Source organism: Oncorhynchus masou, chromosome 32 (assembly GCF_036934945.1).
Source record: "Oncorhynchus masou masou isolate Uvic2021 chromosome 32, UVic_Omas_1.1, whole genome shotgun sequence".
Classification (NCBI taxonomy): domain Eukaryota; kingdom Metazoa; phylum Chordata; class Actinopteri; order Salmoniformes; family Salmonidae; genus Oncorhynchus; species Oncorhynchus masou.
The window spans coordinates 85,082,936-85,221,918 of record NC_088243.1 but is presented as its reverse complement, the minus strand read 5'-3'; the positions used below and the strand labels follow the sequence as shown (position 1 = coordinate 85,221,918).

Sequence of the window (138,983 nt, the reverse complement as noted above, 5' to 3'; positions counted from 1 at the left end):
CCTGTTGTCTCTCTCCCACGTCATGTTGTCTCTCTCCCACGTCCTGTTGTCTCTCTCCCACATCCTGTTGTCTCTCTACCTGTCCTGTTGTCTCTCCCTGTCCTGTTGTCTCTCCCTGTCCTGTTGTCTCTCTCCCTGTCCTGTTGTCTCTCTCTCCCTGTCCTGTTGTCTCTCTCCCACGTCCTGTTGTCTCTCTCCCTGTCCTGTTGTCTCTCTCTCCCTGTCCTGTTGTCTCTCTCTCCCTGTCCTGTTGTCTCTCTCTCCCTGTCCTGTTGTCTCTCTCCGACGTCCTGTTGTCTCTCTCCCACGTCCTGTTGTCTCTCTCCCACATCCTGTTGTCTCTCTACCTGTCCTGTTGTCTCTCTCCCATGTCCTGTTGTCTCTCTCCCTGCCCTGTTGTCTCTCCCTGTCCTGTTGTCTCTCTCTCCCTGCCCTGTTGTCTCTCCCTGTCCTGTTGTCTCTCTCTCCCTGTCCTGTTGTCTCTCTCTCCCTGTCCTGTTGTCTCTCTCCCTGTCCTGTTGTCTCTCTCTCCCTGTCCTGTTGTCTCTCTCCCTGTCCTGTTGTCTCTCTCCCTGTCCTGTTGTCTCTCTCCCTGTCCTGTTGTCTCTCTCTCCCTGTCCTGTTGTCTCTCTCCCACGTCCTGTTGTCTCTCTCCCTGTCCTGTTGTCTCTCTCTCCCTGTCCTGTTGTCTCTCTCCCTGTCCTGTTGTCTCTCTCCCTGTCCTGTTGTCTCTCTCCCTGTCCTGTTGTCTCTCTCCCACGTCATGTTGTCTCTCTCTCCCTGTCCTGTTGTCTCTCTCTCCCACGTCCTGTTGTCTCTCTCCCTGTCATGTTGTCTCTCTCCCACGTCCTGTTGTCTCTCTCCCACATCCTGTTGTCTCTCTCCCTGTCCTGTTGTCTCTCTCTCCCTGTCCTGTTGTCTCTCTCCCTGTCCTGTTGTCTCTCTCCCTGTCCTGTTGTCTCTCTCTCCCTGTCCTGTTGTCTCTCTCCCTGTCCTGTTGTCTCTCCCACATCCTGTTGTCTCTCTCCCTGTCCTGTTGTCTCTCTCTCCCACGTCCTGTTGTCTCTCTCCCTGTCATGTTGTCTCTCTCCCACGTCCTGTTGTCTCTCTCCCACATCCTGTTGTCTCTCTCCCTGTCCTGTTGTCTCTCTCTCCCTGTCCTGTTGTCTCTCTCCCTGTCCTGTTGTCTCTCTCCCTGTCCTGTTGTCTCTCTCTCCCTGTCCTGTTGTCTCTCTCCCTGTCCTGTTGTCTCTCTCCCTGTCCTGTTGTCTCTCTCCCTGTCCTGTTGTCTCTCTCTCCCTGTCCTGTTGTCTCTCTCCCTGTCCTGTTGTCTCTCCCACATCCTGTTGTCTCTCTCCCTGTCCTGTTGTCTCTCTCCCACGTCCTGTTGTCTCTCTCCCTGTCCTGTTGTCTCTCTCCCTGTCCTGTTGTCTCTCTCCCTGTCCTGTTGTCTCTCTCTCCCTGTCCTGGTGTCTCTCCCCCGTCCTGTTGTTTCTCCCTGTCCTGTTGTCTCTCTCCCTGTCCTGTTGTCTCTCTCCCACATCCTGTTGTCTCTCTCCCTGTCCTGTTGTCTCTCTCTCCCTGTCCTGTTGTCTCTCTCCCTGTCCTGTTGTCTCTCCCCCTTTCCTGTTGTCTCTCTCCCACGTCCTGTTGTCTCTCTCCCTGTCCTGTTGTCTCTCTCCCTGTCCTGTTGTCTCTCTCCCTGTCCTGTTGTCTCTCTCTCCCTGTCCTGGTGTCTCTCCCCCGTCCTGTTGTTTCTCCCTGTCCTGTTGTCTCTCTCCCTGTCCTGTTGTCTCTCTCCCTGTCCTGTTGTCTCTATCCCTGTCCTGTTGTCTCTATCCCTGTCCTGTTGTCTCTCCCCCTGTCCTGTTGTCTCTCCCCCTGTCCCGTTGTCTCTCTCCCACGTCCTGTTTCAGGTTCCACTGATGAGACAAGCACAACCCCATACCAGACATGGACCAAGCTAAGTATTTTTCCAGCAACTATTTGTCTGCAGTGCATTTATTCCCCCAATTGTCACTAACAGTGAATGTACACTAGATAGCAGTAAATCGCAGCGTGCCGCTCAGGCCGCCCATTGTGTCTCGCTGGTGGGCGTGCTGGCAGCATATCGCAGCATGTTCGATTGTGTCAACAATTCAGCATAGCAAGTTTGTATGAAGGTCTGGTTATTAAATGGGTACATATTTCGATAGTAATATCCTCCAAAACGCTCTGGTTACAAACAAACCTTGCTGCCCTGTTTCCAATTGTCCACATGGCTGGGAGAACCTATTCAAGTAAGTTAATAGATTTAGAAAATGTTTTAAAAAACAATGTATTATTATCTAACTACCTACAGTGCAGGCTAACTCAAATGAGCTGCTAAATGTGCTAGCTAGTTGGCTAGCTAGCAATCTAGCAAACTCTACATACTGTATAGATAGCTAGCTAAGTGAATGAAAAAACAGTCTGCTGCTCTGCAGGATGTTTCGAGGATGGGTCCAACAACGCAGAAAGAAAGGCAATCCGTGTGCAGGAGATCTTCACCTCCTACTTCTTCCAAGAGGGTGCTGTTCCCTGGCAACACCATAGACTACGCTATGCACAACCAAAGGCTCTTTTTAAGAGTCATTCACATTGCAATAAGAGCATTCTTCCATTTATGTAGCTGTCAACTGCAGTTATTCAATTCCCTGTTTCTCTCCCTTTGATTTCTACTTCTCAGGTGAGGGTGCTGTTTAAGTAAGGGTGTGATGTCTGTACAAAACCAAAACAGGCTATTTTAAATCACCCATGTTGATTTTTTTTTTAGAACAATTAGAAACCCTATAACACCCACCTACACCCTCATGTATCAATCTGAGTGATGCATTGTGTTGTGCAGTAAGCAGGCTCAGGTGTATAACTGTGGCTCCTTCCACCTTCAAATAATAGGCAAGAGGGCCAACCATGGAGAATAGTAAGACACTTCATTATTTTTTATAACTACACTATATTGTTTGTCCTCATGTTTTTTCAGTATAAAGTACTCTGCAGCCACTTAGTGTGGACACCAGGTGAGGCCACACAGTTTCCTGTTGAACACCGTCACTTTAACTACCTTATTTTCTCAATAACAGTCTCTCTCCTTCACTTCATCCATCTCTCCTCTTCTCCATAAATCCACGAGGGTTATATCAGCTGTGCCAGAGAATCCCTCTCTCATCTGAACTGGCTACATCAAGGGCACAACATGATCAGAGGTGAGAGGTCACTTGGTCAGGTCAACAGGAAGTATTATTAAAGAGATGCTTTACATTGAAATACAGATAGAGATGCAGTCGTCCCAGAGTTAATGATCCAGGGTCAGTTTATATTATACAGGAAGTATTATTAAAGAGATGCAGTAGTCCCAGAGTTAATGATCCAGGGTCAGTTTATATTATACAGGAAGTATTATTAAAGAGATGCAGTAGTCCCAGAGTTAATGATCCAAGGTCAGTTTTGCATTTCACCTCCTGATGATTATGATGACTAACAATGTTAGAATAAAAAATAAAAACAGGGCTTAAACATGCTCTCTCTCTCCATCTGTCTCTCATCTGCTGGTATGTTTTGATGTGAGAGAGGATGCCAACCCCCAGTCCCATCATCGCCACCTCACCCGCTCGTAAGATAACCTTCAGGCTGACCAGAGACACAATTATGTAATTGTGATGAACCAAGAAAATAATTGAGTTGCACTGGTTCATTAGTCATATGCTGCCTTCCCTGCTCCCAAGTTCATACCTCTCTAGCCACATTTCTTCCTGTTTTTATAATGCACAACAGATGTGCATTGAAGTACAGATTATATTTGTAATGCGTGTATTTATAACCCTTGGATAATGTATTTTCAATAAAGCGTTTTACATTCTCTACTGGTTGAAATGAAGTCTCATTTGATTTAATACTACACCTATGCTGTTGATCAGATCAATGCAGATGAAGGGCATTAGATAGAGATGAACCAGTTTTAGAGTATTTACATGATGAATAGGAAGTGTAGTGTACTGTGTTCAAATTATATTTCCACATATGAGATTTTCAAATCAGCCTTTAAGTAGTTAAATCGTGTTTCTAGTCTAATGCATTGTTAAAATGTGGAACCATTGATGTCCCAGGACCAAGATTGGTAAACACTGTTGAAGTGTATAATTGTAATACATACATGCAGACACAGCATCATACAAAGACTGGAATGTGATACTCCTGGTATTGGATATGACTGAAAAATAATCAATTTCATACCTTAACTTCACTTTTATTTGCCAAGGTAGAGTACATGATCAGTGAATATATTAAATGTACAGGCTACAATGTGAGGATCTCATGCATGGTAATAACTAGATGTATATACAATTTGCATCCTTGGCAGTTATATTATATTCTACTCAATCCTTAGGCTTCATTAATGTCAGTCAGACTGTTTTGAAGTTGATACAACTGGCTATGATAGCTGAGGTTCATTGCTAGGTTCTGAACTAATATGTATACCAAACGCTTTAGGGTCCATACACAGATTGGCTAGATAGCTAGCTACACATCCATAGGCATACAGGTATTTTTGTCCTCCACTGCACAATAAGCAAGAACATACAGTCGTGGCCAAAGGTTTTGAGAATGACACATTAATTTTCACGAAGTCTGCTTCCTCAGTTTGTATGATGGCAATTTGCATATACTCCAGAATATTATGAAGAGTGATCAGATGAAATGCAATTAATTGCAAAGTCCCTCTTTGCCATGCAAATGAACTGAACCCCCCCCAAATATTTCCATTGCATTTCAGCCCTGCCACAAAAGGACCAGCTGACATCATGTCAGTGATTCTCTCGTTAACACAGGTGTGAGTGTTGACGAGGACAAGGCTGGAGATCACTTTGTCATGGTGATTGAGTTCAAATAACAGACTGGAAGCTTCAAAAGGAGGGTGGTGCTTGGAATCATTGTTCTTCCTCTGTCAACCATGATTACCTGCAAGGAAATGCGTGCCGTTGTCATTGCTTTGCACAAAAAGGGCTTCACAGGCAAGGATATTGATACCAGTAAGATTGCACCTAAATCAACCATTTATCGGATCATCAAGAACTTCAAGGAGAGCGGTTCAATTGTTGTGAAGAAGGCTTCAGGGCGCCCAAGAAAGTCCAGCAAGCGCCAGGACCATCTCCTAAAGTCGATTCAGCTGCGGGATCGGGGCACCACCAGTACAGAGCTTGCTCAGGAATGGCAGCAGGCAGGTGTGAGTGCATCTGCATGCACAGTGAGGCAAAGCCTTTTGGAGGATGGCCTTGGTGTCAAGGAGGGCAGCAAAGAAGCCACTTCTCTCCAGGAAAAACACCAGGGACAGACTGATATTGTGCAAAAGGTACAGGGATTGGACAGCTGAGGACTGGGGTAAAGTAATTTTCTCTGATGAATCCCCTTTCCGATTGTTTGGGGCATTCGGAAAAACGCTTGTCCGGAGAAGACAAGTTGAGCGCTACCATCAGTCCTGTGTCATGCCAACAGTAAAGCATCCTGAGACCATTCATGTGTGGGGTTGCTTCTCAGCCAAGGGAGTGGGCTCACTCACCATTTTGCCCAAGAACACAGCCACGAATAAAGAATGGTACCAACACATCCTCCGAGAGCAACTTCTCCCATCCAGGAACAGTTTGGTGAAGAACAATGCCTTTTCCATCATGATGGAGCACCTTGCCATAAGGCAAAAGTGATAACTAAGTGGCTTAGGGAACAAAACATCGATATTTTGGGTCCATGGCCAGGAAACTCCCCAGACCTTAATCCCATTGAGAACTTGTGGTCAATCCTCAAGAGGCGGGTGGACAAACAAAAACCCACAAATTCTGACCAACTCCAAGCATTGATTATGCAAGAATGGCTGCCATCAGTCAGGATGTGGCCCAGAAGTTAATTGACAGCATGCCAGGGCGATTGCAGAGGTCTTGAAAAAGAAGGGTCAACACCGCAAATATTGACTCTTTGCATAAACTTCATGTAATTGTCAATAAAAGCCTTTAAAAGCCATAGTAACATCTGACAAATATATAAAAACACTGAAGCAGCAAACTTTGTGGTAATTAATATGTCATTCTCAAAACTTTTGGCCACGACTGTAGCTAGCTACATTATTTCATCTATCTGCATGGCAAATATCAGCAAAGCAAGCTTACAAAATTGTACATTCAATTTGCAGTAAATAGTTTAGCAGGCTAGATTATTTACATCCACTGTTTTACAAGACGACAGACTGGTTTTCTGGTTGTTTCAAGAGTCCCTAAAACATTAAAACCAGAATTACAATGTCATACTCATGTCACAACACCCATATAGCTAGCCGACTAATGTTAGCTAGTCAGCTAGCTTGCTAAATCGCGATTTTCGTAAATTAACTACGTGATTAAAAAATATGCATAATCGTGTCTCTACATTAACATATTCTTATCAACTGTACATTTTTTGCATGATTTGTTATAACCTTATAATCACTTACATTTGCTTCCATCCTAGTATTTGTCAGCCATCTTCCCTGAAGAAAGTCTCCAGCCTTGGGTCGCACAGCTTCAAATTCATCATGAGAACCACTCGCTATGATTGGTCATCGCCCAGCGGTCGCCGCTGGTGATTTTCACAAAGTTGGTAAAAGTTTTATCTTTTTTGCCACCTTCGCACCGCCCTCTCCGCGTTCCTTCCATTGAAATGAATGGGAAACTGTGTTTCACCGCGCGGCATCCTGTGCTAGTGTTTCATGCCCGTAAAAGAGAACCAAGGGAAGTCATGCTTTTTATTGGATAAACGGTCGTCTGAAAGTTCAAAATGCATTCTAAAGGTACAAATATGAAAGAAAACAACATTCTACCACATTGATAGACGTAATAATAAAAAGACGACCATGATCTTGAAGAGTAAGAACATTAAGCAAAGAACAGAGTTCCAGAGTGTGATTGGAGGAGAGGGGGAGAGGGTAGGGGTATAGGCGAGGGTAGAGGTAGGAGGAGAGGGTAGGGGTACAGGCAAGGGTAGAGGTAGGAGGAGAGGGTAGGGGTACAGGCAAGGGTAGAGGTAGAAGGAGAGGGGTATAGGAGAGGGTATGGGTAGAGGTAGGAGGAGAGGATAGAGAGGTGTAGGAGAGGGTACAGGGGTGGGAGGAGAAGGGGAACAGGGGTGGGAGGAGATGGTATACTGTAGGTAGGGGCGAGCGTAGAGTATGGGGTTGTCACTATCCCTCTCATCACTGCCCCAGCTCCAGGAAGTTGGCCATGGGGTCGTCTTCCCTGGAGCGTTTCATCCTGAAGGCCTCCATCTCCTCCTCCGTGGGCTCCTTGATTTCCTGCAGGCTGTTGTACTTCCTCTTCCTCTCATCCACTTTCATCATCTCCTCTACCTGCTTCAGACGCATGTCCTCTGCAGCCAGGGCCTGGGGAGAGAGGGGGGTAGGGGGGTGAGAGAGGGGGGTAGGGGGAGGTAGGAGGATGAGAGAGGGAGGTAGGGTAGTCAGGTAGGTGTACACATAGGCAAAGGGAACTGACATGTACATAAACACACAGGCATGCACATGAACATCAAAGCAAAGAAGTCAAAGTTCACCTTGTTTAGTTTCTGTTTCTTCTTCTCATCATCTTCCTCAGAGTCGCTGCTGTCTGAGCCGTGCTTTTTCTTCTTCTGCTTCTGCTTCTTCTTCTTCTTCTTCTCTTTAAGTTTCTCCCTGTGCATCTCCAGTAGAGTCTTAGGCTCCTCCTCTTCCTCCTGCTCAAGTCCCTCCTCAAACGGAACACAGGCCGAGGAGCCCTATAGGGGGAGACATACCTGTCAATCATCTCATCTGGGGGAAAAAAACTTCAGTGTTTATAATTGACTACGGAAATCACATTACCCATCAGTCATTACATGACTGGTGATTAGTAGAATACTGACCGTAGTTTTGATGCCAGCCTCTCCGGTGCAGTAGCTCTGTTTGACCATGGAGTGGCAGCACTTGAAGCCCCAGCAGCCTTCTCTCCAGTACGACCCCCAGATACACTGCAAAGCAAAAACCCCTGTTAAGTATGTGTAACCGACGTGAAATGGCTAGCGAGTTAGCGGTAGTGCACACTAGTAGCGTTTCAAAAATCGGTGACGTCACTCGCTCTGAGACCTTGAAGTAGTTGTTCCCCCTTGCTCTGTAAGGGCCGTGGGCTTTTGTGGAGCAATGGGTAACGATGCTTCGTGGGTGTCAGTTGTTGATGTGTGCAGAGGGTCCCTGGTTCGAGCCCAGGTAGGGGCGAGGAGAGGGAAGGAAGCTATACTGTTACATATGTACGTCTGAATAGATGCCACCTTAATACTGTCCTTTACTGTTTTTTTTAGTTGGCACAGTTCTCAAACACTCCAATTGTTATTGTCTGACAAAGTAATTCTAAAAACACCAGCACTCCTCCACGAGGGGGCTGTTCAAGAACACTTCAAAGGTTCCTGTCTAACCCGAGACCGTTCTGACTGTGCTCCTCTACAGGGTTCCTGTCTAACCGAGACCGTTCTGACTGTGCTCCTCTACAGGGTTCCTGTCTAACCGAGACCGTTCTGACTGGGCTCCTCTACAGGGTTCCTGTCTAACCGAGACCGTTCTGACTGTGCTCCTCCACGAGGGGGCTGCTCTCCAAAAGGTTCCTGTCTAACCGAGACCGTTCTGACTGGGCTCCTCTCTACGGGGTTCCTGTCTAACCGAGACCGTTCTGACTGTGCTCCTCTCTACGGGGTTCCTGTCTAACCGAGACCGTTCTGACTGGGCTCCTCTCTACGGGGTTCCTGTCTAACCGAGACCGTTCTGACTGGGCTCCTCTACGGGGTTCCTGTCTAACCGAGACCGTTCTGACTGGGCTCCTCTACGGGGTTCCTGTCTAACCGAGACCGTTCTGACTGGGCTCCTCTACAGGGTTCCTGTCTAACCGAGACCGTTCTGACTGTGCTCCTCCACGAGGGAGCTGCTCTCCAAAGGTTCCTGTCTAACCGAGACCGTTCTGACTGGGCTCCTCTACGGGGTTCCTGTCTAACCGAGACCGTTCTGACTGGGCTCCTCTCTACGGGGTTAGTCGGTTCTGGACGCCTCACCGCGTGGTTCTGGATGAGTACGTCCTCTTCGTATTTGGAGCGTGCCACGGCCTTCTCCTGTCCCTTCAGCACGGCACCGTGACGACTGTACTCCACATAGTCCTCAGTCTGGGCCAGCAACAGCTCTCTGGGGGGGGCGTCCAGGTGCTCCTCACCCCCGTACTGAGACACACACACAGAACACACAGGAGTAACAGTCAAAACACACAGGAGTAACAGTGAGAACACACAGGAGTAACAGTGAGAACACACAGGAGTAACAGTCAAAACACACAGGAGTAACAGTCAAAACACACAGGAGTAACAGTCAAAACACACAGGAGTAACAGTCAAAACACACAGGAGTAACAGTCAAAACACACAGGAGTAACAGTGAGAACACACAGGAGTAACAGTCAAAACACACAGGAGTAACAGTCAAAACACACAGGAGTAACAGTGAGAACACACAGGAGTAACAGTGAGAACACACAGGAGTAACAGTCAAAACACACAGGAGTAACAGTCAAAACACACAGGAGTAACAGTCAAAACACACAGGAGTAACAGTTATTCAATGGGACCATCAACAAACAAACAAGAATGAAACAGTTATATCATTAACTAATGTATGACAGGGTTGGGGTCAATTCCAATTTAAATTCACTCAAAGTGAATAATTTACATTGGATTTGAATTTCAACTATCTTTAAGTTATAGAATTGAATTAGACATGTTTGGACTGTTTGAGTTGGAATTGTAAAAACATTTAATCTTTGGAATTGAAATTCAATATTTGTACATTTCCCAGTTAAAGGAGTACTTAGTTTCAAAAATGCACAGTTGGATTTGAAATCTTGAAATCATGTTTATTACATTGATGACACTTTTATGGGCTTTACAACGTTCTGCATGCAGTTTATCTTCACTGAAAATGAGGCTGGTGAGGATGGAGTGCAGTGTATTTATTCTGTACCTTATCCAGGATCGTCTCCTTCTGTTTGTCCTTGAAATCCTCCTTCTTGACCTTGAAGGACTGGTGCAGCAGCTCCAGCTTGGTGGGGTCGGCCTGGAGGTGCACCTCAGAGCCCTTATCATAGGCCTCCCACGCAAAGACTGGAGAGGTGGAGGAGATGAGTGGGGAGGAGATGAGAGGAAGTATGTTTAGTTCAATACAATCCCTTTGCTAGACTAACTATGAAGAATATTGGCATTAGGACGCTCTCTCTAAGGATACCGTTTTATGAGCCTAATAAATGAGAAGTGGGGAAATCTCCTGGGAGAATATGAACAAATAGGGTTTAATATGAATATACACTGGATGATCAAAAGTATGTGGACACCTGCTCGTGGAAACATCTCATTCCAAAATCACTGGCATTCATATGGAGTTGGTCCCCCCCCTTTGCTGCTATAATACCCTCCACTCTTCTGTGAATTCTTTCCACTAGATGTTGGAACGCATTTCCACTGCTCCAGAGTCCAACATCGGTGAGCTTTACACCACTCGATGCTTGGCTTGCGCATGGTGATCTTAGGCTTGTGTGCTGTTACTCGGCCATGGAAACCCATTTCATGAAGCTCCCAAAAACAGTTCTCGTGCTGACGTTGCTTCCAGAGGCAGTTTGGAACTCGGTAGTGAGTGTTGCAACCGAGGACAGACTATTTTTTACGTGTTACATGCTTCAGCACTCTGCGGTTCCGTTCTGTGAGCTCGTGTGGCCTACCACTTCAAGGCTGAGCCGTTGATGCTCCTAGACATTTCCACTTCATAATAACAGCACTTCCAGTTGACCGGGGCAGCTCGAGTAGGGCAGAAATTTGACGAACTGACTTGTTGGAAAGGTGGCATCCTATGACGGCTCTTCAGTAAGACCATTCTATTGCCAATGTTTGTCTATGGAGATTGCTTGGCTGTGTGCTGAATGTTATACACCTGTCAGCAACAGGTGTGGCTGAAATAGCCGAATTCACACGTTTTAAGGGGTGTCCGCATACTTTTGCATATATAGTGTATGTAGAAACTGGTTGTCCAATAGAAATACCTCTATATAACTTCATTTTTGACAAAAAATGTAAATGTGTCAGTTTGTCACTTTGACGAGGTGGGACTAAAAACACGTTCAGTTACTTAAAGGGATAATTCTGGATTTGTGCAATGAAGCCCTTTATCTACTTCCCTAGAGTCAGACGAACGTGTGGATACTATTTTTGTCTATACGTGCAGTTTGAAGTTGCTAACTAGCGTTAGCTCAATGACTGGATGTCTACGGGAACAGCTAGCATGACGCTAGTTAACATTGGCTCTCGAAACCACCTCTAGACTTCCTTCATACTGGACACAGATAATAAAAAAATGGTACCAACAAGTTCATCTGACTCTGGGGAAGTAGATAATGGGCTTAGTTGCCAAAATTCGGGAAGTATCCCTTTAAGACATTGGCTCAAGCCGATGTTGTGCCTTTAGAAATCGAGAAAAGTAACTATTTAGGAAGAATTTTTCACTTGGTCTGCCGAGTACGCTTCGCAAGCGTTCCCGTACGTCTTGCGATGTTGGGTCTCTGCGTTTAGAAACTCAAGAGAGAACCCCGTTGGGTTGTTGGTAGGAAAGAGAGACTGTGTGACTCACGCTGTGTCTGTGCCATGGTGACGGTGTCTCCAGAGTAACGAACAAAGTTGTCTCCTGCGAACCCCACACTGCCAAATAAACACGACACAGACATTTAGGGAAGACAAGTTATCTCTCAGTGATGACAAAGCATTCTTTCCAGACACATCCCAAAGACACAGTGACAGAAAATATAAGCATTTTCACTTCAGCATTCATGACACGTCTTTAGTGATTTTGAACATGGAAATTACAAAATCATAACACGTGGTTTAGGACTCATGATATGGAATTAGAGATTCATGACAGTTAGACTGTTAGTTAAAGGAATAGTGACCTTTTATTCAGACACCATACTAGTGTTCTAATAGGGGTTCTTCTCATGGGAGGTCATTAGCTAAATAGTGCTGAGAGATTAGTGCTCGTTAAGGTCGGTTCGGTTTTGATTATTAAACAATAATCCCGGCTTTTCATTTCTCACATGAAATGCACTATGCATTATGTGGGTTTAATGCTGTAACAACACATAATAAAGTCCCCTGATGGTAGTGACGGCTCATTACTGCTTATCACTTATTTAACAATCATTTACCCACAAAAAAAAACATTAATATTTTTAGTAAACCTTAATTAACTCGGCAAGTCAGTTAAGAACAAATTCTTATTTACAACGACGGCCGACTCCGGCCAAACCTCAAATGACGCTGGGCCAATTGTGCGCCGCCCTATGGGACTTCCAAACACGGCCGGTTGTGATACAGCCTGGAATCAAACCAGGGCTGTAGTGACGCCTCTAGACCGCTGCGCCACTCGGCAGCCCCCAGAGTTGTTGTTGTATATTACATTTTATTTGAAGACTTCATTATTTCATTCCAAGTCATCATCACATTGACCTCAACACACACACACAAAAATAACTACATAGTTTAACCAACTTTTGTCGATTTCTTTTAAACTGATAAAATAACATACATGTTGGTTAGTCGCTCAGCACTATAGTTAAGGGAACTGTAACCTACTCTTCAGGAACCATGCCAGTGTTCTGGTAGGGGTTCTCTCTCATGGCTCGAGTCTTGGGGTCGTAGTAAGCCGAGTCTGGATCCAGATTTCTCAAGTACTACGTGGCGCAAAGTACACAAACGCATGAGTTAACAAATACTTCTTCATCAAAACTTGTCATAATTACAAAGGTGTAACTTCTACGGGTGATGAGGGGAAGAACAGATTGAGATGCCCAATGTAGCAAGGCTCACAAAACACCTTCAACCGTTATGACTGGACTCACCTTAGCGATATCTTCTCTGATACGCAGGTTTCTGACTGTGATTCGTCTCTTGGAGTCAAAGTTCTGTCCCGGCATGTCAATGTCATCAGCGTACTTATCTTCATCTTCATCCTCACTGTTTTGCTCCTGTGTGCGTTCGCCATCATCCCACTTTCTTGAGGAGCTCTACAGGAAAACAGAAAAGAGTAGATCAACACACACCACCAGAAAACTGCCAAGCATATAGAATGCATTTACCTACTAGATTGATATGAACCAATCAACCAAATGCATTTTTATTTCATTTTGGATAATGTGCCAATGACCAATATTTAATGCAGTATTTGCAGTCTTCAGCAACATATTTAGTGTGTAGAATAATCAGTGATATTCAACAACAACAAAAAAAATCTGATGGCTTACTGCTTGGTCCGTGAGTTTCCCTGAAGCCAACTCCTCGTGGAGTTTCTGAGATTTCAGTGTTTGTTTGGCCTGGTCTACTTTGGCGTACTCCTCCACAATACGCATGTGATCCTCAGGGTCGTAGCCATTCCAGCGGTCCCTCTTCCCATCGTAGTCCAGATCCAGAGAGATCTGGCTGTGTTCGTCGGGGGCCATGCCGTTACCTGTAAATTTTGCTCCAACCTTTCTGGGCCGCTGAAAAGGGGTAAGGGTAGGGATGGATGAATGGATAGATATAGGGATAGGTAGATAGTCAGATGTGGAGCATCATCATTGATTCCAAACCAAGCACATAATACTCCGGCTACATCCAAACAGCACCCTATTCCCTATTTTGTACACTACTTTTATAAAGGCAATAGGATGCCACTTGGGTTGCAGACAATAAAACTAAATGTGGTAAGCACCTCCAAGCAGTCCTTCTTCTTGTGTGTCATGGCACCACAGTTATCACAAGCTCCCTTCCTGAACTTGGTGCTGATGGCTTTCTGCAGACAGATACAGGGTCAGGGGTCAGGCATACATTTAAATATTTAGAAAGGAAGACAGCTGAATTATGCCGTAACTCAGCTCGTGGCTTTAATTGTTACATGCACAACAGTATTTATTGTAGTTCAGGTTTTACAATGGAAGACAGCTGAATTACAACACTGAATCTGCTCACCTCTTGCACCCCTCTCTTGTACCACTCCTCGATGGAGGAGAACTGTTGTTGTCTCTCCTCCTGAGGCCTCTGGTGCTTTAAGGTGGGTCTCTTAGAGGGGTCGATGTACCAGGGCACTGAGGAGATGTACTGGGGAATGTGAGGGTTGATGTCCCTGGAAACAAGAGGAAGAACAATTAGTCAGCACACTATACTTCCACAAAAGGAGAACCCACGGGCCCACTGGTATCTTCTGTGCGGAATGGTGTGACTAGCTAGCCCAAAGGACTGGAAAATATGGAGGATTTTCCCTCTTTATATACAAACAGACAGAGAGACTATGAGGTCCAGTTCTGGGCAAACATCTTGTCACAGGTTGCTTGCATGCATTGAATTATTCTTCTGGCTGTTTGCCCACCCCACCCTGATGTGAACTGGTCCAGCTAATTTGACTTACTTTCCCTCTTCATCTACCTCAGCAGGAGCATTTCCCAGTTTTCTCTGCTCCTCTAACTCCTTCTTCTTCCTCCAATCCTCTCTGGTCATCTTCTTGGGTTCTTCCAGACCCACCACCCCATCGGCGCTGGTCGCAGCCGTCGCTGCCTCTTCTTCCTCCGGCATGATTACGGTGATGGGGTCACTGGCTGGGAGTGCACACGACACAAAGCTGGATCAGTCACTTAGCTACTATTACACGAATACGTGGCTTTCATAAAATGCTGCATATTTTTGTAGGGATATGTGGCTGATGGTGTAGCTAGCTGGCTTTAGTTACTGACAAAAACAAAGGTTTTCAACACGCTGGCAGGCTGGTTAGCTAACTTTGGTACATCCCTATGCATAATTCAAGTCAGCGACGCTGGTCTGACAAAAAATTGACCATACAACTCACTCTGATTAAATGCATGTGTCGCTTACCTTGACAGGATCACCAAAATTAGATATGTTTCGAGACGTAGACTGGAATCGTGGTTTTCGACTTGTGTTTACAACATGAACGTCGCCATTTCACAAACCCGGAAGTAACGTCATGTACTGGCAGAGCGGAAGAGGAAAAGAGATTCTATGATTTCCACATTTGTGGCTAATGATGATATCTGCGTTTTCTGTGAAAAAGAAGGTGAGAATCTGTCTCACTTGTTCTTTGAATGTGTGTCCGAATTTTGGGAAAATCTTGCAGAGTACTTATTTACCATTATGAACACTGCCTATAATTTTAACATAAAATATATAATATGTTATGAAATGATTGTTATTTTTTTTATTCTTGTTGCCAAATACTTTATACACAAACAAAAATTCCAAAATTCTATACCAAAATTACAAATTTTTCTGATTGAATTTAATTATCTTATTAAAACACTAACCCTAGTGAATAACAAAATGAATAACATCTCCATGAATCGTTATAATAAGATATTTTCAGAGTGAATATAATTGCACTTCAATTGTTTATTTTTTGTATTTTATTTATATTTTTTGTATGTTTGAGCATTGTTAATACCTGTGTTTGGTTTGCAAGACATGTTTGATGTAGCAATGTAAGTTGATTTTTGTATTATGAATAAAATGCATTTATTATTATTATTATTAAATAATAATACAAAAAAAAAAAAAAAAAGAGAGAGGCCCACGGTCGAAAATCGGTCTCTCTCCAGCAGCTGGCATTTTTCCGCTGACCAAGGAAGGAGTTTTGTATTGAGGTCGAATTTGGTCATCAAAAAAATGAAAGCCTTATTTACTACGTGAGGTTTATTTGATCGAACGCTACGGTCACAAGACGCAGGCCTCCTAATTGTCCCTAGAATTTCTAAGCAAACAGCTGGAGGCAGGGCTTTCTCCTATAGAGCTCCATTTTTATGGAATGGTCTGCCTACCCATGTGAGAGACGTAAACTCGGTCTCAACCTTTAAGTCTTTACTGAAGACTCATCTCTTCAGTGGGTCATATGATTGAGTGTAGTCTGACCCAGGAGTGTGAAGGTGAACAGAAAGGCTCTGGAGCAACGAACCGCCCTTGCTGTCTCTGCCTGGCCGGTTCCCCTCTTTCCACTGGGATTCTCTGCCTCTAACCCTATTACAGGGGCTGAGTCACTGGCTTACTGGGGCTCTTTCATACCGTCCCTAGGAGGGGTGCGTCACTTGAGTGGGTTGAGTCACTAACGTGATCTTCCTGTCTGGGTTGGCGCCCCCTCTTGGGTTGTGCCGTGGCAGAGATCTTTGTGGGCTATACTCGGTCTTGTCTCAGGATGGTAAGTTGGTGGTTGAAGATATCCCTCTAGTGGTGTGGGGGCTGTGCTTTGGCAAAGTGGGTGGGGTTATATCCTTCCTGTTTGGCCCTGTCCGGGGGTATCATCGGATGGGGCCACAGTGTCTCCTGACCCCTCCTGTCTCAGCCTCCAGTATTTATGCTGCAGTAGTTTATGTGTCGGGGAGCTAGGGTCAGTTTGTTATATCTGGAGTACTTCTCCTGTCCTATCCGGTGTCGTGTGTGAATTTAAGTATGCTCTCTCTAATTCTCTTTCTTTCTCTCTCTCTCTCGGAGGACCTGAGCCCAAGGACCATGCCTCAGTACTACCTGGCATGATGACTCCTTGTTGTCCCCAGGTCCACCTGGCCGTGCTGCTGCTCCAGTTTCAACTGTTCTGCCTGTGATTATTATTATTTGACCATGCAGGTAATTTATGAACATTTGAACATCTTGGCCATGTTCTGTTATAATCTCCACCCGGCACAGCCAGAAGAGGACTGGCCACCCCAAATCGCCTGGTTTCTCTCTTGGTTTCTTCCTCGGTTTTGGCCTTTCTAGGGAGTTTTTCCTAGCCACCGTGCTTCTACACCTGCATTGCTTGCTGTTTGGGGTTTTAGGCTGGGTTTCTGTACAGCACTTTGAGATATCAGCTGATGTACAAAAAACTATATAAATAACTTTGATTTGATCAAATAGAAGTTTCGTATTTAAAAAAAAAGTTTTTACGATTGTACCGATATAAGTAGAACACGTGATATCCCGGCAAATTTGAGAAAAACACACTTTATTTCGGCGTTGTCCCCAGATATGAGGCTATAGTAGCATAGCATTTCTCCCCATTGAATACATGCGGTTGACGTCAACAACCTTAATCGAATTCTAAAATATGCATTAAAATGAGATGTTTCCACCAATACAAAGAAAGCATAGGCGGGAGCTAGACAGCACGTCCTGTCGCTTCATTTACAACGACTCCCATTGTTAGGGCGGAGAGATCTGCATCTTGTCAGTATATCTATCATCGTTGCGCTGAGCCAGTTGTATGACCATGACTTGTTCGCCGCCGAGTTGAACGTTTATGACACGTCTCCTTTGATTCATTTCATAATCATTGTAAAATAAGGTAATACGTAAATATTCTTTAAAAAGTGGACAACTGGTGAGTGATTTAAAAAAATGACAAGAACAACATTTTCTATTGTAAAACTTTACTTATAATATTTATTATACACAAAGGAGTACAGTACAGTTCAGTTCAGTTCATGAGTCTTCTCTATATGGCATCAATAAACATATCCCCCGTTTCTTCAGAAAATCTATGGTTGTGTTTCAGTTCTCTAAAAAACAAACAGGAGGGGCCAGAGAACTCTTCGAAGTAGACCTGTTGGCATAAACATCATCACAAAACACACAATGGAAAAAAAATAAAAACATTAGAAAAAAAGATAATATTGGTTTGAGAAATACAAAACTAGCCAACAAAAAAACAAACATCTATTTATCTGCCCCAGATGGTCAAGGGTGAGGCAGAAAGATGTTGTTGACACATTGATGGGCAAAAGCCATGTAAAAATGGTAGTGCTTCTGTTTGGGAATTCAGTACATCATTTTCTCATTTAGTTGATATGTGTTGGACCCAATTGATTGTTTTAAAAGGCTGAATATTAGATATTGTAAGGCCAATTGTCCAGTGATTCTCATAGTTGACATTCTAATTCTAAACATCAATTTAACCAATTCTAAAATTCATGAAAATTTAGCAAATTGTGCTCATTTCAAAAACATTGGATGAGACTCATGGGAAGGATTGTTATTTCATGGAATTTAACATTACCAGCAACCAAATAAAATGGACCCGTGTGTTTTGTGCATTGGAAGTGTGCTGCTACATGTTTGAATGCAGAACATATACAGCAGAACATGACACAAAAGTTATGAACTGAAGGTCTCAGAACAACCTTTCTAAAATGTACAGATGTTTCAGGACACGTCACAGCTTCAGAGTGATGGATAAACCACCCTGTTGGAAAAGCTGCCCGATGAATCAATATTAGTTATGACAGAGAACATGAGACATTCTGCTTGGCTCTTCAGTTAACTGACTTTTAGTGATGCAAGCAACCAGCCTTCCAGCCAGACGATGAAGAGTCTATACTAAGGGTTTTTTGTTAAAATGTTTACAGCACCACAACACTCAATTCAGAGGTATAAAACTCTACTTTAAAAAGTCTAAAAGCACTGTTCTTTAGGCCATGAGTTAATACATGACTAGTATTGCTTGATTCTATAACAGCAGACACGTGCGTGCACTCAAACATACATCACTTTCACTCAAAATATACATTGTGTCAGCTCCCAAACAGACAATAGACATTCTCTTGCCAGAAGTGACTGTTGAATGACCTTTAATGATGGAATCATAGAACTAGAATGTGTTTCATTTCCTTCTAATTCTGTGGATGGAACAGTAACACAAGCCATAAATGAAGGTCAAAACATTGATGTGCACACATCTAACAGGAGTGATGTTCTGAACTCTTGGAATGTTTCTGTTTGTCCAGCTATAAACATCTTAATGTAATGAACAAACAATCTGTGATCGTAAAATCAGGGATTTTGAGAGTCTTCTCAACAATCTTTTGCAGTAGACAAAAAGGGTTTTCTTCACCGTTCGAGAGATACACTTTAGATTTCAACATTGGGTTGATTTGTAACAATGTTATAAGTCCAAACCAGTAGTTGGTTATGGCTTTTTAAAATCAGTGATCATTGAGAGCATATCGTTGATTATTCTTGATAACTGGTCGAGCTCCTAAATCGAACACCATGGCTACACTGACCCTGCGCGTGTTGATTTTGTCTATTCGAACTAGACGCCATGACACACAGGTTAAAATAACAAAACCAACTGTGATCCAACTATATTCATTTGGGACCAGGTTGAAACACACATGAAACATTCATGGACAATAAGCCAGATAGCTGTTGTTAGCGGTTTGTCCTGGGAGATGAACATTGGGTTGTTATTTTACCTGATCATTTTGTAAAAAAAAGAAAGAAAATGTAACCTTTATTTAACTAGGCAAGTCAGTTAAGAACAAATTCTTATTTACAATGATGGCCTACACCGGACAAACCCGGACGATGCTGGGCCAATTGTGCGCCGCCCTATGGGACTCCCAATCACGGCTGGATGTAATACAGACTGGATTCGAACCAGGGTGTCTGAGATGCAGTGCCTTAGACTGCTGCACCACTCGGGAGGCCATGCATGTGGTCCCATTGTTAGCTGTGTGTCGCTCCATTCCAACCAATAATCCACAGATAAAAAGGGAAACCTAGCTGTCTTTGATTAATATCTCCAGATTTCTCCTTTCAAGCAACCATGTTGGGTTGTATCTTCATGAAAACCAAAAAGGATATGAGAGATGTGGGACTTGGAGCGCATTGAGTGTCTCAAATATAACCAAGTTCTATTTTAGATTTAGGAATCAGAGAGGTTAGTTGACATGTGTAAACAGTGTGGATGAAATGACTGAATAACATGTATATGTATTTTGCAACATGGCCGGTCGAGGCAGGGTGTGGCTGAGTGAGGTTGCCCATCCTGTTTTGTTTTCCAATTGTAAAAAATAAAATTAAAAAAAAGCAAGAACAAAAATGTAAACAACTTTTTTGAGAGGAAGAAAAACAGCACCAGACACTAATAACATATCAACGGAAGGACCAGAGGCTGACCAGAGCAGTCCTCCCAGCCCATGAGCACCACTTCCTATCCCTTACACAACGTTAGTCCAGTCCAGTCCACACTGTGCTATGCTGTGCTGTGCTGGGGATAGGAAGGCGATGCAGTAGGAACACAAAGGCAGCTTCGTATTTCACTTGGTACCACCAGGACAATCTCTCTCTCTCTGTCTTTCTCTCTCTGTCTCTCATTGTCTGTCCATCTGAATGTCACTCTAGTGAGATGAGAGCTAGAAACAGTATTTTCGTAGAGATGGATAGATCTAAGAAGGAATGGAAGACAAGGGGGAGGGATGAAAATGGAGTTCATTTCTCTTCGTCCTCCACCCTCCCCCACTCCTCCTCCTCTCCCTCTACCTCCCCCTCATCGTCTGGCTCCTCCTCCATGTAGTCCCCCCAGGTATCATACACATCTCCCCCTTCCTCCTCCTCTTCTCCTAGTCCGCCCTCATACTGCTCATCTTCTTCCTCCTCCTCCTCATCCTCAAATACCTCCATTGCCTCTTCTTCCTCCTCGTCCTCGCCTTCCTCCTCCTCCTCCTCTTCTTCCTCTCCTTCTTCCTCCTCTGCGTCCTCTTCTATCCCACCCACCTGTCCGTCTTCCAGCTCTCCATCCTCCTCTTCTTTCTCGTCCTTGTAGGAGGAGGGGGGAGAAGGAGGGGAGAAGTGCAGTATTTGACTATCAGACATGTAGGGACTGCTAGGGGGTCCGTATGAGAAAGTGTTGGAGGTCTGGGAGGTGTTGAGGAACAGGCTCCCTGTAGGGGGCAGTAGCGAGTCCTGGGCCAGGCCTGGAGCAACTGTGGAGGAGATAGAACCAGCAGTGGTGGAACCAGCCCTGGGTGGGACCTGACCCTGGGGGTGGGTGTGGAGGTGGGGGAGAGGCATGCCCCCAGGAGGTACGTACTCCCTGATCTCCCCTGGTTCCAGGGGCTCGGGTCCACAGGGGTCGTGATCGTTGCAGGCGAGCCGCCCGTCTATCTTAGAGATGAAGAGCAAGCCCTCACGGTGCTGCGTGCAGAAGGAGCTGGGACACATCTCACAGAAGGAGGCTGCCTCATGACCGCAGATGTCACACTGGTGCCAGGGACACTCCCAACGGCCTTAGAATACAGACACAGAATCACTGCTACAGCAGAGATCACCAGACACATTCATGTAATACAGATCCTTACACTCCTTCAGGAAACTCCAGCTTTGAGGTTTGAACAAAAGCTAAAACTACTACTACAATTTCTTTCCTTCTCCGATGTACTAAATCAATCTAACCCACAGGGCACAATCTGGTTGAATCAACATTGTTTCAGCGTAATTTATTAGCTTATTGTGACGTGGAATCTACGTAGAAAATACATTGGATTTGAAAAAAGTAGTCAATGAAAAATTTTTCAGGGTGACATTTCATCCACAGGATTATGTCATCATGGTAACCACATTTCAACATAGACAAACCTTGTATAAAATATGTTGAATTTGTATCTTTTAAAACAACATCAGCTCTTCAACGTTATATCAACTATCCAAAGAAAAAAACTATAGGTCCGGCAGCACCTCCTACTGGAGAATTGTTTTATCTACAGCCTCCCTTTGGTTTCTCATCCAGGGTTTTAACCAAACCCAGCTATGTTGTTTGTCACTGACTATTACCAATGTGCTATCGTGAGAATGATCTTAGAAAGATCTCCACTTAAAAACAAAATAGATTCACTGTTGCTATTGAAGTCATTCCAAACGGTAGGTTTATTAACAGAGCAAATTAAATGTGACCATTATCACTATATCCTCAATGATACTATTTAGGACTGTATAGCATTAGGGAAGTCATCAACAGACATTGTTTAAATTCAACCAAGGATTCAACTAAAAATAGACAATACAAAAGGCATGGTGTTTCAAGCCCTGGTTGATTTAATGATATTTAGTGATGATAAATTGTGTTTGGTTGTCAACGGAACCAAATATCAACATTTGAAGGAGGAGATGTACAGTGCATTCGGAAAATATTACAGTCTTATTCTACAATTGATTAAATTAATCTACACACAATACCCTATAACGACAAAGCAAAAACAGTTTTTATTTAGCAACTGTATAAAACAAATTAAAATGAAATGCCTTATTTACATACATATTCAGACCCTTTGCTATGAGACTCAAAATTGAGCTCAGGTGCATCCTGTTTCCATTGATCATCTTTGAGATGTTTCTACAACTTGATTGGAGTCCAACCTGTGGTAAATTCAATTGATTGGACATGATTTGGAAAGGCACTTACCTGTCCATATAAGGCCCCACAGTTGACAGTGCATGTCAGAGCCATAACCAAGCCATGAGGTTGAAGGAATTGTCCTTAGAGCTCCAAGACAGGATTGTGTCGAAGCACAGTTCTGGGGAAGGGGACCAGAAAATGTCTGCAGCATTGAAGGTCCCCAAAAACACAGTGGCCTCCATCATTCTTAAATGGAATAAGTTTGGAACCACTAAGACTCTTCCTAGAGCTGGCCGCCGGCCAAACTAAGCAATCGGGCGAGAAGGGCCTTGGTTAGGGAGGTGACCAAGAACCCGATGGTCACTGTGACAGAGCTCCAGAGTTCCTCTGTGGAGATGGGAGAACTCTTTCTCTGCAACACTCCACCAACCAGGCCTTTGTGGTAGAGTGGCCAGACAGAAGCCACTCCTCAGTAAAAGGCATATGACAGCCCGCTTGGAGTTTCCCAAAAGGCACCTAAATGACTCTCAGACTATGAGAAACAAGATTCTCTGGTCTGATGAAACCAAGATTGAAACCCTTGTCCTAAATGCCAAGTGTCACGTCTGCAGGAAACCTGTCACCATCCCTACGGTGAAGGATGGTGGTGGCAGCATCATTCTGTGGGTATGTTTTTCAGCAGCAGGGACTGGGAGACTAGTCAGGATTGAGGGAAGATGAACTGAGCAAAGTACAGAGATCGTTGATCAAAACCTGCTCCAGAGCGCTCATGACCTCAGACTGGGGCGAAGGTTCACCTTCCAACAAGATAACGACACTAAGCACACGGCCAAGACAATGCCGGAGTGGCTTCAGAACAATTCTCTGAATGTCCTTCAGTGGCCCAGCCAGAACCCGGACTTGAAACGGTTCTAACATCTCTGGAGAAACCTGAAAATAGCTGTGCAGCAACGCTCCCCATCCAACCTGACACAGCTTGAGAGGATCTGCAGCGAAGAATGGGAGAAACTCCCCAAATACAGGTGTGCCAAACCTGTAGCATCATACCCAAGAAGACTCTAGGCTGAGCTTGAGAGGATCTGCAGAGAAGAATGGGAGAGACTCCCCAAATACAGGTGTGCCAAACCTGTAGCATCATACCCAAGAAGACTCGAGGCTGAGCATGAGAGGACCTGCAGAGAAGAATGGGAGAAACTCCCCAAATACAGGTGTGCCAAACCTGTAGCATCATACCCAAGAAGACTCTAGGCTGAGCTTGAGAGGATCTGCAGAGAAGAATGGGAGAGACTCCCCAAATACAGGTGTGCCAAACCTGTAGCATCATACCCAAGAAGACTCGAGGCTGAGCATGAGAGGACCTGCAGAGAAGAATGGGAGAAACTCCCCAAATACAGGTGTGCCAAGCCTGTAGCATCATACCCAAGAAGACTCGAGGCTGTGCTTTAGAGGACCTGCAGAGGGTCTAAATACTAATGGAGATGTATTACAAGTAAAAAACTGATCACATTGCACTGTTTTTGCTTTGTCATTATGGGGTATTGTGATGTCATTATGGGGTATTGTGATGTCATTATGGGGTATTGTGATGTCATTACGGGGTATTGTGATGTCATTACGGGGTATTGTGATGTCATTATGGGGTATTGTGTGTAGATTGAGGATTTCTATTTATTTAATACATTTTAGAATAAGGCTGTAACGTCACGAAATGTGGAAAAAGTCAAGGGGTCTGAATCATTTCCAATTGCACCGTCTTCTAAGTTAAAGAATTAAACCAGACTAAGTCTGTGGTACAGATAGAACTATCCAAGCAGAAGATACATCTCCTTCAAATGTTGATATTTGGTTGCGTTGACAACCAAACACATTTCAATATAATTTTTGAAATACAATAAATAGCCTATTAACTTGTCGACAAGTAAACAAATTATATGTTGGATTCAAGTCTCCAATTCAATCAAAAATAAAAGTTAAAGAATGGGATAAGTCTGTGGCTCAGATGGAACATTCCAAGCAGAAGATACATCTCCTTCAAATGTTGATGTTTGGTTGAGATGACAACCAAACACAATTTAATATTAGGCCTACTTTTGTAACACAGTATAGCCTGAAGTTAAAGACATGCTCCGGTAAATATTTTTTAAACCTCACACTTTGGGCTGGATGTGTCAATGTGTAGTTCATACATGCATCATCTATTAATTAACTACGAAATACCTAACTTGAAAGCAACTGTTTTATGGAAGCTGTGCAGTGCCATTTTCCCTACATTTACCCTCACTTGGGCCAGCCCCCTAGCAATTTGAGTATCAGCCAATTATCTCCAGCCCCTCGCCATTGGAGTGACAGATAGCAAGACCCACATACGGTAGAGCGAGAGAACAACGACATGGTGCGCATATCTGCACATTTGAAACATAGTACGCAATTGTTTGGGGCCCACTTTCGGATCGTGGGCGCTAATTTCAAAAACTACTGGCTAAAGAGTAATCAAACGTACCGGAGAATCTCTTTAAGGCTAATGTCAAACAAATAAATAATTCTACCTTAAACTGAGAAACACATTCATGGCCACATTTTAAGGTTACTATAACTATCATCTTCTCATGTAATCTTATAAGGTGTGCATGTTCCAGGTAGCATGCATAGGTCATTGCAGGTCTGTGGAGATCGTCACAATACCTGTAGTAAACTGACCAGAACCTCAAAAAGCATTGGTCACTGCAGGTCTGTGGAGATCGTCACAATACCTGTAGTAAACTGACCAGAACCTCAAAAAGCATTGGTCACTGCAGGTCTGTGGAGATCGTCACAATACCTGTAGTAAACTGACCAGAACCTCAAAAAGCATTGGTCACTGCACATGTACTTTTAAATGTAATCTTAACTGTAATCCAGGTCATTTGGTTGTGCTATTAGATGAAGCACAGTGATAAAACAATAATCTTTTATGTTTATTTATACATCTGACATTTGAACTTTTCTGGGCTTTTAAATGGTTTGAAAGTGCAATGATAGACATTTGGGTGACAACTCAACCAAAAAACCAGACATTGTTTTTCCATTGGAATTCAATTGTACTTTTAGATGGTTGACAGCATAGTGGTAATTTGAAATGTATGTAATTCTGTCCTTGAGCTGTTCTTGTTGTGTATTACGTCATGTTTCATGTTCTGTGTTGGACCCCAGGAAGAGTAGCTACTGCTTTTGCAACAGCTAATGGGGATCTTAATAAAATACCAAATAGGAAATTCAACTAACTTTTGGCTGTCTTTTTGAGTGGCTGAATATACAGTCGGTGGTAATGTCATTGATCCAACCTCTCAAACAAATATTACCCAATTATTCATGTTGAAATTATGCTGTGTGCCCAGTGGGAAGTTACACACACCACCTCCACATGTCCAAATCCCTTGCTGATGAATTGTAAGGACAAAATCATCTACAGACAACAACCTCTTAGGCAAGTCCCATTCATAATCACACATAATATAACAGCCATTTTGGGTCAAAGAGCCTTCATGGGGCAGGTGGTTTCTCGCCCCTTCACTCACCTGCAGGTCTCTTGGCCAGGTTGAGACAGTCTGCGTGGTAGACCTTGGGACATCCTGTCTTCTTACAGGACACGATCTGTCCTCCGTCCCCACAGCTGAAGCACTCGTCCTCCCTCTCCTTCGTCACCTCCTGCTGAGGCTTCCTCTTCACCAGAACCTTCTTCTTGCCCTCCTTTAGTTCCCTTCCTTCTCGTGCTTTAGACGGCTGGTTCTGGGAGACAAGACATACGCACACACAGGTCATTACTTTAGTCTGCTATATTCCCCAGTCTGCTATATTCCCCAGTCTGCTATATTCCCCAGTCTGCTATATTCCCCAGTCTGCCTTTAGTCTGCTATATTCCCCAGTCTACCTTTAGTCTACTATATTCCCCAGTCTGCTATATTCCCCAGTCTACCTTTAGTCTACTATATTCCCCAGTCTGCCTTTAGTCTGCTATATTCCCCAGTCTACCTTTAGTCTACTATATTCCCCAGTCTGCTATATTCCCCAGTCTACCTTTAGTCTACTATATTCCCCAGTCTGCCTTTAGTCTGCTATATTCCCCAGTCTACCTTTAGTCTACTATATTCCCCAGTCTGCTATATTCCCCAGTCTGCTATATTCCCCAGTCTGCTATATTCCCCAGTCTGCCTTTAGTCTGCTATATTCCCCAGTCTGCTATATTCCCCAGTCTGCTATATTCCCCAGTCTGCTATATTCCCCAGTCTGCTATATTCCCCAGTCTGCTATATTCCCCAGTCTACCTTTAGTCTGCTATATTCCCCAGTCTGCTATATTCCCCAGTCTGCTATATTCCCCAGTCTGCTATATTCCCCAGTCTGCTATATTCCCCAGTCTGCTATATTCCCCAGTCTGCTATATTCCCCAGTCTGCTATATTCCCCAGTCTGCTATATTCCCCAGTCTACCTTTAGACTGCTATATTCCCCAGTCTGCTATATTCCCCAGTCTGCTATATTCCCCAGTCTGCTATATTCCCCAGTCTGCTATATTCCCCAGTCTGCTATATTCCCCAGTCTACCTTTAGTCTACTATATTCCCCAGTCTGCCTTTAGTCTGCTATATTCCCCAGTCTACCTTTAGACTGCTATATTCCCCAGTCTGCTATATTCCCCAGTCTGCTATATTCCCCAGTCTACCTTTAGTCTACTATATTCCCCAGTCTGCTATATTCCCCAGTCTACCTTTAGTCTACTATATTCCCCAGTCTGCCTTTAGTCTGCTATATTCCCCAGTCTGCCTTTAGTCTGCTATATTCCCCAGTCTACCTTTAGTCTACTATATTTCCCAGTCTGCTATATTCCCCAGTCTGCCTTTAGTCTGCTATATTCCCCAGTCTACCTTTAGTCTACTATATTCCCCAGTCTGCTATATTCCCCAGTCTGCCTTTAGTCTGCTATATTCCCCAGTCTGCTATATTCCCCAGTCTGCTATATTCCCCAGTCTGCTATATTCCCCAGTCTGCTATATTCCCCAGTCTGCCTTTAGTCTACTATATTCCCCAGTCTACTATATTCTCCAGTCTGCCTTTAGTCTGCTATATTCCCCAGTCTGCTATATTCCCCAGTCTGCTATATTCCCCAGTCTGCTATATTCCCCAGTCTACCTTTAGTCTACTATATTCCCCAGTCTGCCTTTAGTCTGCTATATTCCCCAGTCTACCTTTAGTCTACTATATTCCCCAGTCTGCTATATTCCCCAGTCTACCTTTAGTCTACTATATTCCCCAGTCTGCTATATTCCCCAGTCTGCTATATTCCCCAGTCTGCTATATTCCCCAGTCTGCTATATTCCCCAGTCTGCTATATTCCCCAGTCTGCTATATTCCCCAGTCTGCCTTTAGGCTGCTATATTCCCCAGTCTACCTTTAGACTGCTATATCCCCCAGTCTGCTATATTCCCCAGTCTGCTATATTCCCCAGTCTGCTATATTCCCCAGTCTGCCTTTAGGCTGCTATATTCCCCAGTCTGCCTTTAGACTGCTATATTCCCCAGTCTGCTATATTCCCCAGTCTGCTATATTCCCCAGTCTGCTATATTCCCCAGTCTACCTTTAGACTGCTATATTCCCCAGTCTGCTATATTCCCAAGTCTGCTATATTCCCCAGTCTGCTATATTCCCCAGTCTGCTATATTCCCCAGTCTGCTATATTCCCCAGTCTACCTTTAGACTGCTATATTCCCCAGTCTGCTATATTCCCCAGTCTGCTATATTCCCCAGTCTGCTACATTCCCCAGTCTGCTATATTCCCCAGTCTGCTATATTCCCCAGTCTGCTATATTCCCCAGTCTGCTATATTCCCCAGTCTGCTATATTCCCCAGTCTGCTATATTCCCCAGTCTACCTTTAGTCTGCTATATTCCCCAGTCTGCTATATTCCCCAGTCTACCTTTAGACTGCTATATTCCCCAGTCTGCCTTTAGTCTGCTATATTCCCCAGTCTGCCTTTAGTCTGCTATATTCCCCAGTCTGCTATATTCCCCAGTCTACCTTTAGACTGCTATATTCCCCAGTCTGCTATATTCTCCAGTCTGCTATATTCCCCAGTCTACCTTTAGTCTGCTATATTCCCCAGTCTGCTATATTCCCCAGTCTACCTTTAGACTGCTATATTCCCCAGTCTGCCTTTAGTCTGCTATATTCCCCAGTCTGCCTTTAGTCTGCTATATTCCCCAGTCTGCTATATTCCCCAGTCTGCTATATTCCCCAGTCTGCTATATTCTCCAGTCTGCTATATTCCCCAGTCTGCTATATTCCCCAGTCTACCTGTAGACTGCTATATTCCCCAGTCTACCTTTAGACTGCTATATTCCCCAGTCTGCTATATTCCCCAGTCTGCCTTTAGTCTGCTATATTCCCCAGTCTACCTTTAGACTGCTATATTCCCCAGTCTGCTATATTCCCCAGTCTGCTATATTCCCCAGTCTGCTATATTCCCCAGTCTGCTATATTCCCTCAGTCTGCTTTATTTCCCATTCTGCCTTTAGACTGCTATATTCCCCAGTCTGCTATATTCCCCAGTCTGCTATATTCCCCAGTCTGCTATATTCCCCAGTCTGCTATATTCCCCAGTCTGCTATATTCCCCAGTCTGCTATATTCCCCAGTCTGCTATATTCTCCAGTCTGCTATATTCCCCAGTCTGCTATATTCCCCAGTCTACCTGTAGACTGCTATATTCCCCAGTCTACCTTTAGACTGCTATATTCCCCAGTCTGCTATATTCCCCAGTCTGCCTTTAGTCTGCTATATTCCCCAGTCTACCTTTAGACTGCTATATTCCCCAGTCTGCTATATTCCCCAGTCTGCTATATTCCCCAGTCTGCTATATTCCCCAGTCTGCCTTTAGACTGCTATATTCCCCAGTCTGCCTTTAGTCTGCTATATTCCCCAGTCTGCCTTTAGTCTACTATATTCCCCAGTCTACCTTTAGACTGCTATATTCCCCAGTCTGCTATATTCCCCAGTCTGCCTTTAGTCTACTATATTCCCCAGTCTACCTTTAGACTGCTATATTCCCCAGTCTGCTATATTCCCCAGTCTGCCTTTAGTCTGCTATATTCCCCAGTCTACCTTTAGACTGCTATATTCCCCAGTCTGCTATATTCCCCAGTCTGCTATATTCCCCAGTCTGCTATATTCCCCAGTCTGCTATATTCCCCAGTCTGCTATATTCCCTCAGTCTGCTTTATTTCCCATTCTGCCTTTAGACTGCTATATTCCCCAGTCTGCTATATTCCCCAGTCTGCTATATTCCCCAGTCTGCTATATTCCCCAGTCTACCTTTAGACTGCTATATTCCCCAGTCTGCCTTTAGTCTGCTATATTCCCCAGTCTGCCTTTAGTCTACTATATTCCCCAGTCTACCTTTAGTCTGCTATATTCCCCAGTCTACCTTTAGACTGCTATATTCCCCAGTCTGCTATATTCCCCAGTCTGCTATATTCCCCAGTCTGCTATATTCCCCAGTCTACCTTTAGACTGCTATATTCCCCAGTCTGCCTTTAGACTGCTATATTCCCCAGTCTGCCTTTAGACTGCTATATTCCCCAGTCTGCCTTTAGACTGCTATATTCCCCAGTCTGCCTTTAGACTGCTATATTCCCCAGTTTACCTTTAGTCTGCTATATTCCCCAGTCTGCTATATTCCCCAGTCTGCCTTTAGACTGCTATATTCCCCAGTCTGCCTTTAGTCTACTATATTCCCCAGTCTGCCTTTAGTCTACTATATTCCCCAGTCTGCTATATTCCCCAGTCTGCTATATTCCCCAGTCTGCCTTTAGTCTACTATATTCCCCAGTCTGCCTTTAGACTGCTATATTCCCCAGTCTACCTTTAGACTGCTATATTCCCCAGTCTGCCTTTAGTCTACTATATTCCCCAGTCTGCCTTTAGACTGCTATATTCCCCAGTCTGCCTTTAGTCTACTATATTCCCCAGTCTGCTATATTCCCCAGTCTACCTTTAGACTGCTATATTCCCCAGTCTGCCCTTAGTCTACTATATTCCCCAGTCTGCTATATTCCCCAGTCTGCCTTTAGTCTACTATATTCCCCAGTCTGCTATATTCCCCAGTCTGCCTTTAGACTGCTATATTCCCCAGTCTGCCTTAAGTCTACTATATTCCCCAGTCTGCTATATTCCCCAGTCTGCCTTTAGACTGCTACATTCCCCAGTCTGCTATATTCCCCAGTCTGCTATATTCCCCAGTCTGCTATATTCCCCAGTCTGCCTTTAGACTGCTATATTCCCCAGTCTGCCTTAAGTCTACTATATTCCCCAGTCTGCTATATTCCCCAGTCTGCCTTTAGACTGCTACATTCCCCAGTCTGCTATATTCTCCAGTCTGCTATATTCCCCAGTCTGCTATATTCCCCAGTCTGCTATATTCCCCAGTCTACCTTTAGACTGCTATATTCCCCAGTCTACCTTTAGACTGCTATATTCTCCAGTCTGCTATATTCCCCAGTCTGCCTTTAGACTGCTACATTCCCCAGTCTGCTATATTCCCCAGTCTGCTATATTCCCCAGTCTGCTATATTCCCCAGTCTACCTTTAGACTGCTATATTCTCCAGTCTGCTATATTCCCCAGTCTGCTATATTCCCCAGTCTGCTATATTCCCCAGTCTACCTTTAGACTGCTATATTCCCCAGTCTACCTTTAGACTGCTATATTCTCCAGTCTGCTATATTCCCCAGTCTGCTATATTCCCCAGTCTGCCTTTAGACTGCTACATTCTCCAGTCTGCTATATTCCCCAGTCTGCTATATTCCCCAGTCTACCTTTAGACTGCTATATTCCCCAGTCTACCTTTAGACTGCTATATTCTCCAGTCTGCTATATTCCCCAGTCTGCTATATTCCCCAGTCTGCTATATTCCCCAGTCTACCTTTAGACTGCTATATTCCCCAGTCTGCTATATTCCCCAGTCTACCTTTAGACTGCTATATTCTCCAGTCTGCTATATTCCCCAGTCTGCTATATTCCCCAGTCTGCTATATTCCCCAGTCTGCTATATTCCCCAGTCTGCCTTTAGACTGCTATATTCCCCAGTCTACCTTTAGACTGCTATATTCCCCAGTCTGCCTTTAGTCTACTATATTCCCCAGTCTGCCTTTAGACTGCTATATTCCCCAGTCTGCCTTTAGTCTACTATATTCCCCAGTCTGCTATATTCCCCAGTCTACCTTTAGACTGCTATATTCCCCAGTCTGCCTTTAGTCTACTATATTCCCCAGTCTGCTATATTCCCCAGTCTGCCTTTAGTCTACTATATTCCCCAGTCTGCTATATTCCCCAGTCTGCCTTTAGACTGCTATATTCCCCAGTCTGCCTTAAGTCTACTATATTCCCCAGTCTGCTATATTCCCCAGTCTGCCTTTAGACTGCTACATTCCCCAGTCTGCTATATTCCCCAGTCTGCTATATTCCCCAGTCTGCTATATTCCCCAGTCTGCCTTTAGACTGCTATATTCCCCAGTCTGCCTTAAGTCTACTATATTCCCCAGTCTGCTATATTCCCCAGTCTGCCTTTAGACTGCTACATTCCCCAGTCTGCTATATTCTCCAGTCTGCTATATTCCCCAGTCTGCTATATTCCCCAGTCTGCTATATTCCCCAGTCTGCTATATTCCCCAGTCTGCTATATTCCCCAGTCTGCTATATTCCCCAGTCTACCTTTAGACTGCTATATTCCCCAGTCTACCTTTAGACTGCTATATTCCCCAGTCTACCTTTAGACTGCTATATTCCCCAGTCTACCTTTAGACTGCTATATTCTCCAGTCTGCTATATTCCCCAGTCTGCCTTTAGACTGCTACATTCCCCAGTCTGCTATATTCCCCAGTCTGCTATATTCCCCAGTCTGCTATATTCCCCAGTCTACCTTTAGACTGCTATATTCTCCAGTCTGCTATATTCCCCAGTCTGCTATATTCCCCAGTCTGCTATATTCCCCAGTCTACCTTTAGACTGCTATATTCCCCAGTCTACCTTTAGACTGCTATATTCTCCAGTCTGCTATATTCCCCAGTCTGCTATATTCCCCAGTCTGCCTTTAGACTGCTACATTCTCCAGTCTGCTATATTCCCCAGTCTGCTATATTCCCCAGTCTACCTTTAGACTGCTATATTCCCCAGTCTACCTTTAGACTGCTATATTCTCCAGTCTGCTATATTCCCCAGTCTGCTATATTCCCCAGTCTGCTATATTCCCCAGTCTACCTTTAGACTGCTATATTCCCCAGTCTGCTATATTCCCCAGTCTACCTTTAGACTGCTATATTCTCCAGTCTGCTATATTCCCCAGTCTGCTATATTCCCCAGTCTGCTATATTCCCCAGTCTGCTATATTCCCCAGTCTGCCTTTAGACTGCTATATTCCCCAGTCTGCCTTTAGACTGCTATATTCCCCAGTCTGCTATATTCCCCAGTCTGCTATATTCCCCAGTCTGCTATATTCCCCAGTCTGCTATATTCCCCAGTCTGCTATATTCCCCAGTCTGCTATATTCCCCAGTTTACCTTTAGACTGCTATATTCCCCAGTCTGCTATATTCCCCAGTCTACTATATTCCCCAGTTTACCTTTAGACTGCTATATTCCCCAGTCTGCTATATTCCCCAGTCTGCTATATTCCCCAGTCTGCTATATTCTCCAGTCTGCTATATTCCCTCAGTCTGCTATATTCCCCAGTTTACCTTTAGACTGCTATATTCCCCAGTCTGCTATATTCCCCAGTCTGCTATATTCCCTCAGTCTGCTATATTCCCCAGTTTACCTTTAGACTGCTATATTCCCCAGTCTGCCTTTAGACTGCTATATTCCCCAGTCAGCCTTTAGACTGCTATATTCCCCAGTCTGCCTTTAGACTGCTATATTCCCCAGTCTGCCTTTAGACTGCTATATTCCCCAGTTTACCTTTAGACTGCTATATTCCCCAGTCTGCCTTTAGACTGCTATATTCCCCAGTCTGCTATATTCTCCAGTCTGCCTTTAGACTGCTATATTCCCCAGTCTGCTATATTCTCCAGTCTGCTATATTCCCCAGTCTGCTATATACCCCAGTCTGCTATATCCCCCAGTCTGCTATATTCCCCAGTCTGCTATATTCCCCAGTCTGCCTTTAGACTGCTATATTCCCCAGTCTGCTATATTCCCCAGTCTGCTATATTCCCCAGTCTGCTATATTCCCCAGTCTGCCTTTAGACTGCTATATTCCCCAGTCTACCTTTAGACTGCTATATTCCCCAGTCTGCCTTTAGTCTACTATATTCCCCAGTCTGCCTTTAGACTGCTATATTCCCCAGTCTGCCTTTAGTCTACTATATTCCCCAGTCTGCTATATTCCCCAGTCTACCTTTAGACTGCTATATTCCCCAGTCTGCCTTTAGTCTACTATATTCCCCAGTCTGCTATATTCCCCAGTCTGCCTTTAGTCTACTATATTCCCCAGTCTGCTATATTCCCCAGTCTGCCTTTAGACTGCTATATTCCCCAGTCTGCCTTAAGTCTACTATATTCCCCAGTCTGCTATATTCCCCAGTCTGCCTTTAGACTGCTACATTCCCCAGTCTGCTATATTCCCCAGTCTGCTATATTCCCCAGTCTGCTATATTCCCCAGTCTGCCTTTAGACTGCTATATTCCCCAGTCTGCCTTAAGTCTACTATATTCCCCAGTCTGCTATATTCCCCAGTCTGCCTTTAGACTGCTACATTCCCCAGTCTGCTATATTCTCCAGTCTGCTATATTCCCCAGTCTGCTATATTCCCCAGTCTGCTATATTCCCCAGTCTACCTTTAGACTGCTATATTCCCCAGTCTACCTTTAGACTGCTATATTCTCCAGTCTGCTATATTCCCCAGTCTGCCTTTAGACTGCTACATTCCCCAGTCTGCTATATTCCCCAGTCTGCTATATTCCCCAGTCTGCTATATTCCCCAGTCTACCTTTAGACTGCTATATTCTCCAGTCTGCTATATTCCCCAGTCTGCTATATTCCCCAGTCTGCTATATTCCCCAGTCTACCTTTAGACTGCTATATTCCCCAGTCTACCTTTAGACTGCTATATTCTCCAGTCTGCTATATTCCCCAGTCTGCTATATTCCCCAGTCTGCCTTTAGACTGCTACATTCTCCAGTCTGCTATATTCCCCAGTCTGCTATATTCCCCAGTCTACCTTTAGACTGCTATATTCCCCAGTCTACCTTTAGACTGCTATATTCTCCAGTCTGCTATATTCCCCAGTCTGCTATATTCCCCAGTCTGCTATATTCCCCAGTCTACCTTTAGACTGCTATATTCCCCAGTCTGCTATATTCCCCAGTCTACCTTTAGACTGCTATATTCTCCAGTCTGCTATATTCCCCAGTCTGCTATATTCCCCAGTCTGCTATATTCCCCAGTCTGCTATATTCCCCAGTCTGCCTTTAGACTGCTATATTCCCCAGTCTGCCTTTAGACTGCTATATTCCCCAGTCTGCTATATTCCCCAGTCTGCTATATTCCCCAGTCTGCTATATTCCCCAGTCTGCTATATTCCCCAGTCTGCTATATTCCCCAGTCTGCTATATTCCCCAGTTTACCTTTAGACTGCTATATTCCCCAGTCTGCTATATTCCCCAGTCTACTATATTCCCCAGTTTACCTTTAGACTGCTATATTCCCCAGTCTGCTATATTCCCCAGTCTGCTATATTCCCCAGTCTGCTATATTCTCCAGTCTGCTATATTCCCTCAGTCTGCTATATTCCCCAGTTTACCTTTAGACTGCTATATTCCCCAGTCTGCTATATTCCCCAGTCTGCTATATTCCCTCAGTCTGCTATATTCCCCAGTTTACCTTTAGACTGCTATATTCCCCAGTCTGCCTTTAGACTGCTATATTCCCCAGTCAGCCTTTAGACTGCTATATTCCCCAGTCTGCCTTTAGACTGCTATATTCCCCAGTCTGCCTTTAGACTGCTATATTCCCCAGTTTACCTTTAGACTGCTATATTCCCCAGTCTGCCTTTAGACTGCTATATTCCCCAGTCTGCTATATTCTCCAGTCTGCCTTTAGACTGCTATATTCCCCAGTCTGCTATATTCTCCAGTCTGCTATATTCCCCAGTCTGCTATATACCCCAGTCTGCTATATCCCCCAGTCTGCTATATTCCCCAGTCTGCTATATTCCCCAGTCTGCCTTTAGACTGCTATATTCCCCAGTCTGCTATATTCCCCAGTCTGCTATATTCCCCAGTCTGCTATATTCCCCAGTCTGCTATATTCCCCAGTCTGCTATATTCCCCAGTCTGCTATATTCCCCAGTTTACCTTTAGACTGCTATATTCCCCAGTCTGCCTTCAGACTGCTATATTCCCCAGTCTGCTATATTCCCCAGTCTGCTATATTCCCCAGTCTACCTTTAGACTGCTATATTCCCCAGTCTGCTATATTCCCCAGACTGCTATATCCCCCAGTCTGCTATATCCCCCAGTCTGCTATATTCCCCAGTCTGCTATATTCCCCAGTCTGCCTTCAGACTGCTATATTCCCCAGTCTGCTATATTCCCCAGTCTGCTATATTTCCCAGTCTGCTATATTCCCCAGACTGCTATATCCCCCAGTCTGCTATATCCCCCAGTCTGCTATATTCCCCAGTCTGCTATATTCCCCAGTCTGCTATATTCCCCAGTCTGCCTTCAGACTGCTATATCCCCCAGTCTGCTATATTCCCCAGTCTGCTATATTCCCCAGTCTGCTATATTCCCCAGTCTGCTATATTCCCCAGTCTGCCTTCAGACTGCTATATTCCCCAGTCTGCTATATTCCCCAGTCTGCTATATTCCCCAGACTGCTATATCCCCCAGACTGCTATATTCCCCAGTCTGCTATATTCCCCAGTCTGCTATATTCCCCAGTCTGCTATATTCCCCAGTCTGCTATATTCCCCAGTCTGCTATATTCCCCAGTCTGCTATATTCCCCAGTCTACCTTTAGACTGCTATATTCTCCAGTCTGCTATATTCCCCAGTCTGCTATATTCCCCAGTCTGCTATATTCCCCAGTCTACCTTTAGACTGCTATATTCCCCAGTCTACCTTTAGACTGCTATATTCTCCAGTCTGCTATATTCCCCAGTCTGCCTTTAGACTGCTACATTCCCCAGTCTGCTATATTCCCCAGTCTGCTATATTCCCCAGTCTGCTATATTCCCCAGTCTACCTTTAGACTGCTATATTCTCCAGTCTGCTATATTCCCCAGTCTGCTATATTCCCCAGTCTGCTATATTCCCCAGTCTACCTTTAGACTGCTATATTCCCCAGTCTACCTTTAGACTGCTATATTCTCCAGTCTGCTATATTCCCCAGTCTGCTATATTCCCCAGTCTGCCTTTAGACTGCTACATTCTCCAGTCTGCTATATTCCCCAGTCTGCTATATTCCCCAGTCTACCTTTAGACTGCTATATTCCCCAGTCTACCTTTAGACTGCTATATTCTCCAGTCTGCTATATTCCCCAGTCTGCTATATTCCCCAGTCTGCTATATTCCCCAGTCTGCTATATTCCCCAGTCTACTATATTCCCCAGTTTACCTTTAGACTGCTATATTCCCCAGTCTGCTATATTCCCCAGTCTACTATATTCCCCAGTTTACCTTTAGACTGCTATATTCCCCAGTCTGCTATATTCCCCAGTCTGCTATATTCCCCAGTCTGCTATATTCTCCAGTCTGCTATATTCCCTCAGTCTGCTATATTCCCCAGTTTACCTTTAGACTGCTATATTCCCCAGTCTGCTATATTCCCCAGTCTGCTATATTCCCTCAGTCTGCTATATTCCCCAGTTTACCTTTAGACTGCTATATTCCCCAGTCTGCCTTTAGACTGCTATATTCCCCAGTCAGCCTTTAGACTGCTATATTCCCCAGTCTGCCTTTAGACTGCTATATTCCCCAGTCTGCCTTTAGACTGCTATATTCCCCAGTTTACCTTTAGACTGCTATATTCCCCAGTCTGCCTTTAGACTGCTATATTCCCCAGTCTGCTATATTCTCCAGTCTGCCTTTAGACTGCTATATTCCCCAGTCTGCTATATTCTCCAGTCTGCTATATTCCCCAGTCTGCTATATTCTCCAGTCTGCCTTTAGACTGCTATATACCCCAGTCTGCTATATCCCCCAGTCTGCTATATTCCCCAGTCTGCTATATTCCCCAGTCTGCCTTTAGACTGCTATATTCCCCAGTCTGCTATATTCCCCAGTCTGCTATATTCCCCAGTCTGCTATATTACCCAGTCTGCTATATTCCCCAGTCTGCTATATTCCCCAGTCTGCTATATTCTCCAGTCTGCCTTTAGACTGCTATATTCCCCAGTCTGCTATATTCTCCAGTCTGCTATATTCCCCAGTCTGCTATATTCTCCAGTCTGCCTTTAGACTGCTATATACCCCAGTCTGCTATATCCCCCAGTCTGCTATATTCCCCAGTCTGCTATATTCCCCAGTCTGCCTTCAGACTGCTATATTCCCCAGTCTGCTATATTCCCCAGTCTGCTATATTCCCCAGTCTGCCTTCAGACTGCTATATTCCCCAGTCTGCTATATTCCCCAGTCTGCTATATTTCCCAGTCTGCTATATTCCCCAGACTGCTATATCCCCCAGTCTGCTATATTCCCCAGTCTGCTATATTCCCCAGTCTGCTATATTCCCCAGTCTGCTATATTCCCCAGTCTGCTATATTCCCCAGTCTGCTATATTCCCCAGTCTGCTATATTCCCCAGTCTGCTATATTCCCCAGTCTGCCTTCAGACTGCTATATTCCCCAGTCTGCTATATTCCCCAGTCTGCTATATCCCCCAGTCTGCTATATCCCCCAGTCTGCTATATTCCCCAGTCTGCTATATTCCCCAGTCTACCTTTAGACTGCTATATTCTCCAGTCTGCTATATCCCCCAGTCTGCTATATTCCCCAGACTGCTATATCCCCCAGTCTGCTATATTCCCCAGTCTGCTATATTCCCCAGTCTGCCTTCAGACTGCTATATTCCCCAGTCTGCTATATTCCCCAGTCTGCTATATTCTCCAGTCTGCTATATTCCCCAGTCTGCTATATTCCCCAGTCTGCTATATTCCCCAGTCTACCTTTAGACTGCTATATTCCCCAGTCTACCTTTAGACTGCTATATTCTCCAGTCTGCTATATTCCCCAGTCTGCTATATTCCCCAGTCTGCTATATTCCCCAGTCTGCTATATTCCCCAGTCTACCTTTAGACTGCTATATTCCCCAGTCTACCTTTAGACTGCTATATTCTCCAGTCTGCTATATTCCCCAGACTGCTATATTCCCCAGTCTGCTATATTCCCCAGTCTGCCTTCAGACTGCTATATTCTCCAGTCTGCTATATTCCCCAGACTGCTATATTCCCCAGTCTGCTATATTCCCCAGTCTGCTATATTCCCCAGTCTGCTATATTCCCCAGTCTGCTATATTCCCCAGTCTGCTATATTCCCCAGTCTGCTATATTCCCCAGTCAGCCTTTAGACTGCTATATTCCCCAGTCTGCCTTTAGACTGCTATATTCCCCAGTCTGCCTTTAGACTGCTATATTCCCCAGTCTGCCTTTAGTCTACTATATTCCCCAGTCTGCTATATTCCCCAGTCTGCCTTTAGTCTACTATATTCCCCAGTCTGCTATATTCCCCAGTCTACCTTTACTTTTCATAGTATAACTCATCTTCATCACACAGTAAACAACTAAAAGCACTTACTTTACATTCCTCTAGATAAGAGTGTCTAGTAGACAAGTAACATTTTTATGAAAATGTTTTGCATGTTGACATTCGTCAGTCTCAGAGCCTTACCTTCGGTCGGACCCCCAGGAACCCAGAGCAGTTGGACGCTCCACATTTACACACCGTCTTCCCGTTACCAAGACACTCCAGGTTGTAGTTGAAGGTCAGCTCCACACCTGCTCAGAAATTTAAAAAAATACACAGCCAAGTACTGTACAGGTAGTTGTATTCCTATTCTAATCAGGCCAACAGAGTTGATATCATAGTCCATAATTAAGGAACAATTAGGTTTGTTTCTTTTGTCGTGTTTCTTCACAGTTACCTTCTGAATCTTTACAAATTACCAAGACACTTTTTGTCACTAGGCCTAGTGCCTGAAGTGGAGTTGGTAACAGAAATGGAACCAGGCTCCAGGAGTTGGTAACAGAAATGGAACCAGGCTCCAGGAGTTGGTAACAGAAATGGAACCAGGCTCCAGGAGTTGGTAACAGAAATGGAACCAGGCTCCAGGAGTTGGTAACAGAAATGGAACCAGGCTCCAGTAGGTTTGTTAGTACTTCCTCTGACCTTTGGGGATGTCCTCCAGGGCAAAGAGCCCCACCCTGGTGTCTCCGTTTACCGTCCACTTCTGGGTCTCACAGTTGGGCTGGCAGCAGTGATTCATGAACCTCGCCTGGTTCCCCTTGGGTCCAGCGTCTATGATCCGGTCCTTGTCCAGAGTGAGCATGTAGAAGTTACAGATGTCGTTCTCTTGAGCATGTTTGATCCTGGCTCTGCACTCCTCCTCGTCTATCACCTCCCCCACGTACTCATTCACAAATGCACCCTGAGAGAGAGAGAGGAGAGCAGAGACTCAGGTTATAATCCAGGTGATACAGAACACCTTTTACATCAGACACAGCGGCATGGAGGCTAAATATACTACTGTATGTCCACATCTTAAAACAGACACAAACAAAGAACAAATCGGGTGTAAAGGACCTTGGAATTGATTTTAATTGAAAATACTTGATTTATCCCACCAGGGGCAATTATGTAGGCAGCAGTGCAGATCCGTAGCGGGGGCAAGGAGGAATGGTTCTCTAAAAAAGAAACACAAACACAAGGGGAACTGTTTTGTGTTGTAGTTTGATACTCTAGTCTGTACCTTCTTGATGTCGGAGACGCCCCGTAGCCCCCAGCCTCGTGACAAGGTTCTGAAGATCTCCACCTGGGTGTACTGTCTCTTGGTGTAACTCTGGTTCAGACACCTCTCCCCTGCCAAACACACCTGAGGGTGGCACTCATACATCAACATGCGGTTGATACACTCTGAGTCCATGCCACACGGGTTCTCATCAGACGCCTTGCAGTTACAGCGCGGCACCTCCGATAGGTCCGCCGTGATGATCTGGACCTTGCCGATTGGTCGGTTCACCTGAGGGGAAGAATTAAGCGGATGCAAGTCAAACTTCTGCGTGAATTATGCATCAATCTCAAAGGGAGATTTGAGTGAAAATACAGAGGTACTATTCAATCGTCAAACATGAGAGAAGCTGTAGCAGTACAAGTCAAATAGGGACCAAAGAGAGGGACAGACAGGGGATGCAAGACAGTACCTTGATGTGTCTGTAGGGAGGAGGTTTAAAAGAGACAGTACCTTGATGTGTCTGTAGGGAGGAGGTTTAAAAGAGACAGTACCTTGATGTGTCTGTAGGGAGGAGGTTTAAAAGAGACAGTACCTTGATGTGTCTGTAGGGAGGAGGTTTAAAAGAGACAGTACCTTGATGTGTCTGTAGGGAGGAGGTTTAAAAGAGACAGTACCTTGATGTGTCTGTAGGGAGGAGGTTTAAAAGAGACAGTACCTTGATGTGTCTGTAGGGAGGAGGTTTAAAAGAGACAGTACCTTGATGTGTCTGTAGGGAGGAGGTTTAAAAGAGACAGTACCTTGATGTGTCTGTAGGGAGGAGGTTTAAAAGAGACAGTACCTTGATGTGTCTGTAGGGAGGAGGTTTAAAAGAGACAGTACCTTGATGTGTCTGTAGGGAGAAGGTTTAAAGGGGCGGTACCTTGATGTGTCTGTAGGGAGAAGGTTTAAAGGGGCGGTACCTTGATGTGTCTGTAGGGAGGAGGTTTAAAAGAGACAGTACCTTGATGTGTCTGTAGGGAGGAGGTTTAAAAGAGACAGTACCTTGATGTGTCTGTAGGGAGGAGGTTTAAAAGAGACAGTACCTTGATGTGTCTGTAGGGAGGAGGTTTAAAAGAGACAGTACCTTGATGTGTCTGTAGGGAGGAGGTTTAAAGAGACAGTACCTTGATGTGTCTGTAGGGAGGAGGTTTAAAAGAGACAGTACCTTGATGTGTCTGTAGGGAGGAGGTTTAAAAGAGACAGTACCTTGATGTGTCTGTAGGGAGGAGGTTTAAAAGAGACAGTACCTTGATGTGTCTATAGGGAGGAGGTTTAAAAGAGACAGTACCTTGATGTGTCTGTAGGGAGGAGGTTTAAAAGAGACAGTACCTTGATGTGTCTGTAGGGAGGAGGTTTAAAAGAGACAGTACCTTGATGTGTCTGTAGGGAGGAGGTTTAAAAGAGACAGTACCTTGATGTGTCTGTAGGGAGGAGGTTTAAAAGAGACAGTACCTTGATGTGTCTGTAGGGAGGAGGTTTAAAAGAGACAGTACCTTGATGTGTCTGTAGGGAGGAGGTTTAAAAGAGACAGTACCTTGATGTGTCTGTAGGGAGGAGGTTTAAAAGAGACAGTACCTTGATGTGTCTGTAGGGAGGAGGTTTAAAAGAGACAGTACCTTGATGTGTCTGTAGGGAGGAGGTTTAAAAGAGACAGTACCTTGATGTGTCTGTAGGGAGGAGGTTTAAAAGAGACAGTACCTTGATGTGTCTGTAGGGAGGAGGTTTAAAAGAGACAGTACCTTGATGTGTCTGTAGGGAGGAGGTTTAAAAGAGACAGTACCTTGATGTGTCTGTAGGGAGGAGGTTTAAAAGAGACAGTACCTTGATGTGTCTGTAGGGAGGAGGTTTAAAAGAGACAGTACCTTGATGTGTCTGTAGGGAGGAGGTTTAAAAGAGACAGTACCTTGATGTGTCTGTAGGGAGAAGGTTTAAAGAGACAGTACCTTGATGTGTCTGTAGGGAGGAGGTTTAAAAGAGACAGTACCTTGATGTGTCTGTAGGGAGGAGGTTTAAAAGAGACAGTACCTTGATGTGTCTGTAGGGAGAAGGTTTAAAGAGACAGTACCTTGATGTGTCTGTAGGGAGGAGGTTTAAAGGGGCGGTACCTTGATGTGTCTGTAGGGAGGAGGTTTAAAGGGGCGGTACCTTGATGTGTCTGTAGGGAGGAGGTTTAAAGGGGCAGTACCTTGATGTGTCTGTAGGGAGGAGGTTTAAAAGAGACAGTACCTTGATGTGTCTGTAGGGAGAAGGTTTAAAGGGGCGGTACCTTGATGTGTCTGTAGGGAGAAGGTTTAAAGGGGAAGTACCTTGATGTGTCTGTAGGGAGGAGGTTTAAAGAGACAGTACCTTGATGTGTCTGTAGGGAGGAGGTTTAAAGGGGCGGTACCTTGATGTGTCTGTAGGGAGGAGGTTTAAAGAGACAGTACCTTGATGTGTCTGTAGGGAGAAGGTTTAAAGGGGCGGTACCTTGATGTGTCTGTAGGGAGGAGGTTTAAAGAGACAGTACCTTGATGTGTCTGTAGGGAGGAGGTTTAAAAGAGACAGTACCTTGATGTGTCTGTAGGGAGGAGGTTTCTTGTCGTTCCTCCTGTCCTCCTGAAGCTGTCTCATCTCCTTCTCATCCTGAAGAGCTTTGAACCGCTCAGCAGCTTCATTCAGAGCTGAGAGGAAACGGAAGTTAGCATTGTCCACTAGCTAATACATCTCAAATTGCAAACTTTCAGCCCTGCCATATGGTACCTGGAAACATCTCTATTGTTTAAGACTTGAAGAAAACATTTAGAAGGTGCAAAAAGGCATTTTTATACACTAAATAGGAATGATTCTTTGGTATTTCTTTCTAAAAATGAAGTATATTGTTTTCATATATTCTATTATAACCAGGTAAAGGAGGTTTCTTTCTAACCTTTCTTGTAGATGGCGTCACAACCCTTCCCCATCTTGTCCTTGTTGTTGGCATCTCCCTCCATGTAAGGGAAGACTCGGGCCTGGTAGGTCCAGGCGTAGTCCTTAGAACCAAAGAACTGAACGGGGAACTCCCCCACCTCGTGTTTCATACGGAGGATGTTCTCTGGGACGTTCTTAGGAAGACACACCTCCGCAGGCCACCACCTGAACAAAGGAGAGGAGACACAGATTTTTACATTATACACAGATTATACAAAAACATTAAGAACACCTGCTCTTTACGTGACATAGCTTTCACCTAGATTCACCTGGTCAGCCTATGCTCCCTTATTGATGTTAAATCCACTTCAAATCAGTGTAGTTGAAGAAGAGGAGACAGGTTAAAGAAGGATTTTTAAGCCTGGAGACAATTGAGAAATGGATTGTGTATGTGTGCCAATGAGGGTGAACGGGCAAGACAAAATATTTCATACTTTGAACGGGGTCTGGTAGTAGGTGCCAGGCACACAGATTTGTTTGAAGAACTGCAACGCTGCTGTGTTTTTCACATTCAACAGTTTCCCGTGTGTATCAAGAATGGTTCACCACCCAAAGGACATCCAGCCAACTTGACACAAACGTGGGAAGCATCGGAGTCAACATGGGCCAGCATCTAGGACCTTGGCGGCCATGGCATTTTGTCAGCTGGTTACTGTCATGCAAAAGACTGGCGGACTCACGGTAATTTACCGCTAATTAACATAAACATGTTTAGCATCTCCACGCCTCCAACCTGCTGATGTGCCTTCGGAACATTTACATTTAAAAAAAGTAGAATAAATCCATTTAATACACACCATCACAGTAGATCCTTTATTTATTTTAGGCAGATCTAAAGATTTCAGAAGAACAGGATATGAAATTGGCGTACTGTATGGTATCTGGCTGTGCTCCTCCCATAGGCTATAGGCTTGTTCACTTAGCAGACAAGATATTGTTTGTAAGTCCCATGCCATTATTTTACATTATATGATTTTATAGTAAGAAAAATATATAATAATTGAACATTGCTGAATAAAATAGGATACGTTTCCCCATTCCGGTGCGAGTGCTCATATGAACTGGCTATGTCAAACATAAACGTAATTATTTCGAACAGGCCCTATACATTAGATTTACAGTTATTTGGCAACTTTAGCTGTGAATGATACAAACCTTAGCCTTTCGTAGTAATCAAAAGATATAGTCTGCATGACGTGACTATAGACTATTGACGATTTGAGAAAGTAGTCAAATAAAGTATGTAATCTGTCCCTTACCTCAGACTGCATACGCTGTTCTCTCATCAAGTCATCAGATTTTTACCCTTCTATCACGTCCTGACCTTAGTTCCTTTTTTATGTCTCTATTTTGGTTTGGTCAGGGCGTGAGTTGGGGTGGGCATTCTATGTTTTGTACTTCTATGCGTTTGGCCTGGTATGGTTCCCAATCAGAGGCAGTTGTCAATCGTCATCTCTGATTGAGAACCATACTTTAGGTAGCCTGTTCCCACCTGTGTTTGTGGGTAGTTATTTTCTGTTTTGTGTTGTCTCACCTGACAGGACTGTTTCATTTCTTACATTCTCGTTGTTATTTTTGTTTCGTGTTCTGTTATACTAAAATATTAACATGGACACTTACCACTCTGCGTGTTGGTCCGATCTTGACTACTCTTCCTCAGACGAAGAGGAGAATCGTTACACCACCAGACTATTTTCTATTTAATCTCGTCTTTACTAATATGTAACATTTGTTTTTCGATTTAGAACATCCCATTATCAAAGGGGCAGGAACAGGGGCAAGGTAAAAAATAAGTGTTGTCCACATGCACTCAAATACCCTGTGTTTCATTTGGGAAACCAAGTGAAATCTGTTCAGGAACATCCACAGTAACATGTTTTCACAACGAAACATATTTCACTGAACTGTTGACAGGCTCTCTCTCTCTGCGTGCTGAAGAAAGGAATGAAGGAGAGAGGGGAGGAAATGGAAACGCAAGGTGGTGAGACATGCAGTAACTAAAAGGTAATGTGTCAGCCTATTAATAAATGACCTATTACCAGGCTATTCAAAATCTAATTTCAGTGTAACTGTAGGCTTAGCCGCCCCACACAATCATTGAGCCAACAGCGTCGCCTAGGCCCAGACTCATGAATAAAACATTTGAAACGTGGCATAAGGTAACCATGCATAATAACACATTCTACACTCAGAGGCATTACTAGAGTATAGGCTAGACCAATTATGTACCAAAGACATCTTAAAATCAATTTGGTTTTATGTTTTTCTACTCAGTTTCAACCTATTGATTAACTTCTTTCTTCAAATATGCAGTAGGATATATATTGCATAACGGCACATTCATTATTTTAATATTTTTTTTCTCCCTTCTTCATCTTCAAGGTTAGTCCTATGAATATGCATCAACTCTAATATGCATATGGTTGTTTTGAATGAATCGTCACCATAGAAAGCGCTGTCCATTTTGTTGTGTTTGGCTTTGAAACAACAACCTGATGGAGGGACAATAGAGCCCTGAGTACCAGGCCATTAGGACCTGATGGAGGGACAATAGAGCCCTGAGTACCAGGCCATTAGGACCTGATGGAGGGACAATAGAGCCCTGAGTACCAGGCCATTAGGACCTGATGGAGGGACAATAGAGCCCTGAGTACCAGGCCATTAGGACCTGATGGAGGGACAATAGAGCCCTGAGTACCAGACCATTAGGACCTGATGGAGGGACAATAGAGCCCTGAGTACCAGGCCATTAGGACCTGATGGAGGGACAATAGAGCCCTGAGTACCAGGCCATTAGGACCTGATGGAGGGACAATAGAGCCCTGAGTACCAGGCCATTAGGACCTGATGGAGGGACAATAGAGCCCTGAGTACCAGGCCATTAGGACCTGATTAAGGGACAATAGAGCCCTGAGTACCAGGCTATTACCAACCTGAAAGAGGGACAATAAGAGCCCTGAGTACCAGGCCATTAGGACCTGATGGAGGGACAATAAGAGCCCTGAGTACCAAGCCCTTAGGAACTGATTAAGGGACAATAGAGCCCTGAGTACCAGGCTATTACCAACCTGAAGGAGGGACAATAGAGCCCTGAGTACCAGGCCATTAGCAACCTGATGATATTTAGCAATTTGAGTACTACCAACGCATGTTTAGAGAGCATAAGAGGAGATTACCGTGACTCAATGGTCACATAGAATTTTAGTGCAGTCATGACTCATGACTGCCGGTGTGTCGGCAACTCAATGTCAGGAAGATGTTCCCTATGTTTGGTATACTCAGTGTAGATGCAGATTATACACACAGAGATTCTGATCAATAACAACACGACTGGCTTTCAGGTTCTGCTCGAGCTACTTTTTTTTTTACATGTTGACATGGGATTAAAGTGTCACTCAGTTGGTTCTGACTAAAAGCATGGATACTATTTCTACAGAACAGTGTTTCTTACTTGTATCTTCCCACTTTAACCCAGAGGATGTCCTTGAAGTGTGGTTTCTTCCCGGCCTTGCAGTCGTTGCAGAACCAGCTCCCCTCGGGCATCTCGATGTTCAGACACTCTTGGTGGAAGGCAGCAGGACAAGACTCGCAGCACAACAGACTGCCCCCTGCAGGGAGAAAGGAGAAGGTGCAGCTCAAACACCAAGTCAACCAGATCTGACCCAATGACCTCAGGACAGGAGGCTGAATGCTTCTTTTCACTTTATGTTTCACTTCAATCTGTTTAACTCTGTGAGGAGCGTAGGTCCTCCACATATGATTTCCACCACACTCCTACTCCTGTTATTATTCTACTTCTAATAACAATACCACCACATTTGTACACGGGTTCCTTCCTCCTTGCATAATGGACTCTGCAACACTGACAACACTCAATCAACCAACCAATCAAGTCCAATTTATCAAGAAGGGAGCAAGTAGTAGAGGTTAATGGTTCACTGTCTCAGGCAAAACCAATGAGTTGTGGCGTTCCGCAGGGGAGCGTGCTTGGGCCTCTGCTGTTTTTATTGTATATTCATGATATGAAAGACGCTTGTTCTTGCCGTCTTTTTCTTTATGCGGATGACTCTACACTTCTGGTGTCTCACAAAAGTAAAACTACGTTGGAGAGCGTACTTAGCACAGAGCTTACTAGCAAATGACTTGGAGATAATAAGCCATCTCTGCACTTAGGGAAAACTGAAGCAATTATTTTTGGATCCAGACCTAAATTGTGTAGGTCGTCTGAAATCAGAGTGGAGTTAGGGGGTGAGGTGCTGTCTACTAAAACGTCTGTTAGCTACTTGGGATGTATCCGTGATGGAAGCTTGGGAGATGTGAGCATGGCCAATAAGGTGCTAGGGAAGGTTAATGACAGGATTACGTTTTTGGATAGAAAGACCAAGCTGCTTGATAAGGACTCCATGAAAGTGCTAGCTACTGCCCTCATTCAATGCCATTTTGACAATGCTAGTACTTCCTGGTTTGGGGGCTTATCTAAACGAATGAAGGGGAAGCTCCAGATAGCCCAGAATAAGCTGATCAGGGTAGTAATGAAGGTGAGTCCACATACTCACATAGGCAGGAGCTGCTTTCAGGAACTAAACTGGCTGCCTGTTGAGGCTAGGGTGTCCCAGATTAGACTAGGCTTGGTTTACAGCAGTATTTATGGTCCTGCGCCCAGATATCTAAGTGATTACTTTCCCTGTGTTAGGGATGCACACAATCACAGCACCAGATCAGGTGTTTCTGATGTGTGCTTATACGGGTTCAGCAATAATGCGGGGAAAGGCACTCTCTTGTTGTCACGACTGTCTTCGGGTGAAAGAGAGGAGGACCAAAACGCAGCGTGATGATAATCCATATTTAATGGGATACTTAAACACAGAACAAAAACAATAAACCGACAGAAAGGAACGAAGACGAAACAGTCCCGTAACGTGAACACTGACACATAGGAACACTGGAAACAGGAACAATCACCCACAAAATACCCAAAGAATATGGCTGCCTAAATATGGTTCCCAATCAGAGACAACGATAGACAGCTGCCTCTAATTGAGAACCAATCTAGGCAACCATAGACTTACAAAAACACCTAGATAGGAAACACCCCCGTAAACATACATAACCCCTAGACAAGACAAAAACACATACATCACCCATGTTACACCCTGACCTAACTAAAATAACAAAGAAAACAAAGAATACTAAGATCAGGGTGTGACACATGTATAGTGGAGCCTCAGACTGGAATGAGTTGCCTCTGCCTATAAAAACAACATCCTCTCTGGGCAGCTTTAAAAATAAAGTAAAAATATGTTTGATGTCTTCTGTGCCCATATGAATAATGACTGGAATGATGAGATAGTTGTTCTTCTTCTCCGTTTTGGTTTTATTATTTCACTGCTATACTGTGTTCCATCTTGTCCAGCCATCTTGTCTCAAGAGGACCACAATGGAAATAAGTCCCAGACTTTGTGTGTTATCCTTGATGATTTTATTCATGTGCATGTATGGCTTTTTCAAGTTTTATCTATGCTGGTTTTTTTTTTTTAAATGGTCAAATTAGTAAACTAAACTAAAACATTAACAGCAACCCAACCAGTCACCAACCTTCTGAGCAGACAAAGCACCAGCTGACGTTGATGTGTTCATGGTTCTTGTAGTTCTTGCGGGGAATGAAGTGGTTGGGACACAGGAAGCTGTTGTTGGCCAGGACTACGCTGCCTGCTGCCATACAGTAGTCATTAGCGTGGTACGCCACAGGGCAACGCACGCAGCGGGTCAGACGACCTACAAGAGGAATACAGGTCAAAAACAACAAACACCAAGCATCTCTACAGCCATGTTAGAATCTAGGATCCCATCCCAGACAAGCATCTCTACAGCCATGTTAGAATCTAGGATCCCATCCCAGACAAACAGACCTGCAGTAATGTTTGTAGCTAATCTTAGTCCTCCAATCACATTACAGGTTTTCACCCTACTCGATACGTTTCAATTCTACTGTAGCAATCGGTTTTCCATCCCATAAAAATCACATTCAAATAGACTCTAACCGTGCCACTTCCAATTGTAAACAGAACCTACAGTGTTGATCTATTTCTACTCTGTCCAGAGGGGAAAGTAACACGGTGCGGTACATGAGCCTATCACAATAATTCAAACAAAATGTCCAGAAAACTGGAGGCCTTCAATACCACTATTTATCATTATTATATGTCAGAGGCATGAACAATTAGCGAATGGACTTGAAAAACAGGTGGTTTCGCCTCCGCTGCAAAAACGCAACGTGGTTTCGACGAGAACACTGACATTTTTTTAAGGCAGAAATAATTTGCTGGTACAGCGACACGCTTGGACAGCAGGGGGCGCATAAAATCTGGCCTAATGACAATCGGCAAATGTCATTACCCTTTTTGGTGTAATAGTCATCACTGTTTGGAGGCTGGAAATACTGAACGTTCAGCCGAGAGGATGAACGGGTAGCAGAGAGGATGAACGGGCAGCCGAGAGGATGAACGGGCAGCCGAGAGGATGAACGGGCAGCCGAGAGGATGAACGGGCAGCAGAGAGGATGAACGGGCAGCAGAGAGGATGAACGGGCAGCCTAATAAAGGAGACCTTTGAAGTGATTGTTTGACAATCAGATAAACCCTGATGAAGACAGCTTGTCGAAAACGTTCAACATAAAATATTTTTTGATCCTGGAGTGTGCGGCTCTCCTTTATCTTTTAAGTGTTCCACTCCGCTAGTCAGCACCTCGCCTAAATAGGTGTGCGCTTCTTTCACCTCTTGACAATCAGATGAAAACATCATGACTAGTTGTGTTTATACCACAATAAAAGGTCATACATTATAAAAGTTAAATGACAAATCTTTACGACGAGACCCACAGAGATCCTATTGAGTTATTAGTGCACAAATGTTGGTGCGCGCATGCACAAATAGAAGGTCTCGTACCAGGAAGAAATGAATTCTACTTTACCCCTGGTTCTATCAAAGCAGAGTGGAACGGGAACCTACTTTTAGAAGTGCAGGAGTTGAGGGGGTTGGTGATGTGGCAGGACAGACAGACGTGGAGGGAGCAGCGAACCCCGTTCCTCTGGGGCTGGGTGGGTGTGTGTTTCAGGATACACTCGTTGTGGTAGAACTTCCCACATACAGGCACCATGCACCTCTTCACACCGTCGCCAGACTTCTTACACACAAAGCACGTGTGGATCCCTGCAATGGAAAGGATACACTCTGAGCTTTGTGATACACCAAAGCAGCTTACATACATTGTGGGTGTGGATACAGAATACCTTTGTCAGTTGCAGAGATATGGTCGATGAGCATGGCCGTATCACTGAACAAGTGTAAGAACTCAGCAACACAGTGTTAAGTCAAGGTGAATGTGTGTATAGGCGAGGCTGCACCAGGCGTATATGGCTCCTGTATGGTGCCAGGTAGCCTAGCAACCGAAAGGTTGCTGGTTCGAATCCCGAGCTGACTCGGTGAAACATCTGTGCCCTTTGAGCAAGGCATTCAACCCTAATTGCTTGGATAAGAGCGTCTGCTAAATGACTCAAATGTAAATGTACAGACAGGTGTACAGGTAGAAACTCACCTATAGTGCATTCACTACAGATAAACTTCCCTCTGGGGGCTTCTGATAGGCTGATACACTGCAGGTGGAACGCCCCACAGCACTGGCCCTCACACAAAAGCAGCTCACCTGTCCTCTCACACACCTGCAAGACACAAACACACATATTTTGTGTTACGATGCTCTCAAATCTCATTCATCACTCGGCTATTGGGAAACATCTATTTCTAAACTAATGTGATGAAAGCCTGGAAATCAAGGTTATAGAGCTACTTTGACTGTTTCTGCCTCCACAAAATAGAAAGGTTGTGGCATGTTGTTGGTTGACCGACCTGACAGACATTCTCCTTCGTGGACGCAGCTCCTCCTTTCTCTGCTGTGTTCTTCTTAGTGCTGGAGACCAGGGACCCTTCACCGGGTAGGGAGAAACTGTCATTCAGACCAGGAGAGAACACCTGGAGGAGAGGAGAGGTTTTATTACAGAAGTTATTACACAGCATATTGGTTAAGGTGTGGGGGCTTAGGATCCTGTTTTACAGTACTGGTACAACTATACCTCAGGTTTGGGTGATCTCTCTCCGTTGGTGTGGCTCTCTCCTCCCACCCCAGGACTGATCTTCTCTGTCTCTTCCTTGGGGTTGAGGAGCACCGTAGGGCTAAAGGGCCGGGCAGGAGAGGAGCCCTGCAGAGAAACCAAGCTCTCTGGAGTTGTCACGCTGGATACAGGCACTTCTTTCTTGACAGACTTAACCTGTCATAGAAATGAGATTATTAGATCCGTTTCAGAGTGGTACTGTAGCAGTATAGTTGTGTTAACATGGCTGTTGATTAGTTCATTCGGCCTTACCTGAGTGTCCCCGACTTCTGTCTCCTCTGTCTGTCCACTCTGCTTCTTCAACTCCTTCTTCTTTGGAGGACTGAGTGACACTTCTTCTATGGTGCATTCCAGGACCTTGTGAGATGGCTTCCTTGGCCTCTTCCTCTCCAGAGATACTGTGGATGGGTATGAACAGACATTTAAATACCACAAATGTACTGTATATGAAAATATGAGGATTTGTTTTCATTATCATAACTACTTTACCAAGATATCTACTTTCCCTACAGAACAACAGTACTCTCCCCTATGGAACTGCTCTCCCTATGGAACTGCTCTCACCAATGGAACTGCTCTCACCAATGGAACTGCTCTCACCAATGGAACTGCTCTCACCAATGGAACTGCTCTCACCAATGGAACTGCTCTCCCCATGGAACTACGGAACTACTCTCACCAATGGAACTGCTCTCACCAATGGAACTGCTCTCACCAATGGAACTGCTCTCACCAATGGAACTGCTCTCACCAATGGAACTGCTCTCACCAATGGAACTGCTCTCACCAATGGAACTACTCTCCCCATGGAACTACGGAACTACTCTCACCAATGGAACTGCTCTCACCAATGGAACTATTCTCCCCAAGGAACTACTCTCACCAATGGAACTGCTCTCACCAATGGAACTACTCTCACCAATGGAACTGCTCTCACCAATGGAACTATTCTCCCCATGGAACTACGGAACTACTCTCACCAATGGAACTACTCTCCCCATGGAACTACGGAACTACTCTCACCAATGGAACTGCTCTCACCAATGGAACTATTCTCCCCATGGAACTACGGAACTACTCTCACCAATGGAACTGCTCTCACCAATGGAACTGCTCTCACCAATGGAACTGCTCTCACCAATGGAACTGCTCTCACCAATGGAACTGCTCTCACCAATGGAACTGCTCTCACCATGGAACTACGGAACTACTCTCACCAATGGAACTGCTCTCCCCATGGAACTACGGAACTACTCTCACCAATGGAACTGCTCTCACCAATGGAACTGCTCTCACCAATGGAACTGCTCTCACCAATGGAACTACTCTCACCAATGGAACTACGGAACTGCTCTCACCAATGGAACTGCTCTCACCAATGGAACTATTCTCCCCATGGAACTACGGAACTACTCTCACCAATGGAACTACTCTCACCAATGGAACTACGGAACTACTCACCCAATGGAACTACTCTCACCAATGGAACTGCTCTCACCAATGGAACTACTCTCCCCATGGAACTATTCTCCCAATGGAACTGCTCTCACCAATGGAACTGCTCTCACCAATGGAACTGCTCTCACCAATGGAACTGCTCTCACCAATGGAACTGCTCTCACCAATGGAACTGCTCTCACCAATGGAACTGCTCTCACCAATGGAACTGCTCTCACCAATGGAACTGCTCTCACCAATGGAACTGCTCTCACCAATGGAACTGCTCTCACCAATGGAACTACTCTCACCAATGGAACTGCTCTCACCAATAGAACTGCTCTCACCAATAGAACTGCTCTCCCCATGGAACTACGGAACTACTCTCACCAATGGAACTACTCTCCCCATGGAACTACTCTCACCAATGGAACTACTCTCCCCATGGAACTACTCTCACCAATGGAACTGCTCTCACCAATAGAACTGCTCTCCCCATGGAACTACGGAACTACTTTCACCAATGGAACTATTCTCCCAATGGAACTACTCTCACCAATGGAACTATTCTCCCAATGGAACTGCTCTCACCAATGGAACTGCTCTCCCTATGGAACTACTCTCCCTATGGAACTACTCTCACCAATGGAACTACTCTCACCAATGGAACTACTCTCACCAATGGAACTACTCTCCCAATGGAACTACTCTCACCAATGGAACTACTCTCACCAATGGAACTACTCTCCCAATGGAACTACTCTCGCCAATGGAACTACTCTCACCAATGGAACTACTCTCACCAATGGAACTACTCTCACCAATGGAACTACTCTCACCAATGGAACTACGGAACTACTCTCACCAATGGAACTACGGAACTACTCTAACCAATGGAACGACTCTCACCAATGGAACTACTCTCACCAATGGAACTACTCTCACCAATGGAACTACACTCACCAATGGAACTACTCTCACCAATGGAACTACGGAACTACTCTCACCAATGGAACTACTCTCACCAATGGAACTACTCTCACCAATGGAACTACTCTCACCAATGGAACTACGGAACTACTCTAACCAATGGAACTACTCTCACCAATGGAACTACTCTCACCAATGGAACTACTCTCACCAATGGAACTACTCTCACCAATGGAACTACTCTCACCAATGGAACTATTCTCCCAATGGAACTACTCTCACCAATGGAACTGCTCTCCCAATGGAACTACTCTCACCAATGGAACTGCTCTCCCTATGGATCTACTCTCCCAATGGAACTACTCTCACCAATGGAACTACTCTCACCAATGGAACAACTCTCACCAATGGAACTACTCTCACCAATGGAACTACTCTCACCAATGGAACTACGGAACTACTCTCACCAATGGAACTGCTCTCACCAATGGAACTGCTCTCCCTATGGATCTACTCTCCCAATGGAACTGCTCTCACCAACGGAACTGCTCTCACCAACGGAACTGCTCTCCCCAATGGGACTACTCACCCTATGGAACTGCTCTCACCAATGGAACTACTCTCACCAATGGAACTACGGAACTACTCTCACCAATGGAACTACTCTCACCAATGGAACTACTCTCACCAATGGAACTACTCTCACCAATGGAACTACTCTCACCAATGGAACTACTGTCACCAATGGAACTACTGTCACCAATGGAACTACTGTCACCAATGGAACTACTGTCACCAATGGAACTACTCTCACCAATGGAACTACTGTCACCAATGGAACTACTCTCACCAATGGAACTACTCTCACCAATGGAACTACTCTCACCAATGGAACTATGGAACTGCTCTCACCAATGGAACTGCTCTCACCAATGGAACTGCTCTCACCAATGGAACTACTCTCACCAATGGAACTGCTCTCACCAATGGAACTGCTCTCACCAATGGAACTGCTCTTACCAATGGAACTGCTCTCACCAATGGAACTGCTCTCACCAATGGAACTGCTCTCACCAATGGAACTGCTCTCACCAATGGAACTATTCTCACCAATGGAACTATTCTCACCAATGGAACTACTCTCACCAATGGAACTACTCTCACCAATGGAACTACTCTCACCAATGGAACTACTCTCACCAATGGAACTATGGAACTACTCTCACCAATGGAACTGCTCTCACCAATGGAACTGCTCTCACCAATGGAACTGCTCTCACCAATGGAACTGCTCTCACCAATGGAACTACGGAACTACTCTCACCAATGGAAATACTCTCACCAATGGAACTGCTCTCACCAATGGAACTGCTCTCACCAATGGAACTGCTCTCACCAATGGAACTGCTCTCACCAATGGAACTGCTCTCACCAATGGAACTGCTCTCACCAATGGAACTACTCTCACCAATGGAACTACTCTCACCAATGGAACTATGGAACTACTCTCACAAATGGAACTGCTCTCACCAATGGAACTGCTCTCACCAATAGAACTGCTCTCACCAATGGAACTGCTCTCACCAATGGAACTGCTCTCACCAATGGAACTGCTCTCACCAATGGAACTGCTCTCACCAATGGAACTATGGAACTACTCTCACCAATGGAACTATGGAACTACTCTCACCAATGGAACTGCTCTCACCAATGGAACTGCTCTCACCAATGGAACTGCTCTCACCAATGGAACTGCTATCACCAATGGAACTACGGAACTACTCTCACCAATGGAAATACTCTCACCAATGGAACTGCTCTCACCAATGGAACTGCTCTCACCAATGGAACTGCTCTCACCAATGGAACTGCTCTCACCAATGGAACTGCTCTCACCAATGGAACTGCTCTCACCAATGGAACTACTCTCACCAATGGAACTATGGAACTACTCTCACAAATGGAACTGCTCTCACCAATGGAACTGCTCTCACCAATGGAACTGCTCTCACCAATGGAACTGCTCTCACAAATGGAACTGCTCTCACCAATGGAACTGCTCTCACCAATAGAACTGCTCTCACCAATGGAACTGCTCTCACCAATGGAACTGCTCTCACCAATGGAACTGCTCTCACCAATGGAACTGCTCTCACCAATGGAACTGCTCTCACCAATGGAACTACTCTCACCAATGGAACTATGGAACTACTCTCACCAATGGAACTGCTCTCACCAATGGAACTGCTCTCACCAATGGAACTGCTCTCACCAATGGAACTGCTATCACCAATGGAACTACGGAACTACTCTCACCAATGGAAATACTCTCACCAATGGAACTGCTCTCACCAATGGAACTGCTCTCACCAATGGAACTGCTCTCACCAATGGAACTGCTCTCACCAATGGAACTGCTCTCACCAATGGAACTGCTCTCACCAATGGAACTACTCTCACCAATGGAACTACTCTCACCAATGGAACTATGGAACTACTCTCACAAATGGAACTGCTCTCACCAATGGAACTGCTCTCACCAATGGAACTGCTCTCACCAATGGAACTGCTCTCACCAATGGAACTGCTCTCACCAATGGAACTGCTCTCACCAATGGAACTGCTCTCACCAATGGAACTACGGAACTACTCTCACCAATGGAACTACTCTCACCAATGGAACTGCTCTCACCAATGGAACTGCTCTCACCAACGGAACTGCTCTCACCAACGGAACTGCTCTCACCAACGGAACTGCTCTCACCAACGGAACTGCTCTCACCAACGGAACTGCTCTCACCAATGGAACTGCTCTCACCAATGGAACTGCTCTCACCAATGGAACTGCTCTCACCAATGGAACTGCTCTCACCAATGGAACTGCTCTCACCAATGGAACTGCTCTCACCAATGGAACTGCTCTCACCAATGGAACTGCTCTCACCAATGGAACTGCTCTCACCAATGGAACTACTCTCACCAATGGAACTACTCTCACCAATGGAACTACGGAACTACTCTCACCAATGGAAATACTCTCACCAATGGAACTACTCTCACCAATGGAACTACTCTCACCAATGGAACTACTCTCACCAATGGAACTATGGAACTACTCTCACAAATGGAACTGCTCTCACCAATGGAACTGCTCTCACCAATAGAACTGCTCTCACCAATGGAACTGCTCTCACCAATGGAACTGCTCTCACCAATGGAACTGCTCTCACCAATGGAACTGCTCTCACCAATGGAACTACTCTCACCAATGGAACTATGGAACTACTCTCACCAATGGAACTGCTCTCACCAATGGAACTGCTCTCACCAATGGAACTGCTCTCACCAATGGAACTGCTATCACCAATGGAACTACGGAACTACTCTCACCAATGGAAATACTCTCACCAATGGAACTGCTCTCACCAATGGAACTGCTCTCACCAATGGAACTGCTCTCACCAATGGAACTGCTCTCACCAATGGAACTGCTCTCACCAATGGAACTGCTCTCACCAATGGAACTACTCTCACCAATGGAACTATGGAACTACTCTCACAAATGGAACTGCTCTCACCAATGGAACTGCTCTCACCAATGGAACTGCTCTCACCAATGGAACTGCTCTCACAAATGGAACTGCTCTCACCAATGGAACTGCTCTCACCAATAGAACTGCTCTCACCAATGGAACTGCTCTCACCAATGGAACTGCTCTCACCAATGGAACTGCTCTCACCAATGGAACTGCTCTCACCAATGGAACTGCTCTCACCAATGGAACTACTCTCACCAATGGAACTATGGAACTACTCTCACCAATGGAACTGCTCTCACCAATGGAACTGCTCTCACCAATGGAACTGCTCTCACCAATGGAACTGCTATCACCAATGGAACTACGGAACTACTCTCACCAATGGAAATACTCTCACCAATGGAACTGCTCTCACCAATGGAACTGCTCTCACCAATGGAACTGCTCTCACCAATGGAACTGCTCTCACCAATGGAACTGCTCTCACCAATGGAACTGCTCTCACCAATGGAACTACTCTCACCAATGGAACTACTCTCACCAATGGAACTATGGAACTACTCTCACAAATGGAACTGCTCTCACCAATGGAACTGCTCTCACCAATGGAACTGCTCTCACCAATGGAACTGCTCTCACCAATGGAACTGCTCTCACCAATGGAACTGCTCTCACCAATGGAACTGCTCTCACCAATGGAACTACGGAACTACTCTCACCAATGGAACTACTCTCACCAATGGAACTGCTCTCACCAATGGAACTGCTCTCACCAACGGAACTGCTCTCACCAACGGAACTGCTCTCACCAACGGAACTGCTCTCACCAACGGAACTGCTCTCACCAATGGAACTGCTCTCACCAATGGAACTGCTCTCACCAATGGAACTGCTCTCACCAATGGAACTGCTCTCACCAATGGAACTGCTCTCACCAATGGAACTGCTCTCACCAATGGAACTGCTCTCACCAATGGAACTGCTCTCACCAATGGAACTGCTCTCACCAATGGAACTACTCTCACCAATGGAACTACTCTCACCAATGGAACTACGGAACTACTCTCACCAATGGAAATACTCTCACCAATGGAACTACTCTCACCAATGGAACTACTCTCACCAACAGAACTGCTCTCCCCATGGAACTACGGAACTACTTTCACCAATGGAACTATTCTCCCAATGGAACTACTCTCCCAATGGAACTACTCTCACCAATGGAACTGCTCTCCCTATGGAACTACTCTCCCTATGGAACTACTCTCACCAATGGAACTACTCTCACCAATGGAACTACTCTCCCAATGGAACTACTCTCACCAATGGAACTACTCTCACCAATGGAACTACTCTCACCAATGGAACTACTCTCACCAATGGAACTACTCTCACCAATGGAACTACTCTCACCAATGGAACTACTCTCACCAATGGAACTACGGAACTACTCTAACCAATGGAACTACTCTCACCAATGGAACTACTCTCACCAATGGAACTACTCTCACCAATGGAACTACTCTCACCAATGGAACTACTCTCACCAATGGAACTATTCTCCCAATGGAACTACTCTCACCAATGGAACTGCTCTCCCAATGGAACTACTCTCACCAATGGAACTGCTCTCCCTATGGATCTACTCTCCCAATGGAACTACTCTCACCAATGGAACTACTCTCACCAATGGAACTACTCTCACCAATGGAACTGCTCTCACCAATGGAACTGCTCTCACCAATGGAACTGCTCTCACCAATGGAACTACGGAACTACTCTCACCAATGGAAATACTCTCACCAATGGAACTGCTCTCACCAATGGAACTGCTCTCACCAATGGAACTGCTCTCACCAATGGAACTGCTCTCACCAATGGAACTGCTCTCACCAATGGAACTGCTCTCACCAATGGAACTGCTCTCACCAATGGAACTATGGAACTACTCTCACCAATGGAACTGCTCTCACCAATGGAACTACTCTCACCAATGGAACTACTCTCACCAATGGAACTACTCTCACCAATGGAACTACTCTCACCAATGGAACTACTCTCACCAATGGAACTATGGAACTACTCTCACCAATGGAACTGCTCTCACCAATGGAACTGCTCTCACCAATGGAACTGCTCTCACCAATGGAACTGCTCTCACCAATGGAACTACGGAACTACTCTCACCAATGGAAATACTCTCACCAATGGAACTACTCTCACCAATGGAACTATGGAACTACTCTCACCAATGGAACTGCTCTCACCAATGGAACTGCTCTCACCAATGGAACTGCTCTCACCAATGGAACTGCTCTCACCAATGGAACTGCTCTCACCAATGGAACTGCTCTCACCAATGGAACTGCTCTCACCAATGGAACTGCTCTCACCAATGGAACTACTCTCACCAATGGAACTACTCTCACCAATGGAACTATGGAACTACTCTCACAAATGGAACTGCTCTCACCAATGGAACTGCTCTCACCAATGGAACTGCTCTCACCAACGGAACTGCTCTCACCAACGGAACTGCTCTCACCAACGGAACTGCTCTCACCAATGGAACTGCTCTCACCAACGGAACTGCTCTCACCAACGGAACTGCTCTCACCAATGGAACTGCTCTCACCAGTGGAACTGCTCTCACCAATGGAACTATGGAACTACTCTCAAAAATGGAACTGCTCTCACCAATGGAACTGCTCTCACCAATGGAACTGCTCTCACCAATGGAACTGCTCTCACCAATGGAACTGCTCTCACCAATGGAACTACTCTCACCAATGGAACTGCTCTCACCAATGGAACTGCTCTCACCAATGGAACTGCTCTCACCAATGGAACTGCTCTCACCAATGGAACTGCTCTCACCAATGGAACTACGGAACTACTCTCACCAATGGAACTGCTCTCACCAATGGAACTGCTCTCACCAATGGAACTGCTCTCACCAATGGAACTGCTCTCACCAATGGAACTGCTCTCACCAATGGAACTGCTCTCACCAATGGAACTGCTCTCACCAATGGAACTGCTCTCACCAATGGAACTGCTCTCACCAATGGAACTACGGAACTACTCTCACCAATGGAACTGCTCTCACCAATGGAACTGCTCTCACCAATGGAACTGCTCTCACCAATGGAACTGCTCTCACCAATGGAACTATGGAACTACTCTCACCAATGGAACTGCTCTCACCAATGGAACTGCTCTCACCAATGGAACTGCTCTCACCAATGGAACTGCTCTCACCAATGGAACTACTCTCACCAATGGAACTACTCTCACCAATGGAACTACTCTCACCAATGGAACTACTCTCACCAATGGAACTATGGAACTACTCTCACCAATGGAACTGCTCTCACCAATGGAACTGCTCTCACCAATGGAACTGCTCTCACCAATGGAACTGCTCTCACCAATGGAACTGCTCTCACCAATGGAACTGCTCTCACCAATGGAACTACGGAACTACTCTCACCAATGGAAATACTCTCACCAATGGAACTACTCTCACCAATGGAACTACTCTCACCAATGGAACTACTCTCACCAATGGAACTATGGAACTGCTCTCACCAATGGAACTGCTCTCACCAATGGAACTGCTCTCACCAATGGAACTGCTCTCACCAATGGAACTGCTCTCACCAATGGAACTACGGAACTACTCTCACCAATGGAAATACTCTCACCAATGGAACTACTCTCACCAATGTAACTATGGAACTACTCTCACCAATGGAACTGCTCTCACCAATGGAACTGCTCTCACCAATGGAACTGCTCTCACCAATGGAACTGCTCTCACCAATGGAACTATGGAACTACTCTCACCAATGGAACTGCTCTCACCAATGGAACTGCTCTCACCAATGGAACTGCTCTCACCAATGGAACTGCTCTCACCAATGGAACTGCTCTCACCAATGGAACTGCTCTCACCAATGGAACTACTCTCACCAATGGAACTACTCTCACCAATGGAACTATGGAACTACTCTCACAAATGGAACTGCTCTCACCAATGGAACTGCTCTCACCAATGGAACTGCTCTCACCAACGGAACTGCTCTCACCAACGGAACTGCTCTCACCAACGGAACTGCTCTCACCAATGGAACTGCTCTCACCAACGGAACTGCTCTCACCAACGGAACTGCTCTCACCAATGGAACTGCTCTCACCAATGGAACTGCTCTCACCAATGGAACTGCTCTCACCAGTGGAACTGCTCTCACCAATGGAACTATGGAACTACTCTCAAAAATGGAACTGCTCTCACCAATGGAACTGCTCTCACCAATGGAACTGCTCTCACCAATGGAACTGCTCTCACCAATGGAACTGCTCTCACCAATGGAACTGCTCTCACCAATGGAACTGCTCTCACCAATGGAACTGCTCTCACCAATGGAACTGCTCTCACCAATGGAACTGCTCTCACCAATGGAACTACGGAACTACTCTCACCAATGGAACTGCTCTCACCAATGGAACTGCTCTCACCAATGGAACTGCTCTCACCAATGGAACTGCTCTCACCAATGGAACTGCTCTCACCAATGGAACTGCTCTCACCAATGGAACTGCTCTCACCAATGGAACTGCTCTCACCAATGGAACTACGGAACTACTCTCACCAATGGAACTGCTCTCACCAATGGAACTGCTCTCACCAATGGAACTGCTCTCACCAATGGAACTGCTCTCACCAATGGAACTATGGAACTACTCTCACCAATGGAACTGCTCTCACCAATGGAACTACTCTCACCAATGGAACTACTCTCACCAATGGAACTACTCTCACCAATGGAACTACTCTCACCAATGGAACTACTCTCACCAATGGAACTATGGAACTACTCTCACCAATGGAACTGCTCTCACCAATGGAACTGCTCTCACCAATGGAACTGCTCTCACCAATGGAACTGCTCTCACCAATGGAACTGCTCTCACCAATGGAACTGCTCTCACCAATGGAACTACGGAACTACTCTCACCAATGGAAATACTCTCACCAATGGAACTACTCTCACCAATGGAACTACTCTCACCAATGGAACTACTCTCACCAATGGAACTATGGAACTGCTCTCACCAATGGAACTGCTCTCACCAATGGAACTGCTCTCACCAATGGAACTGCTCTCACCAATGGAACTGCTCTCACCAATGGAACTACGGAACTACTCTCACCAATGGAAATACTCTCACCAATGGAACTGCTCTCACCAATGGAACTGCTCTCACCAATGGAACTGCTCTCACCAATGGAACTGCTCTCACCAATGGAACTGCTCTCACCAATGGAACTGCTCTCACCAATGGAACTACTCTCACCAATGGAACTACTCTCACCAATGGAACTACTCTCACCAATGGAACTACTCTCACCAATGGAACTATGGAACTACTCTCACAAATGGAACTGCTCTCACCAATGGAACTGCTCTCACCAATGGAACTGCTCTCACCAATGGAACTGCTCTCACCAATGGAACTGCTCTCACCAATGGAACTACGGAACTACTCTCACCAATGGAAATACTCTCACCAATGGAACTACTCTCACCAATGGAACTACTCTCACCAATGGAACTACTCTCACCAATGGAACTATGGAACTGCTCTCACCAATGGAACTGCTCTCACCAATGGAACTGCTCTCACCAATGGAACTGCTCTCACCAATGGAACTGCTCTCACCAATGGAACTACGGAACTACTCTCACCAATGGAAATACTCTCACCAATGGAACTGCTCTCACCAATGGAACTGCTCTCACCAATGGAACTGCTCTCACCAATGGAACTGCTCTCACCAATGGAACTGCTCTCACCAATGGAACTACTCTCACCAATGGAACTACTCTCACCAATGGAACTACTCTCACCAATGGAACTACTCTCACAAATGGAACTGCTCTCACCAATGGAACTGCTCTCACCAACGGAACTGCTCTCACCAACGGAACTGCTCTCACCAACGGAACTGCTCTCACCAACGGAACTGCTCTCACCAACGGAACTGCTCTCACCAACGGAACTGCTCTCACCAACGGAACTGCTCTCACCAATGGAACTATGGAACTACTCTCACAAATGGAACTGCTCTCACCAATGGAACTGCTCTCACCAATGGAACTGCTCTCACCAATGGAACTGCTCTCACCAATGGAACTGCTCTCACCAATGGAACTACTCTCACCAATGGAACTACTCTCACCAATGGAACTATGGAACTACTCTCACAAATGGAACTGCTCTCACCAATGGAACTGCTCTCACCAATGGAACTGCTCTCACCAATGGAACTGCTCTCACCAATGGAACTGCTCTCACCAATGGAACTGCTCTCACCAATGGAACTGCTCTCACCAATGGAACTGCTCTCACCAATGGAACTGCTCTCACCAATGGAACTGCTCTCACCAATGGAACTGCTCTCACCAATGGAACTGCTCTCACCAATGGAACTGCTCTCACCAATGGAACTGCTCTCACCAATGGAACTACGGAACTACTCTCACCAATGGAAATACTCTCACCAATGGAAATACTCTCACCAATGGAACTACGGAACTACTCTCACCAATGGAAATACTCTCACCAATGGAACTACGGAACTGCTCTCACCAATGGAACCACTCTCACCAATGGAAATACTCTCACCAATGGAACTACGGAACTGCTCTCACCTATGGAACTACACTCACCAAATGGAACTACTCTCCAAATGGAACTACACTCTCCCAATGGAACTACACTCTCCCAATGGAACTACACTCTCCCAATGGAACTACACTCTCCCAATGGAACTACACTCTCCCAATGGAACTACACTCTCCCAATGGAACTACACTCTCCCAATGGAACTACACTCTCCCAATGGAACTACACTCTCCCAATGGAACTACACTCTCACCAATGGAACTACTCTCACCAATGGAACTACTCTCACCAATGGAACTGCTCTCACCAATGGAACTGCTCTCACCAATGGAACTGCTCTCACCAATGGAACTACTCTCACCAATGGAACTACTCTCACCAATGGAACTACTCTCACCAATGGAACTACTCTCACCAATGGAACTACTCTCACCAATGGAACTACTCACCCAATAGAATAGATCTGCCTCCTGTATTACATAAAACAGAATTGCCGTATGAGAGACGTTTTTGGAGATGTTACTTACCAGAGGGCAGAGGAGGGTTTGTCACATCTGATGATGTTGATTCAGTAGAGAAAGAGGTCACTGCTGAGGGTTGTTTGGATAATGATTTTATAACACGGTGGAGGACATCTTGAGACAGACTCTGTTTCAACCCTGCTCGGGCCTTGGTGCTGGCTCGCTCTCCAGAGTTAGGGTCAGGGGTGGTGATGGTTGGCTCTCCAGAGGTAGATCCAAGGGTGGTGATCGCTGGCTCCCCAGAGGTAGGGCCAGGGGTGGGGCTGGTTGGCTCCCCAGAGGTAGGGCCAGGGGTAGGGCTTGCTGGCTCCCCAGTGGTAGGCCCAGGGGTGTGGCTGGCTGGCTCCCCAGAGGTAGGCCCAGGGGTGGGGCTGGCTGGCTCCCCAGAGGTAGGCCCAGGGGTGGGGGTGGGGCTGGGAGTAGAGGTGGATGTTAGCAGGGCTGGGCCTGGAACTGTGGAAGGGCTCAGAGGAGTTTTGGAAGATTCCAGAGGTTTCTTTAGTTTTTTCTTCGGGGAGAAGAATTGTTCCTCCTCTGTGGATTCCAGCAGTCTTTTGCTGGGTTTCCTCAGCCGTTTGTTTTCAGAATGTGCTGTTGGAACAAATAATCAATCAACCAAATCAATCTCTAAAAATAAAAAGCTAACTGTTGACATAAAACACTGCTGGTACTGAAATCCAATGCTTACCTGATGTGTCATCTTGCTTCTCCATCCCCAGGTTCAGATCATGGGACCTGATGCGAACTGGTGTCCCACCCTGGCAGTCTCTGTAGATCCCATTCACCTCCACAGGCCCCTGCGGTGAGGCCACCCCACCCAGGGCACCTGCATCCTTCCCAGGCTTCACCGGCCCCTGCTGCGCAAATGTCTGCCAGCGCTTCTTAGGGGCCACTTTGGTACCCGGGCTCTTGTCGAGGTAGGATGAGGAGTCAGCAGCGGAGGGGACAGGAGGAAGAGGAGGGCCGAGGCCAGGCTCAGCCAGGTCAGCGTGCCCAGAGACAAACTCCCTCCCCCAGGCTAGGTCGGCCATCTCGGGAGAGAGACCAGCGATGGTGGCCCGGAGTTTGGCTGGAGGCCTCGGCTTCCTCCGCTGCTGCTTCTCCACCGCGTTCGCCACCATCTGAGCCAGCACCGTTTTCCCTTCAAGTTTGTACGTTTCGTTTTTTATGATGGTTTTATTTTTAGACTTGGGTTTGGCCGGTGTTCTCTTGGTTGTTGGCGAGCTTGCATGCTGGCCGTTTTGGATTTTGGTCCCCGCTGGCATCCAGTCCCCGCCAGCAGCAGCGTTAAGGGGGTCGTCTGGTGGTTGGGCGGTGGGTATTACCATGGGTTCTTCCTTGATGAGGTCTGGCAAGGGAGGCATGGTCAAGGGCTTGCCCTCTTTCTCCCTGGTATCATGCATGTCCTTCAGGAGCATCAGGAAAGTACTGAACTTGTAATTAGGCTCAGGTTTAAAGTTAGTGTTAGAGTCCCCAGAGTCGCTTTCCTCCTTCAGTAGGGATTTGAATGACAGCTCCTTGACATCCTTGAAAGTGTCCATGGGAGAGAGAGAGGAGGTGGGGGAAGAACAGGAGGATCTGTCTGAGACAATGTTCTCTTCCTTGACCTTAATAGAGGGTATGACAGGCTTTCTGGACCCTGGAGTCACATCTTCAGAGTTTTTCCACGAGCCGTTGTGGAGGTGCTTCCAATCAGACTCGGGCTGTTTTTTAGGAGAGCTGTGACTAGCAGAGGATCTGGCTTTGTCTGGTGAAGAATCCCTGCTAGTAGACGACTCTGTTCTGATCTGAACGTTGTCGCTCACATCATCATCATCATCAGAAGAACGCACATTAAGCCTATCGTCTCTCAAGTTTTGGCTTGAGGCCAGCAGAGCCTCTTTGAGTTCTGTCTCCTTCTCTGCTTTCAGGGCCCTGGTCATCAGACGTCTGCTGGCAGGGAGATGCAGAGACTGCTTATCATGATCATTTTTATTCGTCAGTTCAGAAGAGCTGCCCAACTTCTGTTTTGACTGTAAAACATTTGTGTTTTTTGTAGTTCTGTAATTTAAAAGAGATTTGTTTGCTAAAATGCTTGGAGATGAGGATATAGGAACTACATGCCTAGGAACCACCATGACCACATGCCTGTGTTTGGCCTTTTCAGGAGGAGTAGCCCGCTCCTTCTTGCCCCCTTTCTCTGCCTCCTCTTGTGAGGGTTCAGGCGGTTTCTCTGGGTCTTTAGCAGGTTTCTCAGACCGATTGGGACGCACGATGGTTGGTACAGAATCCAGGTCTGCGTATGGAGAGTCCTTGGGATCCTCTCCTTTCAGTGGATCAGCTGCGGCAGCAGGCATTTGGTTGGCCGAGTCTAGGATGCTTAGTGACTCTGTGGGACTTCCACCTATATGACCAAAGATCTCCGCCAAACCCTTCCTCTTCTTCTTCTTCTGGCAGGGTTTCTTTTTGCTGCTACTGTCGTTCGCTACGGTCAGGTCGGCAGCAGGGGGATGTTTGTTTCTGTTGGGGGGATGGCTGAGGGAGATGGGTGCAGTGAGGTTAAAGGAGGAACAAGAGGGGGCCTCGGATGTTTTTTCATCAGGCAGTGGGGAGGACACCCGCTCTTCACCGTTAAAGGCCATGGAAGAAGAGACAGCAGTATTCTTCAGCAGGTCAGGTAGGAGAAACTCAGCTTCCAGCACACTGACTTTCCACGACTCCAACAGACGCTTGGGTATCTACAGGGGAGAGATGACAAACATCTGGACAAAAGTGGTCAACTGTCAAAGATGCCCTTATTTCTAAACTACGTGGAGTCGTTGTCTTTGTGGAATAGATAGTATGAGTATAATCTTCCAGATATGTTTAGTGAGACACGCAATTTAATTTTTTTTATTTTTTATTTTACCTTTATTTAACCAGGCAAGTCAGTTAAGAACAAATTCTTATTTTCAATGACGGCCTGGGAACAGTGGGGTTAACTGCCTGTTCAGGGGCAGAACGACAGATTTGTACCTTGTCAGCTCGGGGGTTTGAACTCGCAACCTTCCGGTTACTAGCCCAACGCTCTAGCCACTAGACTACCCTGCCGCCCCAATGAAACTATTCTGCACCTTTACAACGACAAAAGCGATTTGTGACTTTAAACATATCTCTACTAACAGCAACACACAATGTGAGCTAAATTAAAAACAACAGGAGTTGACAGTCTGTGGTCAGTTACTGTGTATTTGTAGTCCTTTTCCCTCTGTTTCCCTCTCCGTCTCAGCACAGGCAGGTCTGTAAACTGCTCTCCTCCTGTGAAGGGGTAGGTCACTTTCCCAGGTACCCAGGCATGGTCTGCCATCTCCGCCACAGTCTCTACGTAATACATACGACAAGGGCGCCGACTGGGGACTGGAACAACAGAAAATACAAAGACAACATGTTTTAACATTGATACAAAATGTTATAGGAGAAACTTAAAAAAAAGTGTTTAAATGCTTGTCATTACACAAGGACAAACTGAGCTGATACATTGAGTTGAAGTAGTTTATAGATAACTGTCAGAGGATGCCCACATACTATATGCCCTTATATACCACAAACTATGTCAACTTTGGAGTGATTGTGGACAACACATTTTAGATCCAGGTGGTTATTTCTTCTCTCTAGCTGTTATATCCCCCACAGAACCCAGAGGAGAGCTTCACTTCCTTCCCCCACAGAACCCAAAGGAGAGCTTCACTTCCTTCCCCCACAGAACCTAGAGGAGAGCTTCACTTCCTTCCCCACAGAACCTAGAGGAGAGCTTCACTTCCTTCCCCCACAGAACCAAGAGGAGAGCATCCCTTCCTTCCCCCACAGAACCCAGAGGAGAGCTTCACTTCCTTCCCCCACAGAACCAATAAGAGCTTCCCTTCCTTCCCCCACAGAACCCAGAGGAGAGCTTCACTTCCTTCCCCCACAGAACCAATAAGAGCTTCCCTTCCTTCCCCCACAGAACCCAGAGGAGAGCTTCTCTTCATTCCCCCACAGAACCCAGAGGAGAGCTTCCCTTCATTCCCCCACAGAACCCAGAGGACAGCTTCCCTTCCTTCCCCCACAGAACCCAGAGAGCTTCCCTTCCTTCCCCCACAGAACCCAGAGGAGAGCTTCCCTTCATTCCCCCACAGAACCCAGAGGAGAGCTTCCCTTCCTTCCCCCACAGAACCCAGAGGAGAGCTTCATTTCCTTCCCCCACAGAACCCAGAGGAGAGCTTCCCTTCCTTCCCCCACAGAACCCAGAGGAGAGCTTCCCTTCCTTCCCCCACAGAACCCAGGAGAGCTTCCCTTCCTTCCCCCACAGAAACCAGAGGAGAGCTTCCCTTCCTTCCCCCACAGAACCAATAAGAGCTTCCCTTCCTTCCCCCACAGAACCCAGAGGAGAGCTTCCCTTCATTCCCCCACAGAACCCAGAGGAGAGCTTCCCTTCCTTCCCACTTATAATCAATGCTTCATGCCCTGACATAAGAATACACCCATCCTGTGATACGTTTAGATCCAAAACCAATAATACAACTTCCCACCTTTCATGCGTGTGTGTATCCCCTCCAGAGGATCTATGGTAACTCTACAGGGCCACCAGGGGCGGCGGTTGAACTTGGCCCAGACCAGATCTCCCTCCAAGTACTGCACTGCTGGGAGGGGCTTCTTCTTTGGGCTGTTGGACTGAACAAAAAAAATAAACAAAGGACTTATTACACGTATAGGATCATCCCTTTGACAGTTCAAAACTCTAATGGTAAAAGGGATTTCTTGTATCTCACTATATGTTATTCAAAAATTATTTTTTGCAACTCTAATTGAAATGTGAAAGAAATATTGTTATCAAATCAATATTATTTTGCTTAATATAAAACTAGCCTATATGGTTGATCAGCATATAGTGTACGCAAATTTTTTTTTAAAAATCTAAATAATTTCTTGACAAATACTGTTCCAGGAGATTACACAGTATTTACAGAACTGGAGATAATGTCAGATAAGATCAGATATCTTTTAGAGCTACCCAGGATGCATCTCCCCCAAGGGTTATTATTATTATTATTGTTATTATTATGATTATCAGTAAGAGAGGAAACTCACATTAGAATTGGTTCCAACAGGTGAGATGAGACCATTGTCATGTGTGTCTCCTGTCATCGCACTGTCACTGTCACTGTCAGAGTCCTGGTCCATACTCCAGCCATCCCCCATGGACATGTCAGGCAGGGCACTGGGGCTCAGAGTAGGGTCCAGTTCAGACAGACTCTTAGACATCAGGTTGAGAACAGAGGGTTTGTATGTGCTGTTATGGCCTACCCCTGAACCAGAGGTGGTGTTAGAGTCTCTCACCGTTCTGTCTCTCAGGGACTTAGAAGAGTGTTGTTGAAAAGGTACCAAATCATCCTCCTCATCCTCCCTGTCCCCACTGTCAAACAAGGTGGACTCGAAATGCAGGTATCCATTGGGGATGGGGGAGCAGCGCTCCAAACTATCAGAACTAACAGGAGAGAAACCGTTCTGATCCTGCATGGAATCCTCGCAGGGTTCTGTCTCCTCGTTACCAGTAGAGGGGGGCAGTCGGACCAGGGGAGCCCCAAAACTAGAACCTCCCACTGGGCTGTGAGAGTGCAAATGGTTCCTGGCATGGAGGTCCTTGGGCTGGGTCCCGGGTCCCAGATCAGACCCAGGTCTGTGTACCATAGTGGAGAGATCCTGGAGCCTCAGCAGAGGACTGTAGCAGTGGGGCCTCTCCCTCTCTGCCTGGTTATACCCGTAGCTCGGTGCCTGTTTGAGGGCAGAGGTTGACAGTTGCATGGCCGTCGAAGGTTGGTCTGTTGAGCCACGCTTGGCGCTGCTGTTGCACTGGTTTCTATACGAAGTGGTGGAAACTGAGAGGCGATTGGGGGGCTTCAGCTCTGGCTGGCCTGAGCTATAAGATGTGGCTGAAGCTGAGCCGCCCCGAACAGCCCGTCTGTATGAAGAACTCATGTTGTCATGGCTCCTTCCTGTCATTGTAAAACAAAATGCAGGTTAGGGTGGTTGAGGTAAACCTTCTAGCAAACAACCAGGTTTTTCCTACCCAGCTTACAGTGTGGTCAATTCATATGGATCAGACTCATGCACTGTTTGAAATAGCTACAATGTTACAAAACAATTGTTAAAAAACAAACACAAGAATGTATATAAACCATACTGTGTGTGTGTAAATAACAACTCACATTCCACGCGACAATAACATAAAGAAAGACTACCGCATAGCCTACACGTAATAATACGACATTTGCATGGCTTCCCCTCTGAAGGCCGTCCGTAGTGGCAGCAGAGAAGACAAAAAGATCAGGAAAACCCAGCGAGCTGCCGGTGTGCTCTGCCCCGTTCACAATAAAATCATATCTACTCGTTCTGTTTTTTTATAGCAAAATAGAACGATGGCAAATACTGAAATGATAGATCTGTGCAACATTGATCGCGCTGCCAACCTGACTGTCTGTAGGGGAGTCAATACAGTCAATGCCATCATACAGAATGGCTCACACAAGTAGCCTACACAGAGCCTATAAACCGACATAGGAAGCATCCATTCTAACTCACAAAAGGACGGTTCAAAACGTTTAAAAACATCGTCTGTTTTAAAAAACGCAATAATCTTACCATTTGGAGGTCGGTCACAATAACACCAACTGCGGGTCTTTCAGATTGGGGCATGAAGCGTGTGTTTTTTTCGATTTGTGAAAGCGGATCTGCACAATCCCAGCAGTAGCAGCAGCACTAGGCCAAGAAAGACCAACAGCTCTCATTCTCTCCCCTTCACCTCCTGTCCTATCTCACCAACGGCGGCCTTTCCAAAACAGTCACCAATAGACCAAAGAAAAATGTAACCTTCCATTTTAGTGCATAAAAAGTCAGTGTAGCGTACACCACCTTAGTGCCTAGCAATTAAAATATCATTTTTACTACATGGTTGTTTTGCGGGCTATCGAAATGCCCCTCCAGTTATGTTAAAACAAACCGTGCTAGACGGACTGGCTGTGTTGGCGAGCAGAGCTGAGCAACCAATCCGCACAGCCACCCAACCCCCCCCCCGTCTGCGAAGCCGCGGATCACAGCACATCGGGCCCGGGCACTCTCTCAACCTATCAGTCCTCAGTCACTAGAGAACACTGGTCTACAGTCACACTGACGAATCCAGATGTAGGCTACTATATCCCCTCATGTGTTTTCGTCAACATACACGAAACCCTTGGCTGGATAAAGACTATTTAATATGGGGTTATGTGAGTGGAAGGTATGTCACATTGATAAACCATTGCGCCATTGGTTTCCTTATCCCAACAAAGGCGTAACTTGCTTCCTCCATTTTGGATAGCAGAGAGGTTGGAGAGAGTGATGATTCTGTGACCACAACGAACACGGATCAATAGTTCGAATGTGGTCGAATGAAAAACAGCGCAAGCGGATGCGGCCTAGTCAAAGTTTTAAAATAGACTATGCGCCATATTGCCTGACAGCAGAGAAAATAGGCCATGTCCGCAGCAATACACATGTCAATGGTGGGGGGCAAAGCCCTAACTAAAGTCGGACCCCTGGACACCATGTCAATGAGGTGCAATATAATATTGTTAATTTGGCTAAATGCTTATCCGTTTTTTTCCGCGTATCCTGCAATAAGTTAGCATTAAAAAATAACAATGACAGCAGTCTTTAATAAAGAGAAGAATACGCCTTGCATAGTGGCCACACAAAAGGCTCGCCATACTTGCAGTCGTGCCCTACTGCCACTGTAATCACCTCGCTTCGCACAATACCCATCACTGGTACATCGAAATGACAGTTGTCAAATAGGCTACAGACATTATTTTATAGCCAATTCTAATTAATCATATTACCTGATAGGATATTTGCCTCGGCTGCTCTTCATTGATAACCAATCTGTAGATTAGTAACCTTATGAGGCCGTCGCTCAGAACGTAGGGCGAAGAGAATGAACATTCAATGTCAGAGGACAAAAATAAGAAAATTAGTTTAGATTTTTTTTTCTCTCGAAGTGGCCCAATGTTTTTATGTTGAAATTATATTTAAAGTTGTTGTTCTTTTTTTCCCTCATTCAATATTGGTTTCTCAGTTCTATGAGATTTCACAACACAGGCCATATGTAATTCTAGGCCTATGTAAGACACGATACCCAGGTTTATGTACGTAAATCTTATTAGAAAAAATATTCTAGGATGCGAAAAACAGTATTTCTTATATTTATTTTAGAGTGGTTGGACATGCAATCAGTGTTTTATAAAGGTGGAGTCCACTGGCTCATAGGGGGACCTGGACCCCATGATTTTTGTCTGCATTTTACAAATGGAAATGATCTACACTGTTGTTTATACACTACACTATTAAAATATCAGTGACAGTCAAGACAATATCATTTTAGAATGACCATTTCACTTTAATTTTTGGTCATACATACAGTAAACTATCTTATCGTTACACATAACCCACCATAAAGCATTTTCTCCGTTGGTTAAAATGATAATTCCTACTCAACGCCATTCTGGGTTTGCTTTAATCAATTGATAGTTAACTTGTGAGAACAAAGAATAAAGGATAATACAGTACATTGAGAAGACAAAACCATTAATATTCACAAAGAGTTAGAAATAACAATTCCTTTGTCGTCAAATAAGTGTTATGAGAGGTTTTCAGATGCACTGTGTTCGTGTCAGTTTATTTTTTATTTTTTGTAATCTTTATTTAACTAGGCAAGTCCGTTAAGAACAAATTCTTATTTACAATGACGGCCTACCCCGGCCAAAATCTCCCCTAACTTGGACGACGCTGGGCCAATTGTGCACCACCCTATGGGACTCCCAATCACGGCCGGTTGTGATACAGCCCGGGATCGAACTCAGGTCTGAAGTGACGCCTCTAGCACTGCGGTGGAGTGCCTTAGACCGCTGTGCCACTCGGGAGGCCCAAAAGTTTGAGCACAATTTCAAAAAACATGTTGTAACAATGTTATATTGCATGAAATCCTGTGTATAAATATGCTATGTATAAATACAAATAAAAAATATGTTATACCATACAACACAAAAAGACACAAACACTGCCACACGCACTCTGGGAGATGCTTAAGATTCATGTTTTGCTAGTGTGTTTTGTGTTGTTTCCTACTAAGATGCATTTTCAATGTGGAAAACATCAGGACAAGCAAACTACTAATGATAAAAGCACATTATATCAGAGCATAAAATAAACAGATGAATGAAAGTCCGATATTTAAACATTTAAACAAAACATCAACCCTTCTCCAGACAGCGAGCATTTGACTAGATTATGACGAATAGTAGGCTATTTCTCATTCCTGTTTAGCTAAAGTATATTGATTGTATTTATTATATGCTTTATCATGCAATTTCTGTAAAATAAGATAACAAACTAATTGAAAAAAAGAGAGCGATTTCAGTCTTTGGATAGGGACAGATTACATGGTGACAATATCAGCAGAGTGCAATGAGTAGAGGAGAAGCCATTCGTTAGTAACCAGTGCCAGACATATCCAAAAGTCAACCAATATTTTGGCTACATGAGTCCCTTCTAGACATCAACACCCTTTAGGACAAGCACTCAAATATGATTTCCAGGCAATAGATACGAGACGCAGGTATAACTACTCGTTAGTTTCCTCCACTTTGCCTGTAGGCTCACGCAAGCCTCGTTTCTGCATCAGGTTGTAAGGGAAAGGTGCCACTTCGAAGCTGGCATAGTCCAATTTCTTGGTACCGTCACAGCTGGCATAGTCCAGTTTCTTGGCTCCGCCGACGCAGTTACCGAAGCCTAGTTTCTTGGTACCATCACAGCTCCCGTACTCCAGTTTCTTGAGCCGAGCCAGAGTCTTGATGCTACCAGGAGGCCTGCCAGGGCTAACCTTGTAGCCTGCTGCTTTGGTCGTACCCAGAGGCCTGCCGGGACTGGTCTTGAACCCCGCAGCTTTCGTGGTCCCCAACGGACGTCCAGTGCTTGTCCGGTAACCGGCTGACTTCGTGGTCCCCGAGGGTCTCCCTCTACGGCCGGATTTGACAACGCTTCCTTTCTTTTTCTTGGAGCTCTCTGTCCCAGTTGGAGCCTCACTGGGCCCTCGGATCCTCACAGTCTGAGGGTGGAACTCATTCTGGGTCTCTTGTTGCATTTGACAGGGCATGGGCTTGTGCAGGTTTGGGTGGGGCAGCTGTAGAGTAGGGGGTGGAGGCGAAGGGTAGAATTTGTTGGATTGCGAGCTACATAAGTCAAAGTGGCTGGTTGGGTGTTGACATTCCTCTGCAAGGCCACTCATGCAATAGTCATTGCTGCTGCCAGTGACTTGGTGCATCATTTTCTGTTGAGGGGTACAAATGAAAAGAGAAGCAGGTTTAGAGTCATTGAATTGGTATGTGTGACACAAACTTACGAGCATGCACATAAACACACAATAAGAACCTAAGTTGGTGATGCACATCACTATGTAATGCATATGTTATAAAGTATCTATTCTATGTGAAAACATCTTGTCCAACATTCTTAATTAGAATAGGCTATTGTTGCAAAACCATATCGGCGGTGTTAATACAATACGCAACGTAGTGTCTCGCTATTATGCGTTAACAACCCAATAATACAACAGCCGTATAAATGGGGCAATGGGCGCTACTACAACGAAATACCACGAATAAAACTGCTGCATTTGCGAGTACATTTTCAGAACATTAAAAAACCACAAACCTCATTTGTAGGCGGATCATAGAATGCAAAGGGTTAAATATGAAACAGATTTTCCATTCTTGACCTCCATAACATCCTAAAAACGCATGTATTCTACGCCTTTATATTCCATGGATATTAACTTGATCCTGGATGACATTATGCGCCGGGTATTTGATATTTATTTCTTCTTCTAGGACAGAGGTTTAAGTGAGAAAGGCAGCCATTTTCCTCTGGTTGCTTTCTTTTTATAAAATAGGAGGGGCTCAAAGCGCAGGCGCGCCAGACTTTAAGGAAACCTAGCAGCCCTATAAAGACATTTACTGTAATAAAAAAAATGGCATGTAATCCAGACATATTTCGATCAAGAATATAGGATATTATGTATTTTATTTGTAATCTTTGTTTTGAAATTGTGGACATTGTGTCCAGGAAATGAGGTAACAGTTTTGAAACAGTTTTAGAAACGGTCGTCACTCGTGACAGCCAGTCATAAACCCCGCCCATTTCTACGTCTCGTCTTAAAATGTGATTTTAAACCTTAACATTAAACCTAACATTAACCACACTGCTAACCTTATGCCTAACCGTAACCTTATATTAAGACCAAAAAGCAAATTTGTGTCTTCATAACATTTTACGATATAGGTAAATTTGACTTTGCGGCTGTGGTAACTAGTGGGAACCTTTATAAACAGAGGTTTATCAATACTGTACTTTCAGTAGGTGGTAGTATAACAATGACAAACATTAAGTACAGGATAAAAAACTAGCTTGATCTACTAAACCGTGTAATATAACTACATTTGACCTGACGTTAGTGGGAAAGCAATCTAATTTACAGAACTCGCATCAGTTTGTGTACAGTTTCATACATATTCACATTTCAGTCACATCGCTAGTTCTTCGCTGTCTGATTGTCAAACAGTAGTTGGCCTCTGTGAAACTGTAAACAAATGTTTTCTATACACATTTATTTGACTGCATCCGCAAATCAACTAGCCTCACTATTTACGAGGCTACAAATCAACTAGCTTCGCCCTGGCTACAAATAAACACCAAAAAACAGAGAAATACAGTGTTTTTCATAATACATCATATTTAATATGAGCTACATGTTGTGTGTATGAACTGACATGTATGTGGAACTGATAGATACACTACATGTTCATGTTTTTAAATGTATGTCAATTGTAATGTCTTTTGTCTGTAATGTTTTTTTCATTATGTGTCCGGGACCCCAGTAAGACGAGCTGTCAGCATCAGCGTAGGCCAATGAGGATCCTAACTAATCAAAACAAACATGACAACAGAAAGACTCAATTTACTGGAATACTTTGTACTGTTAAGCTTGAAGCTGGGAAGCAATAATACACATAGGCAAGGCATTTCCCCGTAACATTGTTCCACTAGTCATTCATTCCCTATTGAGTTCACAGGACTTAGGTCCAGTTGATTAAGCAAAACGTTTAAAACAAAAAAAATACCCCCAAATGGCACCCTATTCCCTCAGCCTGGTCTCGTAGCCCTTAATAGCTCTACATACTGTAGGGAGTATGGTGTAATGTGGGACACAACCTATGCCAATTATTAGGGCTCCCTAATGATCTTGGTCTGTTTCTGTATCTTGGTAAACATGTCCACATACTTGTCCCTGACGCTGACTGTCATTCCACCCAAGATGGAGGGGTTCAGACTGGGTAGAGAGAGAACAGAGAAGACATTCAGACTTGAAGCAGCATGTACAAACCTGCTCATAATCACTATATTAATCACTATATTTCACAGACTTTATGGTGAGGATTTTAGTCAGGAGTAACAAGTAATGTAACCCCTAAAATGTCAACGTTTCTGATTCTGTAGGTGGACTGGGATTCCATTATTCTTTCATCCACTGTGGCTTGGTGTTATGTATATTTAGTATTAGCTTTTCAGTAGCCTCCTCTGGGAGTTCCTAGTTCCTACCTTAGTGTCCAGCTTGAGCGTCTCTCCTTTGACCAAGAAGCCATTCAGAGCAACAACTCTCAGGTCTTTGAGGTTAGCAGCATCCAGAGGCTTGGAAATAGACACAGGATTAAGAAAATGTCAAATACATGCAAATCATTCATCTGCAAATGATCAAGCCCTGTAAATATAAAACATGTAAATTACATTTGACTGAGAAACTAGGAGTAGAAACCCATTAACTGTAGATGTGTTGGTTGTTACCAGTGTTGGGGAGTAGTGAACTACAAATAGTTCAATGAGTAATTTCCTTACATTTTGCAGTATCTTGGTGGTAGTTTAACTAAATTCAAATATTGGTACTGTTTTCAGTAGTTCATATTTTGTTTGCCATGTAGTGGTGTTTTCAGCATCAGACCTTCCCAATTCTCGCTTGAAACATCGTTTTTGTGTTTAATAGGCTGAATTACACTTTCTGTTAACATCTGACTTTTGTGTGATAATATTCTTGCAATTTGTAGTCAATTACATTTTAGATATGATAATTTTTCACGAAGTAGTTTGGATGTAGTGAAATACATTTTCAAAGTAACTTATAAACTATTTAATATGTATATATTAGTAAACTATATTTTTCTTATGGGTGTGTAACTTAACTTATTCCAGTTCGGAGTAATTGGTAGCTTAGTAAAGTACATTTTCAGAGTAGCTTCCCTAACACTGGTTGCTACATTGTATCAAGCTTGATCATTAATTCAACTAGTTTTGTTGCTGTTATGGTATCAGACAGGTCTGTCAAATCTAATGACTGGTTCAAAACATAAGTCCTCGTGGACGCGAGCTGTACCGATTTCAAAGTGACGATGTAGCTAGGGTTTAGGTGAAGAGGTTCAGTTAACTATATGTTATTTTACAACAGAAAATAAACCTTAAATATTGAATGTCTTACCTGCTGTCCTCCTTGCCTCAAAGGTGCTGCCATTTTATCCTGGGTAGTGATACCCGGGTACCGTGGGACGTCGCTACCCTAAACCCTAACCTTAACCCCTACTACAGTTCCCTAACCTTAACCATAACCTCAAATCGTACCTTAACCATTTTAAATTTCAAATTCAATGGAGTAACCTCGGAGTTGGGACGTCTCAAAGGATCACGATTGCATGAACCATTTCTCATACTGCTGACTAGGGTGAACCTCAATGCGCATGCGTGTGTCTTAAACATTAGGAGCCGCTTTAAATTCTGGATAGTTGCTTTTTGCATCCTGCCAGTCCGTTGTATTTATTCACTGTGAATTATTATATAAATATTTTTAATACCATTTATTTCAGCTTGAAAACCTGCATATGCATTTCAATAGTAGTATACCTATTCACACTATTATCCACAATATTCATGGTATTTATTGTGATAGATGAATTATTTTAATAACGAGAGCACATTGAAGTTCCCATTCGTAACCACACGGTGGGAGCAAAGCCCAGATGAAGGGGACGGCCAATGTCGGCCAATGACGTAAACGCAGCAATATACCGGGGGGTTTCGTTTATCTGACTCGGGTTACCCCGGCGTGATAAATTTGAATCGGTGAATAGTGATTGCATTTGTTTAGGAACCGGGCTGGCTCCCGAGCGTGAACCAGGTGCCCAGCTCTGGCCGTCGGCGTTGTCGGCTCAAAACAAAAGTGACGTAATTAAACACGTGGTGGAGGGATGAGTTGGATTCTGTGTTTCCACATGCAAAAGTGATTAAGAAAAACGATTTATCTGCCTTCCCAATCCTAGTTTGAAAATTCAAACATTTATTTTATGGAAAAGAGATGTTACTGGGCGATGCACCATGCTGCCTTGTTGACAGCCTGACAGAGAGACGCAGAGTAATGTTTGATTTGAGTATTGCGCTCCTCCCTCCCCGCTTTCGCCTGATGTTGTGAAGGAGCGTTTCCCTGTTCATTTCGGGCCAGTGTAATAAAACTCTCTCATTGATTGTTGCTCGGTGAAGAAGCAGGGTTGGGTCCTCGGAATTTCATACAGAGCCAGTTTTCTGCAACTGCGGCTGTACCCCGCATTTCTTTAGCTATTTCAGATAAACAGGATATCGAGGCGCATGCAGCGCTTATTTTTTAACGAGTAGCTAGCTAGTAAGGGGGGTTGAACCAATTTAAAGCAGGTGTCGGTGACCTAGCTAGTTCGTACATTCATTTTCGACGAAAGCAAAAAGAGTGCGAATGACGAGAACGCATTAACTAAACTAGTTTTCAATAGGTAACCTAACTAGGGAGTTTGCTCGCTGAAATATAACCAGACATGGACGACAAGTCATTCACTAAGGAATTGGATGGGTGGATTGAGCAACTCGGCGAATGCAAACAGCTCTCGGAAAATCAAGTCAAAGCCCTTTGCGAGAAGGTAATTTTAACCCGTTTAATTCGTATGATCTTGCAAGCCCTTAGCCGGCAAATTAGCTTAGCTAATATCGCTATGTTAAGCAACTCTCTTAAATTGTTATTTGGTCCGAGCACGGTTAATTTCCCCACCGGCTATGGTTTGTTACTGCTAGTTAGTTACTAGTTCGTTACTAGTTAGTTAGTTACTAGCTACATTATTCTGAAAATGGCGGCGGAGTCTATAGCCATTGCATCCACTGTGGGGTTGGCTGACATGCGTTGACTGAATAGCGTTGATGTTGTATTCTTTATATGAATGTGTTTGGAAATTTCAGTTTGTTCTTACGCTCCGTTCTGGCTTGTTGCAGTTGAATTTCCAATTGTGCCCCTTGGGTATCAACTACCGTATATAGTTAGAGCTTAAAAATATGCATGCATTTTTATAAATAAAGTACTCAAACAAGAAATAACTTACACAGACCCGAACTCCCGCTCTTCCCCTTTGTATCCCCTATTTTCCCCACCCTCTTGTTTAAATTCCTAACCCCAAACTCTTGTCTCATTTCTTTCCCAGGCCAAAGAGATTCTGACGAAGGAGTCTAATGTGCAGGAGGTGAGATGTCCGGTCACCGTGTGTGGAGATGTCCACGGACAGTTCCACGACTTGGTGGAGCTGTTTAAAATCGGAGGGAAGTCTCCGGACACCAACTACCTCTTCATGGGAGACTATGTGGACAGGGGCTACTATTCTGTAGAGACAGTCAGCCTCCTAGTATCTCTCAAGGTAAACATAGACAAATGTTTTAGAGCAGGAAAGGGCAACTAAATGCATCATGAGGGGCTGCAGTGGAATTGCCTGACGACTCAAAAGGAGTTCACCTAATCAAGTAATTTCATGCAATTTTGCCATAGGGTGGACAGAAATGTTTGCAAAATCTATTGGGGCCCCTGGTCTGTGTCCGGCCATGATTAATACAAGTTTAGATCGCTGACTAGGCTAACTTATCAATCTAAACATTTTTAGCTTGCATGGACTAATTGAGTGACTGTTAGTGACACATAACGAGAGAAACTGCTGATGCACGACCACAATATTTATTGAAGCTTATCAATTCTAATTCTCAACAGTAAATTGAGACTGGGTTCCTATTGATACACGGGCCCTGCAAAATGCCCGTGGCCTGCCAGTTGCCCATTCCTGTTTTAGAGTGTGTTCTATAATAGCTTCGGCTGATAACTTTCTGATATTGCTTAGTTGGTGTATTTTGCACAGGGAAAAACCGCAACCAGGTTAAAACTCAAACTGCTAGTGGAGGCCAGTAGGTCTACAGGGAGGACAGCCTACTGATATAACACAGGATAAGATTCACTGGCTGCTACTGTAAATGTTGTCGTCAACCTTAAACCATGTCTGGAGGTGCAGTCACTGTGAATGTAATGTCTTGTCAATGCGCATTTTGTCCAATCCAGAGATGTTAATCATTTGTTTTTCAGGTGAGGTACCGTGAGCGAATCACAATCCTCCGAGGGAACCACGAGAGCAGACAGATCACCCAGGTGTACGGCTTCTACGACGAGTGTTTAAGGAAATACGGAAACGCCAACGTCTGGAAGTACTTCACAGACTTATTTGACTATCTGCCCCTGACTGCCTTGGTAGATAACCAGGTGAGATATTAGTTGTTACACGTGCATTATGCAGAAATCACTCCGCCATTTCATGGTTGCAAAAAAAAATCTTAACAGTTTGCTTAATTTCTGTTTATGTAACAATACCAGCAGTCATTGTGTAGAGAAGCATCGTTCTATCTAAACTACTGTGAAATATATTTTTCATAACCAAAAATATATATATATTTTTTTTTTAGCTGTTTGAAGCAAATCAAAACTGACAGTAAAAGGCGCACAGATGAAACTTAAGACCGGGAAGCGTAGAAATAGTGCACACAGAACAGATCTACCACTAATTAGGCTTCATTTCAATGAGAAAGACAGCTCTATAACTCACACTTCTATGTGAATTTGGTCACGTTGCCCCCCCCCCCCCCCCCCCCCCCAAATGTGACATATTTTAACGTATTACATATTTATTTATTAGTAGAAGCATTACATAAGTGTCTATTGATTGGGGCCCTGAAGAGCGCTATATAAAACTCATGTACTATTAGGATCACTGTTATGAAAGAGAGGAGATTCAGCAACACGGAGGACAATGTAATTCAATAAAAAGCTTTTCTTTTCTTTCTTTTTTACAAATAGAACCAACTTTTTTTCGGCTTTTGACCGTAGTCAAAAACCACAATAAAGGCTAAAAGCCGTAACGCATTGGTTCTACTTTTAGCAACAAAAAAATTGTTTTTTTAAATTGAATTCTGTTGTCGTCCGTGTTTTTGAATCTCCTCTCCTTCAGTTTGCTCCTCAATTCATGCTCCGTGGTTGGAAAGCGGTCTCTTCTTTGATCACTACTGTTATTACATAACCATGCAATTCAGCAGCAACGTGCTGTACAATACAGATTGTAAAAATAAAAACATCTACAACCCAACACGGTGTTAGATGGTATTTTAAGCCTTAATGATTTGATTCGTTCGAACACATTTTTAGAAGGAAATGTCCTGACCTGTTGTTCCTCTGCAGATCTTCTGTCTCCACGGTGGACTGTCCCCCTCTATAGACACACTGGAACACATCAGAGCGCTGGATCGCTTACAGGAAGTTCCTCATGAGGTCAGCTCACTTCCACGTTCCTAGAAACGACGTCCAATCTTCATATTACCATGCTAGTTAGAATACATGTCCAATAGGTTGTTTCGTAATATTGACTTACTTGACTTAAACACTTCTGTGTGACAGCTTTTGCCTCTAGCCAGGAGGTCCCTGCTTTGTTCAGTTCATGTAGAGTGATGCGTTTCCAGTTGTTCGGCATCTTCATAGTGTGGATATTGAACCACTGGAGTCTGTAAGCCCTGACATTGTATAGCAGATGTTTAATCTGTTCCATGGACTTCTGGCCAACCAGTCACTACTCATCTCACAGTTGTAATATGCGCTCAGCAAACACCTTAGATAAAATCATGTGGTGACTCTGTTGCAGCCTGACCTCACCAATATGGCCACCTTATTCACATCATGTGGTGTTCGCTGTATTGTTGACCTTACTAACATGGCCACCGTCTCCCTCCCCCAGGGTCCGATGTGTGACCTGCTGTGGTCAGACCCTGATGACCGTGGCGGCTGGGGCATCTCTCCCCGCGGTGCCGGCTACACCTTTGGACAAGACATCTCAGAGACCTTCAACCATGCTAACGGACTCACCCTGGTCTCCAGAGCTCACCAGCTGGTCATGGAGGTATGTTTTTAAGGACTGAAAATGTATGTATTTTTATACCAAAATGCAGACATTCTTTTGTATTTGCATGAATTCCTTTTTGTTTTTTGATTGTCTTGTTCTTAGATGTACCTCTGGTTTCCTGAGTGTTTGTTTTTGACAGGGTTATAACTGGTGCCATGATGTACCTCTGGTTTCCTGAGTGTTTGTTTTTGACAGGGTTATAACTGGTGCCATGACCGTAACGTAGTGACTATCTTCAGTGCACCCAATTACTGCTATCGCTGTGGAAACCAGGCCGCCATCATGGAGCTGGATGACACGCTCAAGTACTCCTTGTAAGTATTCACATCAGAATAAAATTCCTGTTGACAATTCTTTACTTTAGCTTTATTGTTAAACTCCGTACATTGGAAATTGTTACGAGTAGATAAATGAGTTAGCAAACTTCCTTTTCTTATCTTGATTGATGAAATGAAGCGAACCCTCTATTAGATGGAACGTCGCTCCAAGGCCTCGTTTCAGATGTGTGAGTGGCTGTGTTTCTATTCCAGCCTTCAGTTCGACCCCGCCCCTCGCAGAGGTGAACCCCATGTGACCCGTCGCACTCCTGACTACTTCCTGTAAAAGATCCCAATGCCTGTGAAGTATTGCTCTAGATTCTTCTTAGTGAAGAAGTGGGAGAAGATGCGGGAGAAGGGAGCATTCGGTATAGAGTTGTGACAAAGTAAGCATCCATCAATCCATGGACCAAAATGTGTGCCATAATTTCACAAAATGCAAAATGGAAAAAAAAATGTCACATTCATCTTTAAAGAAGACCACACATCCGACACCCACCACAGTCCATGGAACCAGTTCCTTCTCTCTCTGTGCATGATGTTATATTTATCTCTGAAAAATGATTCTTCATTGTAAAGATTACAGTGTACTATATAGTAATAGGGTGCCATTTTGGAAGCAGACAGTCTCATAGTACCTGCTGGTTTTGTCAGGAAAAAGATCTGCTTTGAATTAATTAATCTGCTGAGATTAAGGCTTAAATGTAACCCTTGTGATAGGAACATAATTCTAGTATAGAAAAGTTTTGGTACAGCTAACTCAGCATGGCCTCAAACTGGAAGGTTGCAGTAAACAAACATGTTATGTTGTGAACATTTTTCTAACAGAAATTCAATGGCTTTTTTTTTTGTGTGAATTTTAAATCATTGTTTTCAGACTTGGTTGAGCGCTGGATGGAATTGAATTCTTCTTTCTCTTTGCACTTTTGTATTTAATGTTTTATCATGACACTGACAAACTACAGCATTCTGTTTTACGCTGCTTTCAGAAAGTATTCAGACCCCTTGACTTTTTCCACATTTTTGTTACATTACAGCCTTAATCTAAAATGGATTAAATACATTTTCTTCATCACCAATCGACACACAATACCCCGTAATGACATCACAATACCCCGTAATGACATCACAATACCCCGTAATGACATCACAATACCCCGTAATGACATCACAATACCCCGTAATGACATCACAATACCGCGTAATGACAAAGTGAAAAAATGTTTTTAGAAATGTTTGCAAATGTAAAAAAAAAAAAAAAAAAAATTTAGAACAGAAATACCTTATTTACGTAAGTAGTCAAACCCTTTGCGATGAGGCTTGAAGTTGAGCTCAGGTGCATCCTGTTTTCATTGAACATCCTTGAGATGTTTCTAAAACTTGGAGTCAACCTGTGGTAAATTCAATTGATTGGACATGATATGGAAAGGCACACAACTGTCTATGTAAGGTCCCACAGTTGACGTTAGAGCAAAAACCAAGCCATGAGGTCTAAGGAATTATCCTCAAGCTCCAAGATAGGATTTTTATTTTACCTTTATTTAACTAGGCAAGTCAGTTAAGAACAAAATCTTATTTTCAATGATGGCCTAGGAACAGTGGGTTAACTGCCTGTTCAGGGGCAGAACAACATTTGTACCTTGTCAGCATGGGGATATGAACTTGCAACTTTTTGGTTGCTAGTCCAACAAGCTACCCACTAGGCTACCCTGCCGCCCCAGATTGTGTCGAGGCACAGATCTGGGGAAGGGTACCAACAATTTCTGTTGCATTGAAGGTTCCCAAGAACACCGTGGCCTCCATCATTCTTAAATGGAAGAAGTTTGGAACCACCGAGAGACTTCCTAGAGCTGGCCGCCAATGGCAAAATGAGCCACGGTGTTCTTGGGTACCTTCAGGGAGGTGACCAAGAACCCGATGGTCACTCTGACAGAGCTCTGGAGTTCCTCTGTAAAGTTGGGAGAGCCTTCCAAAAGGACCACCATCTCTGCAGCGGTCCACCAATCAGGCATTTATGGTAGTGAGGTCGGATGGAAGCCATTTCTCAATAAATGGCACATGAGTTTTCCAAATGCGCCTAAAGGTCTCCTTAGATCATGAGAATCAAGATTCTCTGGTCTGATGAAACCAAGATTGAACTCTTTGGCCTGAATGCCAAGCGTCCCGTCTGGAGGAAATCAATTTTAAAATAAGGCTGTAACGTAACAAAATGTGGAAAAGGTTAAGGGGTCTGAATACTTTCTGAATACAGTGTATATTTCACCCCCAGCAAATACCTTTTCTGTCACTCACCTGTCCATTAGTTGAGTAAAACCTATTTCAGAGGAACACTTGTACAAAATGACATCCCTTGTTATAGTTACCTTTCTGTTTTGCAGCCTCCGCTATATAATAAAGATTGAAGTTGTTCCTTTGCTGCTTTGTCCTGTATGGTTCTTAGGCGCTCTGCGTGGCACAGAGGCAAGAGTGACCTTTAACTTTGAGAATGACGTTGCCCCTTGATCAACTTTTATTTGTCACGTACACATGGTTAGCTGGTGTTAATGTGAGTGTAGCGAAATGCTTGGGGGGGGGTCAAATGATTACGTTAGTGATAGAAAGATGCCCGAGTTTCCGACTTGGAATTTCGAGTTGGATTCATATTCAAAAGGATTTTTGACAGATGGAACTTGTTTTTTTTCCTGAGTCCCCAGTTGTCTTGAAAGCACTTACGTTAGAAAATTGAGATTTCCGAGTTCCCAGTTGTATTGGTATATAAGGACAGACATATGCCTAGACACTAGAGCAGGGGTGTCAAAATTAGGGGAGCAGGGGAGTTCCTTACTAAGACCCAGACAACCAGGTGAGGGGAGTTCCTTACTAAGACCCAGACAACCAGGTGAGGGGAGTTCTTTACTGGGTCCTAGACAACCAGGTAAGGGGAGTTCCTTACTAAGACCTAGACAACCAGGTGAGGGGAGTTCTTTACTAAGATCTACCAGGTGAGGTGAGCTCCTTACTAAGACCTAGACAACCAGGCGAGGGGAGTTCTTTACTGGGTCCCAGACAACCAGGTGTGGGGAGTTCCTTACTAAGATCTACCAGGTGAGGTGAGCTCCTTACTAAGACCTAGACAACCAGGCGAGGGGAGTTCTTTACTGGGTCCCAGACAACCAGGTGAGGGAGTTCCTTACTAAGACCTAGACAACCAGGTGAGGGGAGTTCCTTACTAAGACCTACCAGGTGAGGGGAGTTCCTTACCTAGAACTACCAGGTGAGGCGAGTTCTTTACTAATTAGAGACCTTAATTAATCGAGTACAAGCCCCGACTTTGTGAAACCCTGCGCTGGAGTCCAATGTCACCTCTATTAGCAATGACTAACCAACCAGCTGACGATTTGTCCTCCTCCTGAGTGAGAATGTGCTCCCAAAACAGACCACTAGATGGCAGTAAATGTCCCTATATTCATACCTTGCTTTATTGTTTGCACTGTAGGGTACTAAGGGGTAACTGGCCCTCCACCCCCCTGTAATTCCACAAGATGTCACCAAATTATTTCCCCACCACTTCCCTAGCTGGCACTGCTCTTGCTCAACAAAAATGTCCTCTATGACATCACAACCTTTGGAGATATTTCAACAAAACCAATTTGAGGTAAATTGATCAAGTTGTAGATATATTCCAATGAAGTGAGATCTATACTTGTTTTTTAAAATATACAAGTAGGAAAGCCTTAAGCTAAATAATACTCTTGTTTAGAGAGAACAATCAATGTCTAGAATTTTTTTGTGAACTAGTAATATGTTGGATGAGTGTGTTGGGCACCCCCCCCCCCCCCACACACACACTTGGTTTATTTTTAGGTTTATGGTTATGAATGTGTTTTTACCTGTCATTTAGACAATTACGATCCTAGTTAGCACTAGTTTATGCTAACTTGCTAGTTAGCAACTTCACTAGCAGTAAATGCTAGCCAGCGATCTAGTTAGCATAAGCTGCTATGGGTGCTAGCTAGCAACCTTACTACCAGATCGTCTGAGATGAAATACATCAAAAAGATAACGTAACTTAATTGCAGTTGTAACTTTAAAGTTAATGTTACTTTATAGCATTTTAGCTATTTTACACAGCATTTTATGTCATATAGCTAGCTATGTAAAAAATAAAAACTTTTCAATTGGTATCTCCCCCTGTTTTCAGTCACAGGTGGGGACTGGATTAGGTGTGAGCAGTGCAGGAGGTGGGCTCATGAATTGTGATCCAATTTTACCGGGGATAGCTAATTTGTGACCTATGTACAAATTAGAATCTTGCAATAGCAGAGCATAAGAAAGTTGCCACATCAATGTTACGCTGAATTAATTAGTTAAGTTATTGTTATTTGATGTTATACTCCAATGTTATTTAATGTTCTTATTTATAATCCATTTCACTATTATATTCTAAGTAATATTTTTTGTTTATTATTAAAAACAACTATTGAACATCTTTTGCTCCTGAGTGTAATTTTAAAGACTGCTGGGATTACACTGGTGCTTAAAAAAACGCACCTTTTCTAAAAAAAATATTTCATTAAATAACAAAAAAAATGATTTCCTTTTATAGTTTATTCGCTTAAGCATGACCTTTAATCACTACCAATTTTCTTTCCAAATGTTCCTTTTTTTGTGTCAGCAAGTAGACATTGTTCTTAAGGGGGCTAGTTACCTCCTTGCCTGGTTAACCCTATCACGTTCACTAGTCCAGACTCTAGTTAGATAGGCCTATGATGTGAATGGCTGCAAAGATTGCGTGGATAAGTTCAAATTTGGATAGGTTTATTAGAGTGAATTTTACATATGATTGAAAATATGTTAGTTAATGTTTCTCTATGGTTCCATTTAATTTGTATTTTGTAAAATCAAAGGCCCAGTGTACAGCAGCCTAGAACTGATTTACAACAGTTCAATCCATTAGGTTTGTGTTAATAGAGCTGACAATTGGAAAACCAGCTTTCCTTCCGCTGCCCTTGATGTTGAATATTTACCCCTCCCCCATTATCTGGGGCAAAAGTGAAAGCAACATACATGGCAATTTCAATTACAAGCCAAGTTATATACGCTGCCATGCACTCCATCAAACCATATCAGGCCGTTAAGGGCCATATAAAGCGGGGTTTAGACAGCCAGCCCAATTCTGATCTTTTTTTTAAACTAATTGGTATTTTGACTAATCAGATTAGCTCTTGAAAAGACCTGATGTGAAAAAATCTGACGTGCTTGGTAAAATGAACATTTTGTGGAAAATATCAGAATTGGGCTGCTTGTGTAAACGCTTTTTGTTGGCTTTGTAATGTTTCCTCTTCTACAAAGGAGCAAGCCCCAGTCTTGAATAATCAGTGGACGTTTATATTGCTTCAAATATAGGGAGTCTGCTGATGATGCGCATAATGCAGTGATTCTGCTTCCTGATATTCTTTAACGAAAGCTTATGGAGAACTAGACAATACAAAGGGAAAAAAGCTGATATCTTGCAAAGTTGTATTGGGGCTCCCGAGTGGAGCGGTCTAAGGCACTGCGTCTCAGTGCAAGAGTGGTCACTACAGTCCCAGGTTCGATTCCAGGCTGTATCACATCCGTCCTTGATTGGGAGTCCCATAGGGCTGTGCACAATTGGCCCAGCGTCGTCCGGGGTAGGCCGTCTTTGTAAATAAGAATTTTTTTTTTAACTGACTTGCCTGGTTAAGTACATGCTATTGTCATCAATTATCTATCTGTTCCGCAAAAATAGTAAGGTGAAGTTAGCACACATAACCAAACACTAGAGACTACCCTAAAAATATTTGCAAATAAAAGTCTTTGTCTGAGAAAAAAAACATTGAACTATCATTGACTTTTAAATTATGATAAACCTGGCCATGAACATTTTTGGGTATGGAGCAAGAATATTTTACATTTATATGATTTGGATTCCTGTAAAAATCGAGATATTGATATTTTGTCCTGTTTATTTGCATTGATTTCATGTTGGGCATTTATTGTGAAAGGAACTACGGCCCTGCTGCTACGCCTGTTGGTGCTGAGTTTCCGCTGCATACATGTCCAATTAGCTTCGTTAGGCTAGCTATTCAGGGACATCTCTGGCGGCGGACTGCTGTGACCGTGCCAGACAAGGATCGGAGCTTGGTGCAGTAAGTGTCTGGATACCTTTATAACACATGTTGGATTTGATACCACGTTTTTTTGAGGGAGGGGTTGTGGCTGGCAGTTAATTAGGGCTTTAGTTGAAACAGGGACGCACAGCTGGCCTGAAACAGATGCCAGGGATAATAGGCTATTAGCGGACATATTACATTTATTTGGGCGTTTACATGTTTGCAACATGTTGGACGTTGACTTAGTATCATTTTTTAAACTGCATTGTTGGTTAGGGGCTTGTAAGTAAGCATTTCACTGTAAGGTCTACCTACACCTGTTGTATTCGGCGCATGTGACAAATAAAATTTGATTTGATTTGATTTATCCAGATCGAACGATATACATGCTGCGATTTGCTCCAGATCAAGCTGGTCTGCATCGCGTGGATCCATTTATCTGATCAAGCCAATAGTAGGATTGTGCGTCCGGATCCATTTGCACGGTCGGTTCATTTGACAAAATTATGATAAATATTGTTTGCTATATTTTCACTGACCCTCACTCAAACCAGAGCTGGCTGGTTTTTGCACAATGTTATGCAGTTGTGTGATTAGGCTATGCTATGCGAACTCCCATTGTAGCCTAAGAAATACGTTACAATGTAGCCGATATAGCTTAATATGTAGCCATTGAGGCCAGTGATTGGTTAAACGTGGGGCTGGAACAGAGTTTTTTTTTTGCCCAAATGCCACCTAACGTAGCAGGCGTAAGACAAACCGCCCATTGTCAAAGTTCAATTTTAGAATGAGATAACAAATATCATCAAATCAATGCTGCCTTTGTATTATGAGTTCAGCCTATTGTTGTATTGGATTTGACACACAGACAGTCTGACTGATTGACATTTTGTCAGAAGAAGACGGATTTATAACAGCTGTTGTTGTTTGTGAGTAACCAATAAGACATATTTGCTACAGGCTGATTGGTGTTGTGTGTGTGTGTGTGAGACCGCGATAAGGAGGCACCCATCAGTCATGCTTACGCATTGAGTTATTATGGCCTGTATCCATTGAATTGAGCGGTTAATCTCGTGAGAACCCCGTGAACCTTAATTCAATTTAAAGATACAGTAGCGCCTCTCATAGACATTCTACAGCTGCCAGCCAGAGTCTATGGAATACCTAAGTTTTATCGTTACTCCTGCAGCCATCTTTGGTGCAATTTCATCAACCAGTAGTTGACCCGTGCATATGAGCTACACAAATACCTTTGCAGTTTCTCACATAACGGGTTACAGACAGAGACATGCCTTTCAAAGTGTCCCCTGTTACATCTGCAGCAAAGTGGAACTGGATGGATACATCACTGGATACATTGTAACAATGGGTTAATAGAATCCAGTTCAGACTGGGTTACATTGTAACAATGGGTTAATAGAATCCAGTTCAGACTGGGTTACATTGTAACAACGGGTTAATAGAATCCAGTTCAGACTGGGTTACATTGTAACAACAGGTTAATATAATCCATTTCAGACTGGGTTACATTGTAACAACGGGTTAATAGAATCCAGTTCAGAATGGGTTACATTGTAACAAAGGGTTAATAGAATCCAGTTCAGACTGGGTTACATTGTAACAAAGGGTTAATAGAATCCAGTTCAGACTGGGTTACATTGTAACAACGGGTTAATAGAATCCATTTCAGACTGGGTTACATTGTAACAACGGGTTAATAGAATCCAGTTTAGACTGGGTTACATTGTAACAATGGGTTAATAGAATCATCCAGTTCAGACTGGGTTACATTGTAACAACGGGTTAATAGAATCATCCAGTTCAGACTGGGTTACATTGTAACAATGGGTTAATAGAATCCATTTCAGACTGGGTTACATTGTAACAAAGGGTTAATAGAATCCAGTTCAGAATGGGTTACATTGTAACAACGGGTTAATAGAATCCAGTTCAGACTGGGTTACATTGTAACAAAGGGTTAATAGAATCCAGTTCAGACTGGGTTACATTGTAACAACGGGTTAATAGAATCCATTTCAGACTGGGTTACATTGTAACAATGGGTTAATAGAATCATCCAGTTCAGACTGGGTTACATTGTAACAACGGGTTAATAGAATCCAGTTCAGACTGGGTTACATTGTAACAACGGGTTAATAGAATCCAGTTCAGACTGGGTTACATTGTAACAACAGGTTAATATAATCCATTTCAGACTGGGTTACATTGTAACAACGGGTTAATAGAATCCAGTTCAGAATGGGTTACATTGTAACAAAGGGTTAATAGAATCCAGTTCAGACTGGGTTACATTGTAACAAAGGGTTAATAGAATCCAGTTCAGACTGGGTTACATTGTAACAACGGGTTAATAGAATCCATTTCAGACTGGGTTACATTGTAACAACGGGTTAATAGAATCATCTAGTTCAGACTGGGTTACATTGTAACAATGGGTTAATAGAATCCAGTTCAGACTGGGTTACATTGAAACAATGGGTTAATAGAATCATCCAGTTCAGACTGGGTTACATTGTAACAATGGGTTAATAGAATCTAGTTCAGACTGGGTTACATTGTAACAACGGGTTAATGGAATCCATTTCAGACTGGGTTACATTGTAACAACGGGTTAATAGAATCTGGTTCAGAATGGGTTACATTGTAACAACGGGTTAATGGAATCCATTTCAGACTGGGTTACATTGTTACAACGGGTTAATAGAATCATCTAGTTCAGACTGGGTTACATTGTAACAACGGGTTAATAGAATCATCTAGTTCAGACTGGGTTACATTGTAACAACAGGTTAATAGAATCATCTAGTTCAGACTGGGTTACATTGTAACAATGGGTTAATAGAATCTGGTTCAGACTGGGTTACATTGTAACAACTGGTTAATAGAATCTGGTTCAGACTGGGTTACATTGTTACAACGGGTTAATAGAATCTAGTTCAGACTGGGTTACATTGTAACATTGGGTTAATAGATTCCATTTCAGACTGGGTTACATTGTAACAACGGGTTAATGGAATCATCTAGTTCAGACTGGGTTACATTGTAACAATGGGTTAATAGAATCTAGTTCAGACTGGGTTACATTGTAACAACGCGTTAATAGAATCCATTTCAGAATGTGTTACATTGTAACAACGGGTTAATAGAATCCAGTTTAGACTGGGTTACATTGTAACAATGGGTTAATGGATTCCATTTCAGACTGGGTTACATTGTAACAATGGGTTAATAGAATCATCCAGTTCAGACTGGGTTACATTGTAACAACGGGTTAATAGAATCCAGTTCAGACTGGGTTACATTGTAACAATGGGTTAATAGAATCCAGTTCAGACTGGGTTACATTGTAACAATGGGTTAATAGAATCATCCATTTCAGACTGGGTTACATTGTAACAATGGGTTAATAGAATCCAGTTCAGACTGGGTTACATTGTAACAATGGGTTAATAGAATCATCCAGTTCAGACTGGGTTACATTGTAACAATGGGTTAATAGAATCCAGTTCAGACTGGGTTACATTGTAACAATGGGTTAATAGAATCCAGTTCAGACTGGGTTACATTGAAACAACGGGTTCAGACGGGGTTACATTGAAACAACGGGTTCAGACGGGGTTACATTGAAACAACGGGTTCAGACTGGGTTACATTGAAACAACGGGTTCAGACTGGGTTACATTGAAACAACGGGTTCAGACTGGGTTACATTGAAACAACGGGTTCAAACTGGGTTACATTGAAACAACGGGTTAATAGAATCATCCATTTCAGACTGGGTTACATTGTAACAATGGGTTAATAGAATCATCCAGTTCAGACTGGGTTACATTGTAACAATGGGTTAATAGAATCATCCATTTCAGACTGGGTTACATTGTAACAACGGGTTAATAGAATCCAGTTCAGACTGGGTTACATTGTAACAATGGGTTAATAGAATCCAGTTCAGACTGGGTTACATTGTAACAATGGGTTAATAGAATCATCCAGTTCAGACTGGGTTACATTGTAACAATGGGTTAATAGAATCATCCATTTCAGACTGGGTTACATTGTAACAACGGGTTAATAGAATCCAGTTCAGACTGGGTTACATTGTAACAATGGGTTAATAGAATCCAGTTCAGACTGGGTTACATTGTAACAATGGGTTAATAGAATCATCCAGTTCAGACTGGGTTACATTGTAACAATGGGTTAATAGAATCCAGTTCAGACTGGGTTACATTGTAACAATGGGTTAATAGAATCATCCAGTTCAGACTGGGTTACATTGTAACAATGGGTTAATAGAATCCAGTTCAGACTGGGTTACATTGAAACAACGGGTTCAGACGGGGTTACATTGAAACAACGGGTTCAGACTGGGTTACATTGAAACAACGGGTTCAGACTGGGTTACATTGAAACAACGGGTTCAGACTGGGTTACATTGAAACAACGGGTTCAAACTGGGTTACATTGAAACAACGGGTTAATAGAATCATCCATTTCAGACTGGGTTACATTGTAACAATGGGTTAATAGAATCATCCAGTTCAGACTGGGTTACATTGTAACAATGGGTTAATAGAATCATCCATTTCAGACTGGGTTACATTGTAACAACGGGTTAATAGAATCCAGTTCAGACTGGGTTACATTGTAACAATGGGTTAATAGAATCCAGTTCAGACTGGGTTACATTGTAACAATGGGTTAATAGAATCATCCAGTTCAGACTGGGTTACATTGTAACAATGGGTTAATAGAATCATCCATTTCAGACTGGGTTACATTGTAACAACGGGTTAATAGAATCCAGTTCAGACTGGGTTACATTGTAACAATGGGTTAATAGAATCCAGTTCAGACTGGGTTACATTGTAACAATGGGTTAATAGAATCATCCAGTTCAGACTGGGTTACATTGTAACAATGGGTTAATAGAATCCAGTTCAGACTGGGTTACATTGTAACAATGGGTTAATAGAATCATCCAGTTCAGACTGGGTTACATTGTAACAATGGGTTAATAGAATCCAGTTCAGACTGGGTTACATTGTAACAATGGGTTAATAGAATCCAGTTCAGACTGGGTTACATTGAAACAATGGGTTAATAGAATCATCCAGTTCAGACTGGGTTACATTGTAACAATGGGTTAATAGAATCCAGTTCAGACTGGGTTACATTGTAACAATGGGTTAATAGAATCATCCAGTTCAGACTGGGTTACATTGTAACAACGGGTTCAGACTGGGTTACATTGAAACAACTGGTTCAGACTGGGTTACATTGAAACAACGGGTTCAGACTGGGTTACATTGAAACAACGGGTTCAGACTGGGTTACATTGAAACAACGGGTTCAGACTGGGTTACATTGAAACAACGGGTTCAGACTGGGTTACATTGTAACAACTGGTTCAGACTGGGTTACATTGAAACAACGGGTTCAGACGGGGTTACATTGTAACAACGGGTTCAGACGGGGTTACATTGAAACAACGAGTTCAGACTGGGTTACATTGAAACAACGGGTTCAGACTGGGTTACATTGTAACAACTGGTTCAGACTGGGTTACATTGAAACAACGGGTTCAGACGGGGTTACATTGAAACAACGGGTTCAGACTGGGTTACATTGTAACAACTGGTTCAGACTGGGTTACATTGAAACAACGGGTTCAGACGGGGTTACATTGAAACAACGGGTTCAGACTGGGTTACATTGTAACAACGGGTTCAGACTGGGTTACATTGAAACAACGGGTTCAGACTGGGTTACATTGAAACAACGGGTTCAGACTGGGTTACATTGTAACAACGGGTTCAGACTGGGTTACATTGTAACAACGGGTTCAGACTGGGTTACATTGTAACAACGGGTTCAGACTGGGTTACATTGAAACAACGGGTTCAGACTGGGTTACATTGTAACAACGGGTTCAGACTGGGTTACATTGTAACAACGGGTTCAGACTGGGTTACATTGTAACAACGGGTTCAGACTGGGTTACATTGTAACAACTGGTTCAGACTGGGTTACATTGAAACAACGGGTTCAGACTGGGTTACATTGTAACAACGGGTTCAGACTGGGTTACATTGTATCTCGGGAATGTCCTGATTATTTTTCCTCTCTGTGATTAAAAAAAACAACTTAAAATCCATTTGATAGGAAAATAAACATGCAGTAGTTTGGCTTAGTGCAGAAGTTCTCAAAGAAAGGGATTTTCTCCAGAACCTTTCTCTGTTCTTTCACACTAAACGTAGGCCTATGGGCTTACTGCTAGACAAGGTGTTGCCTAGGAGATTCTTTTTGCTGTGTACAGCGTAAAACACCAAATAATGCATGCAGAGCAGAATTACCCACTAATTATCAAAATCCAGAAAAGAGACGTTCAATTCTACAACCACCTAAAAGGAAGCGATTCCCAAACCTTCCATAACAAAGCCATCACCTACAGAGAGATGAACCTGGAGAAGAGTCCCCTAAGCAAGCTGGTCCTGAGGCTCTGTTCACAAACACAAACACAAACACACCCCACAGAGCCCCAGGACAGCAGCACAATTAGACCCAACCAAATCATGAGGAAACAAAAAGACACTTTCTTGGCACATTGGAAAGAATTTACAAAAAAACAGAGCAAACTAGAATGCTATTTGGCCCTAAACGGAGAGAGTACACAGTGGCAGAATATCTGACCCAAACTTAAGGAAATATTTGACTATGTACAGACTCAGTGAGCATAGCCTTGCTATTGAGAAAGGCCGCCGTAGGCAGTCATGGCTCTCAAGAAAAGGAATCCTATGTGAGCACTGCCCACAAAATGAAGTGGAAACGGAGTTGCACTTCCTAACCTCCTGCCCAATGTATGACCATATTAGAGACACATATTTCCCTCAGATTACACAGATCCACAAAGAATTAGAAAACAAATCCAATTTTGATGAACTCACGTTTTTTTTATTTGACCTTTATTTAACTAGGCAAGTCAGTTAAAAACAAATTCTTGTTTATAATAACAGCCTAGGAACAGTGGGTTAACTGCCTTGTTCAGCGGCAGAAGAACAGATGTTTACCTAGTCAGCTCGGGGATTCAATCTGGCAACCTTTCAGTTACTAGTCCAACACTCTAACCACTAGGCTACCTGCCGCCCCTACACTCTAACCACTAGGCTACCTGCCGCCCCTACACTCTAACCACTAGGCTACCTGCCGCCCCTACACTCTAACCACTAGGCTACCTGCCGCCCCTACACTCTAACCACTAGGCTACCTGCCGCCCCTACACTCTAACCACTAGGCTACCTGCCGCCCCTACACTCTAACCACTAGGCTACCTGCCGCCCCTACACTCTAACCACTAGGCTACCTGCCGCCCCTACACTCTAACCACTAGGCTACCTGCCGCCCCTACACTCTAACCACTAGGCTACCTGCCGCCCCTACACTCTAACCACTAGGCTACCTGCCGCCCCTACACTCTAACCACTAGGCTACCTGCCGCCCCTACACTCTAACCACTAGGCTACCTGCCGCCCCTACACTCTAACCACTAGGCTACCTACCGCCCCAACACTCTAACCACTAGGCTACCTGCCGCCCCTACACTCTAACCACTAGGCTACCTGCCGCCCCTACACTCTAACCACTAGTCTACCTGCCGCCCCTACACTCTAACCACTAGGCTACCTGCCGCCCCTACACTCTAACCACTAGGCTACCTGCCGCCCCTACACTCTAACCACTAGGCTAACTGCCGCCCCTACACTCTAACCACTAGGCTACCTGCCGCCCCTACACTCTAACCACTAGGCTACCTGCCGCCCCTACACTCTAACCACTAGGCTACCTGCCGCCCCTACACTCTAACCACTAGGCTACCTGCCGCCCCTACACTCTAACCACTAGGCTACCTGCCGCCCCTACACTCTAACCACTAGGCTACCTGCCGCCCCTACACTCTAACCACTAGGCTACCTACCGCCCCTACACTCTAACCACTAGGCTACCTGCCGCCCCTACACTCTAACCACTAGTCTACCTGCCGCCCCTACACTCTAACCACTAGGCTACCTGCCGCCCCTACACTAACCACTAGGCTACCTGCCGCCCCTACACTCTAACCACTAGGCTACCTGCCGCTCAAATATCTATTGGGTGAAATACCACATTGTGCCATAACAGCAGCAAGATTTGTGACCTATTGCTACAAGAAAAGTGCAACCAGTGAAGAACAAACACCATTCTAAATACAACCTATATTTATGATGATTTATTTTCCCTTTTGCACATCGTTACAACACTGTATATAGACATAATGACATTTGAAATGTCTTTATTCTTTTGGAACTTTTGTGAGTGTAATGTTTACTGTTCATTTTTTTATTGTTTATTTCACCCTCATTTGTTATTTATTTCACTTGCTTTGGCAATGTAAACAAATGTTTCCCATGCCAATATAGCCCTTAAATTGAATTGAGAGGGAGAGAAAGGGGTAGGAGGGCGTGGTGTGTGGTTTGAGGCTTTTGAAGAGACGCCACGTCCCGGCCACAGGTCTGTGGTTGAGGGGGTTGTGAGGTTCAGGATAATTTAGGGCTTCAAAACCCCTGTGTCAGGTCAGCCAGCTCATCTCCATAGCAACATTATACTGAATCAGCTATCCTGCTAAGCTAATACTGAGAAGAATTTCTCACAGTGTGTTCTAAATTACTCATTCTTCTCAAAGGACAGCAGTTGTGAAATGATTTTGTGGTAATATAAGAGAAGTGAGTATAAGAGAGTGATTTCTGGCTGATGTGTGTATTATAGGCCTACAGAATGTGTAATCAACTCAACAAAGTGTGTGTGTGTGTGTGTGTCTGGAGTAGGATTGGGGAACTATGTCTACTCTAGTTTCAGAATTAAATAGAGTTAGTGGAAGGCTGTTTCAGGGTTCGTTTTGTCCTATGAAATACAATCGTCAAGGCCTCTTGTTTTGCTTTTCGTGATTTGTGTTGCGTTTGTCTCCTTGTCTCTAACTCTAGGACTGGGGACCCAGATGACATTGACTTAATGCTGTTTATTACTGTTCCTGTGAGTGCCACACTTTGTGGAAACTAATCTTGTGGAAAAAAACTTATCACAGGGACACCTTATTCCAGTTTTTCCAAAGCATTTAATTCAGAAGGATGTTATGAATTTCGCCTCCTCTGACAGGAGCAAGGCTAGTTTATGAATTTCGCCTCCTCTGACAGGAGCAAGGCTAGTTTATGAATTTCGCCTCCTCTGACAGGAGGAAGGCTAGTTTATGAATTTCGCCTCCTCTGACAGTAGCTAGGCTAGTTTATGGATTTCGCCTCCTCTGACAGTAGCTAGGCTAGTTTATGAATTTCGCCTCCTCTGACAGTAGCTAGGCTAGTTTATGAATTTCGGTCGCGCGCTGGTAGATAAATCACCTGGGACAATATAACTAATGTATGTTTACAGGGTAGATATACAAGGACAAAATAATTAATCTTTGTTATGAATGTTGTGTCCTTTCAGATCATCATGACGACAGAAATCTCCACCTCCATAAACATCAAGGAGCCTCGATGGGACCAAGGGACGTTTATGGGCCGGGCCAAACACTTCTTCACTGTTACCGACCCCCGCAACGTCCTGCTTACTAACGAACAACTAGAGAATGCACACAAAGTCATCAGTGACTACCGGTAGTGTATTCTGAGCCTGGTTCTCCTTAGTTCTGGTTCTTCCTAGTGCTCCTTAGTTCTCCTTGGTTCTGGTTCCTCCTGGTGCTCCTTAGTTCTCCTTGGTTCTGGTTCTTCCTAGTGCTCCTTAGTTCTCCTTGGTTCTGGTTACTCCTGGTGCTCCTTAGTTCTCCTTGGTTCTGTTTCTTCCTGGTGCTCCTTAGTTCTCCTTGGTTCTGTTTCTTCCTGGTGCTCCTTAGTTCTCCTTGGTTCTGTTTCTTCCTGGTGCTCCTTAGTTCTCCTTGGTTCTGTTTCTTCCTGGTGCTCCTTAGTTCTCCTTGGTTCTGTTTCTTCCTGGTGCTCCTTAGTTCTCCTTGGTTCTGTTTCTTCCTGGTGCTCCTTAGTTCTCCTTGGCTCTGGTTCTTCCTGGTTCTTTCTAGTTCTCCTTGATTCTGCTGTATGGAAACAACCCATAACTGAGCTGAGAGCTCCTGATAGAATTGACCCCAGGCTTATTGGCATAGATCTAGGACCAGATTTCCCTTAATTAACTATTGATTAACCAGAAAGGCAACACATGGTTGCGTTCTATGATGCAACATTGAATACAATGGGCCGTGTTTATTAAATGCAGGTTGTGTGCATCTAACAGAGCTTTGTTTAAACTTGTATTGCTTCTAAGTAAACAGGCTGAGCTAATCACTTGTCCCCCTCTCTCTCTCTCCCCCAGGCAAGGGGTGATGTCCCCCGGGCTGACAGAGGACGAGCTATGGAGAGCTAAGTACATCTTTGACTCAGCCTTCCACCCAGACACCGGAGAGAAGATGATCCTGATTGGCCGCATGTCGGCTCAGGTCCCCATGAACATGACCATCACTGGCTGTATGATGACCTTCTACAAGTGAGCAGCAGTGTTCTATTAGAATCAATGATAGTGTGTTAACCTTTATTTAACTAGGCAAGTCAGTTAAGAACAATTTCTTATTTACAATGATGGCCTAGGAACAGTGGGTTAACTGCCTGTTCTGGGGCAGAACGACATATGTTTACCTTGTCAGCTCGGGGTTTCAATCTGGCAACCTTTCGGTTACTAGTCCAACGCTTGAACCACTAGGCTACCTGCCGCCCAATGATAGTGTTATAAGACTGTTCTATTAGAATGAATGATAGTGTTATAAGACTGTTCTATTAGAATGAATGATAGTGTTATAAGACTGTCATTGTAGATTTACTACAGGATGTTGTAGGAAAAGATATCAGATTATGCCATGGGTCACTGGCAGTTCATATCTTTCTCATCATTCATTCTCATCAGTCAACACAGAGTTGCAGTGTTTTTGAGATGAGTGTAATTGAGAAGATGGGTAGATCAGTGGTTGTGTGGTGTGCTGTCACTGTTATGTCCGCTATTACCTGATGGTTTCCCCATCTCTTTCTGATATCTCTATACTCCCTTGTTTTGTACACAAAGAAATCCGCATTTGTCAGGGTTAGGTGCCTTGTCTCTCGTCAATATATTTTTTTCCTCATCATCCCAGTCTAATTTAAGTGTCCTCTCTCTCTCTCTCTCTCTGTTTCTCTCTCTCTCTCTCTCTCTCTCTCTCTCTCTCTCTCACCCCCCCCTCAGGACAACTCCAGCTGTAGTCTAATTGAAGTGTCCTCTCTCACCCCCCCTCAGGACAACTCCAGCTGTAGTCTAATTGAAGTGTCCTCTCTCCCTCTCTACCTCTCTCTCTCTCTCTCTCTCCTCAGGACAACTCCAGCTGTAGTCTAATTGAAGTGTTCTCTCTCTCTCTCTCTCTCTCTCTCTCTCTCTCTCTCTCTCTCTCTCTCTCTCTCTCTCTCACCCCCCCCTCAGGACAACTCCAGCTGTAGTCTAATTGAAGTGTCCTCTCTCCCCCCCCCCCCCCCTCAGGACAACTCCAGCTGTAGTCTAATTGAAGTGTCCTCTCTCCCTCTCTACCTCTCTCTCTCTCTCTCTCCTCAGGACAACTCCAGCTGTAGTCTAATTGAAGTGTTCTCTCTCTCTCTCTCTCTCTCTCTCTCTCTCTCTCTCTCTCTCTCTCTCTCTCTCTCTCTCTCTCTCTCTCTCTCTCTCTCTCTCTCTCTCTCTCTCTCTCTCTCTCTCTCTCTCTTCCCCCCCCCCCCCCCTCAGGACAACTCCAGCTGTAGTCTAATTGAAGTGTCCTCTCTCTCTCCTCAGGACAACTCCAGCTGTAGTCTTATGGCAGTGGATCAATCAGTCCTTCAATGCAATAGTCAACTACACCAATAGGAGTGGAGATGCTCCTCTCTCAGTTAAGTAAGTTGGTGTTATAGTTTCTATATCAGGGCTATTCTACTATATTCTTACAGCGACATTTTCCATGTGTGATTATTGTTCAGAAGAACTGTATAAAAAAACAATGCACACACACCAGTAAATAACTTTTCTTAAAATTAAATATTGCTAAAAGTAATTAGAAAATAGGTGGAGGGCGTTCAACCAACGTGAGTCGAGGTGTAACCAAAACATTTGATAATAATTGAAAAGGACAAAGCTTCTTAAAAGTAATTAAGTCATTTTAAAATCATCTGAAAACTAAGCATCTCAATAAATAATACACAGGTATGTCAAATCACGTAATGCCATATTCCAGTCTGGAGGAAGTATGCTTTGAATTCATTTCCCTCAGTCGGCCTGTAGGTTTAGTTGATGTTGGCCTGTAGGTTTAGTTGATGTTGGCCTGTAGGTTTAGTTGATGTTGGCCTGTAGATTTAGTTGATGTTGGCCTGTAGATTTAGTTGATGTTGGCCTGTAGATTTAGTTGATGTTGGCCTGTAGATTTAGTTGATGTTGGCCTGTAGTTTAGTTGATGTTGGCCTGTAGATTTAATTGATGTTGGCCTGTAGATTTAATTGATGTTGGCCTGTAGATTTAATTGATGTTGGCCTGTAGATTTAGTTGATGTTGGCCTGTAGATTTAATTGATGTTGGCCTGTAGTTTAGTTGATGTTGGCCTGTAGTTTAGTTGATGTTGGCCTGTAGATTTAATTGATGTTGGCCTGTAGTTTAGTTGATGTTGGCCTGTAGTTTAGTTGATGTTGGCCTGTAGATTTAGTTGATGTTGGCCTGTAGATTTAGTTGATGTTGGCCTGTAGTTTAGTTGATGTTGGCCTGTAGATTTAATTGATGTTGGCCTGTAGTTTAGTTGATGTTGGCCTGTAGTTTAGTTGATGTTGGCCTGTAGATTTAGTTGATGTTGGCCTGTAGTTTAGTTGATGTTGGCCTGTAGATTTAGTTGATGTTGGCCTGTAGATTTAGTTGATGTTGGCCTGTAGATTTAGTTGATGTTGGCCTGTAGATTTAATTGATGTTGGCCTGTAGATTTAGTTGATGTTGGCCTGTAGATTTAGTTGATGTTGGCCTGTAGATTTAGTTGATGTTGGCCTGTAGATTTAGTTGATGTTGGCCTGTAGATTTAGTTGATGTTGGCCTGTAGATTTAGTTGATGTTGGCCTGTAGATTTAGTTGATGTTGGCCAGTAGTTTTTTGTTTGGTGTGTTTCTGGTACCTATTAAACCCCTTTTAATGTTTTGTGGTTAGGATACTATGTGAATGAGTATGAATATGTGAATTTATGAATGCATTTCTCATTTGCAGTCAGCTTGGCACAGCCTATGTATCTGCTACCACAGGGGCAGTAGCCACGGCTCTAGGACTAAATGCACTAACAAAGGTATTAACCCATAGAAACCCTGTTCTCATTCATTCATTTACCATCAACCACATCACAAGGGAGTGTTATCAAACATAGCTACTTACAAGTCATATCATGAATAGAAGTGCATAGTAACCATGAATAGAAGTGCATAGTAACCATGAATAGAAGTGCATAGTAACCATGAATAGAAGTGCATAGTAACCATGAATAGAAGTGCATAGTAACCATGAATAGAAGTGCATAGTAACCATGAATAGAAGTGCATAGTAACCATGAATAGAAGAGCATAGTAACCATGAATAGAAGAGCATAGTAGCCATGAATAGAAGTGCATAGTAGCCATGAATAGAAGTGCATAGTAGCCATGAATAGAAGTGCATAGTAGCCATGAATAGAAGCGCATAGTAGCCATGAATAGAAGTGCATAGTAGCCATGAATAGAAGTGCATAGTAGCCTTGAATAGAAGTGCATAGTAGCCTTGAATAGAAGTGCATAGTAGCCATGAATAGAAGTGCATAGTAGCCATGAATAGAAGTGCATAGTAGCCATGAATAGAAGTGCATAGTAGCCATGAATAGAAGTGCATAGTAGCCATGAATAGAAGTGCATAGTAACCATGAATAGAAGTGCATAGTAACCATGAATATAATTAGTTGCCTGCTTTGCTGGTTAGTCAATGTGTTGAAAGAGAGAGAAAATGTCGTATAATTCATACAGTATTCCCATTGTGGAAACAGATGCCACTCATCATAACAATCATGACGTGCACAAAGAGCTTTCAGCTTTGGAACAATAAGCCTTAGCTAATAATTCTATTAGACTGTATAGATACATTTCATCCCTGTCTATCTGTTTTACTCCAACCTTTGTTGTTGTTGTCCAGCACATATCTCCCCTCGTAGGGAGGTTGGTTCCCTTCGCTGCTGTTGCTGCTGCGAACTGCATCAACATCCCTCTCATGAGGCAACGGTAAGACCAAACAGTCTGTATCTCCTCCCGTTTGAAGATATAGATTTGCAAATATGCAATCAGCATTTTAAATGTTTTTCTTTAATTCTAAATTCTTTCTAAAATGTAGTGTTAAATGTTAGGTTTTATTTATTTGCACCAAAGAAATGAAGTGAAATACAAAACTGTACAGGTATTTAACAAATCAAAGTTTATTTGTCACGTGCGCGAAATACAACCGGTGTAGACCTTACAGTGAAATGCTGAATACAACAGGTGTAGTAGACCTTACAGTGAAATGCTGACTTACAGTCTCTAATCAATAGTGCAAAAAAGGTATTAGGTGAACAATAGGTAAGTAAAGAAATAAAAACAACAGTAAAAAGACAGTGAAAAATACAGTAGCCAGGCTATATACAGTAGAGGGGCTATATACAGTAGAGGGGCTATATACAGTAGCGAGGACACATACAGTAGAGTCTATGTACAGTAGAGGCTATATACAGTATATACAGTAGAGGCTATATACAGGAGGCTATATACAGGAGAGGCTATATACAGTATATACAGTAGAGGCTATATACAGTAGCGTGGACACATACAGGAGAGAGTCTATATACAGTAGAGGCTACATACAGTAGCGAGGCTATATACAGTAGAGGCTATATACAGTATATACAGTAGCGAGGCTATATACAGTAGCGAGGTTATATACAGTAGCGAGGCTATACACAGTAGTGAGGCTATACACAGTAGCGAGGCTCTATACAGTAGAGGACACATACAGTAGAGAGTCTATATACAGTAGCGGCTATATACAGTAGAGGCTATATACAGGAGAGGCTATATACAGTATATACAGTAGCGGCTATATACAGTAGCGGCTATATACAGTAGAGGCTATATACAGGAGGCTATATACAGGAGAGGCTATATACAGTATATACAGTAGAGAGGCCATATACAGTAGCGAGGACACATACAGGAGAGAGTCTATATACAGTAGAGGCTACATACAGTAGCGAGGCTATATACAGTAGAGGCTATATACAGTATGTACAGTAGCGAGGCTATATACAGTAGTGAGGCTATATACAGTAGTGAGGCTATACACAGTAGTGAGGCTATACACAGTAGCGAGGCTCTATACAGTAGAGGACACATACAGTAGAGAGTCTATATACAGTAGCGGCTATATACAGTAGAGGCTATATACAGTATATACAGTAGAGGCTATATACAGTAGCAATGACACATACATTAGAGGCTACATACAGTAGCGAGGCTATATACAGTAGCGAGGACTCATACAGTAGAGGCTATATACAGTAGCGTGGCTATATACAGTAGAGGCTATATACAGTATATACAGTAGAGGCTATATACAGTAGCGTGGCTATATACAGTAGAGGCTATATACAGTATATACAGTAGAGCCTATATACAGTAGCGATCACACATACAGTAGAGGCTATATACAGTAGAGGCTATATACAGTAGAGGCTATATACAGTAGCGATCACACATACATTAGAGGCTATATACAGTAGAGGCTATATACAGTAGCGAGGCTATATACAGTAGAGGCTATATATATATATATATATATATACAGAGAGTGTTTAACACCGTAAAGCGGTGTGCAGGTGAGGCTGGAAACCCCAAAAGGACTGATATGAAAATCACACCACAAATATAATATAATAATAATAAAAATGTTTGTTCAATCAGCTAAACAAAGCATATTAATTATAATTGTACATTTATATACTCAGTATTGAAGAAAAAACGTGTGTGTGTGTGTGTGTGAGAGAGAAAGAGGTAGGCTCCATGGAGGGGGTTATTGTGTAGTTTGGTTCATCAGGCTAAATCCCAGTCTTTGCATGAAGTTATTGAGGGGTGATGAGGTTTTGGCGATGTGAAGATCAGAATTCCAGAGTCTGGTGCCTCTGTAAATGTTTGAAATATTGATTAGGTGTCTCTACAATGCTCCAATTTACCTTACTAAACCCGTAGGTCACACACAACTTATTGACATTTATGTTATTCCTTCCACAACTTGGACAAGGTCTTTGAAAGAAAGTGTCTGTATCGTCGATGCCAGTTCCTATAATAGATGTTTACTTTATTTTCCTTCTTCTTTTATTGTCCAGGGAACTGAAACACGGCATTCCGATAACAGACGAGAACGACAACCGGTTAGGAGAGTCAACCACCGCCGCTAAGCAGGCTATCTCCCAGGTGGTGGTGTCTAGAATCCTCATGGCCTCTCCTGGAATGGGTATGTATGACGTAATGGGCTTTAGGACCAATCTGGCAACCCATGCGATCTATGACTCCAACATGGCAACTCAATAGGATAAACTGAAAAGGATAAAAGCTTGAAATCAACCATGTTGTCAGGTAAAATATAATGTTTGTAAACATTTATAAAAGATGACAATTTTATTCCACTATTCTGTTTTTCAGCTATTCCTCCATTTTTAATGAACACCTTGGAAAAGAAAGCCTTCCTGAAGGTATTATTCACATCATTTATCACTTTATTTATTCAAGTATGATCACGTATTATATATTCACTTACGTTCTCATATCTATGATGGCAGTCAGCCTTACGTTCTCATATCTATGATGGCAGTCAGCCTTACGTTCTCATATCTATGATGGCAGTCAGCCTTACGTTCTCATATCTATGATGACAGTCAGCCTTACGTTCTCATATCTATGATGACAGTCAGCCTTACGTTCTCATATCTATGATGGCAGTCAGCCTTACGTTCTCATATCTATGATGGCAGTCAGCCTTACGGTCTCATATCTATGATGGCAGTCAGCCTTACGTTCTCATATCTATGATGGCAGTCAGCCTTACGGTCTCATATCTATGATGGCAGTCAGCCTTACGTTCTCATATCTATGATGGCAGTCAGCCTTACGTTCTCATATCTATGATGGCACTAAGCCTTTTGATAAGTTGCTTTACTAGAGAGTGTGTATAGACAATGGCCTGTCACTGTTGTGTTAGCCATCGAGGGACTCCGTAGCAGTCTTCTAGGCACAGTCAGCGGCTAAATCCAAATGCTTTAAAGTCATTTCCTTTCCCATGTGTCCTATTTCCTCATCCTGATTCAAACGAACTGGATAGGTAGAACAAAATGGTGTACACTAAGCAATAACCCACAGCCATATTGCCTATAGCACTCCAGCCCTTTCAGTGGTTAGTGAGTGTGAGGAAATAGGACAGAGCAGAGGAAGCCATTTCAGTGGTTAGTGAGTGTGAGGAAATAGGACAGAGCAGAGGAAGCCATTTCAGAGTAGTGGAATGTATCCCTTCTTTTGATTGTCTCATTGTTTTCTGGTCTTTTCAGAAGTTCCCGTGGATGAGTGCACCTATTCAAGTGGTCTTGGTGGGATTCTGGTAAGTGGCCAGCAATGGACTGCTGATTAACCACCATTTGGACTGTGTAATGGTCTGGGTGTAGCTGGTGCAGAGGAATCAGGCGTAGGACAGAAGAGATGAGTAATACAAGTAACTTTACTCAAATATTCCAATAACATGTCGTAATACCGAGCCCACAATAACGGACCAAACATACATAAAACAATCACGCACAAAAACCATGGGGGAAACAGAGGGTTAAATAATGAACATGTAATTGGGGAATTGAAACCAGGTGTGTAAAACAAAGACAAAACAAATGGAAAATGAAAAGTGGGTCGGCGATGGCTAGAAGGCAGGCGACGTCGACCGCCGAACCCCCCCCCCCTGAGCCGTGAGTCGACACCGACCTCGGGGACGACCTGGAGGACGAGGCGCAGGGCGTTCCGGATGGAGACGGTGGAACTCCCGCAGCAACGAAGGGTCCAAAACGTCCTCCACCTGCACCCAGCTTCTCTCCTCCGGACCGTACCCCTCCCACTCCACGAGGTACTGAAGGCCCTTCGCCCGATGCCTCGAGTCCAGTATGGCTCGAACAGCATACGCCGGGGCTCCCTCGATGTCCAGAGGGGGCGGAGGAACCTCCCGCACCTCAGACTCCTGGAGTGGACCAGCCACCACCAGCCTGAGGAGAGACAAATGGAAAGAGGGGTTAATACTGCAATCGGGGGAGTTGTAACCTGTAGCAAACCTCGTTCAGTCTCCTCAGGACCTTGAATGTCCCCACAAACCGCGGGCCCAGTTCCCAGAAGGGCAGGCGGAGGGACAGGTTTCGGGTCGAGAGCCAGACCCGGTCCCCCGGTGTGAACACCGGGGCCTCACTGCGGTGGCGGTCGGCCCTAGTCTTCTGATGCCCCACGGCCCGTTGCAGGTGCACATGAGCGGCGTCCCAGGTCTCCTCTGAGCGCTTAAACCAGTCGTCCAACGCAAGAGCCTCGATCTGGCTCTGGTGCCAGTACCGGCCGATACCCCAGTATGCACTGGAAGGGGGAGAGGTTAGTGGAGGAGTGGCGGAGCGAGTTTTGGGCCACCTCTGCCCAGTGGATGAACGCCGCCCACTCCCCCAGCCGGTCATGGCAATAAGACCTCAGAAACCTACCCACATCCTGGTTAACTCTCTCCATCTGCCCGTTACTCTCGGGGTGAAAACCTGAGGTAAGGCTGACCGAGACCCCCAGACGTTCCATGAACGCCCTCCAGACACTTACATTTACATTTACATTTAAGTCATTTAGCAGACGCTCTTATCCAGAGCGACTTACAAATTGGTGAATTCACCTTCTGACATCAGTGGAACAGCCACTTTACAATAGTGCATCTATTAAATCATTTAAGTGGGGGGGGTGAGAAGGATTGCTTTATCCTATCCTAGGTATTCCTTGAAGAGGTGGGGTTTCAGGTGTCTCCGGAAGGTGGTGATTGACTCCGCTGTCCTGGCGTCGTGAGGGAGTTTGTTCCACCATTGGGGGGCCAGAGCAGCAAACAGTTTTGACTGGGCTGAGCGGGAACTGTACTTCCTCAGTGGTAGGGAGGCGAGCAGGCCAGAGGTGGATGAACGCAGTGCCCTTGTTTGAATGTAGGGCCTGATCAGAGCCTGGAGGTACTGCGGTGCCGTTCCCCTCACAGCTCCGTAGGCAAGCACCATGGTCTTGTAGCGGATGCGAGCTTCAACTGGAAGCCAGTGGAGAGAGCGGAGGAGCGGGGTGACGTGAGAGAACTTGGGAAGGTTGAACACCAGACGGGCTGCGGCGTTCTGGATGAGTTGTAGGGGTTTAATGGCACAGGCAGGGAGCCCAGCCAACAGCGAGTTGCAGTAATCCAGACGGGAGATGACAAGTGCCTGGATTAGGACCTGCGCCGCTTCCTGTGTGAGGCAGGGGCGTACTCTGCGGATGTTGTAGAGCATGAACCTACAGGAACGGGCCACCGCCTTGATGTTAGTTGAGAACGACAGGGTGTTGTCCAGGATCACGCCAAGGTACTTTGCGCTCTGGGAGGAGGAAACAATGGAGTTGTCAACCGTGATGGCGAGATCATGGAACGGGCAGTCCTTCCCCGGGAGGAAGAGCAGCTCCGTCTTGCCGAGGTTCAGCTTGAGGTGGTGATCCGTCATCCACACTGATATGTCTGCCAGACATGCAGAGATGCGATTCGCCACCTGGTCATCAGAAGGGGGAAAGGAGAAGATTAATTGTGTGTCGTCTGCATAGCAATGATAGGAGAGACCATGTGAGGTTATGACAGAGCCAAGTGACTTGGTGTATAGCGAGAATAGGAGAGGGCCTAGAACAGAGCCCTGGGGGACACCAGTGGTGAGAGCGCGTGGCGAGGAGACAGATTCTCGCCACGCCACCTGGTAGGAGCGACCTGTCAGGTAGGACGCAATCCAAGCGTGGGCCGCACCAGAGATGCCCAACTCGGAGAGGGTGGAGAGGAAGATCTGATGGTTCGCAGTGTCGAAGGCAGCCGATAGGTCTAGAAGGATGAGAGCAGAGGAGAGAGAGTTAGCTTTAGCAGTGCGGAGCGCCTCCGTGATACAGAGAAGAGCAGTCTCAGTTGAATGACTAGTCTTGAAACCTGACTGATTTGGATCAAGAAGGTCATTCTGAGAGAGATAGCGGGAGAGCTGGCCAAGGACGGCACGTTCAAGAGTTTTGGAGAGAAAAGAAAGAAGGGATACTGGTCTGTAGTTGTTGACATCGGAGGGATCGAGTGTAGGTTTTTTCAGAAGGGGTGCAACTCTCGCTCTCTTGAAGACGGAAGGGACGTAGCCAGCGGTCAGGGATGAGTTGATGAGCGAGGTGAGGTAAGGGAGAAGGTCTCCGGAAATGGTCTGGAGAAGAGAGGAGGGTATAGGGTCAAGCGGGCAGGTTGTTGGGCGGCCGGCCGTCACAAGAAGCGAGATTTCATCTGGAGAGAGAGGGGAGAAAGAGGTCAGAGCACAGGGTAGGGCAGTGTGAGCAGAACCAGCGGTGTCGTTTGACTTAGCAAACGAGGATCGGATGTCGTCGACCTTCTTTTCAAAATGGTTGACGAAGTCATCTGCAGAGAGGGAGGAGGGGGAGGGGGAGGAGGATTCAGAAGGGAGGAGAAGGTGGCAAAGAGCTTCCTAGGGTTAGAGGCAGATGCTTGGAATTTAGAGTGGAAGAAAGTGGCTTTAGCAGCAGAGACAGAGGAGGAAAATGTAGAGAGGAGGGAGTGAAAGGATGCCAGGTCCGCAGGGAGGCGAGTTTTCCTCCATTTCCGCTCGGCTGCCCGGAGCACTGTTCTGTGAGCTCGCAATGAGTCGTCGAGCCACGGAGCGGGAGGGGAGGACCGAGCCGGCCTGGAGGATAGGGGACATAGAGAGTCAAAGGATGCAGAAAGGGAAGAGAGGAGGGTTGAGGAGGCAGAATCAGGAGATAGGTTGGAGAAGGTATGAGCAGAGGGAAGAGATGATAGGATGGAAGAGGAGAGAGTAGCGGGGGAGAGAGAGCGAAGGTTGGGACGGCGCGATACCATCCGAGTAGGGGCAGTGTGGGAAGTGTTGGATGAGAGCGAGAGGGAAAAGGATACAAGGTAGTGGTCGGAGACTTGGAGGGGAGTTGCAATGAGGTTAGTGGAAGAACAGCATCTAGTAAAGATGAGGTCGAGCGTATTGCCTGCCTTGTGAGTAGGGGGGGAAGGTGAGAGGGTGAGGTCAAAAGAGGAGAGGAGTGGAAATGAACTGGAGACCTCGATCAGACACTATATCCTCAGGAACCCCGTAGTGCCGGAAGACTTGAGTGAACAGGGCCTCCTCAATCTGTAGGGCCGTAGGGTGACCTGGCAATGGAAGGAGATGGCAGGACTTAGAGAACCGATCCACAACGACCAGGATCGTGGTGTTACCCTGTGAGGGAGAAAGATCTGCGAGGAAGTCCACCGATAGGTGCGACCACGGCCATTGTGGAACGGGTAAGGGCTGTAACTTCCCTCTGGGCAGGTGCCTAGGGGCCTTGCACTGGGCGCACACCAAGCAGGAGGAAACATAAACCCTCACGTCCTTCGCCAAGGTGGACCACCAGTACTTCTGGACCACTAAGACAGCACACTGTCCTACCGATGCCAGGATGACCAGAGGAGGGTGAAGTGTGGGCCTAATAGATCAAATGGTCGCAGACAGCAGATGGAACGTACAGACGCCCAGCTGGACACTGGAGGGGAGTGGGCTCTGTACATAACGCTCACTCGATGTCCGCGTCCAGCTCCCACACTACCGGCTCCACCAGGCAAGAGGCCAGAAGTATGGGAGTGTGATCCATGGACCGCTCCTCTGTGTCATACATCCGGGAGAGTGCGTCTGCTTTAGCATTCTGGAAACCTGGTCTGGAGGACAGGGTGAAAACAAAACGGGTAAAAAACATGGCCCACCTTGCCTGGCGAGGGTTCATTCTCCTCTCTGCCCGGATGTACTCCAGATTGAGGTGGTCAGTCGAGATGAGAAAAGTGTTTTTAGCCCCCTCAAGCCAATGTCTCCACGCCTTCAGAGCCTTGACAACAGCCAACAGCTCCCGGTCCCCCACATCATAGTTTCGCTCCACTGGGCTGATCTTCTTCGAAAAGAAAGCACAGGGGCGGAGCTTTGGTGGCGTGCCTGAGCGCTGAGAGAACACGGCTCCTATCCCAGCCTTGGATGCGTCCACCTCCACTATGAACGCCAAAGAGGGATCCGGATCAGCCTGCACGGGCGCCGAGGTAAACCGAGCCCTCAGGTTACCAAAAGCCCTGTCTGCCTCAGCTGACCACTGCAGTCGCACCAGTCCCCCCTTCAGCAGTGTGGTAATGGGAGCCACTACCTGATCAAAGCCCCGGATAAACCTCCGGTAGTTATGGGCAAACCCTAGAAACCGCTGCACTTCCTTTATCGTGGTGGGAGTTGGCCAATCACTCACGGCTGAAATGTGGTCACTCTCCATCTCCACCCCTGATGTGGAAAAGCGGTACCCTAGGAAGGAGACGGACTGTTGGAAGAACAGACATTTTCTCAGACTTGACGTACAGGTCATGCTCCAACAGTCGACTAAGCACCCTGTGCACCAGGGACACATGCTGGGCGTGTGTTGCGGAGTATATCAGAATGTTGTCGATATACACCACTACACCCTGACAGTGCAGGTCCCGGAAAATCTCGTCTACAAAGGCCTGGAAGACTGATGGATCATTCATCAACCAGTATGGCATGACTAGGTACTCATAGTGCCCTAAGGTGGTACTAAATGCAGTCTTCCACTCATCCCCCTCCCGGATATGCACCAGGTTGTAAGCGCTCCTGAGATCCAATTTTGTGGAGAAGCGCCCCATGTATTGACTCTATCGCACTGGCTATGAGAGGCAGCGGGTAGCTGTACCTCACAGTGATTTGGTAGATACCTCAATAGTCAATACACAGGAGCAGACCTCCATCCTTCTTCTTCACAAAAAAGAAACTCGAGGAGGCAGGTGAAGTGTAGGGCCGAATGTGCCCCTGCCCCAGGGATTCGGAGACACGTGTTTCCATAGCCACCATCTCCTCCTGTGATGGGGGATACACGTGACTCCTGGGAGGTGCTGCGTCTACCAGGAGATTTATCGCACAATCCCCCCGTCAATGGGGTGGTAATTGAGTCGCCCTCTTCTTACAGAAGGCGAGAGCCAAATCGGCATATTCAGAGGGGATGTGCACGGTGGAGACCTGGTCTGTACTTTCCACCGTAGTCGCACCAACAGAAACCTCTACACACCTCTCCGAGCACTTTCGTGACCACCCCTTGAGAGACCTCTGTTGTCACGAAATAGTGGGGTCATGACAGGCCAACCAGGGTATGCCCAGCACCATGGGAAACGCAGGAGAATCAATAAGGAAAAGACTAATTCTCTCCTTGTGACCCTCCTGCGTCACCATGCCCAGTGGAGCGGTGACCTCCCTAATCAGCCCTGACCCTAATGGTTGACTATCTAGGGCGTGCACAGGGAAGGGCATATCCACAGGAACAATGGGGATCCCTAAACTATGGGCAAATGCTCTGTCAATAAAATTCTCAGCTGGGAATGCGGGGAAAACTCAGGATTATTTATAAACATGTGAGCAACAGGAGGCTCTGAGTGAGCCTGGTGCCGACTCACCTGGGGTGACACAAGAGTGCCCTGCCTGCTGCCTCGACTCCCAGAGGAACCTCCCCAGCACCGACCAGCAGTGTGCCCTCTGCAGCCACAGATGGTACAGGGAACGGCCCCTCCTCCAGTCGCCCTAAGTGCAGCACCTCCCAGCTCCATGGGCGTCGGAGCGGTGGTGCTGGGGGATGGAACTGACAGGCCCCGATCCGGGCGTCCGCGGGTAGCCAGCAGGTTATCCAGCCGGATTGACAGGTCCACCAGCTGGTCAAACGTGAGAGTGGTGTCCCTGTAGGCCAACTCCCGACGGACATCCTCTCGCAGACTGCACCGGTAGTGATCGATCAGGGTCCTGTCGTTCCATCCCACGCTGGCGACCAGGGTCTGGAAGTCCTCGTCCCCTGCCTCAGGTGGAACAGACATTCACCCGCCGCTCTACCCTCAGGCAGGTGGTCGAAAACTGCCCCAAAGCAGCGGGTGAACTCTGTGTAATGGTCCAACACCGCCTCTCCTTCCCCCCATACGGCGTTGGCCCACTCCAGGGCTTTCCCTGAGTGTCAGGAGACAAGGACAGACATGCTCTCCATTTTTGGGGTGATTCTGTAATGGTCTGTGTGTAGCTGGGCCAGAGGAGTCAGGTGCAGGACAGCAGAGATGAGTAACACAAGTAACTTTACTCAAATGTTCCAACAACATGTCGTAATACCGAGAGCCCACAATGACAGACCGAACATACATAAAACAATCACGTCGTGACAGACTGCTGATAAACCACCATTTGGACTCCTGATTTTCAAACCTATTACAGTATATCAGTCAGGACATAAATGCTGTGAAGGACCCGTGACATACAGTGGGGCAAAAAAGCCACCATTTGTGCAAGCTCTCCCACTTAAAAAGATGAGAGGCCTGTGATTTTCATCATAGGTACACTTCAACTATGACAGACAAAATGAGAAACAAAATCCAGAAAATCACATTGTAGGATTTTTTTAATGAATTTATTTGCAAATTATGGTGGAAAATATGTATTTGGTCACCTACAAACAAGCAAGATTTCTGGCTCTCACAGACCTGTAACTTCTTCTTTGAGGCTCCTCTGTCCTCCACTCGTTACCTGTATTAATGGCACCTGTTTGAACTTGTTATCAGTATAAAAGACACCTGTCCACAACCTCAAACAGTCACACTCCATACTCCACTATGGCCAAGACCAAAGAGCTGTCAAAGGACACCAGAAACCAAAATGTAGACCTGCACCAGGCTGGGAAGACTGAATCTGCAATAGGTAAGCAGCTTGGTTTGAAGAAATCATCTGTGGGAGCAATTATTAGGAAATGGAAGACATACAAGACCACTGATAATCTCCACGCAAGATCTCAACCCGTGGGGTCAAAATGATCACAAGAACGGTGAGCAAAAATCCCAGAACCACACGGGGGGACCTAGTGAATGACCTGCAGAGAGCTGGGACCAAAGTAACAAAGCCTGCCATCAGTAACACACTACGCCGCCAGGGACTCAAATCCTGCAGTGCCAGACGTGTCCCCCTGCTTAAGCCAGTACATGTCCAGGCCCGTCTGAAATTTGCTAGAGAGCATTTTGATGATACAGAAGAAGATTGGGAGAATGTCACATGGTCAGATGAAACCAAAATATAACTTTTTGGTAAAAACTCAACTTGTCGTGTTTGGAGGACAAAGAATGCTGAGTTGCATCCAAAGAACACCATACCTACTGTGAAGCATGGGGGTGGAAACAGCATGCTTTTGTATTCCTGGTCGTAATGATGGTAAGTTGACGTTGCTCTTATATCCAATAGTTCCTCCCGACTTGGGTACCAATGTAAGAAATAACACGTAAAAAAACTAAATACTGCATAGTTTCCTAGGAACGCGAAGCGAGGCGGCCATCTCTGTCAGCGCCGGAAAATTTCATACAGTCAACGCTGTGAAGGACCTGTGACGAGCATGTTTTAAACATGTTTTAAAGCAACAAGCATTATAGCTATGGTATCTAATCTACAGTCTCTAGCTCTATATAATAGATGTGTTGCTTGTCTTTCAGCCTGGTGTTTGCCACTCCACTATGCTGTGCACTGTTTCCCCAGAAGAGGTCAGTGAATCATCATTGCTTAGCTGTGTTGATCAGCTGTGTTGATCAGTATCGCAGCAATAATATGTGGTTTCTCTCTCTTCTCCAACTATCTCTCTCTTAGCTCTATGTCAGTAAGCCGATTGGAACCAGAGCTTCAGGAGAAGATCCGTGCGAGCCACCCCGGGGTGGAGAGGATTTACTTCAACAAGGGACTATGAGTGTCCAGCTCACCAACAACCCTCCTGGCACTGCCATACTACCCTCTCTCTATCTGTACTGGCGGCAGACACCAACCCAGACACCACCAACCCTCTCACCATCTATACTGGTGGCAGACACCACCAACCCTCCTGTCACTGCCATACTACCCTCTCTCTATCTGTACTGGCGGCAGACACCAACCCAGACACCACCAACCCTCCTGTCACTACCATACTACCCTCTCTCTATCTGTACTGGCGGCAGACACCAACCCAGACACCAACAACCCTCCTGGCACTGCCATACTACCCTCTCTCTATCTGTACTGGCGGCAGACACCAACCCAGACACCACCAACCCTCTCACCATCTGTACTGGAGGCAGACACCACCAACCCTCCTGGCACTACCATACTGCCCTCTCACCATCTGTACTGGTGGCAGACACCACCAACCCTCCTGTCACTGCCATACTACCCTCTCACCATCTGTACTGGTGGCAGACCCCACCAACCCTCCTGGCACTGCCATACTACCCTCTCACCATCTGTACTGGAGGCAGACACCACCAACCCACCGCCAACCCTCTTCCTCATTCTGTGCCAAAGTTAAGTTTTGCTTCTCATCCTCTGCCCTCCTTTTTCTCCTCCTCTCCACAGACAGAATCCCTTGTTTCCCTCCTCCCTTCACCCTCTCTCCGTTACCCTCTCTCCGCCACCCTCTCTCCGCCACCCTCTCTCCGCCACCCTCTCTCCGCCACCCTCTCTCCGCCACCCTCTCTCCGTCACCCTCTCTCCGTCACCCTCTCTCCACCACCCTCTCTCCGCCACCCTCTCTCCGCCACCCTCTCTCCGCCACCCTCTCTCCGTCACCCTCTCTCCGTCACCCTCTCTCCGTCACCCTCTCTCCGCCACCCTCTCTCCGCCACCCTCTCTCCGTTACCCTCTCTCCGTTATCCTCTCTCCGTTACCCTCTCTCCGCCACCCTCTCTCCGCCACCCTCTCTCCGTCACCCTCTCTCCGTCACCCTCTCTCCGTCACCCTCTCTCCGTCACCCTCTCTCCGCCACCCTCTCTCCGTTACCCTCTCTCCGTTACCCTCTCTCCGTTACCCTCCGCCACCCTCTCTCCGTTACCCTCTCTCCGTTACCCTCTCTCCGCCACCCTCTCTCCGCCACCCTCTCTCCGCCACCCTCTCTCCGTCACCCTCTCTCCGCCACCCTCTCTCCGTTACCCTCTCTCCGTTATCCTCTCTCCGCCACCCTCTCTCCGTTACCCTCTCTCCGTTATCCTCTCTCCGTCACCCTCTCTCCGTCACCCTCTCTCTTTGTGTTTGCTGCTATGTGTGATTTATTTTCAATTGCAGAAGAAATTGGTCTCGTTGTTATTCTGGCACTGTGATGATGGTGGTTTATAGTTGGGTCTGTGTTCAGTGAGAGGAGGTGGTTGTTTTTCTATTCCCATTCAGTTTGGACTTTTCTGTCGATTTGTATTTTTTCTGCCAAAACATTTTCATATTCAAAACAGTTGTTTGTGTCCAGTGGAGATCCAGGAAAAAACAACAGGGTCTGTATTCCTGTATTTGTAACAATAGCAGTAATCAGTATTAGTCAGTCTTAATCGAACTATGATGCCTACTCCAAAATGAAGTTAATTTATTTGCCAAATCTCAACAGCGGTTTGTGAGACCTCTCAACAATACACAACCTCTTGACGGTAATATATTAGTGTCATGTCAGAGAATAACAATATGACACACAGTGCATGTTAATGAATTCATATTTGCCAAATGAGTGAACTTTGCCAGGGCTGCGTCCCAAATGGCATCCTATTCTCATAGGGCTCTGGTCAAAAGTAGTGCACTATGTAGGGAATAGGTTGCCATTTTGGATGGTGTCTACATTGGTTCCATGACCAGGGTTTACTCCCCCGAACAGTGTGAGATCTTTTAATGGTCTACAATAACCATTTATGTATATTACTGGTGCTTTTGATGCAATATCTTCATATAATTTATGTTTATTCCAGACTATCTATTCTGCTTCCCAAACCATGCATGAACAAACCACTCCTCATTAGTGTGATAATACGGCAGGTGTTTTTCAGACAGCCAACTAGTCTGTGTGTATCGTCACTTCAGGCACAGGAGGTTGGTGGCACTTTAATTGGGGGGGGGGGGGAGAGAATCAGTGGAATGGTATCAAATGCGTCAAACACATGGTTTCCAGGTGTTTGATGCCATTTAATTTGCTCCGTACAGGCCGTTATTATGAGCCGTTCTCCCCTCAGCAGCCTACACTGCTTTCAGGGTGGCATCCGCTGCATCTGTTTCAAAACAATGATAAATCTTATGTTAAAAACAACTTCTAGTTTGATACAGTATCTGGGGGGTGGGAGGGGTCTCCCCCTAAAGCAGAATCCGCCATGCCGTCTTGCCTTGAAATGAAAGTAGCGATCCATTTCAAGGTGTGGCACAGCGTTGTGAAGTGTTGTGTTGTTTCTTGATAAAGAGAAAAACCTTGCACTCCCGAATTAACTCAGTCATGAGACAACCCACCTTGCTGAACCATGTGCCAAAGAGATGATGGTCAGTTTGTTTTTATTGTGCTCCTCTGCTGCTGTCTCAGGCTCGCTAGACCATCTCTCAGGCTAGACAAAAGCGCAGCATGTCTTGTGCACGTTTTGTCAATCCCTAATCTATATGACAAAATAATTCGAGGAATAGTGAATGATTGACCTGCTGAAAGATTCACTCAAATGCACTGTTATGGTGTTAAACTCGGGACTACAATAACATCAGCAAAAACTACAGGTAGGCTACGGGTCCGGTACTGTCGGACAAAAAGGAACTCTGGATAATAGCGTTACGAGTACCTTAAAAAAAACACAATAGACAGATTGCTATTTTTTATCCAGTTTATTCCAGAGTTTATGTCTAAGAAGTAAAAGGAAGTAATACTTAAAAAAGTGTTTAAAATAATTATTGTGAACATTCCGTTTGGTTGATAAGTGTCCTCCATTTTCATCGCATCATGTGATTTTTGTAAGGTGTTTTTAAATGTTTTAAGTATGAAAAATATATCTACCAGTATTGACTTATGGTTTCTATATAAGTATTTTCACAGAGAATCCTGCTATAGAAGTTGTTCTTCCAGATTTTAGGAAGAGGCTTTGAGCGATGGATAACGTTTCAGTGTATTTCAGTAGTTAAATGTAGCATCGGCAGATCTAATTCAAACCGAGGCAGCGATTCAACCCAAGGCTGGTTGTAGAGCAGTGCACTGGACAGACACTGCACCTTTAAAAGGCAATTTCTCTGACGTTCAAACGGTAAACGCTGACGGTATACGCTGTAAATGACGTCAAAGTGGTCTGCTCTATAACGTGCCTAGGGTTGAATCAGTCTCAGCATCTATTCACTGTTTGATGTTTTTCATATGTAAAACTGTGAATGCTATATTTGGAATATTGTAATTGATGGTTGATCTGAGATACTACATATTTCTAATTCTCGGTATTTCAAACTTAAAGTCCTATAAATTATTTATGTGATGAAGCACATTCATTAATCAAATATGTTTAATGTAGCATTGAAAAGGAACAATTAGTGAGAGATAAGCACAATGGATTCTAATAACAATATTTGTCAACCAGCAGACAATGTATTCGTGTCTCTTTAACTTGATGTACCAAACCCCAAGAAATGCCACACAAACCTGCCCGAACAAACCTTAATTACTACAAATTAAAAGTCTTACGTAAATATCAATCAATGTTTTACAGGCCTTCAGTCTATCTGCCAAGTCAATCTGCTGCAATGTCAATCTAGCCAAAGTGATACAAATACACTCGAGGACTACGTCATGACAGTTTACAGTCATCTAAATTAAATGGGTATTTTTAGGAAAAGGGTATTCTGGAATAATGATATTTTAATGTATTTTTATTTGGGATGTTGTCATGTCTAGACTAACTGGATGAAATAACAAAATAATGAAGTCTCAAAAGGGTTGTAATGTTTTTGTTTTTACTACTAAATGAAATCAAAGATCGGTCGCATACACAGATTAAGATTTTATCTCAGGGGCAATAAAGTTCATGGCATGGACACTACAAGGTGTCTAAAGCAGGGGTGCTGGCCCATGTTGACTCTAATGCTTCCCACAGTTGTGTGAAGTCGGCTTAATGTCCTTTGGGTGGTGGACCATTCTTGATACACACGGGAACCTGTTGTGAAAAACCCAGCAGCGTTGCAGTTCTTGGCACAAACCGGTGCACCTGGCACTTACTACCATACCCCGTTTAAAGGCACTTAAATATTTTGTCTTCACCCACTGAATGGCAGACATACTCAATCCATGTCTCAGTTGTCTCAAGGCTTACAAATTCTTTAACCAGGTCTCCTCCCCTTCTTCTACACTGATTTGAAGTGGATTTAACAACTGACATCAGTAAAGGATCATAGCTTTCACTTGGATTCACCTGGTCAATCAATGTTTTGTATGCTCAGTGTACATATGAAGTTGGTAAAACCAGATGTAAACATTATTAAAGTGACCCTTGTTCAGTGTCTATGTCTATAGGGCAGCAGTCTCTAAGGTGCAGGGTTGAGTACCGGGTGGTAGCCTGCTAGTAACAGTCTCTAAAGTACAAGGTAGAGTACTGGGTGGTAGCCTGCTAGTAACAGTCTCTAAGGTTCAGGGCAGGGTACCGGGTGGTAGCTGGCTAGTAACAGTGACTAAAGTTCAGGGCAGGGTACCGGGTGGTAGCCGGCTAGTAACAGTCTCTAAGGTTCAGGGCAGGGTACGGGGTGGTAGCCTGCTAGTAACAGTCTCTAAAGTTCAGGGTAGAGTACCGGGTGGTAGCTGGCTAGTAACAGTGACTAAAGTGCCTAGCGGTTAGAGCGTTGGACTAGTAACCGGAAGGTTGCAAGTTCAAACCCCTGAGCTGACAAGGTACAAATCTGTTGTTCTGCCCCTGAACAGGCAGTTAACCCACTGTTCCTAGGCAGTCATTGAATATAAGAATGTGTTCCTAACTGACTTGCCTGGTTAAATAAAGGTAATATAAAAAGGCTGTGGTGGCAGAGGTCTTTGATGATCTTGGCCTTCCTGTGACATCGGATGCTGTCAACGTCCTGGAGCGCAAGACTGAAGCCTTACTAGCCTTTCCCCTGGACAGGTCACATGGTTTATTCAGTCTCCATATAACAAAATATGATAAAGTATGTAAATATAACATTTTGTCATCTCGCATTCAAAACCACTGGTTGCTTACTGCCATCTACTGGTCAAGGTTAGACACAGCAGATTCCTTTTCCACCGAGTGCACTTCACTGCAATAGGGATGTTTTAACCATTTAAAAGGCGAATCAGGTGGACTTGATGGGCCAGAATGATGCTGTGTGTTTAAATGAAAATTAAAACAGAAGAACAACGTCAAAGCAGTTTATTCCAAGATAATTATACAGACAACCTATATGGAAACACTAATGCCCTCCACTCAACCCCCCCCCGGATAGCTTCCACACACAACCCCCCCCGGATGGCTTCCACACACAACCCCCCCCTGGATGGCTTCCACACACAACCCCCCCTTGGATGGCTTCCACACACAACCCTCCCCTGGATGGCTTCCACACACAACCCCCCTGGATGGCTTCCACACACAACCCCCCCCCCAGATAGCTTCCACACACAACCCCCCGATAGCTTCCACACACAACCCCCCGGATAGCTTCCACACACAACCCCCCTGGATGGCTTCCACACACAACCCCCCTGGATGGCTTCCACACACAACCCCTCCCTTCCACACACAACCCCCCAACCCCCTGGATAGCTTCCACACACAACCCCTCCCTTCCACACACAACCCCTCCCTTCCACACACAACCCCCCCCCGGATAGCTTCCACACACAACCCCCCTAGATAGCTTCCTCCCCCGGATGGCTAGATACATGTACTGGCCGGCACTATGGTCTGCATATCAGAGCACAATGAAACTGGCATCTAATGTGGAGGAATCAGTAGGTGTCTACATTGTGTTGCATGATTATATCATTCACGTTGAAAAGCACAGCAATATAGAGGAATGACACACAGATGACAAGCCACTACTGGCCAGTTCAACTAACAAGCAGGCCTTCTGGCATGATCAGTCATGCCCACAATATGAAGAGGACTTACAATCTCCTATCCTGCTAGTCCTGCTAGCTTTACATTGGGTGTTTCAGTGTCTCTAGTAATATAGTCTAACTCTATATAGTTAGAATGATATTTGGAAATCAACTTAGAACTCCATTTCAGTCATCCTTGTGGTGCATCTACCAAAAACCCAGATGTTACTGACCCATGTCTTCCTGGTGCCCCCCCCCAGAAACCCAGATGTTACTGACCCACACCTTCCTGGTGCCCCCCGCCCCCCCAGAAACCCAGATGTTACTGCCCCAAGTCTTCCTGGTTTTCGAAATGTCCCATCTCACATATTACTTCTACCATGTAACATCGGTCGTTTCATTCACAGTGAAGAATTGACATTCAATAACTGACTATTGGCTGTTCCACACAGGTCTGTGTTACTAATCCAATGAATTACATAATTAACATGCAATTCTTGTTCATTCTGTGAGAAACTCGGTCAATAAATAGACTGTGGTAAAGCAGACTAGCCAATCAGCTGCAGACTCCTGCTGAGCACAGCGTTATCTTTGGAATGTGTTGGACTTTGAGTATACAATTGGCACTTCAGTAACGTTTACTGGTACAAATGGTTACACAAGTATTCTGCAGTAAGAGATCCTTAGAGTTTATACAGCACATTCTTAAATGATACAATATATATATTTCTTAATTCGAGAAAACAACGTTTGATGTTGGAAACATACGGATAACAAACAAACATCCTCAACAACATTCCTTCGTTTTCCAAGGAAAATATACGACAACGTACAAATAAGTACTGTGGTAATTGTTTTTGTTTTTAAATAAGACTAATATAAATACTCTCGTTACAAAATGGGTGGTTTGAGCCCTGAATTCTGATTGGCTGAAAGCCATGCTATATCAGACCATATACCACAGGTATGACAAAACATTTATTTTTACTGCTCTAATTACATTGGTAACCAGTTTATCATAGCAATAAGGCTCCTCGGGGGGGGTTGTGAAATATGGCCAATATACCAAGGCTAAGGGCTGTGTCCAGGCACTCCACATTGTGTTGTATCTAAGAACATATCTTAGCCGTGGTATATTGGCCTTATACCACACCTCCCCGGGCCTCATTGCTTAATTATACAATCATAATATACAACAGTATATTTATTACACTTCTGCTGCCTCAGAAGGACTTTTGTTTTTTTTGTCACATTAAGTACACTTTAACATGGGGCACCATTTTAGGGTGTCTTTGGATAAATGTCAAAAGATTGTCTCTGCAAACCTTCATATTATAAGCCCATAGAAAAAGATTGCAGTGCAGTCTTCCTAATGACACCTGCATCATCTTTCAGCTGAAGCTCTTAACACCCTGGACAAAGAGTCAGAGCTCCTACAAAACCCCAGTGTAAGACCCTATCCCCCGAGGGTACAAGTGGCCATTGACAAAAGACCCAGGGTAGCGGTAGAGTGAACATGAAGCCCCCCCCCAGGCATCCATTGGAGTGCGCGCTGTCAGTCAGACGGTGTGGGGCAACAAAGGCTTTTTCAAGTCAAAAGATGTCACCCTGTGTAGATGGATGGGGCAATTACCTTAAGTTAGCTTAGCGTAGCCTAGTCAAGCATAAAATGGCTAAACCAAGCTTAAATTAGCATAGACTAGCGTAGCTTAGCATAACCTAGCCTCAGACAAACTCCTCCTCGCAGAGGGCCTCGCCCACCAGCAATGAGTGTTTGTCGGGTTCGCTGAGGGCCATGCTGTTCAGGGAGTGCTTTGATTGGAGAGAGTTGATGGAGGCGCGGCTGAAGTTAACGACGCGGTCCAATAGGCTCAGCTTGGGGGAGGAACGGCGCAGCTCGCCCATGCCAATGTGTACACTGACGTCTGATAGGCTTGCAGTGTCTCTCTTCTGACTGCCCAGACGAGACTCCAGCAGCTCAGCGCTGGGCTTAGTGTAGCTACAAACACAGAGGAAGAGAGAGAGAAGAGTTAGCGTAGCTAGAAACAGAGAGAGAGAAGAGAGTTAGTGTAGCAACAAACAGAGAGAGAGAAGAGAGTTAGTGTAGCAACAAACAGAGAGAGAGAAGAGAGTTAGTGTAGCAACAAACAGAGAGAGAGAGGAGAGTTAGTGTAGCAACAAACAGAGAGAAGAATTAGTGTAGCTACACACAGAGGGAGAGAGAAGAGTTAGTGTAGCTACAAACAGAGAGAGAGAGTTAGATACAGAAACAATAAGGCACTGCAAGTTGTAGTTCAGTGCTGGATTTCGAGTAACTAAGGTGCCGAGAAGAGCTAACTAACACACACACACACACACACACACACACACACACACACACCAACCACAGCTTGATGGGAAACTGGCACCTGGTCTGCTAACTCACCATTTGAGTAGTAAAGAGGACAACACCACAGAGACAGAGGAGAGGGCCATGGCAGCAGAACCCATCCACGGCTGGAGAACCAAACCAACAGGCATGAACACCCCAGCAGCGATAGGGATCCCCACCAGGTTATAGACCAGAGCAAACACAAAGTTGATCCTGATTCTCTTGACGGTCTTCTTGGACAGGTCAATACTCCCCACTACATCCAGCAGGTCATTCTGTAGACAGTGGAGAGAGAACATGGAGAGAGAAGGACATGGAGGAGAGAGGAAAACTTAGTATTCAAGACAGACTTGAGCTTTACCATGACAATAAAATTGCGCAATTCTTCAAAAATGAATTTGAGGCCAACAGATTAACATGCTATACTTTATCTTGGCCAGGTCGCAGTTGCAAATGAGAACTTGTTCTCAACTAGCCTACCTGGTTAAATAAAGGTGAAAAAAAATAAATAAAAATAAATAAAAACATGTAGAGACGAACAGGCAGATTAACATGTAGAGACGATCAGACAGCCAGACAGATTAACTTCTTATGGTTTGGGGGCAGTATTGAGTAGCTTGGATGAATAAAGTGCCCAGAGTAAACTAAGATATGAAGCTAAGATATGCATATTATTAGTAGATTTGGATAGAAACACTCTGAAGTTTCTAAAACTATTTGAATGATGTCTGTGAGTATAACTCATATGACAGGCAAAGACCTGAGAAAAAAATCCAACCAGGAAGTGGGAAATCTGAGGTTTGTAGGTTTTCAAGTCTTTGCCTATCCAAGATAGGAAATGCAATCAGACCAAATTTACACTAAGGCTTCCACTAGATGTCAACAGTCTTTAGAATCTTGTTTCAGGCTTCTACTGTGAAGGAGGAGAGAATGAGAGCTGATTGAGTAAGAGGTCTGCCAGAATGCCATGAGCTCAGTCTCGCGCGAACCCGTGAGAGCATTAGCTGCGTTCCTTTTCCTTTCTAAAGACAAAGGAATTCTCCGGTTTAAACATTATTGAAGATTTATGTTAAAAACATCCTAAAGATTGATTCTACACATCGTTTGACATGTTTCTACGAACTGTAATGGAATTTGACTTTTCGTCTGGCCTGCGCGTCGTGAATTTGGATTTGTGAACTAAAGGCGCAAATAAAAAGGAGGTTTTTGGACATAAATGATGGACTTTATCTAACAAAGCAAACATTTATTGTAGAACTAGTATTCCTGGGAGTGCATTCTAATGAAGATCAAAGGTAAGGGAATATTTATAATGCTATTTCTGACTTCTGTTGACTCCACAACATGGCGGATATCTGTATGGCTTGTTTTTGTGTCTGAACGCTGTACTCAGATTATAGCATGGTGCGCTTTAAAAGAAATCTGACACAGCAGTTGCATTAAGGAGAAATGTAGTTAAAGTTCCATGCATAACACTTGTATCTTTTATCAATGTTTATGATGAATATTTCTGAAAATTGATGTGGCTCTCTGCAAAAATCACCGGATGTTTTGGAAGCAGAATGTAACACGCCAATGTAAACTGAGATTTTGGGATATAAATATGAACTTTATCGAACAAAACATGCATGTATTGTGCAACAAAGTCCTATGAGTGTCATCTCATGAAGATCATCAAAGGTTAGTGATTCATTTTATTTTTTTGTGTTTTTCTGTGACTAGGTACTGACCTAACATAATCGTTTGGTGTGCTTTCGTCGTAAAGGATTTTTAAAAATCAGACACTGTGGTGGGATTAACAACAAGATTACCTTTAAAACGGTATGAGATACATGTGTGTTTGAGGAATTTTAATTATAAGATTTCTGTTGTTTGAATTTGGCGCCCTGCACTTTCACTGGCTGTTGTCATATCGATCCCGTTAACGGGATCTCAGCCGTAATTAACATGTAGAGACGGCCAGACAGATTAACATGCAGAGACGGCCAGACAGATTAACATGTAGAGACGGCCAGACAGATTAACATGTAGAGACGATCAGACGGCCAGACAGATTAACACGTAGAGACGGACAGACAGATTAACATGTAGAGACGGCCAGACAGATTAACATGTAGAGACGGCCAGACAGATTAACATGTAGAGACGGCCAGACAGATTAACATGTAGAGACGGCCAGACAGATTAACATGTAGAGACGATCAAACGGCCAGACAGATTAACATGTAGAGACGGCCAGACAGATTAACATGTAGAGACGATCAAACGGCCAGACAGATTAACATGTAGAGACGGCCAGACAGATTAACACGTAGAGACGATCAAACGGCCAGACAGATTAACACGTAGAGACGGCCAGACAGATTAACACGTAGAGACGGCCAGACAGATTAACACGTAGAGACGGCCAGACAGATTAACACGTAGAGACGGCCAGACAGATTAACACGTAGAGACGGCCAGACAGATTAACACGTAGAGACGGCCAGACAGATTAACACGTAGAGACGGCCAGACAGATTAACACGTAGAGACGGCCAGACAGATTAACACGTAGAGACGGCCAGACAGATTAACACGTAGAGACGGCCAGACAGATTAACACGTAGAGACGGCCAGACAGATTAACACGTAGAGACGGCCAGACAGATTAACACGTAGAGACGGCCAGACAGATTAACACGTAGAGACGGCCAGACAGATTAACACGTAGAGACGGCCAGACAGATTAACACGTAGAGACGGCCAGACAGATTAACACGTAGAGACGGCCAGACAGATTAACAGCCATCCACTCAGCTCTCTGCTCCTCACCCTGATCAGCACCACGTCAGCTGCCTCTATGGCCACGTCGGTGCCAGTTCCTATGGCGATGCCAACGTCTGCCATGGCCAGAGCGGGCGAGTCGTTGACCCCGTCACCCACCATGGCCACCCTCTTCCCTGCCTGCTGCAGCTGCTCTACCTTGGCCACCTTGTGGGACGGCAGCACCTCCGCAAACACCTTCCTGATGCCCACCTGGAGGGGACAGAGAGACAGCTAAATGACAGTTCACAACCTACAATAAAACTACATTTACACCTTCCTGATGCCCACCTGGAGGAGACAGAGAGACAGCTAAATGACAGTTCACAACCTACAATAAAACTACATTTACACCTTCCTGATGCCCACCTGGAGGGGACAGAGAGACAGCTAAATGACAGTTCACAACCTACAATAAAACTACATTTACACCTTCCTGATGCCCACCTGGAGGAGACAGAGAGACAGCTAAATGACAGTTCACAACCTACAATAAAACTACATTTACACCTTCCTGTACCCACCTGGAGGAGACAGAGACAGCTAAATGACAGTTCACAAAACACAATAAAAGCATTTGGGCTGTTTATCAGATGCTGTTTTCAAGAGGGACATGTTCGTTCTGGTTCAGTACATTCATAAACATTAGATTTGCATGTAGTACTCTATGTCGTCTCCTGAACACAGCTCGTTGATGGTTTCAATAACCTATGAGGGGAAGATGAAATGGATCCCGTGACCTCTGAACCCCACCACCCAGTCCTGTCCAGTCCCCTACCTGAGCAGCGATGGCCCGTGCCGTCTTGCTGTTGTCTCCAGTCATCAGAATCACCTCCAGCCCCATGGCCTGCAGCGTGTGAACCGCCAACTCTGCCTCAGGCTTCACTGTGTCTGCTATGGCTATCATGGCACATAGAAGACCTACAGAGAGAGACGGGGGGAGAGAGAGAGAGACGGAGAGAGAGACGGGGAGAGAGAGAGAGAGATACGGAGAGAGAGAGAGACGGGGGGAGAGAGAAAGAGACGGGGGGAGAGAGAGACGGAGAGAGACGGAGAGAGAGAGATACGGAGAGAGAGAGAGACGGGGGGAGAGAGAAAGAGACGGGGGGAGAGAGAAAGAGACAGAGAGAGAGACGGAGAGATAGAGAGAGAGAGAGAGACACGGAGAGAGATGGAGAGAGACAGACGGAGAGAGAGATAGAGATACGGAGAGAGATACGGAGAGATACGGAGAGAGAGAGAGAGATACGGAGAGAGAGAGAGATACGGAGAGAGAGAGAGAGATACGGAGAGAGGGAGATACAGAGAAAGAGAGAGAGATACAGAGAGAGAGAGAGAGAGATACAGAGAGAGAGAGAGATACAGAGAGAGAGAGAGAGAGAGAGATACGGAGAGAGAGACAGGGAAAGGGAGAGAGAGAGACAGAGAGTGGTTATATACTCAGCAACACGATGGATTAAAGGTTGGAAACTCCTCCTCAGTAACTCACTGTCGACAGCCACCAGTACAGCAGTGCGTCCTCTGCGTTCATGTTCATTCATGGTCTCGTCAACATCAGGTCTGATCTGCAGTCCGTTCCTCCTCATCCACTCCCTGTTCCCTATCAACACCACGTAGGATGCTGTCTGCACCAGGTCTATAGAGGAACACACAGAGAGGTTACTGGCTCTCTATCAACACCAGGGCTATAGAGGAACACAGAGGGGAATAGGGGTGAGAAAAGAATATATCCTAGATTGGAGACAATGTATAGCATGCATTTAAATCGATGCAGTGGAAACAGGGGAATAGTCAGGCTTAATGGTGAATAATAATTGACAATAATGGCTAATTTAAGATTATATTTTCCATCGGCTTTAAAACAATTGAAAACAGCGGTCCTATTTTGCACTACACATCCCAGTACGCACTGAGAGGCTGCGGATCCATGATGAGGGGGTGTGATCCTGGCCGGGTTCTGGAGTCACTGATCTGGACCAGAACACTGTTTCCCTGGTTGTTGTCTTCACTGTCACTGTCCTCTTGATGTTGTCTCAGCAGGGTCTCTGTGTTACTGACCTAACACACACACACACACACACACACACAGGTTTTGTTATTACACAGCCGTCACGGTCCTCTCCTGACGGTCTCTGTGTTACTGACCTGGCATCGTATTCCACAGCCTGGCACAGCCTGGAAGTCAGTACACGCACCAAGGGACTCTGTCCCCAGCTCCTAACACAGAGAGACAGATTAGTACACTTCATCTGGATCCACAATGACAGACGGAGACCAAATATTTTAAGTCATCCAGACGCTTGGAATGATTTTTCACGAGGACTCACAACCAGTCTCCAGCCTGTCAGCTGTAGGACTCACAACCAGTCTCCAGCTGTAGGACTCACAACCAGTCTCCAGCTGTAGGACTCACAACCAGTCTCCAGCCTGTCAGCTGTAGGACTCACAACCAGTCTCCAGCTGTAGGACTCACAACCAGTCTCCAGCTGTAGGACTCACAACCAGTCTCCAGCTGTAGGACTCACAACCAGTCTCCAGCTGTAGGACTCACAACCAGTTTCCAGCTGTAGGACTCACAACCAGTCTCCAGCCTGTCAGCTGTAGGACTCACAACCAGTCTCCAGCCTGTCAGCTGTAGGACTCACAACCAGTCTCCAGCCTGTCAGCTGTAGGACTCACAACCAGTCTCCAGCCAGTCAGCTGTAGGACTCACAACCGGTCTCCAGCCTGTCAGCTGTAGGACTCACAACCGGTCTCCAGCCTGTCAGCTGTAGGACTCACAACCAGTCTCCAGCCTGTCAGCTGTAGGACTCACAACCGGTCTCCAGCCTGTCAGCTGTAGGACTCACAACCGGTCTCCAGCCAGTCAGCTGTAGGACTCACAACCAGTCTCCAGCCAGTCAGCTGTAGGACTCACAACCAGTCTCCAGCCAGTCAGCTGTAGGACTCACAACCAGTCTCCAGCCAGTCAGCTGTAGGACTCACAACCAGTCTCCAGCCAGTCAGCTGTAGGACTCACAACCAGTCTCCAGCCCGTCAGCTGTAGGACTCACAACCAGTCTCCAGCCCGTCAGCTGTAGGACTCACAACCAGTCTCCAGCCAGTCAGCTGTAGGACTCACAACCAGTCTCCAGCCAGTCAGCTGTAGGACTCACAACCAGTCTCCAGCCTGTCAGCTGTAGGACTCACAACCAGTCTCCAGCCTGTCAGCTGTAGGACTCACAACCAGTCTCCAGCCAGTCAGCTGTAGGACTCACAACCAGTCTCCAGCCTGTCAGCTGTAGGACTCACAACCAGTCTCCAGCCAGTCAGCTGTAGGACTCACAACCAGTCTCCAGCCTGTCAGCTGTAGGACTCACAACCAGTCTCCAGCCTGTCAGCTGTAGGACTCACCCGTTTACAGTACTTGGTAACAGACTCACCCGTTTACAGTACTTGGTAACAGACTCACCCGTTGTTATGGGATTTTTATCAATAATGACTAAACGAGGTATACTACACTTTAACTGGCAAGAATTCTACCCTGTCTTTCTTGTAGTATTAAATAATGTTTGTTCATTAGGAAGGGGTTATATGGCATGGAGCTAGGAAGAAAGGAATGTATGTGGAGATGAGAGGATGGGGAGAGCTCCTCCAGAGTTATGGTGTCTGGGGAGACTGGAGCAGTCAGTTGAGGGGTTATAAACTGTGGTTAGACTCTTCTGAAAATCCATGTTTGTGTGTATGTATGCGCATAGTTTAAAAATGATATAATAAGGACTGTAATTGTGAAAACTTTGGAGTTCTCGCAAATAAATTGGGACCTGATCAATTGTGAGCTGGGAATTCTGTCTGTTTGTATTTAATAAGAGCAGAACTTTACAAACTCTCGGTATCAGACAGATAAATATAATTGGAGTTTATGAACACTGATTAAATAATTACTTGACACCCATTTACAGTACTTGGTGCCAGACTCACCCGTTTACAGTACTTGGTGCCAGACTCACCCGTTTACAGTACTTGGTGCCAGACTCACCCGTTTACAGTACTTGGTGCCAGACTCACCCGTTTACAGTACTTGGTGCCAGACTCACCCGTTTACAGTACTTGGTGCCAGACTCACCCGTTTACAGTACTTGGTGCCAGACTCACCCGTTTACAGTACTTGGTGCCAGACTCACCCGTTTACAGTACTTGGTGCCAGACTCACCCGTTTACAGTACTTGGTACCAGACTCACCCGTTTACAGTACTTGGTACCAGACTCACCCGTTTACAGTACTTGGTACCAGACTCACCCGTTTACAGTACTTGGTACCAGACTCACCCGTTTACAGTACTTGGTAACAGACCCACCTGTTTACAGTACTTGGTGATGGCAGCTCCCAGCGGGTGTTCACTGTTGTTCTCTGCAGTCCCTACGATGGCCAGCAGACGGGACCGAGGCATCCGGTTCCCTTCCACTACTATCTTCACCTGGATGACTTTAGGAGCTCCGTAGGTGATGGTACCCGTCTTATCAAACACCACTGTCTGGATCTGGAAAATATACAGTTTTTTTTGTAATCAGTGAGGAATAAGGGAAGCGACAGTATCGCGATCCTCAGACAATTTAATAACATACACCCAGGAACTGCAACAGTCGCAAACAATCAGATTCTGACTACAAACATGAGGCATAACATATCAAACCTAATGATTTTTTTTACTATCAATATGATATTATTAGTGATCGACTACGGTCTGATTGGTAGTGTCTTCTCCCCTCACCTTGTGTGCCATCTCTAGTGGTTCCCCTCCCTTGATGAGGATACCGTTCTGAGCGCCAACCCCCGTGCCCACCATCACAGCTGTCGGGGTTGCCAGGCCCAGAGAGCAGGGGCAGGCGATACACAACACCGTGATGGAGGCCTGGAAGGCAAACCTGATCACAGCTTCTGCCTTGGAGATGCTCTTATCATAGCCCTGTAGAGGGAGACAGAGATGCTCTTATCATAGCCCTGTAGAGGGAGACAGAGATGCTCTTATCATAGCCCTGTAGAGGGAGCCAGAGATGCTCTTATCATAGCCCTGTAGAGGGAGCCAGAGATGCTCTTATCATAGCCCTGTAGAGGGAGACAGAGATGCTCTTATCATAGCCCTGTAGAGGGAGCCAGAGATGCTCTTATCATAGCCCTGTAGAGGGAGACAGAGATGCTCTTATCATAGCCCTGTAGAGGGAGACAGAGATGCTCTTATCATAGCCCTGTAGAGGGAGACAGAGATGCTCTTATCATAGCCCTGTAGAGGGAGACAGAGATGCTCTTATCATAGCCCTGTAGAGGGAGACAGAGATGCTCTTATCATAGCCCTGTAGAGGGAGACAGAGATGCTCTTGTCATAGACCTATAGAGGGAGCCAGAGATGCTCTTATCATAGCCCTGTAGAGGGAGACAGATATGCTCTTATCATAGCCCTGTAGAGGGAGACAGAGATGCTCTTATCATAGCCCTGTAGAGGGAGACAGAGATGCTCTTATCATAGCCCTGTAGAGGGAGCCAGTGAAACAGGGGAACAGTCTGGTTTACATTTCAATAGTCTAATGTTGATTTCCTCTCCTTGATCAGCCTCCACTGTTTAAAAAGGAAGTAGACAGGTGACAGCAGACTAGGGCTTTCCCATACTGCTCTCACAAAGAGACAGGACTTAAATAAAAATGATGAAAATACCTGATTTAAGTGGAATGATTTAGCTAAATACACCCTCTGAAAAGGCTTTACACAGATATCTGTATAGTAAAGGCTTTACACAGATATCTGTATAGTAACGGCTTTACACAGATATCTGTATAGTAAAGGCTTTACACAGATATCTGTATAGTAACAGCTTTACACAGATATCTGTATAGTAACGGCTTTACACAGATACCTGTATAGTAAAGGCTTTACATAGATACAGTGCCTTGCGAAAGTATTCGGCCCCCTTGAACTTTGCAAACTTTTGCCACATTTCAGGCTTCAAACATAAAGATATTTTTTTGTGAAGAATCAACAAGTGGGACACAATCATGAAGTGGAACGACATTTATTGGATATTTCAAACTTTTTTAACAAATCAAAAACTGAAAAATTGGGCGTGCAAAATTATTCAACCCCTTTACTTTCAGTGCAGCAAACTCTCTCCAGAAGTTCAGTGAGGATCTCTGAATGATCCAATGTTGACCTAAATGACTAATGATGATAAATACAATCCACCTGTGTGTAATCAAGTCTCCGTATAAATGCACCTGCACTGTGATAGTCTCAGAGGTCCGTTAAAAGCGCAGAGAGCATCATGAAGAACAAGGAACACACCAGGCAGGTCCGAGATACTGTTGTGAAGAAGTTTAAAGCCGGATTTGGATACAAAAAGATTTCCCAAGCTTGAAACATCCCAAGGAGCACTGTGCAAGCGATAATATTGAAATGGAAGGAGTATCAGACCACTGCAAATCTACCAAGACCTGGCCGTCCCTCTAAACTTTCAGCTCATACAAGGAGAAGACTGATCAGAGATGCAGCCAAGAGGCCCATGATCACTCTGGATGAACTGCAGAGATCTACAGCTGAGGTGGGAGACTCTGTCCATAGGACAACAATCAGTCGTATATTGCACAAATCTGGCCTTTATGGAAGAGTGGCAAGAAGAAAGCCATTTCTTAAAGATATCCATAAAAAACATGGTGGTGGCAGCATCATGGTTTGGGCCTGCTTTTCTTCAGCAGGGACAGGGAAGATGGTTAAAATTGATGGGAAGATGGATGGAGCCAAATACAGGACCATTCTGGAAGAAAACCTGATGGAGTCTGCAAAAGACCTGAGACTGGGACGGAGATTTGTCTTCCAACAAGACAATGAACCAAAACATAAAGCAACATCTACAATGGAATGGTTCAAAAATAAACATATCCAGGTGTTAGAATGGCCAAGTCAAAGTCCAGACCTGAATCCAATCGAGAATCTGTGGAAAGAACTGAAAACTGCTGTTCACAAATGCTCTCCATCCAACCTCACTGAGCTCGAGCTGTTTTGCAAGGAGGAATGGGAAAAAATTTCAGTCTCTCGATGTGCAAAACTGATAGAGACATACCCCAAGCGACTTACAGCTGTAATCGCAGCAAAAGGTGGCGCTACAAAGTATTAACTTAAGGGGGCTGAATAATTTTGCACGCCCAATTTTTCAGTTTTTGATTTGTTAAAAAAGTTTGAAATATCCAATAAATGTCGTTCCACTTCATGATTGTGTCCCACTTGTTGTTGATTCTTCACAAAAAAATACAGTTTTATATCTTTATGTTTGAAGCCTGAAACGTGGCAAAAGGTCGCAAAGTTCAAGGGGGCCGAATACTTTCGCAAGGCACTGTATCTGTATAGTAAAGGCTTGACACAGATATCTGTATAGTAAAGGCTTGACACAGATATCTGTATAGTAAAGGCTTGACACAGATATCTGTATAGTAAAGGCTTGGCACAGATATCTGTATAGTAACGGCTTGGCACAGATATCTGTATAGTAAAGGCTTGACACAGATGTCTGTATAGTAAAGGCTTGACACAGATGTCTGTATAGTAAAGGCTTGACACAGATGTCTGTATAGTAAAGGCTTGACACAGATATCTGTATAGTAACGGCTTGACACAGATATCTGTATAGTAACGGCTTGACACAGATATCTGTATAGTAACGGCTTGACACAGATATCTGTATAGTAACGGCTTGACACAGATATCTGTATAGTAACGGCTTGACACAGATATCTGTATAGTAACGGCTTGACACAGATATCTGTATAGTAACGGCTTGACACAGATGTCTGTATAGTAAAGGCTTGACACAGATGTCTGTATAGTAAAGGCTTTACACAGATGTCTGTATAGTAAAGGCTTGACACAGATGTCTGTATAGTAACGGCTTGACACAGATATCTGTATAGTAAAGGCTTGACACAGATATTTGTATAGTAAAGGCTTGACACAGATATCTGTATAGTAAAGGCTTTACACAGATATTTGTATAGTAAAGGCTTGACACAGATATCTGTATAGTAACGGCTTGACACAGATATCTGTATAGTAAAGGCTTGACACAGATATTTGTATAGTAAAGGCTTGACACAGATATCTGTATAGTAAAGGCTTTACACAGATATTTGTATAGTAAAGGCTTGACACAGATATCTGTATAGTAACGGCTTTACACAGATATCTGTATAGTAAAGGCTTGACACAGATGTCTGTATAGTAAAGGCTTTACACAGATATCTGTATAGTAAAGGCTTGACACAGATATCTGTATAGTAACGGCTTTACACAGATATCTGTATAGTAACGGCTTTACACAGATATCTGTATAGTAACGGTTACTCACAGGGAAGTATTTCTCCACCAGTGGAAAGTCGACAAAGCCAATGAGGATCCAGGCGAACAGAGTGAGGAGAGAGACCCCAACGATGAACGGGACAAAGTAGCCACTGATCTTATCTGCAAACTGCTGGATGGGAGCCTGCAGGGGAGAGGTCAGAGGTCATAAAGGTAAAAAGGTTCAAGCATAGGTCAGAGGTCACAGAGGTGAAGCTCTTCTAGCTCAGAACAACTGAACAATTCATTCTGAGACAAATCCTCCATTTGTTGCCCAAGGTCAGTTCTGTCAAAATTAAATATTGACAAATGTATATCAAATATCCCTTATATCCAACTCAAAGTCCAGGAAACAGAAGATCGTTTTCACAAAAATGAACATATTACCACCACCAACCAGCCTCACCTTCGATGTCTGAGCCTCCTCCACTAGTTTAACTATCTGAGACAGGGTTGTGTCCAGGCCTACGTGTGTAGCACTGACGAGCAGAGAGCCGTTCTGGTTGATAGAGCCAGCTATCACTGAGCTGCCTGGCTTCTTAGTCACCGGCATGGCCTCGCCTGGGACACAAAACGCACATCAGAGACGAGACGATTAGCTTTGAGATGCATCTTCTGCAGTATCCTCAGAGTTGATCTTCCCACTGTAACCCACCTGTGATGAGAGACTCGTCAGCCATACTGTGTCCCTCGATGACCCTCCCATCTACGGGGAACTTCCCTCCAGGAACCACCCGGACCACGTCTCCCCTCTGGACCAGCTCTACATCTACCTGCTCCTCACTGACACGGACAGAGAGGAAGGCGTGTAGTCGGATGTATAATACACTGGTTCTATGTCATGTCTCAAAAGAGTTCGCTGTTCAATGTTGACCTGGGGTCAGTTCTGATTAAACGTCGAAATGAAACTTAAAAAAAAACAAAAAACACTAGTGTCAAATATCTTACAGCCTACCTTATCCAATTCCTAATCTCAGGGCCAGAAACGGTTTTGGTTATGACCAGAAACACCCAGGCTATCCAATTCCAGGTCTAGAAACAGGAAGTACTTTAGGGAAGTACCTGAGTACAGACATGTCTGTGTTGAGCGTGACCACCGTGGCCTCGCTGGCCTGGAGGGACATCAGCTTGGACAGAGCCTCTGACGTCTTACTCTGGAGGAGGGAGACAGAGCAGGTCAGGAGTATATGGTTGTGTTAGAGACAGAGCAGCTCAGGAGTATATGGTTGTGTTAGAGACAGAGCAGCTCAGGAGTATATGGTTGTGTTAGAGACAGAGCAGCTCAGGAGTATATGGTTGCAATAGCGACAGAGCATTCGACAGAGCATTCGGCCGGATGTGATACTGCCTGGTTTCGAACCAGGGACTGTAGTGACGCCTCTTGCGCTGAGGTGCAGTGCCTCAGACCGCTGCTCCACTCGGGAGCCCCCCGTCTTCTAGAAGATATGCTTCTATGTCTTATATTGCAACAGACGGTAGTAGCTGCAGAGCACGGTGCTGTTTTTGTAGTCTCTTTTAATGGTAAGTTATCCGTTTGTTATAGCTAAAGTATGCTTTTATATACAGTGCCTTCAGAAAGTATAATCAATTTAATCAAATTAAGAATAAGGCTGTAATGTAACAAAATGTAGGAAAAGTCAAGGCACTGTATATAAATTATACTTAAGCTACAACAAACGGATAACTTATCATTAAAAGAGACGTACTCTAGCTACAAAAACAGCACCATGCTCCCGTCGTTGTAAATAAGAATTTGTTCTTAATTGACTTGCCTAGTTAAATAAAAGGTTAAATAAAAGAGATATATAGGTTCAGTACCTTGGCGATTTGCTCCAGCCAGCGTCCCAGGGAGATGAAGACAAAGAGCATGGGGGGCGTGTCAAAGAAGGTGATGGGATTGACCTTTGCCCTCTCTATCATGGCGACCATGAGGATGACCACGGAGTAGGTGAAGGCTATGGAGGTGGCCAGCACGATGAGCACGTCCATGTTAGCTGTTTTGTGTTTCAGGGCCTTGTAGGCTTGGGTGTAGAAGTAGCGGCCGCCAATAAACTAAAGACAAGAAAGTTAGATCCTAAAAATCAGGAAAAATATTCATTTCAGGTTTGATTAGGAAAGGATTTCCACACTTGAGTCACAAATTGTGATTTATTTAATTAAGTATTGTGTTATTTAGAAAGACACACGAGATTACCAAAAGTATGTGGACACCTGCTAGTTGAATATTCCATTCCAAAATGATGGGCATTAAAATGGAGTTGGTCCCCCCTTTGCTGCTATAACAGCCTCCACTCTTCTGGGAAGGATTTCCACTAGATGTTGGAACATCGTGGCAGTGACTTGCTTCCATTCAGCCACAAGAGCATTAGTGAGGTTGGGCACTGATGTTGGGCGATTCCCAAAGGTGTTTGAAGGGGTTGAGGTCAGGGCTCTGTGAAGGCCATTCAAGTACTTGCACACCGATCTAAAAAAAAACATTTCTGTAAGGACCTCGCTTTGTGCACAGGGGCATTGTCATGCTGAAACAGGAAAGGGCCTTCCACAAACTGTTGCCACAAAGTTGGAAGCACATAATCGTCTAGAATGTCATTGTATGCTGTAGCATTAAGAATTCCCTTCGCTGGAACTAAGGGGCCTATCCCGAACCATGAAAAACAGCCCCAGACCATTATTCCTCCTCCACCAAATTTTATAGTTTTGCACTATGCATTCAGGCAGGTTGAGTTCTCCAGGCATCCGCCAAACCCAGATTTGTCCGTCGGATTGCCAGATGATAAATTGGGATTCATCACTCCAGAGAACGCATTTCCACTGCTCCAGAGTCTGGCGCGAGCTTTACACTAGTCCAGCCAATGCTTGGCATTGCGAATGGTGATCTTAGGCTTGTGTGCGGCTGCTCGTCCATGGAAACCCATTTCATGAAGCTTCTGACAAACAGCTTCCAGAAGTATTTTGGAACTCGGTAGTGAATGTTGCAAATGAGGACAGACCATTTTTACACGCTTCAGCACTCAGCGGTCCCGTTCTGTGAGCTTGTGTGGCCTACCACTTTGCGGCTGAGCCGTTGTTGCTCTTAGTTGTTTCCACGTCACAATAACATTACTTACAGTTGACTGGGGCAGATTTAGCAGGGCATCCTTGTTGGAAATGTGGTACCCTATGACGGTGCCACGTTAAAAAGACACTGAGCTCTTCAGTAAGACCATTCTACTGCCAATGTTTGTCTATGGAGATTGCATGGGTGTGTGTTCGATTTTATACCCGTTAGCAACGTGTGTGGCTGAAATAGCCGGATCCACTAATTTGAAGGTGTGTTCACATACTTTGGTATATACAGTGCCTTCGAGAAAGTATTCAGACTGCTTCACTTTTTCCATATTTTGTTAGGTTACAGCCTTTTTCTAAAATGGATTAAATTGTTGTTTTTTTGCTCATCAATGTACACTCATCACAATACCCCATAATGACAAAGCAAAATCAGGTTTTTGAAATGTTTGCTAATTCACTAAAAATAAAAAAACATTTACACAAGTATTCAGACGATTTACTCAGTACTTTGTTGAAGAACCTTTGGCCTTGATTACAGCCTCGAGTCTTCTTGGGTATGACGCTACAAGTTTGGCACACCTGTATTTGGGGAGTTTCACCCATTCTTCTCTGCAGATCCTCTCAAGCTCTGTCAGGTTGGATGGGAATGTCGCTGCACAGCCATTTTCAGGTCTCTCTAGAGATGCTCCCCATCGGGTTCAAGTCTTGGCTCTGGCTGGGCCACTCAAGAACATTCAGAGACTTGTTCCCGACACCACTCCTGCGTTGTCTTGGCTGTGTGCTT

The 138,983-nt window shown here is 44.7% G+C and overlaps 6 protein-coding genes across 12 annotated transcripts in view; 2 read left to right on the top strand and 4 right to left on the bottom strand.

The window, feature by feature from the left end:
• Positions 1-6,773: 6,773 nt before the first annotated feature.
• On the bottom strand, positions 6,774-15,084 carry slu7 (SLU7 homolog, splicing factor). Its single transcript, XM_064955351.1, has 13 exons — positions 14,965-15,084; positions 14,504-14,690; positions 14,068-14,221; positions 13,811-13,891; positions 13,365-13,598; positions 12,963-13,127; positions 12,697-12,794; positions 11,699-11,766; positions 10,046-10,185; positions 9,091-9,252; positions 7,918-8,022; positions 7,591-7,791; positions 6,774-7,420 (listed from the first exon to the last, which is right to left on the bottom strand). Exons 2-13 carry the CDS (start codon positions 14,665-14,667, stop codon positions 7,235-7,237), a joined length of 1,758 nt encoding a protein of 585 aa, XP_064811423.1. The 5' UTR covers positions 14,668-14,690; positions 14,965-15,084; the 3' UTR covers positions 6,774-7,234.
• Positions 15,085-17,487: 2,403 nt separating this feature from the next.
• Positions 17,488-71,565, bottom strand: LOC135526731 (histone-lysine N-methyltransferase, H3 lysine-36 specific-like). The gene is made up of 20 exons (XM_064955347.1): positions 71,125-71,565; positions 69,574-70,478; positions 69,015-69,156; positions 67,691-67,863; positions 65,177-67,205; positions 64,495-65,079; positions 51,621-51,766; positions 51,330-51,524; positions 51,106-51,228; positions 50,795-50,918; positions 50,209-50,409; positions 48,796-48,975; positions 46,652-46,808; positions 43,160-43,365; positions 42,802-42,914; positions 40,234-40,503; positions 39,654-39,912; positions 39,156-39,262; positions 25,804-26,014; positions 17,488-21,143 (listed from the first exon to the last, which is right to left on the bottom strand). Exons 2-20 carry the CDS (start codon positions 70,459-70,461, stop codon positions 20,347-20,349), a joined length of 6,906 nt encoding a protein of 2,301 aa, XP_064811419.1. The 5' UTR covers positions 70,462-70,478; positions 71,125-71,565; the 3' UTR covers positions 17,488-20,346.
• Positions 71,566-73,016: 1,451 nt separating this feature from the next.
• LOC135526732 (UPF0461 protein C5orf24 homolog) lies at positions 73,017-78,358 on the bottom strand. 3 transcript variants are annotated; one of them, XM_064955348.1, is made up of 4 exons: positions 78,101-78,358; positions 77,173-77,262; positions 76,856-76,903; positions 73,017-74,845 (listed from the first exon to the last, which is right to left on the bottom strand). In XM_064955348.1, exons 1-4 carry the CDS (start codon positions 78,131-78,133, stop codon positions 74,141-74,143), a joined length of 876 nt encoding a protein of 291 aa, XP_064811420.1. In that variant the 5' UTR covers positions 78,134-78,358; the 3' UTR covers positions 73,017-74,140. The 3 variants fall into 3 exon arrangements, with proteins under 3 accessions (XP_064811420.1, XP_064811421.1, XP_064811422.1); XM_064955349.1 differs by lacking the exon at positions 76,856-76,903; XM_064955350.1 differs by lacking the exon at positions 78,101-78,358 and having other exon boundaries at positions 75,229-76,903; positions 77,173-77,223.
• Positions 78,359-79,116: 758 nt separating this feature from the next.
• LOC135526730 (serine/threonine-protein phosphatase 2A catalytic subunit alpha isoform-like) lies at positions 79,117-85,621 on the top strand. Its single transcript, XM_064955346.1, has 7 exons — positions 79,117-79,559; positions 80,112-80,321; positions 81,032-81,205; positions 82,175-82,264; positions 82,725-82,886; positions 83,085-83,203; positions 83,420-85,621. The coding sequence occupies exons 1-7, from the start codon at positions 79,458-79,460 to the stop codon at positions 83,490-83,492; spliced, it is 930 nt and encodes a 309-aa protein (XP_064811418.1). The 5' UTR covers positions 79,117-79,457; the 3' UTR covers positions 83,493-85,621.
• A 3,648-nt stretch (positions 85,622-89,269) lies between these two features.
• LOC135526728 (sideroflexin-1) lies at positions 89,270-115,607 on the top strand. 3 transcript variants are annotated; one of them, XM_064955345.1, is made up of 12 exons: positions 89,270-89,355; positions 89,692-89,804; positions 98,857-99,026; positions 99,733-99,903; positions 101,206-101,304; positions 102,646-102,721; positions 103,591-103,676; positions 105,809-105,936; positions 106,125-106,174; positions 107,024-107,073; positions 115,273-115,320; positions 115,424-115,607. In XM_064955345.1, the coding sequence occupies exons 3-12, from the start codon at positions 98,863-98,865 to the stop codon at positions 115,518-115,520; spliced, it is 969 nt and encodes a 322-aa protein (XP_064811417.1). In that variant the 5' UTR covers positions 89,270-89,355; positions 89,692-89,804; positions 98,857-98,862; the 3' UTR covers positions 115,521-115,607. The 3 variants fall into 3 exon arrangements, with proteins under 3 accessions (XP_064811417.1, XP_064811416.1, XP_064811415.1); XM_064955344.1 differs by lacking the exon at positions 89,692-89,804; XM_064955343.1 differs by lacking the exons at positions 89,270-89,355; positions 89,692-89,804 and adding an exon at positions 98,363-98,406.
• Positions 115,608-122,292: 6,685 nt separating this feature from the next.
• Positions 122,293-138,983, bottom strand: part of LOC135526727 (copper-transporting ATPase 1-like) — a 39,806-nt gene continuing 23,115 nt past the window's right edge. For 2 of the 3 annotated variants that reach the window (XM_064955340.1, XM_064955341.1), the window contains exons 10-23: positions 136,970-137,203; positions 136,214-136,305; positions 135,807-135,934; positions 135,558-135,712; positions 135,162-135,296; positions 131,547-131,741; positions 131,133-131,315; positions 128,941-129,012; positions 128,706-128,853; positions 128,285-128,431; positions 127,574-127,716; positions 126,805-127,008; positions 124,045-124,265; positions 122,293-123,618 (exon numbers count right to left, since the gene is read on the bottom strand). In XM_064955340.1, the coding sequence (XP_064811412.1) occupies positions 123,345-123,618; positions 124,045-124,265; positions 126,805-127,008; positions 127,574-127,716; positions 128,285-128,431; positions 128,706-128,853; positions 128,941-129,012; positions 131,133-131,315; positions 131,547-131,741; positions 135,162-135,296; positions 135,558-135,712; positions 135,807-135,934; positions 136,214-136,305; positions 136,970-137,203 (2,331 nt within the window). In that variant the 3' untranslated portion in view covers positions 122,293-123,344. Of the gene's footprint in view, positions 123,619-124,044; positions 124,266-126,804; positions 127,009-127,206; positions 127,243-127,573; positions 127,717-128,284; positions 128,432-128,705; positions 128,854-128,940; positions 129,013-131,132; positions 131,316-131,546; positions 131,742-135,161; positions 135,297-135,557; positions 135,713-135,806; positions 135,935-136,213; positions 136,306-136,969; positions 137,204-138,983 lie in introns of those variants that run through there. The other variant, XM_064955342.1, reaches the window with a different exon arrangement.

Excerpts from the sequence above, each read along its gene's own strand:
- LOC135526732 (XM_064955348.1), bottom strand. The coding sequence starts at position 78,133 with ATGGCAGCACCTTTGAGGCAAGGAGGACAGCAG. Across the intron at positions 77,263-78,100 it reads TGAGGCAAGGAGGACAGCAG|CCTCTGGATGCTGCTAACCT; the intron begins GTAAGACATTCA and ends TCTATTTCCAAG. Across the intron at positions 76,904-77,172 it reads CGCTCAAGCTGGACACTAAG|TCTGAACCCCTCCATCTTGG; the intron begins GTAGGAACTAGG and ends CTCTCTACCCAG.
- slu7 (XM_064955351.1), bottom strand. The coding sequence starts at position 14,667 with ATGCCGGAGGAAGAAGAGGCAGCGACGGCTGCGACCAGCGCCGATGGG. Across the intron at positions 13,128-13,364 it reads GGAAACTCACGGACCAAGCA|AGCTCCTCAAGAAAGTGGGA; the intron begins GTAAGCCATCAG and ends GTTTTCCTGTAG. Across the intron at positions 7,792-7,917 it reads AGGCTGGCATCAAAACTACG|GGCTCCTCGGCCTGTGTTCC; the intron begins GTCAGTATTCTA and ends CTCCCCCTATAG.
- LOC135526728 (XM_064955343.1), top strand. The coding sequence starts at position 98,386 with ATGCTGTTTATTACTGTTCCT. Across the intron at positions 98,407-98,856 it reads TGCTGTTTATTACTGTTCCT|ATCATCATGACGACAGAAAT; the intron begins GTGAGTGCCACA and ends GTGTCCTTTCAG. Across the intron at positions 107,074-115,272 it reads GTGGTCTTGGTGGGATTCTG|CCTGGTGTTTGCCACTCCAC; the intron begins GTAAGTGGCCAG and ends CTTGTCTTTCAG.
- LOC135526730 (XM_064955346.1), top strand. The coding sequence starts at position 79,458 with ATGGACGACAAGTCATTCACTAAGGAATTGGATGGGTGGATTGAGCAA. Across the intron at positions 81,206-82,174 it reads CTGCCTTGGTAGATAACCAG|ATCTTCTGTCTCCACGGTGG; the intron begins GTGAGATATTAG and ends GTTCCTCTGCAG. Across the intron at positions 82,887-83,084 it reads CTCACCAGCTGGTCATGGAG|GGTTATAACTGGTGCCATGA; the intron begins GTATGTTTTTAA and ends TGTTTTTGACAG.
- LOC135526731 (XM_064955347.1), bottom strand. The coding sequence starts at position 70,461 with ATGAGTTCTTCATACAGACGGGCTGTTCGGGGCGGCTCAGCTTCAGCC. Across the intron at positions 46,809-48,795 it reads GTGCTTTGTCTGCTCAGAAG|GGGGCAGTCTGTTGTGCTGC; the intron begins GTTGGTGACTGG and ends TTCTCCCTGCAG. Across the intron at positions 42,915-43,159 it reads TGACGCCATCTACAAGAAAG|CTCTGAATGAAGCTGCTGAG; the intron begins GTTAGAAAGAAA and ends GTTTCCTCTCAG.